General features: G+C 43.7%; 3 protein-coding genes across 6 annotated transcripts; 1 reads left to right on the top strand and 2 right to left on the bottom strand.

Annotated features, from left to right (window-relative positions):
• Positions 1 to 16,991: 16,991 nt before the first annotated feature.
• On the bottom strand, positions 16,992 to 24,393 carry Casp14 (caspase 14). The gene is made up of 7 exons (XM_076919626.1): positions 24,189 to 24,393; positions 21,718 to 21,784; positions 21,161 to 21,310; positions 20,835 to 21,060; positions 20,204 to 20,320; positions 19,939 to 20,042; positions 16,992 to 19,402 (listed from the first exon to the last, which is right to left on the bottom strand). The coding sequence occupies exons 2-7, from the start codon at positions 21,754 to 21,756 to the stop codon at positions 19,298 to 19,300; spliced, it is 741 nt and encodes a 246-aa protein (XP_076775741.1). The 5' UTR covers positions 21,757 to 21,784; positions 24,189 to 24,393; the 3' UTR covers positions 16,992 to 19,297.
• A 28,420-nt stretch (positions 24,394 to 52,813) lies between these two features.
• On the bottom strand, positions 52,814 to 58,701 carry Tektl1 (tektin like 1). Its single transcript, XM_076919173.1, has 7 exons — positions 58,023 to 58,701; positions 56,525 to 56,629; positions 55,062 to 55,260; positions 54,579 to 54,745; positions 54,376 to 54,471; positions 54,165 to 54,278; positions 52,814 to 53,198 (listed from the first exon to the last, which is right to left on the bottom strand). Exons 1-7 carry the CDS (start codon positions 58,590 to 58,592, stop codon positions 52,950 to 52,952), a joined length of 1,500 nt encoding a protein of 499 aa, XP_076775288.1. The 5' UTR covers positions 58,593 to 58,701; the 3' UTR covers positions 52,814 to 52,949.
• A 21,574-nt stretch (positions 58,702 to 80,275) lies between these two features.
• Slc1a6 (solute carrier family 1 member 6) lies at positions 80,276 to 108,035 on the top strand. 4 transcript variants are annotated; one of them, XM_076919623.1, is made up of 10 exons: positions 80,276 to 80,618; positions 86,571 to 86,773; positions 88,955 to 89,092; positions 90,700 to 90,904; positions 92,334 to 92,376; positions 95,047 to 95,384; positions 100,995 to 101,228; positions 102,740 to 102,934; positions 105,952 to 106,086; positions 107,689 to 108,035. In XM_076919623.1, exons 2-10 carry the CDS (start codon positions 86,578 to 86,580, stop codon positions 107,882 to 107,884), a joined length of 1,680 nt encoding a protein of 559 aa, XP_076775738.1. In that variant the 5' UTR covers positions 80,276 to 80,618; positions 86,571 to 86,577; the 3' UTR covers positions 107,885 to 108,035. The 4 variants fall into 4 exon arrangements, with proteins under 4 accessions (XP_076775738.1, XP_076775737.1, XP_076775739.1 ...); XM_076919622.1 differs by lacking the exon at positions 80,276 to 80,618 and having other exon boundaries at positions 86,382 to 86,773; positions 107,689 to 107,963; XM_076919625.1 differs by lacking the exons at positions 80,276 to 80,618; positions 86,571 to 86,773 and adding an exon at positions 86,829 to 86,940 and having other exon boundaries at positions 107,689 to 107,963.
• Positions 108,036 to 144,179: the final 36,144 nt, after the last annotated feature.

Here is a 144,179-nt window from a genome sequence, read left to right as displayed (position 1 = left end):
CTAGTGTCTTCGTCTGAGATGTTAGAGATGTCTCATCTATATGTGGAAGGGCTTGAGGTGTTGCCCTTTTGTGACTGATGGCCACAAATCTATTGGGGGGGGGGGATGACTATGTGACAGGGCCTGGTGCCAGGAGCAGGTAAAGCTTCTACTGTCCCTTCAGGGTCTCCAGGGCTTCAAGCCTTTAGCTCAACTGAGGACCAGGCCTCTTCTCACAGTCCACTACAGTAAGGGCATCTCGAAGGTAATATGCAAAGATTGCAGACTTCATTTATTTATCTTGAAACAGGATGGCATTATGTGGCCCAGGCAGGTCTCAGATTTGCTGTCTTCGTGCCTTCATCAATCTTCCCAGAGTTTTCAGTCTTTCAGCTCTGGACACAGGTGTCATTTTTCTGCCATGACAGTAAACAGTTGGGAGTGTGGGCCAATGATGCAGAGAGCTTTGCCTAATGTGTATAAGGCTGGTTTCTATGCCTAGGACCACAGAAACAAAACAGAATGAGACTGGAGAGATGGTTTGTTTCTGTGCATCCTCAGTGGTCTTCCTCTGACCTCTGTACTTTTACTGTAGCCTGTGTACTTTTCTCCAGACATACAGAACAATAAATAAAAATGTAATGAAAAGAACTTGTCAAAAGAGGAGAAAAGCAGGCTGGAGAGATGGCTCAGTGGTTAAGAGCATTGGCTGCTCTTCCAAAGGTCCCGAGTTCAATTCCCAGCAACCACATGGTAACTCACAACCATCTATAATGGGGTCTGACTCCCTCTTCTGGCATGCAGGTGTACATGCAGATAGAGCACTCATATACATAAAATAAATCAAAATCTTTTTTTTTTTAAAAAGGAGGCAAAAGCAGCCAATACTAAACAGAGCAAAAGCAATGTCAGCTCTCTGACATCTACTGAGGCACAGGCCCTTCTGCAGGGCTGATGAACCGTTCTGGAACTATCTGAAGACGAAAGTGTACAAAACTGTAGATGCCACTGAACTGTGCATTTCAGTTAAAATAATAAACTGTGTGTTATACATATTTCACCACAATAAGAAAAGCCTCTTTCTCCCATCATTCTCCAACCCCCACAGTGCTTAACTTTTCTCTCTTCCGTTTGATATTATCTCAGTCACACTGCACGTGACAAACTGAGCAACTGTCTCCCTGCCAGAACGTGAGTTCCATAAGACATAAACTCTAAGGCTTGTTTGTTTGTTTGTTTGTTTGTCTATAGCAGGGTGGGTGTCTCCTGTGCACAGAGGTCAGAGGATAACAACTTGTGAGAGTAGGTTCTCTTTTCCTACCGTGTAGGCTCTGGGTCCCAACTCAGGTTATCAGGTTCAGTGGTAAATTCCTTTACATGCTGAGAGGTCTCACTGGCTTAGATCTGACACGTAAAAAAAGATTCACTTATATTGTTTTGTGTGTATGGGTATTTTGCTTGCATGTGGGTATCTGGAGAGGCCAGAAGAGGGCATCGAATCCACTGGAAACTGAATCCTGTGAGCTTGTGGGATGCCATGAGGGTGCTGCGAGAAGAGACCGGGTACTCTGCCAAAACAACAACTCTCTTAACCTCTTGAACCATCTCCCTTGCACTTTTAAAATCACATTGTTTCCAGTACCTCAAATATACCTGGCATTTGGTAGAGGTAAAATAAACTGTTTTAAAGCAAGAATGAGTGGACAAATATATCAGAAATAAAAAGGCCTTTCTCCTTTGAGCTAGAAATTCTGTTTTTGCAGAAATATTTGTATACATGCATAAAGAGATATGGACTAGGCCTGAAGACATGGCTCAGAGGTAAAGGCCCAGTGAGGAATGGGGTTAGAGCCTCTTTCTAGAATTCCCCAGTGAGAGGCTGGGGGTGTGGTTCAATGGGAGAGCTTCGGCCTTAGCTTCTTGAGTAACTGGGCTTACAGGCGTGTACCATTGTGCCTGGTACAATGTGGCTCTATGCAACTGGAATTTTCCAGTCTTTCAAGTTTTGTTCATGTTATAACCTGTACCAGTTTTTCATTCTTTGCTTTACCAAATAAAAGTCTGTGTTTATGGACAATGGCATAAGATTGCTTTGAAGAATGATCTGGATGTGGAAAGCAGCAGTTAACAGTGGGAGTTGCTTTCGTAGAGGACCTGAGTTTAGTTCCCAGCACCCACACGGAGTGGCTTACAACCACCTGTAACTCCGGGGACTACGATGCTCTCTTTGTGCCTGTATGAGCACCAGCACACATATACATATATCCACAAACAGATACATAGGCATATACATAATTAAAAATCAAAAGAAATGTAGAGAGGAAATACAGATAAATACCCTGGAATACCAGCACGTGGGATGAAGAGTTAATATAAAACACAAAACTGTGGGGACTGTGATACAGAAATCCTGTCTGGAAACAGGTGGAGATTGCATGAACTGTTGGGGCATGCCTTCTGGGTGGGTGTGTAAATACTCTTTACTTCTGTGGTTTGAGAGTAAGGATCATTTACCGAGTGTTCTCATCAGTGCTGAATTCATCCTACTTTACTGAGGTATTAGTGGGAAAGTGCTGGGTGGGAAGCATTGGTCAGGGAGGCTCAAAGTCAGTTGCATCATCTGTCTTCACCCAAGAATCTGCCCAAAGGAGCAGCTGCCTTAACAAGTTCAAACCACATTTCCACACATGTGAATGTACCACCTTCACACACTATACTCACAACACAAAACCACAGGATACCCATAGATACACAGGTATCATTTGATAGTGAAAACCTTTATAAAGCAGTTTGTTGAAATGCAAAAGGAAGAACTAGGCTAGTTTGTATATTTGTTTTCTACTTTCATTAATGTCACACACATATTTTTGGAGATTAATTTTACCTAGGTTGAGTGACAGTTTATCTTGATACAATAGCATTACAAAAGCCAGGATTTGCTAATCAGAGGTTTCTGGCAAATGACAATTTCATTTGCATAGATTGGATTCTCTGGGTCTATCACTGTGCTTTGTAATTAAGGGTGATTAAACCCTGTAGCAATTAGGATTAAACAGGAAACAAAACACAATAACCTATTCTATATTTTATGACTGATCCACAAGTGAGGAGCTGGAAGGCTCCAAGAAATGACAAGAAGCAAGTTCAGGGTGTGGTTCAGTGGTAAGACAATTACCCAGCATGAGTGAGGTCCTGGATTTTATCCCCAAATCTGGGGGTGGAGCAGGGATGGGCTGGGGGGAGGAAGAAGAGAAAAAGAAGAGGAGTATATATTAAACTTCTGTGCAGCTAAAGAAGTAATCAGGTGAAGCGCAAACCCATGGAATGGAAGAGGAGCCTTCCCAGATGTACATCTGACTGAGGATTCGTATCCAGAATGTATAAAAAAATAAGAAAACAAACAGTCTAAGAAACAAATGACCTATTTAAAAAATGGGTTCAGGACTTGTACAGAGAATTCCAGGAAGAAGAAGGGGAAAATAGAGGGAGGAGAAGGAGGAAGAAAAGGAAGAAGAAGAAGAGGAGGAGGAGGAGGAGGAGGAGGAGGAGGAGGAGGAGGAGGAGGACGAAGAAGAAGAAGAAGAAGAAGAAGAAGAAGAAGAAGAAGAAGAAGAAGAAGAAGAAGAAGAAGAAGAAGAAAAAGAAAAAGAAAAAGAAGAAGAAGAAGAAGAAACTGCTAAGCAATATCTAAAAAATGTTTATTGTCCCCAACAATTAGGGAAATGTAAACAAAACATTTGCATTGAAATTTCATCTTACCCCAGGCAGTAGGGGAAAGATCAATAAACCTATGGACAGCAAATGCTGGAGGAGATGTGAGGAAAGGGAATCCTCATTGCTGTTGGTGTCCAGGTACTCTGGAAATCAGTGTGGAGAATCTTCAAAAAGTTAAAAATAAAGGTACCACATGACCTAGCTGTTTTACTCCTTGTTCCAAATGACTTGCCATCCCATGTCACAGACACTTGTTCATCCATGTCCATTGCTGTATGGATGGAACTCTAAAACACTATGTTGAGTGAGGTAACCCAGATTCAGAAAGACAGACTTTACACGTTCTTTCTCATCTGACTTTCCTAGCTCCAAATCTTCATATGTGAGTATGTAAGCTAAAGTAGCTACAAAAACTAGTTAATAACTAGTAAAATGACCATTTCTCGAATCGGAAGGAGCCACAGAGAAGGGAACAGTTGAAGACAAAAGATCTGGTGGGGGAAGAGGAAAGGGGGGGCTCAGATTAGGGATGGGGAGGGAGATAAATACAGAAGAATGAGGAAGGAGCATAAAAAACAGTAAAGATGTCTGAAAAAGTCACACAAAATCATACTTTTAACTATCTCTCAGGAATATCTGTGATATACATAAGCCAGTAGATAAATATACACTATAGTTTAAATAAAGTTTTTCCATCTGGGTTGACAATGTTCCCTCTCAAGAGCTAAAGATCATCTAACAAAAACCCCAACAATGGCCATGAAAATTCCTCTTTTGAATTATGTGTCATGGTTGTTCAAGAGACTCCCAAAACATTTAGGCTGTTGCCATGGTCCTTGGTTTTCCCTCCAAAGGTAGAAAATATGTCTCTACTGCTGTTTGGACACAGGGCAGAGTCTTTTGAGCTAGGACTGACTTGAAAGTCTCTTCCCTGAGGACTAGCTTTTCATGGTACCAGTAGGTGCCACTCAAGGTTCCAAAGGAGGGAAGCGACCAACAGTCCTACCTAGTGATGACTCCTATGAATAACAATATCGATCAGCTAAGTGCAATACCCTAAGGATGCATTAGTGTTATGATACCTGTTTGCTATCCAACAGCTCTCACATTAGATGTAAGATCTCACCAAGAGCTGTCCCTGGATCTGAAAACCTAGTCAGGGTTGGTAAAGCCATGAACCTTGGACATTGCCTTATTAAACCAGCATTATCTCCATCTGCGTCTGCATATTTGTCTTTCTACCCAAAGATAAGTGTAGTCCTCACCCTTCATCAAGGAAGCTTCTTTAATTATACATAGAGACCATTACAGAAAACCAGAACCAATAATAATGTGGAGTTGTGGAGCCCAGTCCCGTTTACAACACAACTGCTGTATATAAGTGTCAGGAATAATTAAGTTTAATTTTTAAAAACAAAAAATTTCTCACACCACAGAACTGTTGTTATAGGTAGTTGTGTGTCTTCCACTGTGTGTGCTGGGAACCAAACTCGGGTGTAGGGACATCAAGTGCTTTTAACAACCGAGGGTCTCTCTTGCTCCCCAAATAGAAACTTTAAAATAATTAAACAGTGACTCCCAATTCTCCCCTGCCCTTAGCTTTGATAACCTCAAACCCATTGGCCATCTCTAAACTTGCCTTTCTGGGTACTTTCTGGAATCTTGCTTTGTGTCTGGCTCATTTCTTGTGTCTTGTTTCTAAGGGTCATTCAGGTTGGAGAAGAACTCAAGGTATCTTAAAAGAGAGACCTGAGCATAGGCATCTATTAGGCGACCAACAGAGGATTAGAAAGGCAAGAAGGCAATGCTGGCTAGGGAGATGGCTCAGGAACTGAAGGCACATGTCCCTACGTGTCCCTAAGCTGGATGACCTGAGATCATTCTCTTGGACTCATATTACCAAAAGAGAGAATTGGTTCCCACAAGCTGTCCTCTGACCTCCACACACAGGCTATGGCATGCATGTCCACACCCACCCACCCACCCAATAAATAAATGTTAAAAAAAAAAAAGCTATATCACTCTCCTTTTGCCCCCTCTGCCTGGTCCTCTCTGCTGGGCAGACTCCTAGCTGGTCTGCTCCTGTGAAGACATCATATCCTGACTCATTGGCACGGGTTCCTTCTGGTCTGAGCTGGTGCCCTGAGCAGACGTTGGGCACTGGCTCTGCATCCAATTCTACAACACCCAGAGGAAGCTAGACTCCCAGGAGCTCCAACATGCCCAGGATCATAGGATTTCAGGATCTCAGAGGCAGCCTGACTCCTAGGAGCTCTTACACCCAGAATCTCAGGATCACAGGATAACAAAGACAGCTGGATCTGAGAAGTTCTGACACAACCAAGATAACAGGAGAGACAGGCTCCAGTCAAAGACAGTGAGTACAGGTAGCACTAGAGTTAATCAGATGTCGAAAGGTAAGCACAAGAACATAAGCAACAGAAATGAAGGTTGGCACCATCAGAACCCAACCCAGTTCTCCCACCAGAGCAAGTCCTGGATACCCCATCACACCAGATAAGCAAGATTCTGATTTAAAATTACTTCTCATGATGATGATAGAGGACTTTAAGAAGGACATAAATAACTCCCTTAAAGAAATACAGGAGAACACAGGTAAACAGGTAGAAGCCCTTAAAGAGGAAACACAAAAATTCTTTAAAGAATTGGAAGAAAACACAACCAAACAGGTGAAGGAATTAAACAAAACCATCCAGGATCTAAAAATGGAAGTAGAAACAATAAAGAAATCTCAAAGGGAGACAACCCTGGAGATAGAAAGCCTAGGAAAGAGATCAGAAGTCATAGACACAAGCATCACCAACAGAATACAAGAGATAGAAGAGAGAATCTCATGTACAGAAGATACCATGGAAAACATTGACACAACTGTCAAAGAAAATGCAAAGTGCAAAAAGCTCATAATCCAGAGAGAGCATACGCTAGCAACTTGGCAGCACACCTGAAAGCTCTAGAATAAAAAGAAGCAAATACACATGGTGTGCACTCACTGATAAGTGGATGTCAGGGGCAGCCTTGCTTATACACTGAAGTCCCAAAATTAGCAATAGGCCTAAGTCAGCCTGCTAACACAAAGCCTTGGTCTCTGTGGGAAAACACTGAAACAGATAGCTATAAGCTATTGTAAACAGGCAGCTTTGGTGGAAATTTACCAGCCTGGATGAGAACCAGTAGTCATAGGTCTTGTGGATAGTCATAGACCTTGGGTAGTCTTGGTGGATAGTACAAACTTAGATAAGAACAAGTGAATCATAGGCAGAGTCATAGTGACCTGTCCCCCCGAACCTTCACCCAGCCGATACCCTGTTCTGAAAGATATCTGTACTCCCCCTGAACAGCTATGCTCCTGCGTCATCCCCTTCCCCACATCCTGCCTTTTTGTGTTTATAACCCCTGTGTGAAAAAGTAAAAATTACGGTTTGATCAGCCTATAGACAAGCCATCTTTCTTTGCGTTCACCTGTTCCATCATTCTCTCTTTCAGGTGATCTCCCTGGACCCTTGTTTATTGCTCTGCTGGACAGGGCAAGTGGATATTAGCCCCAAAGCTCGCAATAACTGAGATACAACTCACAGACCACATGAAGCTCATGAAGAAGGAAGACTAAAGTGTGGGTGCTTCGATCCTTCTTAGAAGGAGTAACAAAATACTCATGGGAGCAAATAGGCAGACAAAGTGTGGGACAGAAACTGAAGGAGGGGCCGTCTGGAGACTGCTCCACCTGGGTATCCATCCCATGTGCAGTCACTAAAGGTAGACGCTGATGTGGATGCCAGGAAGTGCATGCTGACAGGAGCCTGATATAGCTGTCTCCTTAGAGGTCTGCCAGAGCCTCAAATAAACATAGGCACATGATCACAGCTAAACATTGAACTGATCATGGTGTTTCCAATGGAGGAGTTAGAGAGAAGACTGAAGGAGCTGAAAGGGTTTATAGCCCCATGGGGAGAGCAACAATACCAACCAACCAGAGCTCCCAGGGTCTAAACCACCAACCTGGGAGCACATAGGGAGAGACTCATGGCTCCAGCTGTATATGTAGGGGAGGATGGCATTGTTGGGCATAGGTGAGAGAGGAGGTCCTTGGTCCTCTGAAGGCTGGATGTGGGGGAATTCGAGGGTGGAGAGGTGGGAGTGGGTGGATGGGTGGTTCGGGGCACAACCTCATAGAAACAGGAGGAGGAGGGGGATGGAATGGGGGTTTCTGGATAGGTGGGAGAAATTGGAAAAGGGGGTAACATCTGCAATGTAAATAAATAAAATATCCAATAAAAAAGAAAAAAGTGCTAGGATTGCTTGAATTTTTCCCCTAATATTTTTTTTCTGTTTAGAATTGTTTTATATATGTTTTAAATTTTTCTTTATTATTATTAAACTATTTTATTTATTTACATTTCAAAAGTTGCCTCCCTTCCTGGCCCCCCATCCCCAAGATCTTCAACCCTTCCCCTCACCCCACCTCTGTGAGGGTGACCTCCCACCAGCCAACCCCACCCCTACCTAACCCCCACCAGCATCCCTTTTCCCTGGGGCATCAAGTTTCCACAGGATTAATCACGCCTCTCTCACTGAGGCCAGACAAAGTAGATGTCTGCTACATACGCGCCCAGGGCCATGGACCAGCCCATGTATACTTCTTGTTTTTTGGTTTAGTCTCGGGTCACTCTGAGGAGTCCAGGTTAGTTGGCACTGTTGTTCTTCCTATGGATTTGCCATTCCTCTCCGCTCCTTCAGTCTTTCCCCTAACTCTTCCATATGGGTCCCTGACCTCAGTCCAATGGTTGGCTGTAAGTATTTGCATCTGTCTCAGCCAGCTGCTATTAGAGCCTCTCAGAGGACAGCCATGCCAGGCTCCTGTCTGCAGCACAATATGGCATCAGTAATAGTGTCAAGGTTCGGTGCACGTGCAAGATTAAATTTTGTTGTGTCGTCGGTTTTTTGTTGTTGTTGTTTTTTGTTTTTTTTTTTTTTTGTTGTTGTTGTTGTTGTTTTTTCAGTGGGCCTTGGCAGGCCTGGACCTTGCTATGTAGACCAGGCTGGCCTCAAACTCATGGAGAGCAGCGTACTTCTGCATCCTGAGTGCTGGGACTAGAGGATTATGTACCACCACACCCAGCCTCAAACTTTCTGTATGTGTATGAATGCTTTGCTTGCATGTGTCTATGTGCACTACTGTGCATGTCTGACTCATAGAGGTCAGAAGATGGCACTGGATTTCCTGAAACTGGATTTAAGGATGGTTATAAGTTATAATCCAACCCAGGTCCTCTCAAGAACAGCAAGTGCTCTTAGCTGCTGAGGCATCTCTCCCTCCTTCCCTCCCTCCTTCCTTTCCTCCCTTCCTTCCTCCTTCCCTCCCTCTCCCCTGCCTCTCTTTTCCATTCTATCAACAGTGCTCCAAATGTAAGGTAAGGCCTTGTAAGTGCTCTACCATACAACTGTTCACAACACTGTGCTTTTAGCAGATAATTTTGTGAGCATCTGCTGAGCAGCCCAGGTCTGGGAAGTAAAAGGGAAAGTTGATGTGAGAGCCTAGAAGTTTCAAAGATGAAAATGAGACTGCTGTGTGGATCTGCACTTATCTCTCAGGGAGACTGGTCAAGCAGCTGGTGCCACCATGTCAGAAACAGAAATCACAGGCCTGAGAGATGGCTCAGCAGGTAAAGGTGCCTACTGTTGAAACTGACAACCTGAGTTCAATTTCCAGGACCTATATGGTAGAGAGAACGAGTTTCTGCAAGTAGTCCTCTGGCCTCCATATGTGTGCAGTGGCATGCACACCCCTTCATACACACATAAAAATAACTAAATTGTAAACCAAAAGAAGCAGAAGTGATTTGATATTGATGGCAATCAAATCGGAATGAAATCTACCCCACTCTTCCTCTCCCTGCCCCTCCTCCTTCCTTCTCCTATCCCCTCTTCCGATCTCTCCTCTCTCTAGGGCCTTTCACTGTCAGAAGCTAATAGGAAACAATTGGCCACATAGATCTTGGCATTAGGTCATGGGTGGGTGTGGACTCCAAGCGAGGATCTCATCAATAAGGGATTAGTTTAATGAACTGGCTGGGTTGATGGTGACCTCATTTCTTATAATTGATCACCATAAGGACAACTTCATAAACAAATGAAATGCTTTCCTTCCAGATAACCAAGTAATTAGAATGAAGGTGGACTAGTTTTTGTGTACAGTTCTCAAAGTTGGAAGCACCATCAGTTTTTGTAGGTTCCCTGTTGAATTTAGGGATGAACTTGGGGCTTGTGCGTTCTTTATGGTGACTAAACTCTGGACTTTCTTGAGTGGAAATTTCTCATAGATAAAGTGGCTTTCGCCTTTATTTCATATACCCTGTGCATTTCTTATGTGGATTCTAGGTCATTTGCTATGATATTCATTATAAGCTGCACTGTCAACCTGGCTCCTACTTCAGCCTCGTCTGCTGATGTGCCAGTTAGTACAGGTCAGGATATGCTGCATGACCTAGGACCTTCCAAAGTTCACTAGCGTAGGACATTTACTCAGACAGCCATTAAGTAGAGAATCCAGATTTAAATAATCACATAACGCACAGCTTCATTTTCTTTATTGTTTTAACTTTTTTAGTTTATTTGATATGTCATAAAATTAGCATATGATCTTAAGATTTAATGAACTTAGACTTCATGCTGGATTGGGGGCTAACCTTGAGGCCTTTGGAAATGGATTTTTTGTGACTGAAACTTAAATACCAGAAATTCAAATTATTCCTAGGTAGAAAAAATATATTGGTGTGTGTGTGTGTGTGTATGTGTACATGTAAATATGGTATGTGTTCTTGTGTATGTGGGTTCGTGTACAAAGGAGATTCACCTCAGATATTCCTCAGGAGACAGCTAATTTTTTTGTTTTGAGATGTGGCTTCTGTTTTGGACCTAGGGTTATCTAATTAGACTAGACTGGTTGGCCAGCAAACGCAGGGAATCTGTCTGTCTCTGCCTCCTCAACACTGGAATTACAAACTCACACCTCCATGCATAATTTGTTTTAAAAAATATTATAGTACAACTGCACCATTTCTGTCTTCCCTTTCCTCCTTCTTAACCCTTCCATGTACACTCCCACTCTTTCTTCAAATTCATGGCCTTTTTCTTTAATTGTTGTTGTTACATATAAGCATATATTCCAAAGTATATAAATAGAGCCTGCTAGTCTGTATAACTTGTATGTTTTCAGGGCTGGCCATTTGGTATTGATTAACCAATTAGTATGCTTGTCCCAGAGGAAGTATTTCTCTTGTTCTCAGAGTTCCCTGGTTGCCTGCAGCTCTCCGTGCAGTATCTGAGGCCTCTTGAGCTTCCCCCTTCTACATCAGCATGTCTATTGGGTCAGACTGATTTAGGTCATGCTTAGGCAGGCATGTTGGTAAGACTTCATGGGTGTAACTTCTGATGTTTATAGGAGACTCACAACAAACTTCCCTTACCTCCAAACTTCGTAGTCTTTCCACCTCCTCTTGCATAGCGATACCCAGGCCCCGGATGCAGGAGCTGTGTTGTAGAAGTAATGATTGTGTCTGGGCTTCACAACTCTGCATTTTGGTTAGTCGTAGTTTTCTGTAATGGTATCTATCTGTTGCAAAGAGAAGTTTTCTTGAGAAAACTGCTTGAGAGATGTGAATTATACTTATCGTGGGGGTAAGGATAAACATGTAAAATGTAGTTAGGGATATGCTGGTTTAGTCAGTCCACACCCGACGTTCTGCATGGGTGTTGAGATCAAACCCATCTGCTCGGGCTTACAGCTATGTTTATTTGTTTATTTTTAACTTTTTATTGATTTTTTTTTCTGTGAGTTTCACATCATGAACCCCAACCCCACTCATCTTCCCATACCTTCATATCTGCCCTCTGCCCTTGTACCCTCCCCTACAGAAGAAAAAACAAAACAAATCATAGAAAATACCTCGTCAGAGAAGCTTTAGTGTTCACAGTGTGTCCCACAGTATACACTTTTGTCCACACATTCTTACTTGCAAATGTTCATTGCAGTGAGTCACTGGTCTAGTTTGAGGCCTCTGGCTACACCATCAATACTGGATCATCACCAGTTATCCTCTCAGTTATCCTGTTGTCCTGTGTCCTGGGGATCCTGCAGCACTGAGTCAGTCGGACTGATCCTTTTATACTTTCTAGTAGTTCATTGATGGGGTAGACTTTTGGGGTGGGTCAACACAAGGTCCTGGATCTGGGTCTGGGTGGTAGCTGAGTTTGTCATCCACACCATCAGGGTGAGCTCTCCTGCCTTGGCTTACCCAGTGCTGTAATCGTCAGGGACAAGGTCAGCTCTCTGGCTCTCACACCCTTAGGGCTGGCTCACCCATATCCCTTCCATCAGGGTCAGCTCTACTATGCAGTTCAGTAGAGGTGCAGGGCCTGCTCTCCTGAGTGCTGCAGCTGGTGAGGGGCAGGGACAGCTCTCTTGCTCTCATGACCCTGGGACCAGCTCTCTGGACTGGCAGGTGGTGAGGGGGTGGAGAGCATTACCCCCATACCCAAGCCAGTTCACTACAGACAAGTGGAGTACGAGCTCTTCCTTGATTCGACCCTCAGGGCTGGCTTACCTGCATCCCTCAATCCCCACCACTATGACCAAGGCTACTGTGCTGCCCAGGTGAGGTGCAGGGTCTGCTCTCCACAGTGCTGGAGCTGGTGAGAAGTGGAGTCAGCTCTCCAGAATGCAGCAGCCAGTGAGGGGCAGTGCCAGCTCTACACTGCCACATCTACATGGTCCCAGGTGACAGCCCAGACCAGGGATGTCCACATGGTCTCTAGTGGTAACACCAGTCATAGACATTGACACAGGACCCTGCTGCTGCATAGCCAGAGGCCTAGACAAGGTCCTCAGCATCAGCATAGGCTAGGACTTCATTATGGCTATGCGTAACAGCTATTCCTCCCCACCCTGTGTCTCCATTCCCCCTTCCCTTCATAATGCTCAAACTGTTCTACTTCTTCTTCTCTCCCATCTGTTCACCAAATACTTGGACACTGCAGTGAGTCCTGCTGGGGGCAAGGCAAGTGGCTGTTGGGTCTCTGGATGTCTTGTGTTACGTGGCATGGTGGTAGGTAGGTGAGCCTTTGGGTATTCTCTGCCCTCCTACACTGCCTTATGATCCACGTTTATTTTTAGCTTATAGAGTCTGTGAATTTCCACTGTGGTTGACTATGTCATCTGTGTGAATAAAAAATATCTACAGAAAACTAAACATTGGTTCTATATGAATAAATGTTTGTGCTATAATACAAAATTTTCAAAGGGGTAACTCAGTGGTAGAGCTCTTGTTTAGAGGCACAAGTTCCACTTTATCATGCCACACAAATGCACGCACACACACAACCCCCTCACCACACACATGTGAGACACACAAACAGATATAAATACACACAACACACACATTCATACAACATGCACATACATACAACACACATATACACAAAATACAGCATACAAATATGAAATCCATAAACACAGACATATGCATACACATGTCACACACATAACACACACATACACAAAATAAATCACACAAATATTAGACCTATACACACAGACATATACATGCATAATACACATGTATACATCCATGCATGCACACAAACACATGCATGCATGCATGCATGCATGGCACACACACACGTACATACACATTCATAGACATGTATATACAAATGTACAAAAACACATGTACACACACATACACATAACTCCACCCCCACCCCAGACTAAACTTTAAAATCCTTGCTTTTGTATCCTTTGCTGCTGGGTATGAACCTCAGGAAAGCACACTAGCCTTGGCCTCACTGAGCCTCCTTAGGAAGGGAGGGCAGCCTCTAGCTGGGAGCTGTTGCGAAGCACTGAGCTGAGCATCTCAGTGCTCTGCAGCCATTGCTGCAGGCAAAGTTCTAGTGCTGAGTAACTCTGGATTCAGCAAAGTTGGAGTTAACATTGCATGCATTTAAATATAACATTTAATATAACATTTAAATATATGCATATAACATGATGCCCCATGTACACAGACACAGGCCTTTCTTTTATAAAGCAAATGAACATATCTGCTACATCTTTTAGTTAACCACCCCTCTCTCTTTTATTAGTGACAAGAGCACTTGAAATTGTCTTTACTATGTGTTGCCCAGGCTGACCTGGAGCTTGTGATTCTCCTGCCTCCGCTTCCTGAATGCTGAAAGGCCACTTCATCTGTCATATCTGCTGTTTTGTAGCGTTTGATCAACGTCTACCTGTTTCTTTTCTATTTCTCCTTTCTCATCTATAACCAGTATTTAGTTCTTTACCTCTATGTAACTGATTTTCAAATTTCACATAGAGGGACCAGCAAGGTGGTTAAGCAGTTAAGAACACTTACCATTTTTACAGAGGACCCAGATTCAGCCCCTAGCATCTATACTGCACAGCTACAACAGACATCTACCTGGCTACCTGCCTGGCTTTTTTTTTTTTTAACTTTTTTCTGTATTTCTTTAAACTTAAAAAAATGTTTTATGACTATGGGTGTTTTGCCTGCACACATGTCTAGCCCTGTGTAAGTGCTTGAAGCCCTTGGAGGCCAGAAAAGGGCACTGGATCTGTTGGGACATGCGAGTCAAATGGATGAGTCCTGGGAGTCAAACCAAAGTCCTCTGCAAGAGGATCAAATGCTCTTAACATCCCTGCAGTCTCAAATTCCTTTTTAAAAAACAGTTTTCACTACATTTTATTTATTTATTTATTTATTTATTTATTTATTTATTTTGTGTGTGTGTGTGTGTGTGTGTGTGTGTGTGTGTGTGTGTGTGTGTGTGTATGTAGCTTTGTACATGCCATGCCATGCAAGTGGAAGTCAGAAGAAAGCTTGCTGGAATCCGTTCTCTCCTGTGGGTACTGGAAGCTGTACTCAGGGCAGCAGCCTTGGCTGCAGGTGCCTTTACTTTCTGAGCCATCTCACCTGCCCTGTTTTTATGTCTTTCGGAACCTCTATACATGGTGGCCATGTTTCCCATCAACAGTAAGAAAGGGTTTCTTTTCCTGCACATCCCTCTGCACATTCTCGCTAGCTCCCCACCCAGCTCCCTCTCTCTATAATAGCCGTACTCACTGCTGCGAGGAGGTATCTCACTGAGGTTTACATAGTAAACTTGGGATTGGTTGGTTGCAAGAATAAATTTCAAATAAAAAATAGCTTCATTTATTTATTTAAATATTTCTAACATTTACTTTTCAGTGCTGGGACAGAGCTCAATGTTTGTGTGTGTTACTTTAGATAATCACTAAACTACACCCCCAGCCTAAACAAATAGCGGTACTTTTTTTTTTTTTTTTTTTTTTTTTTTTTTTTTTTTTTTTTTGTAAGGTAGGGTAATAGGGGAGGTAGGTGGGTCTTTGAGTTCAAGGCCAGCCTGGTCTATAGAGTGAGTTCCAGGACAGCCATGGTTACATAGAGAAACCTTGTCTTGAACCTCCCCCCCCCCAAATTTTATTAATTAAATTTAGACAATTTCACACATAAACACAATACTCACTACTTTCACTGCCTACCCACTGCACTTTCCTACTGCCCCTCCCCCACCTCCGCCTCTCCATGCAAAATGTCTCTTTCACTTTCAGGTCTACTCCTTTTGTTTTGTGACCCACTGAGTTTAACCAAGATCATCCGTGTGACCATGGATTTGGAGCCATCTGCTGGAGTCTGGTGGGCTCACCCGTGGCTAGACAACTGAGGACATCAAACTGGTTTTGTAAAGGACCAGATGGTAATTTCAGTTTCCAGGCCATGTGCTGGCTGGTAAAATGACCGGTGTTTCCTCTTGTAGGATGAAGGCAGCCATAGACAACATGTAAATGAGGAGACACAACTCTGTGCCAATAAAGCTTTGTTTATTAAATGGCTGCAGCCTGGATGTAGCAAGTGGGCCACAATTCTTTGGCCCTTGCATCTGCCTGGGTTGTTGGCCTCTGGGTTGGTATGCAGTATGTGTGTGTCATCTATACTTGTTTGGCTCTGCATGACCACAACTGCCTTGGTTACCTGCTCTACAATTCTATAGATAAATCCCCAACCACACCACAGTCAGATCAGGACTCCTTAGATGACCCTATACAGGCCTTAGTGAGGTTAAACTGGATCAGTGATGACGATCTGTGACAGCAATGGAAGCAAGGACTTAGCTCAGTGATGGAGCATTGGCCTAGAATGCACGAGACCCTGGGTTTTATTCCCCAAATCACCAACAGAAAAGCCTTAAAAAGATCTCATTAGGCCAGCTCCAGAGGAGGGCACCCAGGCCTGCTACTTATAACCTGATCAAAAGCAATGGCTGGAGGTCATAAGACCTGGGAAAACCTCCTATTGTTGTTTGTCAAACTGCCTTCTTCAAGAGTTATGTTTCTACCCATATACTAGTGCTTCTCACAGCCAGAAAAGCTTCATTCTGGAGCACCAGCAGTTAATGCACAGACTCTGAACTTTTCAAACTGCTGAGCCTAAATAGGATATCTATATCAGCACCCCTCTCCCCAAAGGTCAGGGACCTTCACATAAAAGGGGTGAAAGGTGGTGGGTGCAGGTCTTTAATCACAGCACTCAGGAGGCAGAGGAAGGGAGACCTCTGTGAGTTTGAGGCCAGCCTGGTCTATAGAGTTCTAGGACAGCCAAGACTGCCCAGAGAGGCGCTGTCTAGGGGGATAAAATGAGAGGTATGTGTGAAAAGAACGAAAGAGCTGGAGGACATGGAGGAATGCTATGAAATGCAGTCATCTGAACATGTATGGCCAATGTACCCATAAAGCTGCAGCTGGTCACCTGCATAAGAACAAGCCAACGAGATCGGTCAATATTCCTACAGGCAGCACTAACTAGACCCAGTGGGTTATTAACAAAATAAGGAGCAGACACAAAGGGAGATGTGTTGGGCTCTCCCAGGGAGAGTGGAGGGGTAGCTGGGTTGCATATAAGCAACATACATTGTTTACATGTATAATATTTTTTTCTTTCTTTGTGTGTGTGTATGTGTGTGTGCACGCATGCACATGCATGAGCAGTATTTCAAGACAGGATTTCTCTGTCTTGGAATTCGATCTGTAGATCAGGTTGGCTTTGAACTCACAGAGATCCTTCTGCCTCTGTCTCACAAGTGCTGGGATTAAAAGCATGCACCACCACCACCTGGCTGGAAATTTCAAAGAATAGATAATAGAGATTCCATTTTAAAATCTCCTTAAATATGAACAATATACCCACACCAATAGAAAGGTCTAACGTCCTGGATGCTGAGAAGAGAAGCTTTGAGAGTGTGTATGTCTGAATTTAGTAGGAGAGGAAGTATGATTACCAGGGTATAAACAGTGGTATGTCTGTTAAACATGGTTCACAACCTTTCTAATGCTGCAAGACTTTAATACAGTTCCTAATGTTGTGGTGACTCCCAACTATAAAATTATTTTATTGCTGCTTCATTACTGTAATTTTGCTACTGTTATGAATCATATAACTATCTGATGTCCAGGTTATCTGACATGTGATCCTTGTGAAAAGATCATTCAATGTCCAAAGGAGTCATAACCCACAGGTTATGTAACAGGATTGTCTTCAACATGTAGCTTTGACAAGGCATGTCCACATATTCCCTTGGAAAACATATAACGTATAGCCATCTGGTATAGAAGTGTGAGCTATAATCTTATAAATCCTAATACCTACTTATATGTAAGAATCAGGATAAGGATCCCGATTCTCTGTTCATGGCAGAGTCACACACAGCTAGCCATTGAGAGAAAAGAAAACAATCTTGTAACTCCTTCTATTTTTTCCCCAAGTAAGGCTTAGAGCAAAGAGTCTAACATATTTCTTGCAAAGTTTGACAGATGTTTACTGAATTCTCATTACACCAATCAAAGGTTGCCTTCTGCCTTTTAACAAAAGTAATTATAGCCTTTCATCGTGTAAAAGGCAGCAGCATAAGCTGAAAAGAATATTAGGAGTAGAGTCAGTGGTGAGGGGGAGGCAGGGGAAAAAGGGAAGAAAGAGAAGGGGCAGGCATGAGGGAGACACACGCGTGGACAACCAGTCATCTGGGCAAAGGCACAGAGGCAGAGAGGAGGGAGAGGATGTAGCATTTCTGGGAGAATGAATTCATAGAAAAGGAGATGAATTTATCTGAGGGCTGATTGGATGGAGTCATAAAAATGCAAAAACACAGACATAGGGTTTGCCTTTGGTCTCTAAATAGTAGTACTCTGTGTGTCTCCTCTAAACTTTCTTTCATAGAAATTGATACCAAAGAAGTGGAGGCACTGCTGTGATAGATCTGACCAGGAGGCTTTTATGATTTGGACATATTTTGTGGGAAGAATTCGAAAGCTTTGGTTACAGTGGCCTGGAGAAGCTATCGAATCCTGGAAACTGAGCTCATAGGCTGTTTTATGGTAGTTGAGGCCTAGCTCACGGGGTTTTGAAGAGGAACAAAGACTCTATCAGGAACAAATAAAAATATTTGTAGATATTTTGACCAAGAATTTGTGTGTGTTAGTCATGCTTGGGCTGAAGACGCTGTTGAGATCATCAAGGAGGTCAGCTCCACTAACACGGCATCTTCTTCACTGGGACAGGCCCTCTGGAATAAGGTTACCAGCTGGAGGAGAAGGGATGCTCAAGTCCTTGGGTTTTTTGTGTGACTGTTTCATGCTCCAGTTCTTTGATTTTGAATAAGAATATTTATTCTGTGATGTCACTAGCTGTTGCACTTCTGCCTTGACTTCCTCGCAATGATGAATGAAGCCAAACATGAGAAATAGGAATATAATCTCTAAATAGCTTTGGTCTCAAGGCTCATTGTATCTTTTAGAGTGTCCCAGAGAGAATTCTCCTACAGGGTATGCGGAGAGATGGGGAAGAATTCTGGCTGTGGCAGAGGTGAGATTATCCAGGCTGAACCTTGAGGGTACTGGGGAAGAAAAGAGAGACAGGTGGGAAAGCTATTTCAAAGTCAGCTGGAGGATGTGAGGAGTGTATGAGCTATGGAAAGAATCCCAGGCAAAGGTCAAGAAAGGAGGAGGTCAGGGAAGCCTGGGAAGAGAGTCTGGAAAGAAAAGACCCATCTTAAGCTGTGAGTTTTCATAATGACAGACAGCCATAAAGCCATGAACCACACACTTGGAAGACAATATGACTGATCTCTCATCTAGCCTAGTGCCCAAATTCCACAGTGGTGACCTTAGCTGGGGGTTATTGAAAGTTTCTAGAAATCGTTCAGAAAGCTACTACCTCTGAGGTAGGAATGACTATTTTTGGTTGAGTCATAGGAGGAAGAGTAAGGCTTGGTGAGGCAAAAAGAGCAGAAAATTAGCTACAGGAAGGCATAGTGAGGTTGCGTTAACAGAGTTATGGAGTCCGGCCAGAGGAAAGTGGTGCTAATGTGCTGTGGTTGGCTGGCGTTCTCTAAAACTGACACAGACAGAGGGCCACGATGAATGAAGAATCCAGTAACCATCTTTGAAGACTGGTGGGTCAGAGAAAGCACCTGTAGGAAGCCATCACTGCCCTTTTGTTTATTGCAGATAGAGCTTCTTCCGGAGGGTGCTTTGGACTTCGGGGTTTACTTTTCTCGGTTTTCCTTCCTGCATCACCTCCGTGTTTGCCATAAGTCGGGTGACCTGCAAAATAGGTGTGATCAGCTATGGGGACTGGCCTGCCAGGGAGGCTGGTGTCAGGAGAGCATGGGGATGGGCTTGCAGGGAAAGGGAGGTTGGCATCCATGACTCGAGACATTAATTGTCCTTTAGTATTCCATAGTTTCTATGCAATCATTGGTTAGCTCGTTGGTGTATGTCTAGACGGATATGTTTGTTCCTGTCATGCATGTAACAACTGTTTGAGAGAAGTGACATAGGGGTGTCACCTTCTATAACTCTCCACCTTGTTTTATTGAATTAGTAGCTCAGTGATTTTGTTGAACTATCTGGGCCTCCGCATGTACAAACATGCATGCACACCCCCCCACCCCCCACATACCTGTGCCTATACAGATGCATACCACATACAAATACATGAAAATGGAAATCAAAACTAGAAATAATCATTCCCATAAGTAGTGAGAAGTCCCAATATGCATGTATGCAGATGAGAACACAAGGAAAGTTTGGGAGGGGTTCAGCCTGGGTGGGGTTCCCAGATGCCTCTTCTGGCTCACCTCTTCTATCAGTTCTGTGATGGGTCCTATTTTATGTATGAACACATCCGTCAGGGTCTGGATGAAGCCAGAGCCTTTCTCGTCATGTCTATAGGAGAGGTACCCTGGGAAGGTCAGAAAATTGAGTTTGGAGAAGTCTTCAGAGAGTGGAGGGGACCCCCAGAAGAGGGTCCCTTCCTGAAGAAGTTCAGGGGTCATGGGTGCTGGTTCAGGGGGAGGAGCATAGCCAACCTAGGCCAACCCTAGGGGATCTGAGAGCTCATACCCTCTACCGTGGAGTAGATGTGGATGGTATCTGTATAGGTTGGGATAGTTTGGGGGTTGTTTTCCTTGATCACAGCAACTGCATCTCCACCTAGTTCCTCACCAGGGTCTCTGTGTTCTAAAACCAGGGGGAGGAAAAGAAAAAGTCAGGAAGGAGAATGGGGCCTAGGGAATGTTTTAAAGCAGTCTGGTAGCATGCCAGGTTCAGCTGGGCCTCAGAGTCTTGGACTGGGCTGGATGAAAAAACACAGACTCTGGGCTAGAGAGGAGGCTTAGTGGCTAAGCGCATTTACTGCTTTTGCAGAGGGCCAAAGAATGGTTCCCAGGGCCCATAGAGTTCCTGTACCTTCAGCTCCAGGGAGCTTCACCCTTCTCTGGCTGCCTCAGTTATCTGCAGTCACACACACACACACACACACACACACACACACACACACACACATACACACAGACACACACACACACACCTAAAAATAAAGTAAATCTTAATATTACATGGACCCAGCTGGGCATGGTGCTTCAAGGCTAGCTTGGATTACATAATGAGTTCCAGGTCAGCCTGGTATACATAGTGAGTTCTGTCTTAATACCCTTTGTCCCAAAGACCAAGGATGTGGTCTCCCAGTCCTCACCTCCTCTGCAAGCCTGGATGATGTACACTTTCGGCTTGCCTCTCAGGGCCTTGCAGTTCTTGTTGTTCAAGGCCTCAAAAAGGTCTTCCAGTCTGACCATCTTCCCATCTTCTCCCTTGAGGAGGCCTTCCTCGCCATGTGCCATGAGTACCACGAAGGCACAGCTGACAGGCTCTTTCCAATTATCTATGGTCTGCTGAAACTCATCCAAATTCTCCAGAAATTGCTTGGAGGAAGAGGAATGAGCAGGCTCAGACAGGTGCCTCAAAGCATACCCTTTTTGTCCAGCCCATTTCCCTCCTGGCCTGGAGTTGGCTGTTCAATACCTGAGCGGTGGGATCCCTCTTCACGATGCTTTCAAATTTCAGGTAACGGAACATGCCTTCCAAGGCATCCATGTCTACCTCGGAACCCTCCCGGGCCCTGGTGACACACAGTGTCAGGGCCAGGCGGGCACCCGACATGTCATATCTTTCCTAAAGAAGAGAGACAGAGGACGAGGAAAACACAATTCAGTGAAGCCTGGCGTTAGGTTTGACAGAACCTCCAAACAAGTTGCCAAGAGGTTCAGGGTGCTCTGAGGATTCCTCCGTTTCTTGCTTACTTGCAGAATGTCTAAAGCCATAACTGGGATCTCATCCTACACCATCTGAGAAAGGATGGTACTGGGGTCAGAATTTCTTTTGTGAAGAAAAGCAGTTGAGTAAGGACCAAAGTGATAGGAGCTTAGCTCTTGGAGACAGATGTGCTGGGTTCCTTCCCTCCTTTTCCAAGTTGGTTTCCTTTCTGGCTCTATTTTTTTTGTCTTCTTTTCTATTTTTCTGCAACATTTAAGTATTTCACCCCTTTCCTGCATCTCCATGCACTTCGTGCCCTCACCCACCTCCTGCAAGGGCTGAGGATCACTCATCTCTGATTCCATGTCTGGCTTTCAGCACCGTTGTCTTGTCCTGGAGGTCAAGAGAACACAGGTAGAAAGTCTCCGAAGGAAGACTGATAGGGTAAGGTGGTAAGATTGATTTGTTTATCTTGAATGTTTGAGGCTGCATAGGAAAGTTACTATATGGTCAGACCTGGAACTGATAGTCTCTAGTGTATGTTCTCTCGATAGTTACAATATGGTCGAGTCTTCCATCCATGCTACTCTAGGCCCATTAAAAATGACACCTCGTGCTGGGTGGTGGTACTTATCTTTAAATCCCAGGAGATAGAGGAAGGCAGATCTTTATGAGTTCAAGGCCAGCCTGATCTACTGGGCAAGTTCCAGGACAGCCAAGGCTACACAGAGAAATCTTGTCTTGAAAAACCAAAAAAAAAAAAAAAAAAAAAAAAAAAAAAAAAAAAAAAAAGAAAGAAGAGAAAAATGGCAGCTCTTGAACTCTCTTTTCCTCCTCCTCCTCACATTTACTTACTTGTGTTTGGCAGACTCTTCCTCCCTAGGACTGATCATGGCAAAATAGCTCACATAGTCCTCTGTTATACCAAGGATGTCTGGCTGGGGAGGATTCAGGGTTAGCTTAAACTGAGAGTTCCACCAAAGTTAGGGCTGGCTTCACACTTGTGGTTTCTCATCTGAGGAGGTCAACCCATCTCCCGCTGTCTGGCCTGAGTCTGAGCATCCGCCCGGAGTCTTTATCCTTTCCCCCAGACCTGTCTTGCACCCTGGTAGACAGAAGGATGTCTGGCATGCCCTGGGACTTTCTCACACTTCTGTGTGAGACCGGAATGCTGCTTATGATTAGAATGACATAATGTCTGCTCCGCCTTCTCTCCATTGCACATCCTTCTACCCACCTACCAATCCATACATGCACTGGCCGTCCAGCCATGTGTCTATTCATCTGCGTATTTACCGATCCGTCACTTCTTAATTTATTTATGCATCTATCCATGCAGGCATGCATGCATGCGTTCATACACTTTAATATCCAACTTCCAGCTGTGCACTTATGACTTTCGATGCTCTCTTTTCAGTCATCAATCAGTCTTCCGCTCATTCACCTATAAACCAATCATCCATCTCTCAGCTGTCCATACATCTATCCATCCACCCATTTGCATCTAAGTCTCTGTTCCTCCACTGACCAAGCATATGTTTCCTGAGGGCTTATTATGTATTATCACTGGGAAGACATTATGTTAGATAGTCCTTCTTTTTCTATGACAGACATGAATGAACATCAACTTTCTTTCCTATGGAAACACACATGCGTGCGCGCGCACACACACACACACACACACACACACACACACACACACACCATGAGGAAAGAAGAACCAAATACTGTGACTAAGGAAGTGACAGGAGTCAGACAAAGCAGACCCCAGCCCTACCTCTGTAACCCCCAAGAACTTAAGCATCTCACTCAGTCTCTGAGAGTCAGTTTTTGCATCTGCAAAGGCAGGATCTGGGAATAGCAGTAGGTACTTTAGCAGTAAAGGCAAAATAAGGCAGGCTTCATGATCCCTGCTGGCCTCCTGGATGTGCCACTCCCTTCTCTGCCTGTTTATACTTGCACTATAGCAATGTGTGTGTTTTTACAAACTACCCACTGTATATTGCTTTAATCATCTGTGTGACTACATGCATGTAGAGTGTAAGACAGATGTACTGACAAGTAAAAATAAATTTTACAACAAACATTCCATGCTTTATGTATGATGTGAAGTGTTAGATCTCTCAGACTAGAAAGAAGAAAAGGACATGAAGAGGAAGTAGCCGGGCTTCCCGCCGGCTTCCCGAGTCTTACTCCAGTGGTGGAACTCCTAGCTGAGCTCAGATTCATGACCAAAGCCTGCTGCCTTTATCTGTGACTCCATCAGGGCTGACAGTGTGGGTGGAGAGCCAGGCGTTGAGCAAACAAACAAATGAACAGATGAGAAAAGGCCTGTGTAGCAATTTGTTAGAACAGATGGAAATTTCATTTCTGTCAGAATAGAAAAGGGAAAGGGGGAAAGACTCAGGGAGGGCAGAGAGAGAGACAGAGGAGCGTGAGGGAGGAAGAGAGGGAGAGAGAGGGAGGGAGAGGAATGGAGAGGGAGAAAGGAAAAGGGAGGAAGAGAGAGGGAGGGAGGGGGAGAGAGGGAGGGACTGAAAGAGGGAGAGAGAGGGAGAGGGAGAGAAGGAGGGAGGGAAGGGGAAAGAGGGAGGGAAGGGGAGAGAGGGAGGGAGGGGGAAGAGGGAGGGAATGAGGGAGGGGAGGGAAGGAGAGAGAGAGAGAGAGAGAGAGAGAGAGAGAGAGAGAGAGAGAGAGAGAGTGTGAGAGTGAGAGAGGAAGAGAGAGAGAGAGAGAGAGAGAGAGAGAGGAAGAGAGAGAAAGAGTGGGGGCAGTAAGTGGCTGGCAAAGTTCTCACCGGCAGCAGGAAGCAGGTGCTCCTTCTCCTTGGGGTCAGGCCCTGGCTTGTTTGTCTCCAAGCTGCTGATACAGAGCTGTCACTCAGGAGGAGTTAGAGACATGTGCTACTCTCTGAGAAGGGGCAGACACAGAGAGGTTTCCCCAAGTTTCTCCTGAGATCCTGCCTGTGACTGGAGCAGTGCAAACTCTGTCCCTTTATTGTCTGCAAGTTTTTTGTCACTCAAGGAACCTCGTGACAAGAGAGCCACACCCTTGGTGGCAAGTGTGGAAACAGAGTCAAACGCCCATGGAATGAATGAATGAACGATGGCGTGGCTCAGCCGACAACCCTTCCACCTCACCACCACCTGCGACAGAGCATCCAAAGGAAACAAATCACGGCTCCGCTCGCCCGCCCTGGGTTCAGCTCAGGTGATCGCTGTCATTAAGTCCATTTCATTCATCCCACTTCTCTAACAGGCAGGTAACTGCAGCTTCACTTTCTTATGCTCTCCAGCCCTCTGGAGTCCTCAGGAGTCCTCCGGAGACATTAGCATTGTCCCTCCTATTTTCAAGCTGAGGCTCAAGGCTCTGCAAATAGGTGGCAGCTCAAGGCCACCCAGCCAGCACTTGGCATTCAAACCCAGGACTGTCCAGTCCAGCTGCCTCCATGATGCTTCATGCCCCCTCCTCAGCTCTCCTCTCTTCCTCTTATTCTTCCCCCTTTGTTCTTTCCCAGTATCTCATTTTCTGGTTATTTTTTATGTCGACAGGTTTCAAGAGATAAACTCACACTATTCAGCTCTTTCACTTGGCATGCCCAATTTGCTGTCTTTTATACCTTTACAGAGTAGTGCCAGGGACTCTTCACTGGAACATGCTTATTGGTTTACAAAGACAGGCAGGTTCTCTCATTGAACCAGGAACTACTTTTGCAGGCAGCAATTCCCAGCAACCCTCCTGTCTTTAACAGTGCTAGGGTTATAGGCCTGAGCATGTGTCTGCATATGGCTTTTTACACGGGTTCTGGAGATGTGAATTTAGATCCTCATGGGTGTGTATGAAAAACTCTGATTCACTGAGGCATCTCCCCAACCATGCATTTAAAAATAACTTTTATTACATTTATATTTGTTTATTAATTGCATACCACACTCCACAGCATAGCATGTATATGGAACTCAGAAGACAACTTGTGGGAATTAATTCTCTCTTTCTATCTTTTGGTCCAAGGGATCAAACTCAGGTCATTTGCAGTAAGTTCCTTTACTCACTGAGCCATCTTGCCCACCCATCCCTTTTTGTATATGTGACATTGTGTGTGTGAGAGTGCATGCACATGCATACACATATGTGGAAACCAGGGGTCAGTGTTGGATATTGACCTATGTTGCTTTCCACCTTAGCTTATGAGTCATGGTCTCTCACTGAACTTCAAGCTCACTGATTCAGTTAGACTGGTTGGTCATCCAGCGCCTGATAGCTACGTGTCTTCACCTCTACATGGCTGGGATTACAAATGTGTGCTTCTTATATGGGTGCTGGGAATCTGAACTCAATTTCTCATGACTGAGCTATCTCTCCATACGCCATTTCTGGATATTTTACAGAAATTGATTCATATTGCACATAGTCTTCAATGTCTGGCTTCTTTTACTTAGCACAGTATATTAAAAATTCCTTGACATTGTAGCTTGCATCACTCTCTATTGCTCTTCAACACTGAATACTGTTCTGTTGAATGAAACCTATTTGATGAAGGTCATTTAGAGTATATTTGCCTTTGGATGATGTGCACCACACACAATCATGTGTAATGAATATACATTTATGGACAAGTGTTTGCGTAAGTTCAATGCATTTTCATTTCATTCCTAAGAGTTGAATACCAAAACAGACATTTTGTTTTGCTTCTCACAATTGGAATATTCCTGTTCACCCACTTCTGTTTGCTTTGGGATTACCCAGGCACAAGACCCAACATTTACTCTACAATTCCCCAAATACTACCTTAATATAAAACACCAGAATTCAATTTTTCTGCTTTTGGCATTTCACATAAGTGAAATCTCATAATAAAGTCTCTTGTAAATTTTATTCTTAAAATTTAGTTAATTTTTATTACATTTATTTATTCTCTCTGTGTGTGAGTGTGTGTGTGAGTGTGCATGAGTGTACGTGCACTGAATGAGTGGAGGTCAGATGACAATCTTTGGGAATTGTTCTTTTTTCACTGTGCAGGTCTCAGGGATAGAACTCAGGTGGTTAGGCTTGGGAGCAGGTGCCTTTACCCACTAAACCACCTTGGCAGCCAGATGTCATTGGCACTTAGAATAATAGTGATTGATCTTTTTCAATCATTGCTGCTGGAGCAGATTAGTGATGCAACCACCACCCTTAGAAAGAATTTAGGGATGTAGATTGTTAGCATAGTTGGGCTAAGATGTTTTTGTTAGTGGCATCGATGTAAAAAGTGTTAAGGAACAATTTAAATTTCAGAAAGGCACACTCTTAATAGCTGAGCAAGGGACACCTTGAAGTCAGGGAATAAGAACAATGGCAGTCTGGTCATTACTAGCTGACATGCCTTTCTTGATGAAGCTGGTCTGGCGATCAAGGTGATAACTAATTTTGTGTACCCATTTATGCCTTCTGCTTCCTCATTCTATGATTTAATGAAAAATTGTTAATGAGTAGCTGTACATCCTGAGAATTTAAAGTAGAAATGACTGATTTTTTTATATAAAAGTTTGGATTCATGATTCTTTTATGACTCTTATAAGATTACTTTTTGAGACAAATAATAAAATAATTGATCCTTCTTTTGTATCCAAGAACTGCAGATTTCCAGTAAGAGAACTGTCTGAGAAGAAAAAACCTTGCTTGCTTATACTTTGTTAATCTATAACAAGTTACTTAAAAATGAATGTATGTGAGTCCTTGGGAATAATTTGTTTTTTTCATCTGTAATATCTAAAATATTTAATCATGTAAGGGTATTGGGGAACATGCAGTTTTTAGTTGTACTTACTGTAAGCATTTATATAAAATGGAATGTAATCACATTGTAGTTTTTATACTGCTTGAGAAGTTTTCCTGGGGGATATAAGCTATGGAAGAAAAAAATAAAGTTTTTGGAGCATTGCTTCATCTCCCCAAATTTGTGTGTGTGATTGTGTGTGCTTGCTTCTTTACATTCATCACCAACCCCAACATCTCCTCCTTTTTATCGATAAACACACTGCTGTAGCTGGCCTCCAACAATGGGCCATTTATGATATTTTTCCTCATTGTCTCACCTTGAAAACTCAGCTGATTTTCTATCTATCTATGTATCTATCTATGTATCTATCTATCTATGTATCTATCTATGTATCTATCTATCTATGTATCTATCTATGTATCTATCTATGTATCTATCTATGTATCTATCTATGTATCATCTATCATCCATCTAATATTAATCAATCAATCATCAATCTAAGATCTATCACCTATCTATCTACATACCCATTCATCACCTAGCAATCAATCTAGTGTCTTATTTTACAATCCATATGAATCTGTCAAACCTGTTTATTTCGTGATCTACATCTGTATATGTCTGTACACACATTTTAATCTGTACATATCATGTATTCATCTGTGTACCTGAACACAGGAAAAGACATATAAAGAGTAAGATTATTTTTCTCCTTCTTAAACCAATTTTTGCACCTCTGGTGGTGGTGCTTCTCCCTGAGGATGAATACTTTCTATCTACTGTACTTTCTGGAGAGAACACAGTTTTCTCACCTGATTTCTCACTGATGGGTATTTGGGTTATTTCTAGTGCAACTTTTCAGATTACGAACCAGGGAGTTGTGCACATACAGCTTGCATCTTTTGGTGAATGCACACATGCATTTCTTTTGAGTGTCTCTTTGTGAGGAGCCACTGATGGAGCTGCAACTGCTTCAAGCCTCACATCAGTGATGCAGAGTCCGCCAAGTCCACAGTAGCACTGCTTTCCCTCCCTTTCTACCTTGATTATTTCAGTACGTGAGCAACCTCCGGGCTTTGTAAGCTGCACAATATTTCATTGAGTGGGTGTCAGGAATTTGTTTAGTCATTCCTCTGCTGATGGATGTTTCAGGAATTTCTTGTTTTTCTCCATGACAAGTAAAAGCTGCCACGGGCAACTTCACACATGCCTCTTTAAAGACAAGGTTGAGTATCTTTGCTTTCTTCCAGAATTAAAAATATGTACACACTTACTTGTTGGCACGTGTGTATGTGAGGGTGTACATTTGCCATAACTCCTGGGACTCAGTTCTCTCCTTCTATCATGTGGGTCCCAGGACTCGCACTCAAGCTATCAGATTTTGCAGTAAGTGAGTGTCTTTACCTGCTGGGCCCTAAGACGTTTCTGAAGGTGAAGTTCCTAGAAGTAGATTTACTGGTTCCCAGATCATTAAACACTTTGACATATTCTACTTGTCATCATTCCTCTTCCAGTCACTTTTCCATCACAAACAATATGAGAGAGAGAGAGAGAGAGAGAGAGAGAGAGAGAGAGAGAGAGATCATTATGCCTGCCTTGCCATCCATCAACACAGGCTATTCCTACCAAGCCAAGCTTCCCATGTATAAAATTAAGGCGACTCTGCTTTCTCTGGCTGCCATGAGAGGCACACACAGAGCAGGCCTTGAAGCTGGCTTTCTGCACATTGGGAGCACACTGTGATTCTTCCTACTCTATTTTTTCATGTTGTAGAAATGCAGATGGGCACCACAATGCTGGGCTTTCTCCCCAGTTTTTTCCCCATTCATTTTGTTATTTTCAGTCACAGATTCCTAGGACTTGGACCAGAAATTTTTAATGAAACACCTATCCTGCCGGACAGTGGTGGCATATGCTTTTAATCCCAGCACTGGTGAGGCAGAGGCAGATGGGCCTCTAAGTTTAAGACCAGCCTGGTCTACAGAGTAAGTTCCAGGACATCGAGGGGTACATAAGGAAATCCTGTCTTAACAAAACAAAAACAGAAGACAAAACAAAGACAATACAAAAACATATATACATATATATGTAAATTTAGAACAACACACACAATGAACAAAACCAAACCATGAAAAACAAGTAAAATAATAATGAAGTTCCTTTGTAGCATTTGGCAATTTCTTTTGTATAAATACTCTTGCGGCTGATGTCAAGTCACCAAAATAATGCTTGAATGTGGGTTTGGAAGAAGTGGCCTGAAGTCAGGACTGAATGGTGTGCAGGATGGCAGGGAGCCTAGACAGCTGTCTGCCTGAGACAGTACATGTAAGCATCAAGGAAGAAAAAGCAGGTGGCTAAGTGTGCTGGGATATTAGTGAAACCTTGCAATGAAGAGTGACAGAGAGGGGTCCGAACTAACTTCTCCTTAGTCCAACTGCGCTAAAGGGGTCCTCTAATGAGACCCAGGCCTGTGTGTCAGGGGCTGTGAGAGTGAAGGAGTTATCACCGTAGACTATAATAACAGCTCATCAACTACTTTGATTGATGATTGATTGATTACACTAGTAAGGTATCAGATGATTGTTGAGTGAGAGAAAGTCTTGTATAAAGGCTCCATGGATTGATACATTCGCAGAGTCACAAGGCAATGGGGTGCTTTTTGGATGAGCATGGTGAGGGAGGCAGCCTGCAGCCCATGCAGAGGGATGCCAGCGTGGGGAGTAGCAGAGGAGAGAGCTTGGAGGCCTTGGAGCTCTATGCTTGCTTTCATGTGGCTAGGGAACAAAGTGTAAGAGGATGGTGGTGGTAATCAGTGAGTCTGGGTGGTGAGAGGCTATTGTGTGGCGCTGTTCCTCAAACAGTTGTTCACCCTAGATAGAGAAGTAAACTTGGTTAAACAATGAGTTTCCTTGGGTTACTGACAGAAATGTGGATAAAGGGCTACTTACAGGAGAATGAATGACTCAAAGCTCATCCCAGCCTGGAAGACAGATCATGGAAACTGCAACCCCGAAGCTTTTGGAATGACTCACAGGCAGCTTGACAGGATGGAGAGTGTCCCTTTCCTCAAGTTTTTACCACTTATATAATCTTATGTAGGGAGGGGTCTTGTGCATCCCGATAGTTTTAGAACTATATAGTGAGAACCTGCCTCAAAGTGCAGGAGGGTTGGAGGTGGGACCGAGGCTTTGATCCGTGAAAATATGCCCAGTGACAGAAGTCAGACACATACCCATGTTGTGTATTGTGGGTGGTAGAATCAAATACCACCTTGTGTCATATTTGATATTCATCAATGGCTTGATATCAGGAAGTGATTGATATTCACAGTCATAGTCAACAGTAGTATCCTGAAACTTTGTCTCAAAGCCACAGAGAAATAGGAGGTGCACATTATAGTGACTTGTTGCACAACTCACAATGTGTAATAAAGCATTGCATTGTTGAGTGATAAGCAGATAAAGTGATGGGTGTTGTTCTTAGCCTGGAATAATCATGTTACAGTGTGTATAAGCCCACTCTATTTATGAGGTTCTGCATCAGTGAAATGTAAATAAAATATCCAATTAAAAATATAAAATAAAAAAAAGAAAACAAGGCTCTCTAAATCAACATGATCAAAGCTCATATAAACTGACAGAAACGGAGGCAGCACACACAGGGACTGCATAGGTCTGCACCAGGTCCTTGTGTATGTATTATGGCTTTTAGTTTAGTGTTTTTATGGGACTCCTGGGTATGCAAATGATTGAGTCTCTGTTTCTTGTGCCTTTTTTGGGGGGTTCTTTCCTTCTGTTTCTTTTGTCTAATTCTCTTGTGCTAGTTTTTGTTTTATCAGATTATATTATATAATATTATTCCTTAGAGCCCTGTTTGTTTGTTTTTTTTTTTAATGAGAGGCAGAAAAAGAATGGATTCAGATGGGAGGGTAGGTAGGGAGGAACTGGGAGGAGTAGAGGGAAGGGAAACAATAATCAGGATATATTATGTGAGAAAAAAATCTATTTTCAATAAAAGAAAAATAAGAAAATTCTGTATAATATCAGGTGATTATAATCAATAAATAAATATTTTTTATTAATATTACACATACATACAAACTTATAAATCAGCGGTAGAGTATGAGTTTAGCATGTGCATACCCACCCCCCCACACACATACACACACACACACACACACACACATACACACACACACACACACACACACACATACATACATACACACACACACTTATAGCTCAGTGGTAGAGTATGAGTTTAGCATGCACACACATACACACACACATACACACACATACACACACACACATACACACATACATACACACACACACTTATAGCTCAGTGGTAGAGTATGAGTTTAGCATGCACACACACACACATACACACACACATACACACACACATACACACACACATACACACACACATACACACACACATACACACATACACACACATACACACACACTTATAGCTCAGTGGTAGAGTATGAGTTTAGCATGCACACACACACACATACACACACACACGCACACATACACACATACACACATACACACACACACAGCTCAGTGGTAGAGCATGAGCTTAGCATACTCAAGATGATAAGTTAAATTTTTTTTCTTTTTTTTGACTGGAAATGTTATTATCTTTATTTTTCTTTATTGGATATTTTATTTACATTTCAGATGCCATCCCCTTTCCCCATTTCCCCTGCCTAGAAAACCCCTATCCCATGCCCCCCTTTCCTTTTTGCTTTTATACAATTTTTTAAAAATGTTGATCAAAGGCTTTATAAATTTGGTATTGCTCAATCAGAAGTGTAACCCAATACCCAACCTAGATATATCAACTATCTTTGACTGGTGGAGACTCGTGAACATCTGCCTCCATGTTCCCACCTCTCTCTTTCTCTCTCTCATCACCTAGCTCCTCCTCTCCTTCTTCTCCTCCTCTTCTTACTCCTTCTTTTCCTCTCCTTACTCCTCCCACCTTAGCTCCTCCTACATATCACCCTTCTTGTTAAAATAAAACGTTTCTCTCAAAATACAGTTAGAGCATAATTATGTCAATTTGTACAAGATAGTCCTAATACCCAGTCCATCATTTTGTTGACTAACCAGAACCTCCGTCATCTCTCCTAATTAAAACACTTAGTTCTGAACCCGGCTTTTTTCTTGGCTTCAGAATGAATGCCAGCTGAAAATCATCCACTCAGATCTTTTCTCTCAAAGGATAAGTTAAATCTTGAGCTGTTTTATATAAACTAAAAGTCTCACAGAGTTCCCTGTTCATTCTCATTATTCCATTAATGATAGGGCACAACATTTTACACGATTTATATTTGACTAGGTATTATAAATAACTTACGGGTAATTCCAGGTATTTGGAAGGGAGGCAGGAGAGATAGCTCAGCAGTTCAGAGTGCTTGCTGCTTTTGCACAAGACTTGAGTTAGGTTTCTGACTTTCCATGGATGTTCACAAACATCAGCAAGACCAGATCCAGGGAATACAACCCCACTTTCTAGCCTCTTCAGGCACTGGCACACCCGTGGCACACACACAGACACATACACACATAAATAAAAATACAATTTAAAAGCCGTTCAGAAGGGTTGGGGTGTAGCTTAGCTAGTAGATCACTTGTCTAACACACATGGAGCCTTGGGTTTTTCTCCAGCACTGCATAAAACTCAGTATGGGAGTTCGAACTTCATCCCAGCACAGGGAGGTAGAGGCAGAGGATTAGAAACTCAAGGTCATTTCAGTTACATATGGAGTTTCAGGCCAGCTTGGGCTACCTTAGACCATGTCTTTTAAAAGAAAAAAAAAGGTACATTGAATGATGCCTATACATTGTACATGATTTTAATATTTTTAAATATTACAATAATATTTAAAATTTTTATTATATTTATTTATTTTGCATATGAACATGGGAGTGTGCACACTCTAGCATATGTGTGAAGGTCAGAGGACAACTTGTAGGAGTTGATTCTCTCCTTCTACTATGCAGGTTCTGAGGACTGGACTGGTCTTCAGGACTGTTGTTGTCAATCAACTTTACTCACTGGGTCATGTCAGTGGTCCTATGGAGCTGTCCATACAAGGGACTTGAATATCTACCATTGTGGTATCTGTGTGTGCTGGGACCAATCTTTGTGTCTTTGCAGCCTCTGAGTATTTTCTCTGTTAGAGCCTGTATTCTGTGTCACCAGTGACACATCCAGGTTCGGCATCCTGGACCTGACTCTTGCTCCCGGATCATGAGCAACAGAAGAGAGATGCATGGTGACAAAAGAGAGTAAAGAGGGCAGAGTGGCTCCAATACTTGGGACAGCGTTCTGTCATCCCAGGCTGCCTTGAAGCATAAACAACTCCCTACCCATGGCACTGGCGAGATACGGCAGCATCTTGTTAAGCAGGATTTTGTCAGCTACAGTCTGGGAAGATGCCCAAGTGCCCTGGGCACTCACGTCCTTCGTGAACACATACAAGTTTTGCAAGACACTAGCATGACAACCAACAGGAAGGGCTGCTGTGTGGCTGTGAGTTTTCAGGCCTGCACATGGAACATTTATTTTATTTTTAAATATTACTTCTGATATTTATTACCACATGTATTTACAATAAAAGTACCAACAGGTTTAATGGCAGTAATAATATTAGAAGTTGTTATTGTTGGATAAAACTTTTCTTTCCTCCCCTCCCCTCCCCTCCCCTCCCCTCCCCTCCCCTCCCCTCCCCTCCCCTCCCCTCCCCTCCCCTCCCCTCCCCTCCCCTTCCTTCCCTTCCCTGTGCCTCATGTCCCATCTCCTTCTTTATTCCCCCCTTCTGTTTTTCTTTTTTTTTTTTTTCATTTGTTAATCAGGACCTTGCACATACGAGGTAAGTACTCTATCATTAAGCTACATCCTCAGCCATGAAAAATACTGATTTATTTTTTCAGTCTTAGGAACTGAACCTACGGTCTTACACAAGCTAGGCAAGCATTTGAATATCAGGCTGTATCCCAAGACATCTTTTCACTTCTTATTTTGAGACAGAGCTTTGCTGAGTTACCCAGGCCGCCTTCAGACCTGCAGTCCTCTTGCCTCAGCTATTATGGCAGCTGGGATCACAGGCCTGCGCTACAAGGCCAGGTGAAATGGCTTGATTTTCCATTGCTTGCTTTCTTGTATTTCATTTGCAATTTCCTGAGAGAAAAATATTCTGTAGGTTGATGTCTCACCACGGCAAGGAACACACGATACATATTTTACCTTGTACAAAAGTATGTGGTGTTCTTAATAGACACATGTAAAGCATGTGGTACAGTATGACATTTCAGTACATGACTGTAATATGAAATGATGTGTTGGCTTATGCATATAAGACATATAGTTAGTAAGGGACACAGCATACTTAAGCTCAGGTAGGATAGGTATATCTTTGTATGTGAGTTTATGTGTGCATATGCACATGTGAGGAGGCCAGAGGAATGTCTGCTTTGTCACTCCAAGACTCCCCACCTTACTCCCTGAGGACAAAGGTCTCTCACTGAACCTAGATCTAGTCTGGCAGCCAGTAAGCCACTGTGACCCTACATCCCTTGTTCCTGCAGCGCTAGGGGTATAGGTGTTACATGACTACCCCTTGGCCTTTTGAGTGGGTGCTGGAGATTTGAACAGAGAACCTCATGCTTGAGGTAAGCACACTCTTAGAGGTGGGTCTCCCATTAACTGGCCCTTACTTACCAGAGGAAATTTTTAAATACTCTCTCAGAATTTTAAACATCAGAACTTGAAACCCACTAACCACTGAGCTTCCCTGGGGCGGAGGGGGGAAACCTGTGTAAAGTTTAAGGAGAACCAAGGTGGTGTTACAGATGTTGAAGGTAGTTCTCTCAGACTCTTGACTCCTCTTACTTCCCTTGCTCTACAGCCTTGAGTGAGGTCAATGAAAAAAAAAAAAAAAAAAAAAAAAAAAAAAAAGAGCCTGAAAGCCTAGAGGACCACACAAGCCACCAAAGATCCTCTGCTCTGGAGACCCAAAGAACCAGTGTCAAAAGGAGTCCTGTGCCTGACTTTGGCCACGCACACTCTTCCCTCATGGCTATGGTTATGATTTCTATTCTGTTACACCTTTTGGCCAGACTCATGTTGTTTCAATTTCTATTTTTCTAGTTTGTGATAAAGAGTATATGTCTTGGAGCTAGAGTGCTCAGTGATTAAAAATCCCGGCTGATCTTCCAGAGGCCCTGTGTTTTCTTCTCAGCATTCATGTGGTAGCTCACAATTGCCTGTAACGCCAGAGGATCCAACACATTCAGGCAAAATACCCCATCCACATAAAATTAAAGAAAAATTAAAAAGGGTGGGGAAAGTGTGCATTTTTGGGGGGGTGGATTGGAGAGATTGCTCAACGGGTAAGAGAGCTAGCTACACAATCACGAAGACTTGAGTTCGAAACCCTAACACCCAAGTGAAAAACTGGGCGCTCATGAATGTAGTCTCAGTGCTGGGGGAGTGGAAACAGGATGATTGCTGGGGCAGACAGTGATAGGACCAGGCCTCCGATGTCCTTGGCTTCTGCACATACACTTCATCTCTCATAGATAAGGAAAAGAAAGAATAGTGTGTGTGTGTGTGTGTGTGTGTGTGTGTGTGTGTGTGTGTGTACAAGTATATGGGGGAGGGAAGCTTCACTCTGTAGAAGGATATAACCGAAGAGAGGACACACAAGCATAATGGATGAGCAGAGACTTTACAGTCCAGCATGCTGGCCTGGATTTTGATGCTGCTGTCTTCAGTTATGTAACCCTTGGTGACAAGTTTCTTAGTCTATAAAAAAAAGATACTGATTCCCACATTACTGGAGTGTCACCTGGGTTGATATATCTAAAACTCTTAAGGAAATCTTGTTTTTTAAGGGAGCACTGGGCCCCCTGGTACCGCTCTCTAATTGGTGTGTGTGTGTGTGTGTGTGTGTGTGTGTGTGTGTGTGTGTGTGTACATGGATGTGGAAGCACAGAATCTAATCATTACCCATCACTCTTCTATCTTCTTTGCTGAGGCAGAGTCTCTCAATCAGACCAAGAGTTACCTGAGATGACTAATCTTATCTGCCAGCCTTTTCTGGGGATCTCTTCCAAGACTGGAATTACAGTTGGGTTGTCCTAACAATCCAACATTGATTTATGTATATTTCTGGGGATCAGAGCTCTATTCTTTGGGCTTCTGTGGAAATGTTTTAACCCATGAGCCATCTCCCTCAACTTCAAGATGCTTCTCAAATCTATCATTTTCTGTCCATCATCACTTTCCTGTCTTAGATGAGATGACCAGCACCCAGGACCTGGGAGGTAGCCTTACATGCCTAGTAGACCCTGAGTGGTGGACAAGACCTCTGTCCCTTCAAGACACTTCCTTTTCCCTCTGAACAGGCCCTGGTTCTTGTTGAATTAGGTGGATAGGTGGCCAGAGGCTGATACTAGGCAAATGCTGAGACAGGTCTTCCAGGGAGGTTCATGGCTCTATAGCATGTGATGACTTCAGAGCAATTAGCACTTGTTGTAAGAGTCATGCTTATTAATGAGGCATGAGGCAGAGATAAAAGAACGATTATTGTGTGTTAGTACAAACAAGGAAAACTGCAATTGTGGTTATTCTTACAACTAAGGGTCACAAACATGTTTTTGTGTTTAGAAATGGGTAAAGAGTGAAGTGGGAAAGAATGAGGGGAGGGAATTTCAGTGACACAAGACAAAGCCTGGATGGAAAATTACTGCTGGGAAAAGGATTTCAGGAGAATTTCTTGCACAAGGTCATTTCCCTATGGGGAACAATGCAGGTATCCTGTGAATGATAGCTGCATGCTAACCAATAGGAAAATTTTAAATTAATTTTTAAAATATTTTTTTTTGTCATACAGAAGCATGGACTTAATTATGATGTTTCCACACATTATACTGTTACATATCATTATATGTTGTATCTATTTGTCTATTCATAACCTTCTCTCATCCATCCTTCCCACCCCTCCATGCTCTCGCTTTTCCATGAAATACCTCCTGTCTGTCTGTCTGTCTGTCTGTCTGTCTGTCTATCTCTCTCTCTATCTATCTCTATCTATCTATCTATCTATCTATCTATCTATCTATCTATCTATCTATCTGGCATGTATGTGTGTCTATATTTCTCATAAAAGATAATATGAGATTTTTGTCTCTCTTTTCACATATAATACTTTCTCGCCCCCTCCCCTTCCTATTGAGCCCTCTTGCCTTGCATAAGAATCCTTTGAATTTTCATTTAAATCTAGCTGATGGCATTTCTCTCTATTTCTATTTCTTCCACGTGTAAGCCAGACAAGTGTGTGTGTGTCCTGCTCTATTTTCCAATACCTTGAGACAAGATTCCCTACTGAACTTGTAGCTGGGTTGATGGCCAGCAAGCCTAGTGAGCCTCTTGTCTCCAGGATTCAACAGTGCTGGGATTACAGGTGTTCATGTGGCCATGTCCAGCTTTTTATGTAGATGCTGGTATCTATATTCTGATCCTCATATATATGCAAGTGCTTTCACCCATTGAGCCATCTTTCTTACCTCTGTGGAAACTCCAGAATCTCAAAGGTATCTGTAAAGGTGACACTGAAGGTCCTAGACTGATTAGGTGGACAGAACTTTCTGTGACGGAGTGCACCCTACTATGCTATTTGGAAACACAGTGTGTTTATTATGTATAACATAAGTAAGAGGGATTAGCTAATCACAGTAGAAGGGCCTTGTAGTAGAGCAGAGTTATGTTGTAGCCACTGGGGATGGGAGAGGTGCAGTTACTATTTTTGCACACACTGTCTGTCAGTATATGTACACACACCAGAGAAAGGCTTTGCCTGTCCGCTGAGCCCGACCTGGGCTCTGACATTGTCTGATGCATTGGGTTCCTTGAAATAGTGGTGCCCTTGGCAGCAATACACATTCACTCAGGGCTGGTCTCCCCCACAGCCTTTCTTCATAAAGTTCCAAGAAAAAAACCAAAGTAGAATTCTATCAGCATTCTCTCTGGGGAAGCAGTGACTTGGCAGAGTTTACATGCAGAGCAGGGGGAAGGGTTGCCTACAAGAGCTTGCTTGACTCCAAAGCACCTTCGCTGTAAAGTCTTTGCCCAGCATGGATGACGGCTTCACTATAGCTTCATAGATGGAGGGCCCTCAATAAACTGTCCCTAGCCTATGTAGCACCTCAGAGACCCCAAGGCCACATGCAATTCAGCAGAACTGCATGCAAGTGACTCACAGGGGCAGCTGGAATCTCGGATGAGAGTTCAGCAGCCCTCCCTACACCTCCTCCTATGAGGGAATGTCAACATTTAATAAGTCCCATTCTGATGGATTTGTGTGAGCAGGCACAGATGATCTGGTAAGAATGGCAGCTACATTGTTCAGGAGACATCATTCTTCAGCAGGTAGGGAAAAGCTTCTAAGATCCAGCCTTACTTCTATTGCCTAGAGTTCATGTCCCAAAGATTCATCAACCATCAACTGGAGATCAAGAGTTCAGACTTGGGAACCTGTGGGGGAACATTTCAGATTCAGTGCAGAGCAGATATGATGGATCCATGCTGTGCACATGTGTGGCACTATAACTGAATCCCTTGTCTTGCGAAATTCATGTGTGTTAATAAAAAGAATCTTTTCCTTCCAAGTTGACAACTGGGGGGCACACAGTTAATTCAGTTAATTCAGGGTTGTTCAGTGTCAGTACAGATCACATTTAAAACATCTTTCATTTATTCTTTGACAGTCCCATACATGTGTACAGCCCCATCCAACCCCTCAACCCCCCCCTCTTCTCCCTCCTCCTCTTCTCCTTGAGTCCAATTAGTGTTGTCTGCTAAATGCTGACCAATGCTGTTGATTTGATCTTGTGCAGATGCCCACAGCTACGGTGAGATCAGGAGTGCCCCTGTGATGGTGTATCCAGAAGATGGTGTTTCTCAGCACGTCTCTCTACTCTTTGGCTCTTACATGGTTTCTGCTCCTGTCTTTCTTGATGTTTCCTAAGCCTTGGAACAGGGGTGACATAAACGATGCAGTTGGGGCTGCAGACTCCACAGTCATTTTTTTTTTCAGTGTCTTGACAGTTAGTTATTCATTTTGGTGTTAACTGTGGCCCCTCAGCAGAGAAGACTCTCTGAAGGCAGAGAGCACTAATCTATGGTTATAATCATACATACTTAGAAGGTATTTGAGATCATGTCCGTTTAACCATACACTAAGTCTCCCTAAGGCCTATGGTCCTCTGCGCAGGAGGCTTTGACCTCAATTATGGTAGAAATGGTTGGGCTGACATTTTTGGTGGAGTGCTTCTCTATTACAGAGGGGCGACGGCCCATAGCACATTTAACAGTGTCACTTCTCTTGACTCCTTGCATCTCAGCATTATTCTCCACCCTGCTATTGTGGCAGCCAAACTTGTCTTCAGATGCTGCTCAATATCCCCAGGTGCCACAAACACACCTAATCTAGAGTCATTGATTTTATTCATTCGTTCGATAATCGATAAATTCGCATGAGTAAACTATGTATTCAGATCATATCTAATGAGTGGCCTGGCAAGATATACCCATTGGTGCAATTGTGGCATGAATACTGTGGGAATACCCAACAGCTATCTAAGTGGACTTAAAGGACCGCCTCATAGAAATCACACCTTGTGTTTAAACCTGGAAGAACCATTGTTTTCACACCATTTCTCAGTTGTCACGTTCCTGAAACTATCTACCTTGTGCTTGGTTGTTCGTGGTGGGGAAACTCACTAGCTTGCAGAGTAACTCCTCTGAAGTTATGCATCTTCTTTAGAGTAGAATAGGAGGCGCTGGGTTATGGAAACAGGATCTTCTTTACAATGTGATAAAATTCTGTGGAATTAGGTAAAGGTGATGATTTCACAACATCACAAGGTTATTAAATTCCAGTGTCTTAGGGTTTCTATCGCTGTGAAGAGATACCATGCTCACAGCAACTCTTATAAGGAGAAACATTTAATTGTGGCTGGCTCACCGTTCTGAGTCTAGTTGTCTGTCATCATGGCAGGAAGCATGGTGGCTTGCAGGCTACATGGTGCTGGAGAAGGAGCCAAGAGTCCTATATCTGGTTTGGTAGGCTGTAGGAAGAGTGAGTGGTGCTGGACTTGGCTTAAGTATCTGAGACCCCAAAGCCTGACCTCAGTGACATATTTTCTCCAACAAGGCCACGCTTTGTAGTGAGAATTTTGAAATTTTGGTTTCTTGAGAAAAAAAAAGCACATAAAGAAAAAATATAATACTATCTTTCTGTTGTAATCTCAGGTGTGGGGCTGCTTCAGATTGTCCACAGTGCTGTGTTGTGTGTCCAGATGTTTGTGTGTGTGTGTGTGTGTGTGTGTGTGTGTACTGGGTGTCTAAATGTTGTCAGTCTAGGTGTAGCTAACTATTATTTGCTTTGTGCTGTAGCAGGAGTGTAATTTTGCCAGCTGCAGACAGTTTCTGCGATTGTGTGATGTTTGTAATTCTGGGGACTTTTCAGAGGGTATGTAATGCAAGGGCCACTAGATGTTTTGTAGGTTGGTTGTTATTGGTTGCTGTTTGTTGTAGTTTATTAACTAGATATGCACAATGATAAAACGAGAAGGAGGAGAAGGAGGAGGAAGAAGAAGAAAAGAAGAAGAAGAAAAGAAGAAGAAGAAAGAGAAGGAGGAGGAGGAGAAGAAGAAGAAGAAAGAGAAGGAGGAGGAGGAGGAGGAGGAGGAGGAGGAGGAGGAGGAGGAGGAGGAGGGAGAAAGGGAGGGGGAGAGGAAGGAGGAGGAGGAGGAGGAGGGGAAGGGAGAAGGGGAGGGGAGAGGGGGAGGAGGAGAAGGAGAAGGAGAAGGAGAAGGAGAAGGAGAAGGAGAAGGAGAAGGAGAAGGAGAAGGAGAAGGAGAAGGAGAAGGAGAAGGAGAAGGAGAAGGAGAAGGAGAAGAAGAAGAAGAAGAAGAAGAAGAAGAAGAAGAAGAAGAAGAAGAAGAAGAAGAAGAAGAAGAAGAAATAATTAGATATCCTGATGGCAAAGCTTAAACTTGTCCTAAGGAACTCAACACCCCTAATCAGTAGGAAGTAGTCTAATGATAACATCACCCTCTTTCTGACTCCTGACTTATTCAGGGATCTCTTTTCTTTCCTCTCTATCCTTTTTTTCTCTCCTATCTAGTGTTAGGGGATTGAAAAGGTGGGAGCAAAGAGGTGGAGAGAGTGCAAGAAAGAAGAAACCACAAAGTAGCAAAGACTGGCTACAACACCTTTTCCAACAAGGACAGAGCTCCTAACAGTGCCTCTCTCTGGGAGCCAATGGCGTCCATCTTCACCAAACCATCACAATTAGTAACTTTATGCTGTGTATTGTACGTCTTAATAAACAAAGGAGAACATGAGAATCCCCGTCTCCTGTTTATGGAGACCTCACTACGTGCTAGGCACTGGAGTCAGTGACATAGAATATTACTTCAGTGGGTCCTCATAGTAACCTGACAAGCAAGGCATTAGGAAAAAAACCTTCCTTAGTTTTATAGGCCAGAAAAACCCATCACAGAGAGGATAAGTACGTAGCAAGACAACACAGGAAGAATATGAAGCATAGGTCTGCAGTTTGCCACAGTATGCTTCTTCCTACCCGGCACTTTTCTTTCTCTTGTTATGTAGCCAATCCTCTGTGAAGCTCAGAGCAGGCTGAAACTTGCTATGCCCCTGCCGCAGATCCCCAAGTTCTGCTATTACAGATATGTGCCACCATGTTGGTGGGTCAAATGGTTCCTTGCAAAGGAAATATTCTAATGTGAAGATGGAGAATTGGCCACATAATGCACACAGAAACACTTGGTGAGCTTCAGGGTAAGCTGTTGGCTTTTTCAGTTATGTTTTAATAAACATTCACTTGTTGTCTTCTATGTGCCAGAGGATAGAGGGAGAATGGAGAAGGGTATGATTCGCTTCTACAAGAGAGCTCATTGAGTCCTCATAACTACACTCCACCATCCACTGCCCTCTGTCCTTTCCCTCCATTCTCCCCCTCCCTCCTCTTCCCTCCATCTTCTTCTCTCCATCCTCCTCCATCCTCCCCTTCCATTCTCCCACTCCATCCTCTCCCCATCCTCTCTCCTCCACCCTCCCCATCCACCCTCCCCATTCATCCTCTTCCCTCCACCCTCCCCATCCATCCTCTTCCCTCCATCCTCCCCATCCATCCTCTCCCCTCCATCCTCTCTCCTCCACCCTCCCCATCCATCCTCTCCCCTCCATCCTCTCTCCTCCACCCTCCCCATCCATCCTCTTCCCTCCATCCTCCCCCTTCATCCTCCCCATCCATCCTTCCCCTCCATCCTTTCCCTCCCCCCTTCTCTCCATTCTCTGTCTTCCACCCTCTACTCTCCATTACCTCCCTACCATTCTCTCACTGTGATCTTTTGCGGCCACCTTTCACAATCATCTCTTTCTATTCTTTCTGTCCCCAATTCTGTGATGTTCCCTGAACCCTAGGGAGGGAAGAGGTTGATGGAGCCATGCTCCGTCTATGGCTGAGCACTCATAGTCACTTAATCTCAGCACTTTGAACATGTTAAGATGGACAGAGTGGATGGGTTACACAAATGAGTCCAATATAATCTAAGGCTCTTTTTGAGCTATAGCCAAGGGGACCAGAGTCAGAAGAACAAAGGGAATAAAGATGTAACAGATACAAATGGGCATGGTGGTACACACCTGTGACCCCAGCACTCAGAAAATAAGGTAGAGGAATCACAAGTTCCAGGCCAGCTTGGCCTAACACAGTCAGACTTTGTCTAAAGAAAAGAGAAAAGATGCCACAACTATCTGACTTTGAAGATGGAAAGAGAGGCCACACACTAAGGAAGGCTGGTGGCCTCTAGAAGTTGGAATGTTCAGAAAATGCATTTTCTCTCCAACCCACAGAGGGTCCTACAGTCAGAGTATTAAACTTTGTGTGTGTGTGTGTGTGTGTGTGTGTGTGTGTGTGTGTGTGTGTGTGTGTGATATGCCATGGTGTATGTGTAGAGGTTAGAGGACATATTTGTGGAGGTAGTTATTTTCTTCCACTTTTGCTGGGATTCTGGGAGTTTAACTCAGATTGTCAGGGCTGAGTGGCAAGCTCCATTACTCATTGAACCACCTCAGCAGCCCAATTTTGATTTTTTGGAACAACATCTTCTATTGGAACCTGAGACTCACGGCAACACTGGCCAACAAAAATGCCCCAGGAAATCACCTGTCTCCATTTCCCCAGAGCTGACAAAGCAAGCACATGCCATTATGTCTGTTTTTTAATGTGGGTATTTGAAGTGGAAACTGAATGGTTCTTTTGGAAAATCAGTTGGCTGGTGTTTTTTCTCCTGCAAACAGGTGAAGGAACGTTCTGCTGAAGCAGACAAGAAGAGTGAAGAGAGAAGATGAAGAGAGTGAAGTGAAGAGAGAAGGTGTTTTGCTAAAACAAGCATGTGAAAGGGCACATGATGAAGGATCCTTTGCTAACAACATGTGTATATTAGTCTGCCTTACTTTGCAGAATTGAGTTCCATTTGTCAGGACTCCATAGAAAGAAATGCAACAAAAAGCTTCTGGTGGTGTGCTGTAGTTTCTTGCGGCTTCCATGGACTCAGACTGATTGGCAGAGTGATGATGTCGGAGGGAGTATAAATAGGACTTGACAGACGTGATGGGGGCAGAGCTAGCTTTGCTTATAGAGCTAGCTGTGCAATGCTTATTGGGCATCCCTACTGCTGGTGACTCAGTGGAGGCTGAGGCTTGACTTTCTCTGCTAGGCCACTTTACTGCTGTTGCTAACCTGACTCTGCCGAACTGGACTGCTGGTGTATCTATGAAGTATTTGTGGGTGGGTCGAGCAGCCATTGCTGACCTGTGAACTGAACTGCAGGTTTCCAGACAACACCGATGGGAGTTGCTTCAAAAAACCCTTTCTAAACAGGTCCACTTCCCCTGTATCCTTTCTTTTCTGTTACCTTTGGAGGGTGGTGGGCTAGCAGGGAGATTAAAGTGTTTAAGAATCCTCATTACAAACAGGCATTTGAAAAAGTTAGTTACAGGCATTTATATCAGACTCAGATCCTCATATCTGCAAGGCAAGTACTAACTGTCCTATAAAACAGTAAATTTGCTTTGGATTTCTAACTCTAGAACCTTCCTAAAGATTTAAAGCACTAAATTCATGGCACTTTATTATAATACTAATAACAAATTCATATAGAAATGAAAATTGGCTGAAGTCAAGAGAGTTGTTTGAGATGGGGGAGCTTGGAAAAGAGCTGGGGGTAACTGTATGTGTGTGACAGCCTTTAGGGCCATAGCACACTGTGTTCCAGGAGCAATGGGTTCTGCAAGGGGTGGTGGTGAGTAGAAGGCTGGAGACACACTTGGACACTTGTGCTTTGAATGAGAGATGTCCCCATAGGTTTGTGCATTTGAACACTTGGTTGCCAGGTGGTGGCGTAGTTAGAGGAGGCTGTGAGACCTTCAGGAGGTGGAGCTTTGCTGAAGGAACTATGTCATTTGGACAGGCTGGGGGGGGGGGGGCGTTATAATCTCTACTTCCGGTTGTCTTTCTCAGCTTCTTCCTATGTGTGGATAAAGATGTCATCAGGCAGTACCTACACCTGCTGCCATGCCTTTCCCACTAGGATGAACTATGTTCCTTTGCAACAGTGTTTCTCAACTTGTGGGTTGAGAATTATCCATATCAGATATTGTGCACAACAGATATCTACATTATGATTCATAACAGTAGCAAAGTTAGAGTTACGAACTAGCAACAAAATAATTTTATGGTTGAGGGCACCACAACACGAGGAAGTGTATGGAAGTGTTACAGTTTAGAACACATTAGGAAAGGTTAGACTCACTGCTCTGGAACCATGAGGTAAAATAAACCCTCTCTTCTTTAAGTCGTTTTTGGTCATGATAGCAATGGAAAAGAAACTGGTCCAGACAGCCAGGCAGAGGCTTCATAGGAACACTCAGGCAGATGGTGGCATGGGTCACAAACTGGGATGGGGCCAGAAGGAAGCAGATGTATTTAAGATTATTAGGGGTGCTATGATTTGAATGTAGTTTGTCACCCCCAGTATTGGAAGTCTGGTCTTTAGTGTAGAGGTGTTAACAGTTTCTTTTCTTTTCTTTTCTTTTCTTTTCTTTTCTTTTCTTTTCTTTCTTTCTTTCTTTCTTTCTTTCTTTCTTCTTCTTTTTTTTTTGGTTGTTGAAGCACTTGTTTTATACACAGAGAAACTGAGACTTTATGAGAACAGTCAGCTCAATCCATGGAGGTGGGGAGCAGCTGAGAGATTTTAGCTGCTTGTGATTGAAATAACTTTTCTTTTATCAGAGCCATTGTAACTGTGTTACCCTCAGGCCTTGCCGGGTGTTTTCCTCTGGAACAAAAAGCCACACTTGATCGAGTCTGTAGTTAAATTCATCTTCAAAGCAGGCAGAAGGTGATGGTGCTTTTAAAATCACAGCAAATGCATGAAAGTCAAGGTTTCCCATGCATTTTCAAATGAGTTATAGCCTTTAATCCCAGCCCTTGGGCAGAGGCAGATGGATCTCTGTGACAAGTTCCTAGATAGCCATTACATAACTGACCTAGCCAGCTCAGTCAGTCAACAGATTCTCCAGCACAGGAGTGAGGATTAAAAAGAAGAAAGACGATTAGACAACAGTGTAGCATGACCCCAGCCAGTGCTGAGGCTGAAGCACTACAATTTCCTTAGTATCTTTAAGAAGCCAAGTGTGGAGGTTTGAATATGATTGGCCTAGGGAGTGGCCAATTATTAGGAAGTGTTGGCTTGTTGGAGTAGGTGTGGCCTCTTTGGAGGAAGTGTGTCACTGTGGGGGTTGGCTTTTAGACCCTCCTCTTAGCTGCCTGGAAGATAGCCTGATCCTGGCTTCCTTTGGATGAAGACGTGGATTCTGTTTTGTTTTTGTTTTTTTTGAGACAGGGTTTCGCTGTGTATCCTTGGCTGTCCTGGAATTTACTCTGTAGACCAGGCTGGCCTCGAACTCAGAAATCTGCCTGCCTCTGCCTCCCAAGTGCTGGGATTAAAGGCGTGCGCCACTACAGCCCGGCTTTGGATGAAGATGTAGTGCTCACATCTTGGTCAGTACCATGCCTGTTTGGATGCTGCCATGCTTCCTACAGTGATGGTAATGGACTGAACCTCAGAACCTATAAGCCAGCTCCAATTAAATATTTTCCTTTATAAGAGTTGTCTTGCCAGGCAGTGGTGGTGCTCGCCTTTAATCCCAGCACTTGGGAAGCAGAGGCAGGCGGATTTCTGAGTTCAGGGCCAGTCTGGTCTACAGAGTGAGTTCCAGGACAGCCAGGGCTATACAGAGAAACCCTGTCTTGAAAAACAAACAAACAAAAACAAAACAAAACAAAACAAAAAACCTAAACAAACAAAAGAGTTGTCTTGGCCATGGCCTCTCTTCACAGTAATGGAAACCCTAACTAAGACATAAAGTCTACCTACCATTAGATGGCAGAATATCTATGCACATGTGAGGAACACTAACTAGCTTTTGCATGCAAAATATTCCATCGATTTTACTCTTGTATCCACCCATTTTTATTACTATAGCTAAATATCTTGGGCTTGGTAATTTTATAAAAAATAATTTATTCAACTCATACATCTAGAGACTTAAGGTCACAGAAAATGGAACCAGGTCAGCTCTGGTGAGGACCTATGAAAGATAATGTATAATCATGAGAAAACTTACTTGTGGTCTTTGAGTTAGAATGTCACCATAGGCTTATATACTGAAATGCTTGGCTCCCAGTCGGTGCAACTGTTTGGGAAGGGTTAAGGTTATTTAACAAAAAGAGATATGAAGCTGAAAGGGAGACATGGGGTAAGGGAATTTAAGATTTAGTTCTAGTTAGAGTTGTAAGAACAAGCCTGATGCTGAGTCCATCCCTGTCTTTCTGGCCTGTGATGATGTCTTAATTTCTTTTGTATTGCTGTGATAAGACATCATGACCAAGGGATGTATAGAAAGGTTTATTGGGTGCTTACAAGTTCAGAGGGTGTGACCATGATCATCATGTGGTGAGAATGGCAGCAGACAGGCAGCTGGAACATTAGCTGAGATCTTGTATCTGACTCTCAAGCTTGAGGGAGGGAGGGGAAAGGAGAACAGTGATAGTCTAATCCCACAGGCTTTTAAAACCTTAAAACATCCCCACTCCAGTGACACACCTCTCCCAATAAGCCCTCACCTCATAATTCTTCCCACACAGTTGTACCAACTGGAGGCCAAGCATTCCAATGTATGAACCTATGGGGACCATTCTAATTCAAAGACCACAGGTGGGCTTTCTCATGGTTACACATGTTATCTTTCATAGATCCTCATATCAGTTTCATAGAACTGATGTGGTTCTATTTTCTGTGTCCTTGAGTCTCTCTAGAAGTTTGAACTAAATGAATTATTTTTTGATATAAAGTTACCAAGCCTGATGTATTTAGTTATAGTAATAAAAGTGAATGGATACAAGATTGAAATCAATAGAATATTTTGCATATAAAATTGCTCTGTCTAGTAACACATACTTGTAATCTCCATTACACAGGCAGAAAGATTTTGAGTTCAAAAGCCAGTCTGGATTACTTTGTGAAATTTTGTCTCAATAAGTAAGTAAGCAAGCAAGTAAATAAATAAACAAACAAAAAACTAAATACTTCTTATACTTAATAGTGCATTGTTTTGTTCATTTACACTCAAGTGTGCACGTGTGCATGTATGTGCATGCGTGTGTGTGTGTGTGTGGTGTGTGACACTGTTTCTGGGGAGATGTGAAAAAATTTTTGCTGACCCCAGTTAGGGAACCAATGACAGAGCAGACCAAAGTATGGATACTACTAAAGTCTAACTTGGTGAATTTTATTGGGGTTACTTATAGAAATGTGGGTGAAGGGTTACTTATAGCACCCAATGACTCAAAGACAGCTGCATCACCAAAGCCCACCCAGGAATGAGAGCTGAAACCTGGAGTACAGTGCACACTCTTCAGCCACTCAGCAGGATAGAGGATGTCCTTTCCAGGTAACTCAGTTGGTCTGAGCCTCTTCTAGGAAGCTTGGCATGTCTGAGAGCCTTCTAGGCAGCTTATCTTCTCTGAGAGTGACTCTAAGCAAGTCTTTTTTTTTTTTTATTAATTGATTTATTTATGTCCCAAATGCTGCTCCTCTCCTGGTCTCCCCCCTCACAGAGACCTTACCCCATATTCCCCTCCCCTTCTCCTATTAAGGGGTCCCCCTGGCTATCCCCCCACCCTGGTGCATCAAGTCTCTGTCTAGGCATTCTTTACTGCTTATAAACATTGCAGAGGAAGGGATTAGATCTGATTGAATCTGCTCAGTTTCAGGGTTCCTGATGCTATTTTGAGTTGTATAATTCTGTCTTAATGGAACTTCCCTTTAGGATGCAGTGTTCGCCCTTACTCACCTAGTACAACTTGTTTCACCTCCTCATAAACATTCTGTCCTAAATGGATGTGTTGTTTCACTCTTGCCTACATCCTATGTCTTGAGAGGTTTCCTTCCAACATGGAATGTTTTAACTTCAGAGGAAACTGTTACACAAATTTGTGTTGTGCCATCTCCCTAGGCCCAGCAGGGAGATGGGATTAATCAAAGTGAGATGAATAGGGCCCTTGAACAAGTGAGCCAGCTGTGCTCAGTATGGAAGGGAAGATTTGCAGGCCTGGTCTGTTTCTTCTTTTGAGAGGCATTTGTTCATCTCACTCCCCAATTTCACAGTGGAGAATCTGTTTTGGTTAAGATCTTTCAGTTCCATGCACTCAAATCTGGACCAGTGGCTCTCAAGCTTCCTAAGGCTGACACACTTTAAAATAATTTCCTCATGTTGTAGTGACTCCCCAACCATAAAATTATTTTCATTGCTATTTCATAACTGTAATTCTGCTAATGTTATGAATTGCAATGTAATATCTGTGTTTTCCAATAATCTTATGTGACCCTTGTGACAGGGTTGTTTGATCCCCAAAAGGGTTGCGACCCACAGCTTGGGAACTTCTGTTCTGGACATTAGCCTATTCCTCAGTGGTGGATCCTCTGTCAATGGATCTCTTTGCTATGTGAAAACTTTTCATTGACATAACCCTGCTGACCAACTCTTGTTATTGTTTCTTGCTTTGGTTGCAAGTACTTACAAGTCAGACAGAGCCTTGTCCTCACTGAGTGGCATATCTGAGCCTCCAGCCTAGTCCCTCTTGTCCTCACTGAGTGGCATATCTGAGCCTCCAGCCTAGTCCCTCTTGTCCTCACTGAGTGGCATACCTGAACCTCCAGCCTAGTCCCTCTTGTCCTCACTGAGTGGCATATCTGAGCCTCCAGCCTAGTCCCTCTTGTCCTCACTGAGTGGCATATCTGAGCCTCCAGCCTAGTTCCTCTTGTCCTCACTGAGTGGCATATCTGAGCCTCCAGCCTAGTCCCTCTTCTCTAATGTGTGGATATGACACCACCTTATGGCTTCCCAGAGAAAGCGTCTTGCAGAGTCCCTGGAACTCAACCCTTGGGAGCAGCTGACACCTCTGTGGGATTGTGTAAATGCTGCCAGGGAACATTGTGTAAGGTAAGGTGACAAATGGGGCCGTGTCAGTAAGGATGAGGATAGTGGCATTGGGCAAGGCATCCCTTGCAAAACCAACATTTGCATCCCTGAGGATGGTTTCTGAGAATCAACAAGCAGTCCTGTGCTCAGGGGAAGAAATGCTGGAACTTAAAGGATAGGTGGTTCTACCTGTAGAGAACAGCAGTCAGTGGGGTTCACCCTGCAAAATTTCCCAACAGCTTCTTGATTCAAGTCCTGGAGACCCATTTATGGAAAACTGCAGAAGTTGATAGCAGGTCACCCTGTTTTTTTGTTTTCTGGCATATGACTCATATCTTTGTAAAAACAGTCATTAGTGATTAGAGCTATGCTTCAGAAAGCACTGAATCAGTGGATGCGGAATCATGGCTCCTTTGGGAAATGAAACTTCTTGACTATATTTTAATCAAATAATCAAATAATCCACACCCAACCTTGTTCAGCTTCTGTTTAAAGGCACTTCATTTAGGACTTGGATATTGTTTATATCCAATGTTTATAGTAAATGACATGTTTATAGTAAATGACGTTGTAATGCATACCTGAATGAAGCTTATAGAGTAAGAAGTTGGTTTTGGTGTGTGTGTGAGCGCCCGCACACATTTGATTCATGTGCACATATGTGTGTATATGGAGGCTAGAGGTCAATATCAGTTGGCTTCCTCTATCACTCACCACCTTACTTTTTGACACAGATTGGCTAGACAGGCTGACAAATACGCTTTGGGGATGCAACTCTGAGAATACAGATTCAGTTGCTAGGTCTGGCTTTGACTTGGGTGCTGAGGATCTGAACTTGTGTCCTCAGTTTCGTGACTGAGACACCTTTGTCTTTGGCAATCTTATCCATGTATATGATATGTTCTGGTCACCTGCCCACGCACCCCATATCTCCCTCCCATCTCTAGCAATTGCCTTTGCGGGTTGATGTCTCTTTGTTTTGTTACCCACTGAGTTTAACCAGGGAAGTCTATGTGACCATTGGATTAGACCTATCCGCTGGAGCCTGGTGGGTTTACCAATGGGCACTCCACTTAAGTCATTGAGTCCTCTCCTCCAGGAATCTATCAGTAACTACTGTTTATCAGGGAGGAGTGCCATGAGTCCCTCCGTGATTCATATCTGACTGTTGACAGGCTCAGTCTTGTGTAGGTCCAGATGCAGGCTGCCTCAGCTGGTTCATGATTACAACTGTCTTGTCCTGATGATGACATTCCTTAACCCTTTACCTTATCTTCTAGCTCTTACAGTCTTCCCACCCCGTCTTCTGTAGTGTTTTCTGGGCCTTAGAGGGGGTGGTAGAAATGTTTTCTTAGCCCTGCCTTTTTCTTTTTTTTCTTTTTTTTAAATGGAAGGTTTCTCAGGCTGACCTTAAGCTTACTGTGTAACTGAGGATGAACCTGAACTCTTGATCCTCCTGTTTCCACCCAAAGGCTGGGATGACAGATCTGTGTGACACACCTTGAAGTATGGTGTTTTTTTTTTTTTTTTTTTTTTTTTTTTTTTTTTTGACACACCATGGCCTTTTTGTGACAAAGACCTTAGACAGTGTTTGAGCACTATCTAGGTACTGGAGGTCATCCGACACAGTGAAACCATTAACTAAAAGCATGAGAAGTACAATACACAGGGCATAGACTGCCAGGAGGATACTTGTTCTCAGGATGCTGAAGGAAGGAGGAAGGACCTCTCTTGCCTTGCCCCTGCTAGAGGAACCTGTGGAGTCAGAATGGCTGGAAACTTCCAGTGCTCTGTGACTGTCTGCAAATGACCTTATAAATATCAGTATTGATTAGTAGTTACCAGATTTTTTTTTTTTTTTTAGCAAGGAAAGGCATGGCACAAATATGGAATCTAATTGGTGAGGATCAACCATCAACTCTTTACTAAGTTCCCTTGCGTTGAGGGCTGGAGAGATGGCTCTGTAGTTAAGAGTGTATACTGCTCTTGGCAGAGGGTGGGAATTCAGGGCTCAGCTCCCAGCATCAACAAAAGATAGCTCACATCACCTTATAACTCCAGCTCTAGGGATCTGATGCCCTTCTGGATGGCCTCTGGGGTCAACTGCATACAGACCTCCCAATACAAGTACACATAATTAAATAAACAAAAGGCAAGCAAGCAAACAAAAACTTCCCACAATTCCCTTAGCTTGAGTGTACTCCTTCCTGATTGGCTTTAGGCCTGACAGGTGCTGATGTAGAAGTCTGACCTCTAGGAGTCCTGAGACTCTTTTCAAGTTGACCCCATGAATTGGTTGAACCCATGGATTTAGATTCAAAGTGAGACTTTGAATCTAAACTGCAAAAATCACCCTCCCCTCGTTGTCTGTGTCTCTCAGATCCTGGGATCCAGGGAGAACAGATAGCAGAGTAATTTGATGGTGTTCAAGGTTTCCAGACCACACAGGAAGAACCGAGCTACAGCTGAGTGTGAACAGGGCCGACTCCAGGGTCTTTCCCTAAAGAACCCTGTGGCTGCAGGGAATGGTTTTGTGAGCTTCACAAGGGCAGTGGCCATTTTAGCTGTGCCCACTGCTGCAACCTGCCTAGTTCAGGGCTTGACACTTTTTGTGGGGTGAGGACAGAAGCAGAGGTAGGAAGAACTCTGCTAAGAGGACAGGCTCTGTAGCCATGGATGAAGCTTGAGTAAGCGGCTTAACTTCTTTATGCCTCAGTTTCCTCAACTGTAACATGGGGCTGTTAATAATAACAGGTTAAGTTATGATAGGCAGCAGCTGAGCTACAGACCTTCTACTGAAACACTCATCTGTCATTACTGCAACCATTTAAAATAGGTGCTGGTATATTGATTTTACAGGCTTGAGACACTGAGGTCAGAGAAGGGCAGTGGCTTGCCCAGTGTCACACAGCTTGAAACCAGCAGCTGAGATCTAAATCCTAACAATTCGACTAAGAGGAGACACTAGGTTTTGCGATGTGATTGGCATACAATCAATCGGTAGCTAATAATGACAATATATTTTAATTATAGTTCTGCTAGAGGGCGTTTGGAGGGAAGGTTAGTCAGAAGGGAGGTAAGGCCATGTATCTGGGGGCATTCGCTCCAGCCGCCCAAGGCCAAGGCTAGCTGTGGTCACTTGGAGACTGTATTGGTTTGTCTGCGCTGTGGTGTGCGAGGGTCCCAGTCGTTGACCAGGCGCTGCGCCTGCTCATAGCACACGTGCGGGTGGCGCTGGCGTAGGCGCAGACGCACCACATCGTAGTCTACAGCGTGCCCTATCTTTTTGCAGTTGAGGCTCCAGGCGAGGTCGTCGCGTGTTGTACGGAGCTCTTTTAAGTTCTTTTCCATGTGCAAGTTGTGGCGGGTCAGCAGGTCAGTACCCTGGAGACGTAGGGAGCAGAGGTTTTGATAGGGAAGGGGAGGAGCGTTGGCAAGGTTGAGCTGGGAAGGGCAGATCCTGGCAAAGGAGGCAAAGGAGATTCTTGCAGTGGAGGGATTGTGCTTTAAAAGAGAGACAGAACCTGTCTGTGGGGGATCTGAGCTTGTGGAGGAGGGGCGTGGCCTCGTTTGGGAGGGGCGTGGGCGTTCTGGGGAGGGGTGAGGCTTTTAGGAAGTAGTGGCGCTAGCAAAGTCTTTCTGGGGGAGGGTCAAGGCAGTGCTGGGAGGGGTAGGTCCGTTGTTTGGGAGAGGTGGAGCTGTTCTGGAGTAGGGCAGAGGGGAAGAAGAGAGGGGCCGTATTGGTAAGGTTGGGCGGTGTTGGGGAAGAGTGGCACCTAGCGGAGGAGAGGTAGGCTGGGGAAAAGTTGTTTGATTTTGGGAAGGGGAGGGGCCATGCTGGGAAGAGAGTGGGCAGTGCTGGGGGACCGGCAAGCCAAACCCAGAGCCTTGAGCTGGTGCTGTTTGGGACAGGCAGGAGCGTAGAGTAGACGTGAAGACGGGCAGGATTCTATACAGGGGCCAGGTGTGCACCGGAAAGGGCCCCACATGCAAAAGAGCATAGCTGAGAGGGTAAATATCTGTTGTAGGGGTTACAGGAATAAAAGCGGGGCCAGGTTTGTGAGAAAAACAAAACACAAACACTAAAGGCTGAGATAGCTGAGGGAGGGATGCTTACAGCAGCACGCTCCAAGAATATGGAACACATTTGAACAATTTATGATAAGAGTTTCAGAGCTCTGGGAGGTGGAGTGGGGGTGGGGCAAATGGTGAATGGTGTGGCCCAGCAACTTGAAAAGCCTAATGTCAGAGGCCGACCTGCAGTGAGCAGTTTTCCCTTGGTCTGGTGTGTTTCGGGAAGGAAGCTTACCAGGATGTGATCTCACCTAGGGAGACATGGAGGGGACATACCTGGGCAAGGCGAGTAGCCTCCGGGAGCTGGGTGCCCACATGTCTCTGATACATGCGAACCAAGGGTCTGTTCAGTTTCTCACGCGCTTCCAGGTTTCTTTTCAACAGAGGACCCTGGCAAAGTGTGTTGTGAGCAGTGAGGCCGAGCCTACCAGATTCCTCCCCCTCCCCGACCTCTTCCCACGTATTATTCTCCTTCATCAAACCTTACCTTGATGATGCCCCGCGTGACGTACATCTCTTGATTGAATTTCATGCACCGGTGGATAGTCCCCCTCATTAGCCCCAAAGTCATGGTCATTCTTTCCTGGAGATTGGGGAGCACAGGGGTTTCGTTCTGGGCCACTGTCCCTTCCTTCCCCAACCACTACAGCAGTAACTATCCTCCGGAGCCTAGCCAGGCAGTGTGGGCACCTTCAACTCCAAGGTCTCACGCATCTTCTGTGCCAGCGAGGTGCATACACGGTCGCTTATCTGCTGTTGCTGATTTTGAATGTCCACCTCGTTCTTTTCCATCTCTGTTAAGATGTCCTTGGACTCCATCAACAAGCGCTTGGCTTCAAACAAGGCCTTAGCGCACGCTGTGAAAGCACAGGGTGTACATGAAGGCCACTGGCTTCTCTTTGTCTTTCTTTGTCTCTCCTCCCCTTCTCCCCTCTGCATGGTGCTGGGCCAGGGGTGAAGGGACACGGATGAAGGACTGAGAGAAAGTTCAAGGAAGGGCTAGTGAGGATAATTTAAATTGTGCCTTGGGCTGGCTTCTTTTGAAATAGAACCTGTGAATGAATGGGTACTGTAGGAAGTGTCCAGGGAAAGAGGCCAAGCAAGGCTGTATACTTAAGTAACAGTTAGCTAAGGGAGCTGTAGTTTTAGCAGACACCTTTCTGTGGTGCCTACCTGGGGTGTATGTGCCAATGGGATCAGGAGGAGGCGTTTTCAAGCCCTGAGTTCGAGGAGTTGGGGGTCGGGAGATGTCTACCCACGAGTGGCGGCCAGCCTGCTCCAGAACCTTGTCCAATGGCTGGTTCATGAGTTCCACAGCTTGCAGCCTTTCCTGACAGTAGAAGTCCAGTGTGTCCCTGCAGGAGGCCAGAGCCTGAGGGCCAGAGAAACAACAAGTAAACTTGGATGTAGGGGGCCGGGCTGGGGCTGAGCCCATCATAAAGCTCTTGGGCCTCTAAGCTGACTCAGCTCTTTGTTATACCGAGGCCCAACTTCATCAAAATTGAAGTCTTTTTGCATGCGTATATCCTTGCAAACATACCTCTCACCTAGATGCTGTAGTCTTTTAGTAACCTATGCATTTTCCTGTTGCTTCTTGGTTCCCTGAACCAAGATAATAGTTTTGCATGTTTTTTTTTTAAAGGGTAAGTTAGCAACCTGCAGCCTACCGACTGGTAGCCTGCTTTAATTTTTTTTTTATTTATTATTATTTTTCGGAGACATGGTATCTCTCTGTAGCCCTGGCTGTCCTGGAACTCTCTCTCTGTATACTAGGCTGGCCTCGAACTCACATTCATCAGATTCTACCTTCTGAATGCTGGGATTAAAGGTGTGTGCCATCATTGTTGTGGTATTTATTTTAATCAGGACACAGTTATAAACCTATTCTTGGGCACACCCAGTCTGGTGGCTTTAAGCTGCTCTGGCCTCCTTGAGTAGTTATAACGGGGCATACAGAATGGAAGGCTGAAGACGTTTGTCATTTGACATTAAGAAAAAGCCCACTGAGGACTGGTAAAATGGGTTAGCAGGTGAAGGGGCCTGCAGATAATCCTGATGACATGAGTTTGATACCTAGTACCTATATAGTGAAAGGAGAGAACCCACATTGGGAAGCTCACAACTGTCAATCATTCCAACTCCATCAAGAATTGACACTACTGGTTTCTTAGGAGCACCTGCACTACATACACACCCTTCCAATATACACATAATTAAAAATAATAAACAGTGATTCTGTGACATGACTCGGTGTGTTCAATCCATGATACTTTGAAAAAATGTCTTCCCTAAATGAATCCTAATACTTATCAAGTCCCTACTGTGTGCCAGAGATTGTGCTGAGTGGGGATTTGGTGCTTGGCTAGCAGTGACAAAATGGTCAGATCCAATATCCATCAAGAAAAATCTATAGGCAGGTTTGACTAGCAGCTGGGTGTCAAGAGAATAGGGCTATTTATTTATTTACTGTTTTTTAAAAAATGTTTTTATTAGTATATATTAATTTTACACAATGAGCTTTATCATGACATTTTTCAGAACTGTACACAATGTAGTTTGACCATATCCATCCCCACTTAGGTCAGAGCCATTTGTGTATTAGGCATCCAGGGGTCCCTCTCCAGGTACCCCCTAACCTTGAGCAAGGCCTCTGATTTTTCCATGTCTTTCTCCATTTTTCTCTTCATGGACTTCAGTTCCTCTTTCTCCCAGACAAGCATGCTGTCAGCCTTGTCTGGGATCTAGGAAAAAAAAAAAAAAAAAAAAAAAAAAAAAGGGAGAATTACTCTCAGGAGAAGGCTGGAGATTTCACCTTTTAGAGTAGAGAGGACCCCACATCCTTGTGAACTGTGGAATTTGCAGCTGGAGTTTTATTCCTTTGGGAAAGGCAGGGGTTGGGTGGGGGATGGGGGTTAATGCGTGGGGGAGTGGAGGTGTTTTTCTGAGAAGAATTAATCTTTCTAGGAGGTTGCCTAAGTCTTGCTGAGGGAGCTGTTTGCTGACTTTTTGAAGTTTGCTGTCTGGGCCGGTGAACTCCTGGGCAACTCCTGCACCTGTTTGCAGCCCTCAGTGCTGGGGCTAAAGGCACTCTCAGCAAAGGCACCGTTTCTGGCTTTTGTGTGGGTCCAGAGGATTCAAACTCAGGTCCTCATGTTAGCACAGCAAGGGTTCTTACTCACTGAGCTATGTCTCCAGCTCAGGAGTGGCTTCTATTTTTTTGTTTTGTGTGGTTTTCTTTTGGTTTGAGACCCAAGGAATCATCATGTGCCCTCCTTAACCAGGTCTGGGGTTGTTTCTCCCTTGAAACTGTGACACTATGGCCTCTTGGCCAAGGCAGAATCTGTGGGTCTGGGAAACTTCTTGGAGCAGGGGTAGAGGTGATGTGATATTCAAACTTGGGGATGCAAATTTCCCTCTTTCGGAAGATTTTTATGCAGTGTAACTTGGGGTGGCAGTGGGGTGGAGGGTTACCCTCATAGCCTAGATTTGAAAGTTTGTTTATTGGGGAAGTCCTTTTTGGAAGTACCCTGATGAACATTCTAAAAAGACACTTAAGTCCTTCAGTCTATTAACAGACCCCAGGAAACTGGAATTCACCCCAGAGATCTCCTGCTGGGAGAAGGAAAAGGCCTGGTGCCAAGTGGAGGAGAAACTTTTTCCAGAAGGGATTCCACACAGTACTGACAGCTAACCTTGCTCGAGAACCTGAGTCTAGACCAAAGGTCAGCGAATGAGCAGGACCACGCCTTATCTCCCACCGCTTAGATAGCTTAGATCTGCGTAGTATGGCTCCCGCTTTAAACTTTAATCTTTCTCAGAACAACGAAAATGGATAGCAGAGGATCACTGTCCTTCGCGATGTGGTCTCATTGGTTAAATACCTTTTCTGCTTTTTCACTATTAATTTGGCTGTTCTACTTGTGTATAGAGGACCGGTGGCCGAACCTGGTTTCTTGGAGGCACAATTTGTGACCTCAATTTCGGTAACAATTTTGGGGGAACTCAGGCTTTGGAACTTGGAGGTGTAGCCAACCTATCCTGGGGGTGTCCTCGCTGGAGATAGAGCATAGGGCGTGTTGTCTGTCTGCAGAAGGAAGAAGCATCGACCTCTGCTGGTGGCGGGGAGGGTCGCACCTTCTCAGACTTGGGTCTGTAGCCCCGCAACTTGACGCTCTGCTGATTGATGAGCAGGCCCTTGCGCACCTCGCTGAGCCTGCGGTCAGTGGCCTCGCGCTGGCGCAGCAGCAGCCGCAGCTGCCCATTGATCTGGTGCTGCGCTCGGCCCAGGCGGGCGGCGGTGAGGCGCGCCCCGCGCGCGTGCGCGTGCACCACCTCGGCGGTTTGTTGGGCACGCGCGTCGCGGTGCATAGGTAGCGGTAGGCGCGCGTACCAAGCCGGGGGCTTCATCTTCCCTTTCCATAGCGTGACACCTTCGCCGGGCGGTGGCTTTTCCAGGGTGCCTCCCCCTTTGATCATCTCTACTCGAAAGCGCCAGGGTTCCATGTAGGCGGCACGGCCCAGGTGGTGCGCCACATTCGGGTCCAGCACACTGTCCTTGGGCTGCCACATGGTCACTGCCTCCTGCCCACAGCGATCGGTCAGAAGGTGTGCCTTGCGAGACGTGGCCTTGGCCGCCTGGCGCCATTCTGGAGCCCCAACGCGCGAGTCCTGGCCCCGGTCGGTGGAAGGGAGCAACACAGGCATGGTTCCTAACTTGGTACTCGGACTTGGCCCGTGATCCCCTCGGAGAATGGACAGGGGTCTACCCACCCCTAATCACACACCACTCTTTCCTGGTGGCTAGAATGAGTGCGCCCAGAGCTCCCCTCACCATAGCAACCAGGACAATTACAGAGATTGCGTTCCAGGGGTGGGGGATGGGAACGGCAAGCTGGAGAACCAGGCCTGGAAATTCAGACTGTATTCCTTGAGGGAGCCGCTTTTATGGAGTTCCTCTCTTGTTTCTCTTGATATTGGAAAGGTGTCAACCAACCTAGTAGGTCTTGCATTTGGAAAATCCCAAGGAATTCACGAACCAGTACTAATATTAGTAGTCTTGAAGTATACACGAATACTGAGCCATCTTGCTGGCTCCCAGTTATGTTTTTATGCTCTTGAAATGAACAACAAACAAACAAACAAACACCCCCCCCCCCCCCGAATTAAGAATACAATTCCTGGGCGGAGAGACGGCTCAGTGGTTAAGAGCACATATTGCTCTTCCTGAGAACCTGAGTTCAATTCCTACCACCCACATCAGGTGGTTTACAGCTGACTGTAACCCAGGGGAATATGACACCCCAGACCTCCGTGGGCACTCGAATTCATGTATACAAATGGCCCCCATACACATAATTAAAATAAAAATAAATCTTTAAAAAAGACTACAATTCCTGCAGATGGGGAGATGGGGCAGCTGGTAAAGTGCTTGCCTTCCAAACACAACATCTGAATTTGATTTTCAGAACCTACATGAAAACATGCCAGGCTGATGTGCTGGGGTGGATGGGTGGGCAGGAGCCGGTAGGAAGTAGGGTGGGGAGTGAAGGGGTGGGAGGGGGAAGTGGGGGTAGGGGATTGTGATACCCAGGGGCCCACTCTCCCTTCTCATGGGAGAAGGGGGAGTGGGTAGGGAAAGAGCTTTGAGGGGGGGACTGGGAGAAGATGGGGGCATGATATTGGGATAAAAAGTGAATTAAAAACTAAAGCCTACGCTGCCACCATCTCCAAATAAAACACTCAAATACAAAACCAAAATTCAAAACAGGCACATTAAAGAAAAAACAAATAAGTAAACAAGTAAAAAAGAAAAACAAAACAAAACAACCAAACAAAAACCTCAAACCAGCTTCCCTGTGAACTAATTCGATTTTTACCTCTAACTTCAGCTCCAATCACAGAACTTCAGACTCCTCCTCATTTTCTGGGTCTCTCCGATGTGTCAGGTAGTTTTAGCCCCATGGCCTTTGTCCTTGCTGTGTTCTTTGACTGGCTCTCTTTCCCTTAGTATTTTAAAATCTACCTGAGTTTTTAGCATTTGCTAGATCGGCTGCAGTATGTCCCTTATGCTAGAAGCTTAGTCCTTAGTATGGCAGTAGAAGACACTTCAAGAAGTGGATTCTAGTCAAATGTAGTAAAAGCACTTGGACATTGTCCTTGGAAGGGATAAATGTAGCTCTCGTGTGATCTTGACTAGTTTATTTTTTTTTTATTTTTAATTAATTTTTAATTATGTGCGTGTATTTGGGCATGTTCTTGCAGTGCCTGCGGAGGCCAGAAGAGGGCATTGTGAGAACTCAGAAAGAGAAATTAGCACTCCCACTGCGTTGGCTTCCCAGCTCCTTAATTCATATATTTTTTCTTCCACGGAACGAACATATGAATAAGTTCTTTCAAAAGCAAGAGCTGCTGAGAGGGTTTCAGGAGAGGCAGCTCACTTGGGACACACTCTGTAGTCCGGGTATCCTTTGCTTCTTCCATGTCTTACTTTCTCTGCTTCTTTTTGATTTTAATATTTTAGTTTTTGAGGATTTCATACATGTAAACACAGCTATTTACATGATTTCCAACTCCCCCTTTCCCCCTTTCAGCTCTTCCCACACTCCCTCTCAAATTCTTGACTTCTTAAATTTTCTCTCTCTCTCTCTCTTTCTCTCTCTCTCTTTCATTCTTGCTCTCTCTCTCTCCTCAATTCATTTAGCATTGCTCCTGTGCACATGTCTTTATGTAAAAGCCTAAGGACCAGGATTCTTACTGCTAAATAGTGCCTTCCAGACATGACAGGAAAGCCGAACTCATGAAATTTTCTTTCTTTGATTTTTTTTTTTTTTTAAATTAGTAGCTGAAGAGATGACTCAGTGGTTAAGAGCTTTTGTAGAGGAACTGAGTTGTGAGTGTGGTAGCTCCCAACTGTCTGCAGCTCCAGATCTATGGAGTCCAACACTCTCTTCTGGCCTCCAAGTGCTCCTGCACACACATGTCCTGCTACCTACCTACCTACCTACACACACACACACACACACACGCCTTATGGTATGGAGCTCAGAGAACACCTTGTGGGAGGTGGAGATCTCTCCTTCCACCATGTTGGTCTCGGGGATCAAAGTCAGGCTGTCGGGCTTTTCAGGAAGTGCTTCACCCAACCTGTCAGAGTCCTGATTGCTGCCTGCTGAGTGTAGACTATAATTGTAACCAAATATCAGTGTACCAGAGAGACGCTGTCTTAGTTAAGGTTACTATTGCTGTGATAAAACTCCATAATAGAAAGCAATTTGTGGAGGACAGGGTTTATTTGGCTTGCATATCCTGACATGTCCATGGAGGGAAGCCAAGGCAGGAGCTCAGGCAGGACAGGAGCCTGGAGGCAGGAGATGGTGTAGAGACCATGGAAGGTTGTTGCTTACTGCCTTTCTCTTTATGCCTTACTCAACAGTGCTTTCTTACTGAACCCAGTACCACCAGCCCAAGGATGGCACCACCCACAATGGGCGGGACCCTCCTTCATCAATCACTAATTTAAAAAATGACCTACAGCCAGATCTTATGGAGGCGTTTTCTCAGTCAAGGTTATCTCCCTTCAGATGACTCTAGATAGCCTGTGTCAAGATGACATAAAATTAACTATAGCATATCCACAGCTCTGCTGGGTCAGTCCTATGGATGAGGGTTTTGTCTTTCACAGGTCTGTTGCAACTCATTACGATGGTAGATGTGGGTACATTCTGTCTCATTACTGATTTGTTTTCTTGTTCTTAGGAAAATGTTACTTTTAATAGTTTCCGTTAATAGCATAAAATGATGATTTTCAGAGTGATATCTTTATAAATATATAAAATGAACTTTGATCATGTTTATCTTCTTATTAACTTTCCTGTACTTTAATAACTTCATACTTAATAACTCCCTGTATTAACCTATGCACATCATCATTTCCTCTGTTTCTTCCTCTTCCTCTTCCTCCTTCCTCTTTCCTCTGTTTCTTCCTCCTCTGTAATCCGCCGGGTTAGCTTGTGCTGCCCGCTGTAATGGTGACTCTTGTTGGGTTGATCTTGTGCAGGTGACCACAGCTGCAGTAAGTTCTTGACTGCAGTGGTCACATCATGTTGGGAAGACAGCATTTCACAGTCTCCTCTACATTCTCTGGCCCTCAAACTCCTAATGTCCTCTTGTTGTCTCCTCTGGGATGTTTCCTGAGTCTTGGGCTGGGGGTAGTCCTATTTCAAGGTGAACACAGTCTTAGTCTCAGCATATCCACCAGTCATGAGTGGTGCTTATTAACTGCTTGCTGTCTGATGATACGTTATTTCTCCACTGGTGAAAGGAGCCAATTCAAGCCAGGTTAATTATCTATCTATCTATCTATCTATCTATCTATCTATCTATCTATCTATCTATCTATCTATAATGCTGGTATGTTGGGAAGCTGTTCTTAGGTGGGGTAAGTTCACTGGCCCCAAGAAAGGAGGATAGGGAAGTAACCGTGGGAAGGGGTAAGAGAAAGAGAGAAAGTGCATTTGCAGAGAGAAGGAAAAAGGGGAAGAAAAGGGAGAAAAAGAAGAAGAGGAGGAGGAAGAAGAGGAAGAAGAAGAGAGGGAGAACCCTCAAATATCTGAGTTATATAGCAAAAGTCTCTGGGGGAAGGGCATCCCAGCCCCCTGGACTGGAAAGTTCAGAGTTGGGGGCAGAGTATGGCAGGTAGGGACTGAGGGTTGCTGGGAGAACCTAGAGGCCAGGTTTGATTTGATATGTAAAATATACACCTAAGTCTCTTGTAACGCTGTTCACTGCAGAAGCTTCTTCTCTGGCTAAAGCTGAGAGCAGCACAATGCACAGACATAAAAATAATATTTAGAAGGCAGTTTAATAGCATCCCTGTATAGTCAAAGAACAATATCAAACTCCCCCTAGAATTATGACCTCCCACACCAATGCTGTTTGACCAGGTTTACATTTCCAGGCCAGAATTCCCACAATGTCCCATTATAGACACTTCTTTTACTCAATTTCTCTGCATTTGAAGATAGGCAAACCATTTTCTGCTTGACTGTTTTTTTTTTTTTAATATTTATGCCACATGTAAGGGTGTTTTGCAGCATGTGTACCTGGTTTCTGTGGAAGTCAGATGGGTGCATCGAATCTTCTAGGACTAGAGTTACAGATGGTTGTGAGCAGGTATGTGGGTGTTGGGAAATCTAATCTGGGTCCTTTGGAAAATCAGCCAGTTCCCTTCACCACTGAGCCATGTCTCTAGCCCTGACTCTGCTCTAGTTTAAAACATTTTATTTGTATCTTTAGTTATGGGTTTGCTTACACGCCTGTGTAGGAAGATGTGCACATGAGTGCCCTTGCCCCAGAAGGCCAGAAGAGGCTTTAGAGTCCCTGCAGCTGGAGTGGCAGGTGACTGTGAGCTGCTGGACACGGATGCTGGGATCCAGATTAGGTTCTGCTGCAAGGAGCCTATCTGTGTCCATCTCCCTATGTGCCCCGGTTCTTTCTCGCCCAGGTCAATGGGGAACTGTTTTTTTTTTTTTTTTTTTTTTTTTTTTAGAAAGTAACTCTCTGAATTTTATAATAAGTGACACATTATAGAATTTCTTTTCTCTGTCATCTTAGCCAAGACTGTCTGTTCTTGATTATGAGTCAGGTAGGTAGCAGAATGTTGTCCTTGGGTAAGGTATAGGGAAGTTGCTGGGTGGATGAGTGGATGAGGAGAACCTTTAAGAAGTTCCAGCTCCCCTTTCCTCCTTTTCTTTCACTGTCATATGGAAATGCCCTTTGCTCTGAAATCTTGGCAGGTAATTATCAGAGACCCTTTTTTAGGTTCCCCGATGTCTTCCCTTCTGGGGCACTGGTTTCTACTTTTAGCAGGTGCCCCCTTTCTCTTGGAGATAATCACATCAATTGGTCTCTCGTTCCAGGGGGATGTGACCTAGAATCTGTTTTGTCTTTGAGAAATGAGGTCAATTTCCTAGCGGAGGTGTCAGGAGACATGGGAAGCCCCAGGCTGTATGGAAAGCTTTCTGACCACATCTTTCAAAGGCAGTGATCATATAGGTCAATGCGTTAGGTCTTTGGGGCTGTAACCTTATTGGCCTTTGAGCTGACTCAGGCCAAGGTCGTTAAGGGCCTCTTACTATTACTTCTTTCCCGTTTTTTCCCAACTGGATCCACAGGAGGGGTTTTAACTTTTTGACCACCTAAAACTTGAATCCCCTTCTGTGAAAGTTTTAAATGCGAACTAGACACCACCTGGAATTACATGTGGGAAAAAGTCTCAATAAAGGATCATTTAGTTTATGTTGACCTGTGGGTATGTCTGTGAGGTATTGTCTTGATTACTGACTGATAAGGGAAGGCCCAGCCTATTGTGAGTGGCATCATTCCCTAGCAGGGGATCCTGTAGAGATCCCATTATATACCTGTAGAGAGTCGCAGAGCATGAGTGAGCGCCCATGTACTCATATCTCTTCTTTCTTCACAGTGGATACAATATGACTAGCTACTTCAATTTCCTGCCTTGACTTCCCCAATGTTCTAGACTGTGACATGGAATTATAAGCCAAATAAACCCTTCCTTGTCTACACTGCCTTTTATCAGGGTATTTATCACAGTAGCAGACAGATAAAGCTAGAACACCTCACTTTTCTTTCGTATGTTTTTTCTACTCTACTTCTGTCTACATCTGTCCTTCACAGCTAGTTGTTCACCATCTGTCCCTCACATTCGGTGTTCCTTAGAGGAGCTGTTATTCTTGAATATGCCACCAAATAGTCCCCGTCTGCAGATGGGGACTCTGCATAAACTCTGTATAAACAACTCCTTCTGTTCACTATGAATCTAATGACTCACATTTTAAATTACAGTATTTTTATTAATTCTTCAAAACTTTCATGTAATATATTGGCCATATTGACAAGCCATTGATCTCTCTAACTCCTCCAATACCCATTCACCTCCTTGCTCAATGAACTTTATGTCTTTGTCTTCTTTTTAAAATTTAACCTGCTGAGTCCAATATACTATTCATGGCCTACCTACCACGGACCACACTCTTAAGAGACTTTCCATCCCCAGTAAGCCATCAACTGTTAATAACTCCTTAGCTTAGGGATGAGGACTTGCGAACTCCTTCCTTCTCCATGCTACAGTGTTGACCAGGTTAGTCTTGTGCAAGCCTTACTTGTGCAGGCAACCACACAGCTGTGAGTTAGTAAGTGCAGCAGTCTTGCTGTGTTCAAAAGAACTTTTGCAAAGTAAAATGTCCAGTCCCAGATGTGGACTATCTCCTCCTGAGCTGTTGGTTGAAATATTGTTTTACTTTGGTTTTTCTTGTCCTTTGGCTCTTAGAATCTTTCTGTTCTCTCTTTAATCACTGCCTCTGACACTTGGGGATGATATGGATGATAGACATACCATTTCTTGCTGAGCACTCTGCATTTTTTTTTTTTTTTGCATTAACCATTACCTACTACACAAATTTCTCTGATGAGACACAAGAGCTGCACTGATGTATGGTATAGAGACACACATTTAGAGGAAAGCTTGATACTGTGTCTATTTGGTACAATAATAGTAGTAGACATACCCCTGGGCTTATGAGCTTTCCAACCATGGGATTTTGTTCCTGTTTACAGTGCCAGCCATGCATTTCCTCCTGCCTAGTAGGCCTTAAATCTAATTAGAAAGTAGGTGGTTATCCCCATAACAGTTTTGCCACGATTGCAACCACAGGTATAGCTTGCTGTGTCAGTCATTATTGCAATTCACAGGATCATCAGCTAGGTAAGACTAAGATAATGTTCACCCCCTCAAGCAGCCTGCACAGCAACTTCTAGTTGGTATGCAACTTAACTCTTCATAGAAAGTTCGTAACAACCTTCTATGAAGGTTAGGTAGCAGGCAGGAAGTTTCCTGGTCAGTACCAACTTAATTTCTCCATGTCCTATGACCAAAGTGTTTGGCAGCTTCAACAATTGGGGCTTCCCATTAAGTTTTAGTGAAAAAAACAAGAGCAATAGCAATTGGCTATATTGTTTATTGGGGCCTCTGGGTCACCTTCAACCAAAAGCTCAGGAGGCGGTATCCCACGTCTGGGACTGGACTTTTTACTTTGCAAGTTGTGACTTCTTAAAGTAGTACTGTCTGTCGCCTGTGTAGAATAATGCTAATTAAGCTCATTTTTATAAATTATGCATAGTAGGTTTTTTATAAATTATGCATAGTAGGTTTCATGTAGCTTTTTTCCTACCATCCTTGGTGTTACTTATTCCTCCTTGACCCCATTCTTTTCTCTGTCCTCTTGTTTTCTTACTTAAACCCCCATCTCTGTTATACCCCTTTCCCTTCACATCTTCTGTGTTCTCCCCCTTTGATGTCTTTTTCCGAGTCCCCACCAATGGTCCTTTCCTAGTTTCCTGGTTTCTATAGGTACTCTGATTAGACACACAAACCTAAAGGTCAAAGATTCACATCTGAATGAAAATGTGACATTTGTCTTTCTGAGTCTGGGCTACTTAGAACAATATTTTCCAGTTCTGTCCATTTACCAATAGATTTTATTTTTCTTTATGTTGAATATAATTTAATTGTGTATAGGTACTACATTTTCATTATCCATTCATCAGTTGATGGGCATCTAGGCTGTTATATGTCCTAGTTATTGTGAACAGAGGAACTAAAAACATGGATGAACATATGTCTCTACTTGGAAATAGAATCCTTTGGGCATATGCCCAGGAGTGGTAGTGCTGGGTCATATATGGTAGATCTACTTTTTGTCCTTTGAGACTTCTCTACAGTAATTTCCATAGTGACTTCACTTCACCAATTTGCGTATCTACCAACAGTGCATTTGTTGTTGTCCCAAATAACTGTCCTCTACATAGAGTGGTGGAGAGGAGATTCTCATTTCAATAGCCACTTGATCCCTACCACCTGGAAACTCTGCACCAGGCCTGGGAGAAGGGCTCCATTATGTATATGCCAGGAAGACTAGGTATGTTACATCTGTGAGATTAGTAGGAAAATATCATCCCTGCTGGCTTTACAGTGTTTCTGGTTGGGGAGGAGTGCCCACATTCCTATAAGTATCCCCTCAACTACGCTCTGTAAGAAAGCCCAGTTTAAACTTATTGGTTCCCTAGAGTAAACTTTGGTTTGTCTTTGGGACCTGGGGACAAGGGTTAGATGTACATCTAACACTAGAAAAGAATTTTAGCAACAGTTTCTTTTGTTTTCTTATTCTTAGCCATTCTAACTGGGGTAAAATGAAATCTCAATTTTTTTTTTTTTTTTTTTTTTTTTTTTTTGAGACAAGGTTTTTCTGTGTAACAATCCTGACTGTCCTGGAACTCACTTTGGAGACAGACTGGCCTCCAACTCACAGAGATCCTTCTGCTTCTGCATCCTGAGTGCTGAGGTTAAAGGTGTGCTCAAGTTAGTTTTAGTTTATATTTTCCTGTGGGCAATGATGATGAATGCTTTAAACATATTTCTTAGATATCTGTATTTTGTTTTCTAAGAGCTTTGTCCAGTTATGTAGCATTCTTTTTAGTTGTGTTTCTTGCTTTCTTGGTATTTAATTAGATTTACATTTGCAAATCCCTTCCTGAGTTGCCTCTAAAGTTGATTAACAATTTCCTTTGCGCTACAGAAGCCTTGTATTAACTGGCAGTTGTTAGGAGTTGCTCTTATTTCCTGGGGAACCACAGTCCTATTCAGAAGATCCTTGCCGCCCATGCTAGCATGGACTTTTTGGTGACACAGCTGCCTTTGAGGAATCTATACTCTTGAAGTAATTAATCGCCCATACTCTTGCAAGTAACCCCAATAAACTCATTGGCTTATCAAACTGGCTTTTGTTAGTATTGTTACTTTGGTCTGTCATTGGTTCCTTTTCTGTAGGGAGTAGATGTTTGTTCATATCTCCCTAGAAAATGTATATATAACACCTGCTCGTGACCAAGCAAATAAACTTAAATACGGAGAATCCCCCAGTCTCCTCTTGTTGAGAGCCGAGCTGCCTCACACTTGGGGGCCAAAATGTCTCGGACCGCTCTGTCAATGTTGGAACCCACACTGCCAAAAGCCTTGGGGGCTAAGTTGTTAGAGCCCACACTGCCCCAAGCTGCTTCAGTCCGAGAGAGAGTAAGGACGGATTCGAAGAATGGAGACCAGAGTGTAATTCAATCCCGTTTATTCTTCAGTCTCTCTTCTTCTCTCCAAGCCCCTAGTTCCTAATCCCTAGTGTCTCCAAGTTCCAAGCTTCTTTCTCTAAGCTAAGTGCTAAGTGCCTAATGTCTAATTCCAAGTTTTTCCTCCAAGTGCTAAGTGCCTAACACCTAATAATAATAATTTCTTCTGAGTTCTCTAGTCCAAGTGTCTTCTTCCTCAATGCCTAATTCCTACTCCAAGTTGTACTGAACTCTTCTGTCTGCCTCTCGCCTTTTATATGTCTCACTTCTAAGCCAGGCCCTTAAGTCACACCCTTAAGTCACACCCTTAGGTCTTATCTCTAAATCTGATTTCTAAGTCAAGCCCTTAAGTCTCAGCTCTAAATTACAGTTTTAAGTCTCACACACCCAAGGGAAGATCCTGGATATCTAAAACAAGATGTTATCAGAGTGTGCTCAGCTGTTGCAGGCTATTGTAATCAAATCTTTTGTCAGGGTATATGGCTCAAGATGGCTGCAAGGATGATAGCCGCCTTCTGTCGGCTCCCCACATCCTCTTGTCATGAAATAGTAGCCTAAGATGACATTTGTCTGCAGGCTGGCTGGAGACCTTGAGCCAGACGTTCCAGCTAAATCGTATCTAGATACTTAACATGCAGGGACCGATATAGTATACTTACTATGTATGATCTTAAGCTGATAGATTTAGAATCATTTGTATAAGTAATATGTAACTCAAACACTAAAGTTACAGTCTCTGTTCACTTTCTTATTTCTCACTTTTTATTTTATTTATGTGTATGTGTGTATCTATGTGAGCATATAGATAGGGTAGTGAAGCCCCTAGAGCTGGAGTTACAGGTGGCTGTGAACTGCCTAACTTGGGTGCTGGGAACTGAACTATGGTCCTCTGGAAGTTCAGCAAGTGCTCTTAAGTTTTGAGCCATGGCTTCAGCCACGGAACCTTACCTACCTTCTCTGCACACCCAGGGGGAAGTTCATCTATGTATTTGTGCTTCAAAGTTTTTTCTTTGTTGTTGTTGTCCTTTATTGTTGGTTGTTGTGGTGTGTCTGGTATGCTGCATACAAGTGAGTGGGCACATGTGCACACATACTATGGCCAGTTCAGGAAAATGGGTGTCCTCCTCCATCATTCTCTGACGTATTGCTTGGAGACAGGGTCTCTCACTTAACCTGGAGCTCACCACTTAAGTGAGGCTGACGGATTCCTGGGATCCTCTTGTTCTCCGCACCCCTCCCCACGAATGATGGGGTCACAGGCATGTGAAGCCTATGCCCAGGCTTTTAAAGTGGGTGCTGGGGATTGTTAAAAATATATTTTATTTATTTTGTACATTTGTATGCGTATAAGCATGCATGTGTAACAGTGTGTGTGTGTGTTGGTCAAAAAAACAATTTGTAGGAGTGTGGCAGCTCTTTGTACCACATGGTTCCTCTTCATATGACATGACTCTATCTGTCTTGATGTAATTGATTATTTTTATTGGACATTCAAATGCCAAGAAGCACGCTGTAGAGTTCACTGAAAAGTTATAGGCTGCTTTAACTAAGCATATTAATTTAACTCCTGATTCAGACTGAAGAAGTAGTAATTAAAGACCAATTCTTAACTCGGTCAGTCCCAGACAGCAGACAAAAATTGCAGCAGAGTTAGTTGCACATATGAACTCACTGCAGTTATGACAATGTACACTAGACTTGCACAGGCTCAAGCTGGACAAAATCTCAGCATGGGGTGAGGGAAGAGACAGGCACAGATTCCCTCTCCTAGCTGATAAGTTACTGGTATTTAATAGCTGCTGGGAGGGCAGAATTAGTTTTTTTTAATGGTGGTGGACCACACTCCTAGGCAGGCTCCTCACTCAAGAATATTTGGAGAGAGAGAGCTCAGCTGTTAAAAGCACTGACTGCCTTTCCAGAGGTCTTGTGTTCAATTCCCAGCACCCACATGATGGTTCACAGCCACCCGTGTAATCGTAGTCCTACGAGATCCAATGCCCTCTTCTGGTATGCAAATGTACATACAGACCAAACACATATATAGATGAAAATACATAAATAAATCTGAACGAAAGAATATTTTGGAATACAGTTTGGACTTGATAGCTTTCAAGAACTCGAAAAACACTGAAAAGAGAACACAGAGTTGAGTGGGTATGCAGGTGTTGGGGTAGACCTGGGAGAGAAGCTGGAAGAGGGGGAAACTGTTGGGAGCATGAGGGGAGGGCTACAAGCTTCACTTTCTTCCATCCCTTCAACCTCTCCCCTTAGGTTCCTGGCCTGAACACAAGAGAAGCCAGGATAATGGAGCTGGTTGGTACAGTCCACGAGGAACAATGTGCCTGGATAAAACACACGAAGAGTCCTTGCAGGTCATGGAACCTCCCTAGCACTGTTTCTCATGGACACATGACTGTAAGGTCAGGCAGGACCAGACTTCTTCTTAGTATGATGCCCAGCTGAAGTAGATAGTTTTATTTTATGTTATTATTATTAATTTTTTTTTGAAGCAGGATCTGACCATGTAGGCCTGGCTACCTTGGAACTCATTATGTAGACCAGGTTGGCTTTGAACTGACAGAGACCTAACTTCTTCTGACTCCTGAGTTCTAAGATTAAAGGTGCATGGCACCATACCTAGCATTAAGTAGACCTTAATAAATGTTGAGTAATGGCTGCAGAGATGGTTCAGCAGTTAAGAACACTAGCTACTCTTTCAGAGGACCCAGATTTGGTTCCAAGTACCCACATTATAGCTCACAACTATCTGTAACTCAAGTTCTAGTAGAACTGACATGCTAGAACACCTGGAAGATAGTCATACATGGAGGAAAAGCACTCATGCACATAAGATAGAAATACAAATATTTACAGAGTTGAATGAATAATTGCATGTTGCCCTGCTAATTAAGGACCAAGTTTACCATTGTCTGGGTAGCCTTCTGGGCTCTGCAAAATGGAAGATTCTTTTTACTAGCAGGGCTTTCCCTTTTCTGACATTGTCTGGGGAATTCAAACCCCCCACATGCCTCTGTCTGCAGAATGTCATTTAGCCTTGGTTAAGATTACAGGTTTGACTTCTTTTCTCCTGATAAGAACCGTTTAGCTAGCACCCGAGATTCTTGGATTGCCTCTCCATGCTAATGAGGCATCTGGGTACCTTAAACCAATGAAGTTCCCCCATCCTGGATATTCTGACCCCCCATCTTCAAAACTATATAAGTCTTGAATCACTCCAAGTAAAGTTGATCTGTCTACTTAAAGCTGGCCCAGTGCCATCATTACTATACCTACTCATGTGGCCTCTCCACCGTCATTTGTCTCTGCTACCTTTGCCCTCATGGATATTAGTTGACCATCCCGGGGGGGGGGTACGGAGGGGCCCAATCACAAGATGGAATGACATTCATCTTTTCTAAAAATTTAAAGCTTATCTATATAACATTGTGTTTTTATTATGTACACATATGATTTAAATATTATTACTTATTTTGTGAGAATTTCATATATGCAAACAATATATTTTTTGTCAAATTTTCACCTCTCATACTCTCCCCAGTTCATTCCAGACTCTCTCTTGCATCACCCTTCTAACTTCATGTTCTCATTTTATGTCCCACTGAGTTCAATTGGTATAAATTTTTTTTTTTTTTTTTTTTGGTTTTTCGAGACAGGGTTTCTCTGTATAGCCTTGGCTGACCTGGAACTCACTCTGTAGACCAGGCTGGCCTCGAACTCAGAAATCCACCTGCCTCTGCCTCCCAAGTGCTGGGATTAAAGGCGTGCGCCACCACTGCCCGGCGGTATAGATTTTTAAAATTAATTAATTGATTAATTATTTTTTTTACTTATTCACTTTACATTCTATTCAATGGTCCACCTCCCTGTCATCCCTTTCTACATTCTTTACCCCCATAACTCCCCTTTCCTTCTCCTCTGAGCGGGGGGGGTCCCCCTGGGTATCCCCACCACTGTGGCACATCAAGTCTCTGTGAGGCTAGGTGCCACACACTAGGTGTGGGCTAGGTGTCTGCCCACTGAGGCCAGACAAGGCAGCCCAGCTAGAAGAACATATCCCATGTACAGGCAACAGCTTTGGGGATAGCCATCCCCCTGTGAAGGTCAAGCTACACATCTGCTACATATGTGGGGGAAAGCCTAGGTCCATCCCATGTATGCTCTTTGATTGGTGGTTCAGGGTTCAGGTTAGTTGACTCTGTTGGTCTTCTTGTGGAGTTCCTATCCCCTCCAGGGCCACAATTCTTCCTCTTATTCTTCTAAGCTCCATCCACTGTTTGGCTGTGGGTGTCTGCATCTGTCTGAGTCAGATGCTGGGCGGAGCCTCTCAGAGGACAGCTGTGTTAGACTCCTGTCTGCAAGCCTAACAGAGTATTGCTTGTTGCTTTTAAGTGCACGGTGTGGGGCCATCCACCAGATCATGGTTAGCCAACCTACCTGGGGTCACATCTCTCATGAAAACTGATTCTTCTTCCCCTCGAAGCCATCGTTGTCAGTCACTCCTCAGCTAGTGATGAGAGTTTGTGTGCCCGCCCCTTCACACCCATGCTGGAATGCATCAGCAACAGCTCCTTTGAATTCATGAGTACAGAACTGTTCATGTGCAGAAGCCACTGTTTTGCCCAGGTCCTTCTTAACCTTGGGTCTTGCAGTCTTTCTCCATCTTCTTCTTGATGGGAAGGGCTGTGATGTATATGTGCCATCCCACAGATACTTACTCCCTGTACTTACACCAGCTGTGAGTTTCCATGTTAGTCTCCATGCACTTCACAAAGCAACTTCTCCCACAGGATCTGAGAGCTGTGCTATTCTGTGAGTATGGAGATAGGTGTTTAGAGGGAAGTTTGATACCATGTCCATTGATTTTAAAAACTCTAGCTCTTGATAAATTAGCCTTTTTCTAAGTAGTTTCTTTAAATTAGGATGCAAGGTTATGGGCTTCATGATGACATTTTCAAACATAATTTGTTTTGGTCATTCTCATTCTCCAGTCCCTTCCACTTCTGCTAGGCCCCCTTTCCCCCAGTAGCTAGCTGCCTTTCTGCTTTCAACAACTGTACTATGAACATGAGTTGAAGTGTATAGTGTTACACTTGTCACATGCCCTCTCTTCTGGAGACCAAACTTGGGGCCATAAGCACACAAGGCTGTACTCTACCTCCATCTCTAGCCCTTAGCTTCTTTTTATTTTATTTTTAAAATAGTGTTACAAGGTTGTCCAGGCTGTTCTTAAAGCCTCTTTGTAGTCCAGCTTCACCTTGAATTTGTGATCCTTTTGATACAGAATGGTACTCAGTTTGCTGAGTAGCTGAGGTTATAAGCCTGTACCACTAGGCCTGGTTTGATTCTCTCTCTCTCTCTCTCTCTCTCTCTCTCTCTCTCTCTCTTTCTTTCTTTCTTTCCTTTTCCCCCCTCTCTCTTTAAATGATCAGATACTGAGATTGATTTTTAAAGTAATTTTGTGTGTGTGTATGTTTTCTTGCTCCTGCATGCATGCCATGGTGCACACGAAGAAGAAGATAGAGAACAAATTATGAAGCTGGTTTGTTGGCAAGCACCATTATACACTGAGCTATTCCTTGAGATTTATTTATATATTTATTTATTGGGATGGGATTTCACCATGTTGATTTGGTGGGCCTGGGACTTGCTATATAGACCAGGCTGGACTTGAATTCAGAGAGATACACTTACTTCTGCCTCCAAAGTTCTGGGCTTAATGGCATGCACCATCATATTATGTTTTGATCTTTCTTTTTAAGTGTAAAATATACATAAGATAAAATTGACTGCTATAAAGTACACAGTTCAACTGGGCATAGTGAATACATTCAGGAGGCTGAGGCAGAAGGATTGCCACAAGTTTGAGGCCAGTTCAGAATGCAGAATGAGACTGTGTCTTGAAAATGTCAAAAGCAAGCAAGCAAGCAAGCAACCAAATAAACAAACAACCTCCTAGGTCTCAGGCATTTGTTATGCCTGTTATGCAGCCATCAAATTCAAGTAGGGGCTTATGGGGGCTGGGCTGGTGGCTCAACAGTGAGGGCTCATCTTCCCAAGGACCAGAACCTCAGCTCACAAATGCCTATAACTGCAGCCCCAAGGAAGTTTCACAAATCCACACACATGAAATGATTAAAAAATAAGTCATTGAAAAACAATTAGACTTTTGTCACCTCAAAGGGACACCATTTCCTGTGTCAATGCTCTTTCTCCTGCTTGCGGTCCCCAACAGGCAAACACCACCCTGCTTCCTGCTCTCTGTCCTTATGGATTTACCCACTCTCGAATTTCTAGAAAAACCCATAAACCTAGATATGCACCTTTTTATTTTTAAATAATATTTATTTATTTGAAAATTTTATAATTTATAACATTGTGTTTTGATCATAGTCATACACCACTTTTAAAGTGAATTATTCTAATACGTCCAAGAAGCTAAAGATAGAAAAATGATTTGTTGTGGTTGACAAAACCCTTTACTGTATACGTGGATTATAAAGAAATGATTCAATGAATCTAAAATTAAGATGAAAGGCTTTACTTGCTATCATTTTCAAAATATTTCTCAAAAACAAGAAAGGGTTTATGTGTTAACTTTATAATACAAAGCATGTGAAAATCTGAAATATAATAAATATGACTAATATCACCATATACTATCATATAACTATCAAGAGAAAAAATATTTGGAGTCTCCAAGAATTAGCATACATCAAATAATTGAAATTAAATGTGAAAAAAAACCCCACAGACTGAACTCTCCATGTGTGTGTGTGACTTCTGATTGCCCACTATTTTTTCTTCCCTTGAAATTCTGCTACTACTCTCAGACCTTTCCTATGCATAGCCAGCTGCTCTGGCTAGGGAGAGGAGGGTGTGAGAGTCAGAGAGGAAGACACCTTCCAGCCTCTCAGCCCCCACCCCCATCCCTCTGGGGTCCTGGGAACAGCCAGCCCGAGTAATGAGACCCTTCTCTTCCTTAATGACTCTTGGGGCTTCGGGGATGCCTTAGGCTAGTTCTGCCCCAATTAATTGGTAGGGAGTAGTTCACACAAAGGAATTAGCCTGGATTCTTCCATCTCAGACTCCTGTTCAGTGCTCAGGCCCACCCCAAAGGAAGGTGCGCAGCTGTGCTGGGAAGGAACTGACTTGGAGTCAGAGACTGTATCACAGCAGGCCACGGATGTGGGCTCAAACCCCTGTGCAACTGTGCATTACCAGCCACTTTGAGCCCCTTGCATATCTGCAAAGGATTCCAGTATACTCAACTTATTGGGAGGGAAGCTCACTGGTGAGAACAGGGATGAAGTATTTATCAAGTGTGCAAGATGTCAGGAAAGCCCAAACTAAGTCATTTGCTAATAGTATTCCAATGTCAGCAACTACTGCCCTTCCCATATTAGCACCATTACATGGCTATTAATAAAATCACCAAAATATCAAAATGTTGACAGAATCAGTAATATTGTTGAGTCAAGAACTGTTTACAAGGTGATATTCTGCACTGTGTGGCTATTTTGCCATCATTTAAAAATAGTGTCTAATACTGAGTGTGCTTTAAGGTGATGATTTTGGTAAACAAATGGGGTTTAGCATAACAGGTGTCCAGTATTTAAATATTGTGTTGTGGGGCTGGCAGAGATGGCACAGACACACACATACACACATGCACACACATACACAGACAGACAGACAGGCAGACACACACACACACAGAGTCTGTATTGCTCTTGCATACCAGCACTTAGCTCGGGCAGCAATCACCTATAGCCCATGAGGATATGATGCCGTCTTCTGGTCGATGCAAGCACTGTACTCATCTGTAAACACCTTCCCTGCCTTTTACATTTTTAAAATAAATAAATAAATATTGGAAAAACATTGTGTTGAAATAGTTATTTTAAATGTAAAATGCTATTTTTCTTTCTTTTATTGAGGGGAGATTCATGTTATATGTAATAATCTGTTCAAAGAGCATCATTTTGGTATTGTTACCTCACCTTGTATGATTCACCATGTTAGGTAGCTATCACTTCATTTAGTTACAGAATAAGTCTATCACCCTAACTACTCCTCCTGCTTCAACATCACTCCACTTCTGTCCCCTGGCCCCAGGCCACCATCCATTTGTTTCCTGTGTTTATAGATGGATCTATTCCGGTTTCTACCTTTCTGCTTATATAAAGGAAGAGCCTTGTGAATCTACTAAGTTTCAGGAACTTCTTGAGACTCATGAATTGCTAACTTATTATTAATGAGTCTCATCTCAGAACCTCTTTAATTTTAAAGAATCCTTCTCTAGGATACACTGTTTTAACTAAGAAGGAATTGTGTTTGTGCATATGGAAGCCCAAGATGGATATTGGAACCATCTTCCAATGCGGGATGATTAGCTCACACGTGGGTGTGTGGGCGTGGGTTCCTGTTGGGCGGTTGTGGTTTCCAGGGCTCCATAGAGACTGGAGTGCGGAAATTTGACTGAGTCCCTTCCACGCAGCACCAGGTGGACACTGGGCTATGAGAAGCCACTGGGGTGCCCCTGGGTGGGGAGAGAACTCAGTCTGAAGTTCTGTGGGGGCACAAGGCTCTCGAGTGGACCTGGAGGCTGGTCTCCATTCTTGAGTCCCCGGATACTGTTGGGGGGGCCATGGAAGAATGGAGACCAGGGGTGTACAGGGCTGGTCCGCAGCCGAGAGAAATGAGGGGGGTAGGGGGAGCTCTGGCGGCGCCCTGTGGGGTAAGACTCTTGGGTCATCACTCACTTGGCAGGGTCAGCTAGCTTGGTTGAATCAGCCGTTCCTGTGGCTGGAATGCAGACAAGTCCTTGACAGGAGATTAGACACTGCTAGGTAGTTGAGACCTTCTTCACGGTTCCCCACGGCAGGCCCCCAAAGCACACGAAAGTCCATGTTTCCAAAAGCTTTATTTTCATGGTGGATGGTAGATGGATCTGGAATGCACCTCCCTGCACCCCCAGGCGGGCCTTTGGTTAAATACTGTTTGTAAGGAGGAGGGTCTGGGAAAGAATACTTAATTGGCTACGCCCTCTGGCCTATAGGTATCTCATTAATATGGAAATCTCTAGAGGCTCTGATACCTGTAGTCACTCCCTCTACCTGTGGAGGGGCTGGTAGGGGTGTTGCCCTACGTGACTGAAAGGCCCAGGTCAATGGAGATCTTTGCCACATGTCTGGAGCCTAGAATCTGGGGGCGTGGCTGAACACCTGCCATTGTCCGACTAGGTTCTGGGGTTCTAGGCCTATGCCCAGCCAGGAACCAAGTTATCCTTTCATGGTCCCACACTCCAATACTCTTCTACTTAATTTATTGAGTCAGGGTCTCTCAGTTAAACACAGAGCTCACCAATATGGCTAGTCTCCTTACCTAGCTTGCTCTGGAGATCCTCTTGTCTTTCTGAAGCTGAACTTAGAAATCGGCTGCCATGTTCACCTGACACTTGGTGCCAAGTTCTTTAATTATCCTAGCCATTGTTTCAGATTTGGATAACTGATATGCACAGAATGGGGTAATTTGGCAATGTGACTCTAGTCTAAACATGAACTTCTGCACACACTTAAAACACATTGTCTGAAGGCTGTTTTATATATGAGTTTTCTTTTGTTTAGAGGAAAGTACATACTTGTAGTCTAGTCTGGCTTTGAGCTTGAAGTCTTCCTGCAGCGGACTCCTAAATAGAGGCATCATAGGTGTGTGATGCCATGCTCAGCCTGCAAGAGGCATCATAGGTGTGTGATGTCATGCTCAGCCTGCAGCATTGTTAGGTCCCCTGAGTTTTCACTGAGGATTGTCACATATGATAAGGTATGGAATCTGTATCTGTGGTATCATGTAGATCATGTAAGGTTTGGATACTAGATTTTGCTGGTTCTGAGATGCAGCTTTAATTGGCTCTGAGATTCCAACTTACACTGAGTTGTTGAAATCTCCTGAGCTACTCTTGGCTCTGCAGTTCCTGAGACTTTTCTTGTTGATAACTCAATAGCTTAAGCCATAACCACAGGACCACATACACTGTATCAGAATTACAGAATGAGTATACATGGGCAGCTTCAGTGCAGTTGTGATTTGGCATTGGAATGTGTTAGGTAGGTAGAGCTGATAACCACCCTGGTTAGCAAGCGTGTTCAAGGACTAGAGCCAGGATTGCATGCACAAAGATCAGAACTTGAGTGCCACTTTTGGCTGTGCTGCCCGAGAAAAGTTACTTAACCTCTCTGTGTCCCTTCTGCCATGTCTGCCAACAGGGATGGTAATGCCTACTTTGTAGGGCAGTGCAAATGAGATATGAAGAAAAAGAAATAGAAAAAAATCAGATCACAGCCAGAGAGTAAAGCAGAGGGATCGGAAGGATGGCTTGAAAGTGTGGTGCCTACACTTAAGGCAGCTATTCATTTAACCTCAGTCACACCTTAACTTCACTTGCAGGATTATTTAAATAGACCAGTGTCTAGGTTTCATCCCAGGCACGTGATTCAATTCTCTGAATTTCAAACAGAATCAGAAGTTTTGTCTGCCCAGGCAGCGCCTTCTGGTCATGACAGGACTGTTGACCCTGTGAACTCACAGCTGTTCTGGTTGCCTGTACAAGATCTAGCCAGTGAGCTCACAAGCCAAACCCATAGGTGAGGAGCTACTGACAGTAGCTGGCTGTCTGGGGAGGGGAAGTCAGTTTTCTTCAGGAGTGTGATCCCTGGTAGGTGGCCATGCTTCAGTGGATGGCCACGCTTCAGTGGATGGCCAGGCTTCAGTGGATGGCCACAGACACAACCACACAGAAGCAACACTAACCCAGTGGGTTAAACGTTAGCGGTCAGGAGGGCCTGCCAAGAGTTGGAAGGAGGATATGATCAAAAGACATCATATGCATGTATGAAATTCTCAAAGAATAAATAACATACATTTAAAAACAGTGACTCCAAGTTCTACATATTTTTTTCTGCAAATTTGGTCATTTCATTCTTTACAGGTGAGTAAAATTTCATTGTGTAAATGTGCTGCATTGTTTTTATTTGTTCAGGGGCTAGTGAACTTTTGGAATGATTCCACAACATCCTGCAGTCACACACCTGATTTGTGGATCTCTGGATCCACTGGGGGGTGGAGGTGGGCGGGGATAGAATCCCAGTGCAGTCTTGATTTGACATCGTAATTTCAAAACGATTTCCTGGTGTTTGAAAGGTACAGCTAAGATTGAGAACCATCTTGTTTAGGAAGTGTGTTCAAGGATTAGGGCCAGAGCTGTCTGTACAAAGACGGAACAGCTCTGAAGGCTGTTACTTTGCAAACTGGGGTGGTAATGTGTGCTTAGTAGGACTAAGTAATTGAAATATAACTAAAGGAATCTTCCAGATACATGAGGTTGCCACCAACAATAGCGCAATAATGACAACGAGCACGTATTGACTATCCTATTACTACTGTACATGTTTGTGTTGGCGAGCTTGCCAGGGCACATCTGTGGAGATCTGGTCGTGGTCCTCTCCTTCACCATTAACTTCTAGGAACGAAACTCAGGTTGTCAGCCTTGCCCTGCAAGCAGTAGGCCATCTCACCCTTGTCTCCCGGGTTGGTTTTTACTATCCCGCTGGGGCTTGTGCCAAACTCTGTAAAGAGCCTCAGTTCTCAGAAGAACTAATGTGTTGGAAGCAACCAAGTCAGTGCCATCTGAGAGGAAAATGCAGCTCCACATTGTTTCATACGCGCGGCAGATAGCAAGGGATACTATTAATTACAACGGTAACAGCAATTATGGAAGGTTCCGGTTTGCACAGCGCTGCAGAGAGCATTTCCACGCTCTCTTTACTTTCCTCAGCTGTAATTTTCTCTCAGGTCGGCCGAGTCACCTCCCTTGTTTCAGCGAGGAGGCCAGGCTCAGAGAGGGAGAGGGACTGGCCGAGAGGGACACAGCAGTAAGTGTCCAAAGCCAGCAAGGTGCACCCCAGGGAGAAGCTGGCCAGCGAGCCCACGTGGTGGCTGTGGTCACCCGACGCTGGCTGTCTTCCCTCCCCCTGCTTCAGACCCACGCTGAGGATGTGGGCGCTCTCGCAGCGTTAACAGGGCTGGGTACCCCGTACATCCCAGGGGCCCTGCTGGCCTCGGAGGACTCGGGAGGGGCCGAGGGCGGGCTCGGAGGCGCGGCTCGGCGCGGGGGCGGAGGCTGTGCGGGAGAGGCCGGTCACCCCGCCCGGCCCGCGTCCCCGAGCTCCTGAGCCGCTGCGGCAGGGGGACATCCCCGAGGGGGTCCCGCCCCCCGGCCCCGGCCCCGCGCCCCCAGCGCCTACGTGAGCTCAAGGCCAGCCCGCATTCCTCTGATTGCAAAGCGCATCCCTGCTCCGCACGGCTCCCTCTGTCTTGGGTCCCCAAAGCAGACACAGCGCGGGTCCCTGGCGGGTCCCTGCGGACCCGGCCAGGCGCTTCCGCGGGTTCTGGCTTCTGCATCCCGGCGCAGCGTGCAGGCCGAGGCGCTGGCAAGGCGGTCCCGCTGACCCGAGGCTGGTGAGTGGGACATTTATCCTGAGCGGGGTTGGATTTGGGTCCGAGTCAGGCGGGGATCCCTTGTCCATAGGTCTCCACTTTCTCATTACCTTTCTTCAGCTCTTTTTAGTCACTTTACAGGTGCTGAGCCTGCCTCTGCCCTGGTATCTTGGTGAGTTTCCTTACTCTAGATCCCTGGGTCTCCTTCCCATTTCCCGAACACCCCATTCAGCAAACTCCACTCCCAGGGGGCCCTATTTCCAATACTGAATCTGATGCCTCTCCTATTTCTTTGGCTGGACTTCCTTTTCTCTACCAGGGGTCCATAACCTAACTCCGTACATGTCTGCTGTGGTTAAGACTGGCCACCATTCCAAGGGAACTGGGTATGGAGATGCTGTGTGCATGGTTGTATTGTGTGATTTATTTTTGGGTGCGATTGCTTTTCTAAAGAGGCGAGTGAAGCTAAGTGTTTGAACGTTTTGAGTGTTGTGCCCTCTCAAGTGTGTGCTTGTGTGCTTAAGACTTTTGCGAACATCACTGTCCATGGAGTTTCATTTGCGTTGGGTACTTGTGCAGGAGGCTCAGGATGTGGGGCTTTCATGGTGTGCATGTTGGTGGCTAGTGTGTGTGTGTGTGTGTGTGTGTGTGTGTGTGTGTTGTTTCTCTGTGTAGACTTTGTATGGCTGATGCTGAATGCATGGGGTTGGTTGTATTTCTGAGGGTGTGTGAGAGGTTATGTGTCTTCTGGTGTGCATGACTGCAGCAAAGGTTTGTTTGTGGGGAGGAGATAGGTGTCTGGCACAGTGCACACGGATGAGCAGTTCTGAAGGGTGTGTGTGGCTGTATGTGTGAAGAGCTCGTGTAGGACTGCATGTCCATAAGGAGTAGGTAGGTGTCAGTTGCACACAACTGTATTTGAGGCTGTATTCGAGTGAGTGTGTGATGAATGATTTTTATCCTGCTCTTTCCCTTCTGTCACTCACTCCTCCAGGCAGCACAGCATCAATGTATAATGTTATAGAAACAAAGAATCTTCCGTTAGCCCTCCATTGTTTGTAAGAAAAGGCCCTGGAGATGGCTTAGTTATAGGCCTGAGAATGGAGGGAGGAAAAAAATAGGCCATTTAAGCTTACAGTTTTAGGGCTGGAGAGATGGCTTGGTGGTCGCAGAGTCTCTGCTCTTGCAGAGGACCCTGGTTTGATCACCAGTTTCATGGGCTCTAATATCCTTGTCCAGCTTCCACAAGATCCAGACATGTTACATGCAGGTCAAACACTCACACACAAGATAAAAATGAACTTATCCTTTACACACACACACACACACACACACACACACACACACACACACACACCCCTGCACTGTTTCAGGCTGTGTCAACAAAGAAAAAGAAAACATGAAAAAATACACCCACACACAAATCTTTCAATTCAAATGCTGTGGTCTCATTCATGTGCAAGCTACAAATCTTGACCTTGAACAAGTAGAGTAGAATAGTGATCATGAAAGGGGAGGCAGAGTGGGGGGGGGGGGGAGGGATGACCATGCTCAACAGTTTATCCTTTTATAAGGATTAGAAGACAGCTGCCTGCACAAAGGAGTGCCAAGTGTTTAGTGGGGACGGAAGTGCTAAGAAACTTGATCTGATCTCCTGCATCACCTCCATCTTCTGAAGCGTTCACTGTGCCCTGAGGTGGGAGAAATTATCCAATGTCCACTGAAAGGAAGAATGAACTAGTGACAAATCACAGCTGTGTGAGGCTACAGTGATCTAGGCGGGCGTAGCGAAGGCATGGAAGATAGCCTTGCATTTGAGCTCAATCCTTTATCTGTTGCCTTTCTGCTTATTTATTTAATTAAAAAAATAGTTAATTACTACCTATTGGCTGTCTTTTCCCTGCCAATGATGGAAGGAAACACAGGGTCTCAAGTACTCTTGATGAACGATCTACCCATGAGCCTACCCTTATTACCCCAGCACACATTTGCTTTTACTAGGCCACTGTCAGCCTGGGTGTGTGTGTGTGTGTGTGTGTGCATGCGCGCGCGCATGTGCAATGCAGTCAGGAGACATTTTAGGGAGTTAGTTCTCTCCTTCCACCATGTTGGTCCCAGACTGCACTCAGGTCATCAAGCTTGGCAGCAATCCTCTCTACCCACCAAGCCACGTGGTCTTCTCCACCCACCACTTTTGTAAAGTCAGGGTTGCTTTTGTAAATCATTTACGTTTTGTGATCTCTATTTCAGCAACCCGCTTTTGCCACTGTAGCCTGAAAGCAGCTGCAGAAACACAACGAGTGAACATAGCTGTGTGCCAATACCATGATTAAAAAATGCCAGCCACACAGACACCAGGCCCGATTTGGCTCAGAGACTACCACAAGCCAACTCCCTCTTTATCTAGTTGTTTTCAGGTCTCCTTAGGGAGTTTGTTCCAGGTACACACTCCGCCCTGGATAGACTCTGAAACCCCTGTTCCTGTAAGTCTTTGATATGAAATGGTATCATATTTGCACAGAACCCATTACTGTCTTATTACATATTTAATTCATCTTGACATTACTTTTAAATAATTTTATTACTTTTAGGTAATTTTAGCACAAGACTGCAAGATGGTTCAGTGGGTAAAGGTACTGGCCATCAAGCCTAAAGTCCTAAATTTAATCCCTGGGACTTACATGGTAGAGGAAGAGAATGGACTCCCAAAAGTTGTCCTCTGACCTGCATAGGTGCACCTGCAAATACACACACACACACACACACACACACACACACACACACACACACACACAGAGAGAGAGAGAGAGAGAGAGAGAGAGAGAGAGAGACAGACAGACAGACAGACAGACAGACAGACACAGTAAATGAATAAATAAATAAATAAATAAATAAATAAATAAATAGCTCCAGCTAGTACGTCTTCAATACTGTGCATATAGTTACTGTGCTATATCATTTAGGGACTGGTAAGAAGAAAAGACTGTTCATGTCTGGTACAGGTGCACATTAAATAACTTTATCAATTGATTGAGTGATTGATATTTTTGGTTCTGGGAAATAAACCCAAGCCTTTGCACATGCTAATCTTATGCTACCATTAATAAAACAAGACAAAACAAAACAACCCACTCAAACCCTCAAACTGCTGGAGAGATGGTTCAGCAGTTAAGAGTGCTCGTTGTTCTCACAGAGGACCCAGATTCTGGTCCCAGCTTGCATCTGACTGCTCACAATTCCCTGTAGCTCTTGTTCCAGAGGATCCAATGTCCTTTTCTGGGTTCCATGGTCATGCACACACGGTACACACACACACACACACACACACACACACACACACACACAGAGTGCAGTCAAACACTCATACACATAAGATAAATTTTTTCTTTTTAATTATGCATATTCATGTGTGAGTATGTGCACATGAGTTTAGGTTCCTTTACAGACAGAAGAGGGAGATGGACGCTCTGGCTGTGAGCCATCTCTCCAGCCTTACATTTGAGGGTTTTGTTTTGTTTTTAATTCACTGGTAGGTCTGGAGAGATGGCTCAGTGGTTAAGAGCACTGACTGTTAGAGGTCCCGAGGTCAACTTCCAGCAACCATGTGGTGGCTCACAACCATCTGTAATGGGATTCAATACCCTTTTTTGGTGTGTCGGAAGACAGCCACAGTGTACACATATAAATGAGATAAAAGTAAATAAATCTAAAAAATACAAAACCAAACAAGTACGTAAAATATTCATTGGTAATTCCATATATAAATAAATGTATATTTAGGTCATATTTACCCCTCCTTCCTTTTCTTCTTCAACTCTTCTTGAACCCTCTCACATTCATCTCCTAACTTCACGCTGCTACCTCCTCCTCCTCCTCTTTTTCCTCTTCCTTTAAATAATCTACTGAGTCCATTTGGTGCTTCCTCTCTGCCCAGGAGTATGAGGGACCATCCACTGGAGCGTGGGCAACCACCACCACCTACACACTGAAGAAAGAGCCTTTTGCTTTCCCCCAGAATCCATCAACTGTCAATAGCTCTTTGAGCCAGATGTGAGTTGATTGGTTAACTTTTTGATATAGGGTCTTTCTAGGCAGCCTAGGTTAGCCTTGAACTCCTGTTTCCCCTGTCTCAGCATCCTGAGTGCTGAGATGTGGGTGTGCAGCCTTAGTCTTTACTCACTGAACATCTTATACCCAGTGTTGGTTGTATCTGAGGATGTTGATTTGTGGATCTGCAGGACCAGCTGTCTGGACGGTACAGCATGGCTTGTTGGGCAGAGAAAGGGAAGAGAGAAGTGTCCAGGCTCTGATCTAGTTTGGACTCCTGGTTTTGACTCAGTTGAATGCTCTTTTGGATTCCTGGGTTACTCTGAGTTATCATTTAGTAACTGGAGACATGATGTACCAAGAAGAAGGTGCGACTGCCTGCTTTCTGTGCAGTTTGCAGTCCTGGGTCTGTACATGATCAGAGCAAGGTGAGAAGCATTACTGTGGCTTTAGGGGACCAGTCTATTTGGAGCAAAATCTGACTGGAGCTTTACACTGAGAACCAGGGCTTTGACCAGCAGGATATAGGGCATGGGAAGCCTAGTCAGATGGCCTGTCTTTTGGAAGTAGCTGGATAACTTGCACAGATATGGACAGTAACCATCTCAGTTGCCACTTGGGTAGTGGCAGCAAATCAATGATGAAACAATTCAAGGAAGGGTACACACAGTGCTACGTGCCTGGAGTCCCAGCTACACGGGAAGCTGAGGTGATCAGTACTGAGGACTGAACCTGGGGCCTTGCACATGGTGGGCCAGTATCCTACCACGGAGCTCATAGTCCAGCCCTCTTCAAAAAAGAATTTTATTTTCATTTCTGATTTTTCATATGTTGTGTGTGTGTCTACATGTGAGTGCAGGTGCCAATGAGGCCTGGAGGGGGCACTGATCTTCTGGAATTGGAGTTATACCTGTTTTGAGCTATCTGATGTGAGTGCTGAAAATGGAAGTCTGGTCCTCTGCAGGAGCACCGTGCACCCTTAACCACTGAGCTGTTTACCTGCACCTACCCACTAGCTCTCTTTTTAACCTTTTATTTTGAGATGGAGTTCCCTAAGTTGCAGGTGCTGGCCTTGAACTTGTAACAACCCCCTTTCCCCAGCCTCTGGAGTAGCCCAAATTACAGGACTGCTGCAGGCTGGGTCAAAGCCACAATTTCTAAGCTGTTTTGTAACTTTCAAGTGTTTTGTTGCTAAACAGATCGGCAGGTTTTATATTTACATGCATTTTATTTAACTCTAGAACCGACAGCATCCCACGTTGGATACCTTAAGAAAGAGTAAGTCAATAAGGTTAAATAGCTATGGGCAAGTACATAAAAGGGATGCAGAGTCTGGGGTTTCACTCCAAAAGAGGTTCACGAACAAGCTGGACCCAGAACTGTTATCATTTGTTTCCCAAGCCATCCCTCCTTTACCCGATTGCTCTCCTGGGCATGCATACAAAGTAGCCACATTAGTTGGGTGCCCACTGTTTGCCAGGCACTTGCTGATTTTGTCCTTGTGCAAAGTCTTCAGGCCGGACACCCAACTGTTGTGGCTTGTGGGACTAGCCTAAAGGTGCGCTTTCAAGAGCTCTTCATGCAATGGACATTCAGCAAAGACCTGGCATTTTGGTTTGAGTGCTGTAGCAGCCTTCAGTTGCTTGAGATGATAGTGAAATAGAGGGAGAGGCTGAAGGTAGTTTTTTTTTTTCCTGTAGTCTGTCTCTAACCATTTAGTCTGGTGTGTGGGTTCGAAGGCCTCAATCTTTTGCTGCTAGGGCAATGAAAACTGAATCCGATCCGGAGCAGGGTCTCAAGCAATCTCCTCTGACATCCATCGTCCCTCTCCCCTGACTTCTGAGCTGCAATGTGCATTCCTTCACCCCACCCACTCCTTTTCAGGACTCCTCCCTCACCAGATCTGGTCTCCTCTGTCCCCCGCAGAGACGCGATGAGCAGCCACGGCAACAGTTTGTTCCTGAGGGAGAGCGGCGCTGGCGGGGGCTGTCTGCAGGGCCTGCAGGACAGTCTGCAGCAGAGAGCACTGCGCACGCGCCTGCGCCTGCAGACAATGACCCGAGAGCACGTGAGGCGCTTCCTACGCCGGAACGCCTTCATCTTGCTCACAGTCAGTGCTGTGATCATTGGTGAGCTCTGCTTCTGGGAGGCGGGACTTCTGTTAACTGCTCCCTTGCTGTCTCCAGTGCACTCGCTTCACAAGCCTTCTGCTGAGCCCTTCTGAGGACATGGACAGAGAGGACATACACATGGGCAAACACAATTGTACGGACACGATGTGATGTTACATGTGTGGGTATGTGCACAAACAAGTACACTGCACAGACGTGTACTTTATGACTGCACACAGAAAGATGTATGGAATTCAGAGGTGCAGCCACCATGCTGTGCACACAGCCGTAAATATGCAGCTATCCATCATACTCTTATGAAACTGGTTCCAGCAAACACTGCCCCATTTTATTTAAGAAACATGATGATTTATGTATCTGGTGATTTTATTATTCACAAGCTTTTGTTATCTGTGGGTGCTCAAGTCCCTCAAATAAAATGGGGTTAGTTTTTGTTTAGGATTTGTGGTTATCTTGGTCTCTAGGTTACATGTAACACCCAAAGCAATGTAACTGCTAGATAGTTGTAATATTGTATTGTCTAGGGAATATAGACAAAAGAAAAAAAATCACTAAATGTTCAATAGTCACAACTTAAGAAAATACGTGTATATTGTATAAAATAATGGGTTTCATCACGGCACCTTCATGTCCACATACAGTGTGCTTTGATCATATACTTTTTCCTCACCCCCTTACCTAATCAGCCTCTGTTGGCCTTTTCCTTTCTTCAAATAGTCTCCCTTCTACTTGTATGAGATACAACAGTTTTCCCTCTAAAGTTGTCCATACGTTTGATTGATTTGATAGTGTGGCACACAAGGATACTGGAACCAGTTGTACTAGACTTTGTGAACAATTTTATACTCATATATCATTCACATCTACATATGCAGGAGTCTAATTGCATATGCACCTCCATGTTTGAAAGTGATAACACAGACACCCCCCCCATGCATGTGCTTATCTTTGTATGTGAGCCCACATATTCAGGTACACTTTATGCTCACAGCTGAATGTACACTGTCATTCAGTGCATGCATAAATAGGTAGAGACATAAATTTGCATACATTTTATGGTATATACCTTTGTACATTTGTACAGTTCATACAGACACATACACACATGAATGCACACATACCTATGTACACACAGATGTACATGGTGCACACATATACTCATGTACACACAAATGCACACACACTCATTCAAACAAATACACACATCATGTACCCATATACCCATGCTCACACAAATGTATACCCATACTCACACACACACACACTCACATACATACCCATGTATAAACATATCCATGAACACACCTGTAGAAATATTTTTTAATTTAATAAATCCCATTGGTGTGTTTGCCTCAGTGGTTTACATTCCCGAATAAAAGACACACACACACAGCCTTTATATTTTAATATGCCTTAATCAGCACAATAGCTGGGCTACTGTCTAACCTCCATGCGGTTAATCCACCTTCCACTGATATTCCTGAGTTATTACTTACTAAATTCCATATTCTATCTTGGCTGCCCTGGATCCTGTTGGGAAGCCCTCTGGGATGTGCTCTCCTGGTTCCTTCACATGGTGGCCAGACTTCTGTCCTGCATTCTTCTCAGGCATGTTGTCTCTCCTCTCCTCTATACTCCACCAGCATGGTGGATCTTCTTCTTCCTTTCCTGGTCCCAAGTCCAGGAAATTCCCCAAACCCGCTTCTGTCTGTCCTTACCAGCTACTGGCTGTTGGAATTTTTATTTACCAATCAAAACCACCTGGGGGCAGGTTCCCAGATGTACAGACACTCTTGTAAGCAGTTTTGGGGACATTAATTAACATTACAATACAGGCATTATTAGGCCAAACCCACTACACATACCCATGCACACACAGATTCATGCACACACAAATGTATACTCATACCTAACACATACATAACCATACAAGTACCCATGCACACCCATACAAATACATAACTGTACATACACACTTTTACACATGCCCACACATACATATGTACCCTTACCTGTACACACACAAGCACATACAGTACCCATGCACATAAATGCACACCCTCATAGAACGTTCATTCACTGCTCACCCTACTACACTCTCTTTGGGATGGATGAATGGACCCTGCCTAGGGTTGAGATCCGTAGTGCATTCCATGAACCCTTCCTTTCTGGCTTTAGGTGTCAGCCTGGCATTTGCCTTGCGCCCATACCAGCTCTCCTACCGCCAGATCAAGTACTTCTCTTTTCCTGGTGAGCTGCTTATGAGGATGCTGCAGATGCTGGTGCTACCCCTCATTGTCTCCAGCCTCGTCACAGGTAAGAGCCCAAGCCAGTGTGCATCTCCAGGACACACTCAAGCCCAATCTTGAGAAAAGATCCAGGGTTACTCCAGTCATGGGAGCTGGTTCTCAACTTAACCCGAGCCATGCCTAGGTCTTGCTTATGTGCTGCTGCCACACGAACTATGGATCCCAGTACCTTTCTTGTACTTTTTCTCGAAGTGAAATACCATCCAGCCAGAGCTCAGAGTTTCTCAGAGAGAAAAGAAAGACTGGAGAAGCAGGAAAGGTAGCTGTTATATGGGATAGATGAATAAAAGGTGAAGTGTGGGTGACCATGTAGGAGGTGAGTGAGGTTGAGGTGCCAGGTTGGAGGATGGAGGAAGGAAAGGGGCTGTGGAAGGGTTATGTGGCACCTTTTCTTCTAGATAGTAAATATTTTTGGCTTCAAGGGTCTTCTTATCTTTATTGCAATGGATCAGTTCTGATCTTGGAATAGAAAAGGAACTGTAGGCAGTATGTCAACAAATGGACATGGCTGTTGTTCTAATTTCATTTATGTTGTTGTAATAAAATACTTGACAAAAAAACAACTTAGGGGAGAAAGGGTTTATTTTTTTAGCTCACAGTTCCAAGTTATACTCCATCATTCAGGAAAATTAGTACAGGAACTTGAAACAGCCAGTTACATCACACACACAACCAAGAGCAGAGAGAAGATAAAGAGACACATGCTTGTTTGTATCAAGGTCTGTCTTTACACCTATACAGTACCCAATCCCTTGCATAGGGAATTGTACTGCACACAACAGGTGGGAAGCCTTCTCTCAATCAATGAAATCTGGACAACCCCATATTGTTTCTTGAGTAATATTTTTATTTAAAAATATGGTTTTAGCTTGAGATACAAAAACTGAATCATCCTTTGGTTGATCAATCAGGGGATTGGTTCCAAAATCTCTATAGATACCAATATCCGAGGATACGAAAGTCCTTTCTATAAAATGCTGCAGTATTTGCAGATGACCTATGCCTCTCTTCCTGTGTGCTTCACATCATCTCTAGATGATGGAGTATACCCAATACACTGCACAACTTTATTTCAAAGCAAAACAAACATTTATTTACTTTTATATGTTTATCGTGGTATTACTGTTTAATCATGTGTTTATGTGGGTATATGCACATGAATAGAGGTGCCCCTGAAGGCCAGAAGGGGGCATCAGAGTCTCTGGAGCTGGAGTTAGGAGTGGTTACGACGTACAGAATATTTATACTGCTGATGAAACTTGGGTCTCCTGTAAGAGCAGTATATGTTCCTAACTACTGAGATATTTCACTAGCTTCCTTTTTCACTACCCCCTCATCAGTTAGTTTTATAATATATATGTTTTATATTATATAGACATTAATTTCTATAATATATAAAACCATATGTTATTTTTTTTACCCCCAAATATACTTATTCATAATACCATAAAAGAAGTTGTATAACTCTTAGCACCCATGGTGTCTGTGGACATCTTCAGTTAAGGATGTGCAGTGACTTTAGTGGGCTGATGGTTTGTAGTGGGTGGAGCAGATGGGAAAAGGAGTGGAGGGGTATGGGTGCTGCCGCAGGGACTGCACTGTTCTCTCTACTAGGTATGGCATCCCTGGACAACAAGGCCACAGGGCGGATGGGGATGCGGGCAGCCGTGTACTACATGGTGACCACAGTCATTGCGGTTTTCATCGGCATCCTAATGGTTACCATCATACATCCTGGGAAGGGCTCCAAGGAGGGGCTGCACCGTGAGGGCCGCATTGAGACTGTCCCGACAGCTGACGCTTTCATGGACCTGGTCAGGTGACATTTTCATTTTGTTGAGACTCCTGGATGACATGCAAAAATTCTCTTTCTATGAGAGACTGTGGAAAGGTGGATCTAGTATGGAAAGGGATGCAACTATTGGTTGCCATTTTTGGTACCCACTTTCTGCCCTGGATCCTTGCACATATCCTCTAAGAAAACTACATCTAGATATGATCTTTGCGATCTGAAGCTGGGAAGGAAACAGTTGTGGTATCTTGGGACTGGGTAAGAGGAGCTGCTATTTTCTAGGTGTTCCCAACTTCTTTGGTGAGCAAATGATTCTTTTAATCTAAGAAGACTTTGCTTGTCAGCCTCAAAGTCAAAGCTAGCCATATTGCTCCTGCAGTACTGACTTGGAGTTGGAAGAGTTTAGGAATTGCCATGGCATTTTCTGCTGCTATTATACAATAGCTGAGAGCCAGTAAGATGGCTCTGTGAGTAAAAATAGTTGCTGCCTAGCCTTACCACCTGAGTTTGATTCTCTTGACCTACCTGGTAGAAGGAGAGAACAAAATCTCATGAGCTATCCTTTGATATTCACATACATGCTGTGGGGATATGTGTACACACACACACACACACACACACACACACACACACACTCTCTTAAGTAAATGCAATAAAATTTAGGGCCAGTGAGATGATTTAGTGAGTAAGGGCACTTGTCACCAGGCCTGACGACTTGATGGGATCCACATGGTGGAATGAGAGAACCAACTCCTACAAGATGTCTACCTTCTTCTGTATGTAGACCATAGCACGTGTATTATAAATATATATTGAAAATTTAGTAAATATATTAAAAATTAAATAAAAGTGTCCTGGAAACTGAGTTAGTTATAAAAAAGTCAAAACCCCCCAAACCAAAAACAAGAAACAAAGTTTCATTTACCTTGTTATTTAGGGATCTAGGGTAACCAAGAACTTGGTACCAGCATCTGGTGAAGGCCTTCTGGCTTCATTCTTACATGTCAGAGAGCATATGATGGTTAGCCAGAGCAAGCATATAAAAAAGAGCTTCCTTTTTGAGCAAGACTACTTCCTATTAATCTACAAATGTTTTTAGTCCATGGCTCCACCTCCCAATGTCACCTTTATGGCATTCAGATTTCAACATGACTTTTGGAGGGGCCTAACTCTTGTCAATCTGTGATAAGATCCATCTGCCCCCATGAGCAGCTCCGTGGGTCTGGGTGGTGTCCTGTGGCCTTTGGCTTTGCTAGAGACATTAGTAATGTTTACTTCCATGGTCATTGTAGGGTTCATGTCAGACAGTGTAGGGCAGGAAGTTTGCTTAGCACTTGGCCCACACCACTGCATTTCTATACTGCCTGTTGCTACAATGGTCATTGCTATTAGTGCAGCATTTCTTGGCTCGCTTCCAACATCTAACCACTTTCCTTTTTCTGATGTTTCTGTGCAGAAATATGTTTCCACCTAACCTTGTGGAGGCCTGCTTCAAACAGGTTAGGAAAAAGCACATGGTTTAATCAAGGAGGGATGGAGGGTGGAGAGAACTTGCTTCCTAAGGAGAAGGGTGGAAAGAAGGCTGAAAGAGTGGGTAGGGGTCCTCGGGGTGGACTCTGGGAGAATAAGTGTACTTCTGTGGCTATGACGCTGAAGCCAAGTGTTGCCAGGGCATTGGACCTATGGAGGCTGGGAAGCTGGGGGAGGGGTTCTGGGACATCTTATCACAGACGTCAGAGAGAGATCCTAAAATGTGTTTTGAGCGTCACCTTAGAGCTGGTAGTAGAAAAGTGGCCACAGGCAACATGTGAAGAATCCCCTTAAAACTTTATTTACAGAAGCAAGTCATCGGCTGGATTTGGTTAGCAGGTGGTGTTTATCAACTCCCTTATTGAAGGGTGGACATAGAGATGCAGACCATCTATCCATTCTTTTAGGCTGTTGTTTTTAATGTCCTCTCTTCACTTACTCATTTCTTCTCCCTGGTGATGAGGATGAAACCCAGGGCTTGCTTACTTTACGCAAATGTCAGTTGCTAATTTCTATTATTATTATTATTATTATTATTATTATTATTATTATTATTATTATTGTGTGTGTGTGTGTGTGTGTGTGTGTGTGTGTGTGTGTGTGTGTGTATGCATGCCAGGTGTGGGTATAGAGCTCACATTACAACTTTTGAGAGTTGGTTCTCTCCTTCCACCATGGGTTCTGAGGATCCAACTCAAGTCCTTAGGCCTGTGTGCAGTGAGGACTTTGCCTGCCGTGAGCTATCTTGCTAATCCAGTCATTCATTTATTTAGTAATATGTTTATTAAAAATTTAAATTGACATATAAAAATTGTACTATCCCTCTACATTAACAGAGGTTGGGTCCAAAACCGTTGCTGCTCAAGTCTCTTATATGGTATGGGTGGGATTTGCAGACGATCATCTCTACATGATGGAGAAGAGCTAACAGTGTAAATGATGTGCAGGCAGCATTCTTCCCCTTCAAAACTATTTAAAGCAGTGGCTCTCAACCTTCCTAATGCTTTACCATTTAATACAGTTCCTCAAATCACAAAATTATTTGTGTTGCTACTTCATATCTGCAATTTTACTACTGAATGGTATCTCAGTTAAGACTATAGGAAATATGTGTTATTTGATGGTTGCAGCACACAGGTTGAGAACCACTGGTTCAATGACTAATGACAAGACAAAGGTGTGTATTTGTTCACTACACAAATGTTTTTTCCAAGTGTTTTCAATCCATGATTGCTTGTGTCTGTGCACAAGGAATTCACAAATGCCAAGAAGTCATGTTTGAGACTTTTTGTGGGGAAATATAACATACAGGTCTGTTCACCTTGTGACAGATCAAAGTAATGATTGTACCAAAGTCCAACTTGCTACACCAGTACATTTTTTGTAGGACTTCTAATGGGTGTGTTGGTGAGGAGTTACTTACAGAAGCAGGGATGACTCAAAAGCAGCTGCATCAAAAAAAAAAAAAAAAAAAAAAAAAAAAAAAAAAAAAAAAAAAAAAAAAAAAAGGAAAGAAAAGTGCCTGTCCCAGTATGGGTGACAACTGTCACAGGCTGTGTCTCTGAAGGAGCTCTCTGTGCAGCTTCAAGCAGCTCAGCAGGTTTGAGGTTCTACTCTTGGCAGCTTGGCAGGTCAGAGTCTCCTCCTCGAGCAGTCATTTAATGCTTTTGTAAAGGCAAGGAAGGGCCTTCGTGAATCTTGTAAGCTTCAGATTTCTCAAACCATGTTAAGTTTGCTTACCTCCTAAATTTCATGAACCTTCCAGTTCCCTGCTGGAGTGAATCTATCAGTTTAGAGAAACTGCTGTACAACAGGAGGATACACTATATGTGTTTGGAGGCTCTGAAATATATATACATATGTATATATATATATTTCTTTATTTACATATATTTATATATGTATGTATATATTTCACACATATATGAAATATATATGAAGAGAATACATATACATCACATATATGAAATACATAAATGTATGTGAAATATGTGTATACTTCATATGGTGAAATAGCCAAAGCATGCCAATTAGACAAGCACACCAAACACATATGAAATAAGAATAAAAAATATCTTTAAAAGCTTTCAATTTTTGTGCATTTTGGATATTGGATTGTTATTTTGTTACATCTTGTGTATTTACTTGTGTACGTAGTTCTGTATAGATGTGGGTACATGCCATGGTGCACATGTGGAGATGAGAGGACAAGATGCAGAGTCAGCTCTCCACTTCTATCGCATGAGGCCTGGGGTCAAATTTAGTTTATCAGGCTTGGCTCTAAGTGTCTTTACTCTCTCAACCATCTTGTCTGCCATGGATTCCTATTTTTGGGTTAGGGATGCTCAGCTTGTAGTTCTTTTGAGTTATTTAATTATTTTCCTTGGCTATATATTCAACAGTGGGCTTACTGGGATATAGAGTAATTCTACTGTGTGTGTGTGTGTGTGTGTGTGTGTGTGTGTGCAAACACCAAGGATGGAACATTGGACTTCATGCATGCTAAGCATGCGTAGCTCTCTGTTTTTTAACTTTATTTATTTATTTATTTATTTATTTGAGACATGTCCATTCTTAGGGAGTTTTACAGGTGAGTTAGCCTCCATACTGAATCTGGCCTCAATTTCTCTGCATTTCAGTTTAAGACACAGTATAGCACACGAATGGTAACAAGAACGATTGTAAGGACAGACAACGGGTCAGAGCTGGGAGCCTCCGTTTCTCCCTTGGTAGAGAACGAAACCAGCATCCTGGAAAATGTCACCCGGGCCTTTGGCACGCTGCAGGAGGTGATAAGCTTTGAGGAGACTGTGCCTGTACCTGGCTCAGCCAATGGCATCAACGCCTTGGGCCTCGTGGTCTTCTCTGTGGCCTTTGGGCTGGTCATTGGTGGCATGAAGCACAAAGGCCGTGTCCTGAGGGACTTCTTCGACAGCCTCAATGAGGCTATTATGAGGCTGGTGGGCATCATCATCTGGTGAGTGGTGGGTGGGTCCTTGTTCCTGGGTGGGTAGTGATGGTTCTGGGGGGTGATGGAGATGGGGCCCTTGCAGACATTTGGGTAAATCATTCATTGTGCATTAGTTAATATAACTTATTTGTTCATTCATATCTTTCTGTAGTGATTTATTCAGCTGTTTATGACCTCATTAACCTATCGACTCACTCACTCACTCACTCACTCACTCACCCACTCACCTACTCACCCACTCACCCACTCACTCACTCACTCACCCACCCACTCACTCACTCACTCACCCACTCACCCACTCACCCACTCACTCATTCACCCACTCACCTACTCATCTACTCACCCACTCACTCACTCACTCACTCACCCACCCACTCACTCACTCACTCACCCACTCACCTACTCACCCACTCACCCACTCACTCACTCACCCACTCACCTACTCACTCACTCACTCACTCACTCACTCACCCACTCACTCACTTACCCACTCACCCACTCACTCACTCACTCACCCACTCATTCACTCACCCACTCACCCACTCACTCACTCACTCACCCACTCATTCACTCACCCACTCACTCACCCACTCACCCACTCACTCACTCACTCACCCACTCACTCACTCACTCACCCACTCACTCACTCACCCACTCACTCACTCACCCACTCACTCACCCACTCACCCACTCATTCATTCACCCACTCACCTACTCACCCACTCACACACTCACTCACTCACTCACTCACTCATTCACCCACCCACTCACTCACTCACTCACTCACCCACTCACCTACTCACCCACTCACTCACCCACTCACTCACTCACCCACTCACTCACTCACCCACTCACCCACTCACTCACCCACTCACCCACTCACCCACTCACTCACTCACTCACTCACCCACTCACTCACTCACTCACTCACCCACCCACTCACTCACTCACTCACCCACTCACTCACCCACCTACTCACTCACTCACTCACCCACTCACTCACTCACCACTCACCCACTCACTCACTCACCCACTCACCCACTCACTCACTCACTCACTCACCCACTCACCCACTCACTCACTCACTCACCCACTCACCCACTCACTCACCCACTCACCCACTCACTCACTCACCCACTCACCCACTCACTCATTCACCCACTCACCTACTCACCCACTCACCCACTCACTCACTCACTCACTCACCCACCCACTCACTCACTCACTCACTCACCCACTCACCTACTCACCCACTCACTCACTCACCCACTCACCTACTCATTCACTCACCCACTCACCCACTCACTCACTCACCCACTCACCCACTCACTCACTCACTCACCCACTCACTCACCCACTCACCCACTTACTCACCCACTCACCCACTCATTCACTCACCCACTCACTCACTCACTCACTCACTCACTCACCCACTCACTCACTCACCCACTCACTCACCCACTCATTCACTCATCCACTCACCTCACTCACCCACTCACCCACTCACCCACTCACCCACTCACCCACTCACTCACTCACTCACCCACCCACTCACTCACTCACTCACTCACCCACTCACTCACTCACCCACTCACTCACTCACTCACCCACTCACTCACTCACCCACTCACTCACTCACTCACTCACCCACCCACCCACTCACTCACTCACTCACTCACTCACTCACTCACCCACTCACTCACCCACCCGCCCATGTGTGCATTGTCTTAGTGATTCATTCACTCACTCATCTGTTTATGCTCATTCTTCCACACAAAGGGTCTCTCACTTATAAAATCTTTTTAGAAAAATGTGTGCTTAGAGGATTTCATACATGTATACAAAGTGTTTGGGTAGTATTCGCATTCTCATTTTCCCTTTAATGTCTCTCAGACTTTTATGTCCCCTTCTCAACTTTATATCTGGGTATGCATGTGCTTGTATGTATATATGTCTTCCACTGATTCCAATGAGAGCTGTCTGTATGAACATAGCTGAGGAGTCATCCATTGAGTTTGGGTAGCTAACAAGATTCCACTTTCATAAAGAACATTGGGTCTTCCTCCTCTAGCAGCCATTAAGTGTCAAAATAGTTTCTCAGCTAGGCATGGGCTTGTGAGTCACTCCCCACTCCATGTTGGAATGTTTACTGGCTTGATCTTGTTGTCAACCTTGTGCAGACAACTACAGTTTCTGTGAGTTCACTGTACTGCTTTTTGAGACAGGTCTTCCTATGTAGCCCAGGACAGCCTGGAACATGCCAGCCTCTTGCATCTGCCTCCTGCATGTACTACCATACTTCCACATTGCTTAATTCACTCATAATCTCATTAATTCACTTACTCTTTTCTGCAATGATTTTTCCACTGACTTCTTCCTCCACTTTCTCATCTGTTTCTTTCATTTATTCTCGTTTTTTCTAGCATAGACCCACCTATTTAATATATTATTCATCAGTTAAATTACTCATTCATATATTTATTCACTAATAAATCTATTCATTAGTTAAATTATTTCACAATTATTATTACTTTATTACTCTATCATCTATCTATCTATCTATCTATCTATCTATCTATCTATCTATCATCTATCATTTATTGTGTCTGAGTGTATGTGTGTGGGTATGCATGCCACAGCACGCATGTGGAGGTCAGAGAATAAACTTTTTGGAGTTATTATCAGGCTTGGCAGAACATGTATGTCCATGTATGTCTTTATCTGTGGAGCTATTCTGGTCCTAAATTACTTTTAAGTACTAGTGTTGAACCAAGGCTTTACATATACTGGATAATCAATCACTTTACCACTGAGCTGTATGTACAATCTCCCAAATAACAATCTTTTTTTGCATTGTGCTCAGGATGGAGCACAGGGCCTTGAATAAGCTCGGCAATTGCTGTGACACTGAACTACACAGTCTTAACCCCATTAGTTAAGACACTGACTACATTTACTTATTTACACTACTAAACCATTCTACTTAGATTTAGTACCAGACCTGTCTATTCATGAACGCATTTGCAATTCTCTCATTTACTCCCTTAGACATTCCATTTATCTGTTCACTTCCATTCTTACTCATGCCCTGTTTTCTTATTTTCCTTTCTACATTTGGGTATGGCGTGATGTGCATGTGTATGTATGTTATTTTTGCATGAGTGGGGTTGTGTATGTGTGTGGTGGTTCAAGGATTATGTTGGGAATCATTCTCCACAGCACCTTCACCTTACTAATTTATGGAAGGAAGGATCTCTCAATCAAACCCAGAGCCCAAGGAACTGGCTCATCTTGCTAATCAAATTGCTTCAAAGGATCCCCCAACTTCTCCTTCTGAAGCTGGAGTTACAGGCTTGCTGCAGTGCCTACCCAGAACTATGTGGGTTTTGGAAAATTCAAATTCTGATTCTCATGCTTGCATGATGAGCACTTTAACCACTGAGTTATCTCCCCCAACCTGTGATTGGAGATTTAATTAAACAAATAAATAAATCAACTTTTCACTCCTTCATTAGATCATTTATCTACCAGACATCTCCCCAGGTTTGAAACCCAGAGATACACTGAATTCATACTTTATGTTAAAGAAGTTTGTAAAAATCTAGGAGGAAACTGATGTAGATCACATGAATTTAACACAAAGCAGAAGCTGATGTAGTAAAGCGACATCAGTGAAGTATTAGGGATATGAAGCAGTCAGTGGTGAGTGGAGGCATATGCAGTGGCTATTGCCTGGGAAGATGAGGGGTGAGGCAGAGAGCTGGCCCTGAAAGGGGAGGGAGAACCTAACTGGACATGAAAAGGGGAGAGTGAAATCATGCTCAAGGAAGAAAAACAGGCAAAACTTGAGAAACCCAGTGTTTGGACAGCGAGTATTCTAGGTTCATTTTGGTTGCTGTGATAAAATTTGACATAAAGCAGGAAAGGGATTATTTCCTTCATATTTCCAGGTTATAGTCCATTATTGTGGAGAAGTCAAGGCAGGAGCTTAAAACATCACATCACAGTCAAGAGTAGAGAGAATAAACACACGAATCCCTAACTGCTTGCTTGTTTGCTTAGCTTGCTTGTTAGCTAGCTTCCTCTATTCTTACATAGTCCAGGGCCAAGCCCATTAAATGGCGCTTCCTATAATGGTTTGGATGTTCCTATATCAACTAACAGTCAAGACTATCCTCCACAGACATATCCACAGGCTATCTTGATCTAGATAATTCCTCACAGAAACTTTATTCTCCAGTGATTTCAGATTGTGTCTAGTTGAAAGTTCAAACTAACTAGCGCAGGCAACAATTTGTGGAAGTTTCAAAGGCCACAGATAGGGGATGTCTTAGTGTCTCAGTGTTCCTATTGCTGTGAAGAGACACCATGAACATGGCAACTCCTAAAAATTTAATTGGAGTTTGCTTACAATTCAGAGGTTTAGTCCATTATCATCATGGCGGGAAGCATGGCAGTGTACAATCAGACATGATGCTGGAGAAGGATCCAAGAATTCTATATCTGGATCTTCAGACAGCAGGAAGAGAGAACACACTGGACCTGGTTTGAGCACCTGAAACCACAAAATCGACCCTCCATTGACATACTTCCACCAAACAAGACCATACCTACTCCAACAAAGACATACCACCTAGTAGCGCCACTTCCTCTTAGCTATGGGGGCTATTTCCAGTCAAACCATCAGTCTTAAAATAATGTCTAAGGATGGGATTCTGAAGGGAACAATCATCAGGAGTTGAGTTGGAAGGGGACTCAGTGAGGAAAAGACCCCAAAGTTTGCATGCTTTGGCATTTAGGAACTTTTTTTGCTGATCAGATGAGCAGTGGGAATGTCAGATACGTTCATGGAATCCAATTGTATTAGATAACTTTCTGTTTCTATGACAAAATACCCAAGAAGACCAATTTAAAGGAGGAAAGGTTTAGTTTGTCTCACACTTATGCAAGTTTTAGTGCATGATTGGTTGGTTCTGTTGCTTCTGGGCCGTGATGGTGAATGAATACAGCCAATGAAGCTGCTAACTTCACACCTTCTAGAAAGAAGGGGGGATAGTTAGGGATTCAGGAAAAGATATATTCTTCAAGCCCCCCACCCCCATGACCTGCTTCCTTTAACTAGGCCCTTTGTATAATTTACTCCCAATAGCTCATTCAACTAAGAGTCCATCAATGGCTAACTTGCAGCAGAGGTTGGAACGCTCATGAACAGTTAGCTTCCATAGGTCCCACCTCAGAACACTTGGTTCCACTAGGCACCAAGCTTTCAATATATGAGCCTTTGGGGACAATGGTTTGAAAACAAACACAAACAGCAGTGCTATTTAAAAATACTTTATTTTAAGAGGTTCCAGATCTCTTGGAATTAGAGTTAGAGGTGTTTTTGATCTGCCTAGTGTTTGGTGGTATCTGAAATCAGCTCTTCATCAGTGAACAGCATAGGACCATTTCCTCAGTGGCCCAGGGCTGGCTTTTATGCTTGGGAAAGGTTTGGTGGAGTTGGGGATTTCATGATAGGAACTGTCTGGCTCCATGACACTATATGGGTAAAGCCTTGGGAATGTCAACTCTAGACCTATGAAGACGATCGCCCTAATAAATATATGCCTTGCCCAGGTATGCACCAGTGGGCATCCTGTTCCTGATTGCTGGAAAGATTCTGGAAATGGAAGACATGGCTGTCCTTGGAGGTCAACTGGGCATGTATACACTGACTGTCATTGTTGGCTTATTCCTTCATGCTGGTGGTGTGTTGCCCCTTATCTACTTCCTTGTCACCCATCGGAACCCCTTTCCCTTCATTGGTGGTGTGCTACAGGCGCTCATCACAGCCATGGGCACCTCCTCCAGGTATGGCTTTTCCTGCACTCTCCCTGGGTCCATTCTTCATCTTTCATTGATTTCATTTAGCTATCCTCCTGTCCACCTGCCCAAGCACCTCTTCTGGTTGTACAGTAGAATGAGGGTAGACTCTTGAAACTCCCTATGGGTGGCCTATACTTGAGGATATAGTGTTTACCCTGGGATGAACTTTTTGTCTTTTTCTTGTTTCTTTAGTTTATAGGGAGGACAGCCAGGTGCCAATTCTGGGTTTAGGAATTTTACTTTGGGAGTACCTTTCCCAAGCATCAAGAGTTTACTCTGGGAGAACCGCCAGCTCAGAGCCTTGGCTTTTTTTCTGTTTGTGCTTTTAGAGGGTTGATAAAGTGATCCACCCCTATCTCTCATCCAAATTCAAATAAGTTTAAGAAAGTATCACAAGAGCCAAACAGATAGAAGACATATTTTATTGTGCTCCTGGTGATGGAGAATGTGCCTTTTGATTTTTGATCTGTGGCTAAATAGGATTGATAATACTATACCCAGAATTAAATTCATCTGATTACTATGGTGCTATTCAGCCTATGCTGTTTCTGATGTTTGGGAAAGGTTGAGGTAGCATTGGGTGCTTCCCTATAGGCACTGTCTGTCTCTAAGGCTAAAGACTCTGTGAGTTCAAGCTTCAAGTTTCATGGCATAAAGTTGACCACACAGTGGCCAGTTCTTGCAGACAAAATGACCCCAAATGAAATACCTACTCTTTCCACTAAAGTCACCAGTTAATGAAAGTACTCTGTGGGAAGTGGTTGAGGGGAGACCTAGGGCTCCTGTAGATGGCTGTTCTTGGTTCAGACAAACACTCTGTCTTTTACAGCTCTAGTTTCATTTCTGTTGCTGTGATAAAATACACTGACAAAGGGCAGTTTAGCAGAGGTGTGGGAAGGGTTTTATTTGGCTTACAATTCCATGTTACAGCCCATCACTGTGGGGAAATCCAAACAGGAACTTGAAGCAGCTAGTCACAGCACACCCAGGAACAGAGAATAAATGTATGCCTGCCTGCTGCTTGCTTGCTTATGCTTAGCTTGATTTCTCCACATCCCTGCCTAGGCAATGGTACCACCTACTGTGGGCTGGGTCTTCTTATATCAATTAGTTAAGACCATCTCCCAAAGATAATTCCTATAGGACAACCAATTATAGTAACCCATCATTGAGACTCTCTTTCCAGATAATTCCTGGTTGCCAAGATGACAAAGTTACCCATCACATTTACAGTGTCTGGATGGGACTCGTGTCATAAACCATTGATGTGAATGGGTCAAGAGACATTTCTTTTGGGGAAATCCCCACCATGAGTTCTCTGCATCAGGAGTCTCACTTCCCCATGCTCAACTGTCATTCTCAGTTTCCATTCCCTGTTCAGATTCCAACCTGCTCTCCATGTGCTAAAGGGAGCCCTCCTTTGGCCCATTGCTGCCATTGCCCCTGCCCCATCCTTCAACTCCCTATTCTCAGCCTCCAGAGCTCTCTTCCCCCAGCTCTGCAACTCTGCCTATCACTTTCCGTTGCCTGGAGGAGGGCCTGGGTGTGGACCGCCGCATCACCAGATTCGTGCTGCCTGTGGGGGCCACTGTTAACATGGATGGTACTGCACTCTATGAGGCCTTGGCAGCCATCTTTATTGCTCAAGTCAACAACTATGAGCTCAACCTTGGTCAGATCACCACAATCAGGTGAGATGATGATGTCATTAGCTGGGTAGGACAGAGGCTGTGTGTACAAATTTCCTGTTTATAGTTGCATCTCATTCCTAAGATATATATTTATGTATATGCACGTATCACGAAATCTGAAATAAGAAAGTAACCTGTGAAACATTTCTGGTCTCTAGTATTTTAGAGAAAGGACCAGGATGCTCAGTAGCATTTGATTCCAGGCTGATTTTTTTCACTTATGCTGTTTATTGTCTGCCTATCACATATGAAAGAAAATGCAGGCTCTGTGAAGGAAAGTATTTTCTTTTTTGGAAATTTATATAATAGTCACATCTTGACTTAAAATAACCATCATATGATCTTTCCCTCCCTTTCCACTCTTTCTATTTTCTTTTTCTTTCTTTTTATTCTTCCCCTCCCTTTCTCCTTTCTACCCCCTCTTTCCTCCCTCCCTCCCTCCCTCCCTCCCTCCCTCCCTCCCTCCCTCCCTCCCTTCCTCCCTCTCTCTTCTTTTCTTGAGCTGGCTGGCCTGGGATCCTGAGTTGCTGGGATTGTGGGCATGTGCCACCATGCCTGGTATTGAAACGATGTTTTGACCTTAGAGGGGTGTGAGTGTGATATGTGTTCAGTAGAAACCACATTTAGTATTTTCAAAAGTTTTTTCTATTTTGTGTGTATGTATGCTTGCTACATATGTGAAGGTGTTTTCCAAGGTGAGAAGAGGGCTTCCAGTTCCTTGTAAGTGGAGTTACAGGTGACTGCTTGAGGTAGTCATCCTAAAGTCCATTATTTAATGACAGTCTGAGTACTTGCTCAACCACCATTCTGATAAAGTATCCTCTGAATGGCTACAGAATCTAGAAAAAGCTTCCTAAGCTACTGGGAAGAGAGCTGGTTCCTGGATAGCACTACTACTTTCTCTGGAAAGCTTAGTGGCTTTTGCAATACATGTCGCATCTTGCTAGACAATTGGAGTTGATGTTGGATCGTTTTTCTTCAATAATCCACTTTTAAAATTCACTTTACATCCCAATAGCAGCCCCACTCCCTCCTCTCCTCCCAGTCCCAGTCTCATAAATCCTTCCCCCCATTACTGCTTCCCTTTCTCCTCAGAGAAGGGAAGTCTCCTTGGGTACCATCCCACCCTGGGACATCCAGTCCCAGCAGAACTAAACATACTCTTCCTCTGAGGCCCAACCAGGTAATTCAGTTAGGGGAAGGGGATCCGACAGCAGGCAACAGAGTCAGAGACAACCCTCACTCCAGTTGTTAGAGGACTCACTTGAAGAACAATCTGTTCATTTGCTACAAATGTGTGAGGGCATCTGCATCCAGGGCCTGTATGCTTCTTGGCTATTGGTTGAGTCTCTGTGAGCCCCATGAGCCCAGGTTAGTTGACTGTGTAGCTCTTCCCATGGTTCCGTTGACCCCTCTGGCTTGCTCAGTTCTATTCCCCACTCTTCCACAAGACTTCCTGAGCTCAGTCTGATGTTTGGCTATAGGTCTCTGCATCTCTTTGCATCTGCTGGTGGATGAAGCCTCTCGAGAGGCAGTTATGCCAGGTTCCTGTTTGTATGTTTCTGGTACTGCAGAGAAGGTGGGTGGAGAGGTGGCCAGACCTGATATTGAAGTTTTAACACAGGCCACCTGTGACCCAGTAGATCCTACTTTAAACTCCATATTAATTTTTAGGACTAGAAATGCAAACCAGGATTTGTATATGCTAGACAGGTGCTCTACCACTGAGATATATCCTTAGCATTTTATTTTATCTTAAAAAATTATTTGATAGGCTTGAGAGATAGCTCAGTGGTTAAGAGCACTTACTGCTTTTGCAGAGGACCTGGGTTTGGTTCCTACTACTTACATGATGACTTACAACTGCTTATCACTGCAGTTTCAGGGGACATCAGGATTAGAAGGGAAGGTGGAAAAGGGCAGGAAGACAGGCATAAGGGAGAGAATGGAAAAGAAGGGAAGAAAAGAGAGAATGAGAGCTCTTTTATGGCCTTTATAGGCATCAGGTACACATACAGTACATAACATACATGCAGGCAAACATTCATACACATGAAATTAAGAAAACAAACACCTTAAAAAATTAAGAAAGAATTCATCAAGAAAGAATTAGGCTCAAAACCTAAGATGGGCCAGAATGTTCTTACCTCCAGTGTGGTAAGCTGTATCTGGCAACTTAAAAAATAGTTCTTGTCTTTTCCAGCCACAGCTCTCCTGCATGATAGCCGAAAAAAGTTGCATATATTTAAGGAGTATTTCATGATTATTTACTGAATGTGCACCTTGTAAAATGATCACCATGGTCAGCTGATTACCACATTCAGCTCTCCCTATAGTTCTCTCTGTCCTCCCCCATTCCCTCCTCCTATGCTGTCTTCTCTGCTCTCATTCTCTCTTCTCTGCCCTTCGTTTCCACTCTCTCCCTTATGCCTGTCTTCCTGTCCTTCCCATCTTCCCTTCTAATCCTGATGTCCTCTTCTTTTCTCATCTCCTTTCTTCCTCCCCCATCTTCTGGCTCTCTCCTCTATCTCTCCTTCCCTTCCTTGCCTTTTCTTCCTTCCCCTTCTCTCTCTTGCCTGTCCTTATGTTTCCCCCCTTTCCTTCCCTTTCTTTCTTTCTTTCTTTCTTTCTTTCTTTCTTTCTTTCTTTCTTTCTTTTTTTGATGGCGAGAATAGACTTAAGGTCTATTCTCTTGAGAAATTCAAATATAAACACTGTGTCATTAGCCACACTGCCCATGATGTACATTCATCCCAGAACTCACCCATCTGCTCTCTAGACTTTTGGACCCTTTGACAGACATTTCCCATCTCCCAGCCAGTCTGCACAGCATCATACTTTTTGCTTTTGTGACATCAACTTTTAAAATTTAGTTTCACACCAAAACTGAGACAATGTAATGTTTTTTCTTTCTGTGTTAGCTTGGGAATTTAATTTAAGATGTTCTTTTCTGCCTGACCTTCCAATCTTCTGTTCTTTTTTTCCTCCTGGATTCCTGACTCTCTTTCCATTTGCAGTATCACAGCCACAGCTGCCAGCGTAGGAGCAGCTGGCATACCCCAGGCAGGACTGGTTACCATGGTGATTGTGCTCACATCCGTCGGCCTGCCCACAGAGGACATCACACTGATCATAGCTGTGGACTGGTTCCTGTGAGTTTGCTTTGGGCTTATTTCTTCTCATAACTTTTTCCTAAAGGATTTTGCAAGGACAGAGTTGTAGGATGTTAGAGGGTGAAGGTGGCATTGGGATGGTCTTCTAGTGCTAGCCTCTAGACTGCAAGCTGGAGTGAGGAGGATTCAGAATAGGAGGCCTCTGTCCAAGAGCTGGCCAGCTTCTCTTCAGCCTGTTGTTTCTTGTGGAAATCATACAAAGGCATTCAAACATATTTTTTGAACCTTAAAAATAAAATTTAAAAAACATATTTTTTGAACTTTAAAAATAAAATTTAAAAAACATATTTTTTGAATTTTAAAACATTTTTTCTTAGTGAAAATGCTAATATTGAAGAATTTTAGAAGTGAGAAGAAAACACAGGTTACCTGTTGCATTAAATAGTGAAGAATTTTGGGCTTATAAAATCCACTGTGGTGATGAACAAAATAATTTTGGTGAATTTACAATCTGAGTGTTATGACTAGGCACATTTTCTCTCTCTTCTCTCCTCTCTTCCCTCACGCTGCTCTTTTTCACTAATTAGGTTTGTTCTTTGGCAGTTTTATACATATGTAATCGTCCCCTCACTCTCTTTAATTCCTTTCCACCCCTGTCAACCTTCTTCCCTGCAAGTCTCCTCCCCACATTTACATCTTCATCTGTGACCTGCTGAGTTGGAACAGAGCCATTTGTGTGTCTTGGTTTGAGACTATGCCATGGAGCTTATGCGAGGGTGCACACCTGGAGACAAGACTCCTCCTTTCACAGCATCTATCAATAGCCAATAGTTCAGCAGGGAGGAGCCACTACTCTCTAATCCTGATTCCTTCCCTTCCTCTCCTGCTCTCTCTTTCCTTCCTTCCTTCCTTCCTTCCTTCCTTCCTTCCTTCCTTCCTCCCTCCCTCCCTCCCTCCCTCCCTCCCTTCTTTCCTTCCTTCCCCTTTTTCTTTCCTCCTCTCTCTCCCTTTCCTATCTTCCATTTCCTCTTCTTTCTTTCCTTCCCTGTCTCACTCCACTCCTCTTCCTTTTCTTTTCTTGTTTGCTTCCCCTTTCTTTGCTTCTTTCCTTCCTTTTCTTTCTCCTTCCTGCATCACTTTGTCCTTCACCATTCCTTAACTCTCATTTCTTTTTTTATAACATGGAATTCACATATAACGTTGACTTTCATCTCTATGTGGGATTTGTGGGCAAGAAAAAGTCTTGTTTGTACAGAAGGACTAAAATTTCACACGGACAGTCTCCAGCCTGTCTTACGCTCACATAGACTTATATGTAACAGTTTATATTAAATATTCAAGTCTAATAGTCTGCATCAAAACTCATGTTTAAGACTCTCTGTCAGATCCCAATGTCTAACAGTCTCCATCAGACTCTGATATCTAACTACCTCTAAGTTAGCATATTTATAAACACGAATCAGATGTCAAAGAATAGATCTGAGGATTTCAGGGATAATATTGTTAGGAAGAAAAAATGGAGGAAGAGTTGGACCTGTGCAAAGTTATGTGGTTATAGATTCAACTGGAAGCCTTCCTAGTCTACACTTGATTCTCAAAGGAGCGTTTCAGTCCCCCATTAATCTATTTATCTTCTACCAGTGACCGACTTCGTACGATGACCAATGTACTGGGGGACTCAATTGGAGCGGCTGTCATTGAGCATTTGTCCCAACGGGAGCTGGAGCTGCAGGAGGCTGAGCTGACTCTACCAAGCCTGGGGAAACCTTATAAGTCACTCATGGCACAAGAAAAGGGGGCGTCAAGGGGTCGGGGAGGTAATGAGAGCGTCATGTGAGAAGCTTCTAGCTCTCTGTCCAGGGCGGAGGGAAGGGGCTGGAAGGGGAGTCCTGGAGAGAATCTGTTGCCCAATTGACTGTGGGCTGAACATACATGTTCTGTGTGGGTTCTCTGGGGACTGCTGAGATAAAAGAGAATGAATGAAAGGTATCTAAGGTGTATTCATCACTATTGCATTTGTGTGCTCCAAATACAAGAACAACCTAAAGGAGAAAAGATTTATTTTGCCATATATAATGTTCACCATATTGGAAAGGCACAATAGACTAGAGTAGCTCACTCCATGGTGGTGGCCAGTAAGCCGGAACAGGAGAACTGGGAAGTGACTAGGGCAGAATACAGTTCCCAAGACCATCCTACTTGTGACTACTTCCTTCACCATACCCATCCTCCTACTTTTCATATTTTTCCAATACTGCCATAATATTAGGGTACCATCAAGGGACAGATCCATTCATTAAGTCAGAGTTCTCCTGATGTAATCATCTCTCAGACACACAGATATGTGCTTTAAGAATTTCCCAGGCACTTGTTTCAGTCCAGTCAAGTTGAAAAAGACAGTTCATCATCACAAAGGTCACTGTTCATCTCTGGGTGTATGCTGAGAGCTTGAAGGATGGTGTGAGAAAAGAAGGTGGGGGGGGGAAGGAAACATTTAAATTTGGGGAAGAAAATCTTCAAATTCAGCAAGAAAGATCAATTTGTATTCTTTGCCTTCTCGAGGTGTGCTGGAGCTGGCAAGGGTAAAGAAAATACCTGCTATTACTTATGATAAAAGTTATCTGTGACTTTTATGTTGAGATCCTGAAGACTACCTTCAGATTTAACAATTCATTAATAAGACTCAAAGAACTCAGAAAAGCCATTCTCCTCCCAGATATAGTTTATTATGGTGAAGGGCTGGTGCCTTTCAAGTAAACAAAGATGCAAGTGGTTGGGGCTAGAATGGGCTAGAACAGATGTGTGTTTCCAGACTCTTTCTAGTGAAGTCATGGAACAGTGACTTCTCACAGCACTGTGAAGCAATATGCATGGTACGCTGATGTCTTAGTTCTGTTTCTTGTGACAACACAAGCAGATATAAGCAAATTAAGAGCTAAAGGGTTTATTTGGCTCTTAGTTCTTGGTTATAGCCCACCATTGCAGGGAAGTCAATGAGTCAGGAAGTGAAAGCAGCTGTTTACATCCACAGTCAAGAGCAGAGAGAATGAATGCTTGCTCACAAGTGTTCAGCTTGCTCTTTGCATTTCATTAAGTTTAAGGTTCAGACTATAAAATGGTATGCTGTACATTCAAGGTGGCTCTTCTTGTCTCAAATAACTCAATTAAAACCCCTCACATATCTCAACAATTTCTCATTGAGCTCTCCTTCCACTTGATTCCAAACTGTGTCACATTGACAATTAAGATTAAAAACCATCAAGAAACTCACATGAATCTTGGGGCCTTGTCACCCAGGCATGGAACACCTACTGACTCATCATTTTTCAATCTCTGAAATGGACACTCCAGTGCAGTGTGGTCCAGGGCACCAAGTTCATACCAGTACACCGTGACATCATGGTCAGCATATACTGGCGGGTATAATTGTCAGCCCCTGTTTCATTTGACACTTCTATCAGTAAGATTATTCCAAAGATCAGAGGTGTTCTAGTTTCATTTCTGTTGCCACTATAAAATACTTTGACCAAAATCAACTTAGGAAGGGAAAGGATTTATCTGATGCAAAATTCCAGGTCACACTCCATCATTGGGGGAGGTCAACACAGGAACTTGAAGGCAGGCCTCCTTCTAGTCCACACAGCATTATCTCTAACCAAGGAACTCAGTTTTCAGCCAAAGGAGTACAGCAGGAAACATGAAGGATGCTGCTTGTTACCTGGCTGGCAGGCAGACATATGCCAAATTGGTTTTTTACATAGTTCAGGATCAATTGTCTAGAGATGGTACTGCTTACAATGGGCTGAACAGTCCTACATCAATAGGACATATATTTTAGTCAGTGTTCTATTTCTGAGGGGACACCATAATCATGCCAACTCATATAAAAAAGCATTTAATTGTTACTTGCTTACACTCTCAAAAGGTTTAGTCCATTTTCATCATGGTAGGAACCATGATGGTGAAGTCAGGCATGGTACTAGAGAAGGAACTTAGGGTTCTTCATCAGGATCTGTAGGCAACAGAATAGAGGTAGACGTTGGGCCTGGCTTGGGCCCTTGAAATCTCAAAGCCCATTTTTAGTGACATACTTCCAACTAGACCACACCTCCTAATCTTTTAAATTAGTGCTACTTCCTGGTAATCACGAATTAAATATATGCACCTAGGGGGTCCATTCTCATTCAAACCAACACAAACCCCTTCTCCCAAATTGCAGTAGGCCAATCTGATCTGGGCAATCTCTCAATTAAAACTTCCTTAGATAAGCCCAGGCTGTATGAAATTAATAGTTAATGTTAAGTAGAATAGAGGTCATAGCTCAGGGAGTAAGCAAAGTTAACAGGCTTCGAACACTCTTTGCCTTCTTATCCTCTTTACTGCACATCAAAATTGTGAATGAAACAACATTTCTCACAGAGGGGAATTTCCCACAGGATAGGTTTTTGGGTCTAATATTCCCAACCATTGACTCGTAAGATTGTACCCATATCTCCATGCTGCTTCAGTGGAGATTGAGCCTCTTTACAAACCAAATATGGAAACTGAATTAAGGATTGTTTTCCTGCATGTAAGTGAACATAGCAGGACAACAAAGCCTTGGTGAAAACACAAAGAAACAGTAAAATAGTTTATTTCATTAACTGAATAAGACTGGATAATTTATAAAACAAAGTTTATATAAGCTACTGGTTCTTGAAATGTGAGTCTAATTCCAGGCAGTTCCACCCAATTATATGAGAGCTTTGTGCTTATTCATAAAATGGTAGAAGCCAGAAGGAAAGGAGGTCATTCACAAGGAAGATGGGTTCAAACATGATAACTAAGCCATACATAAGGCATGATTCTGTTTATGAGTCTCTACCATTGCCGCTGAAATAGCTTTCACCAGGGTCAATCCCCGGTACTGCTTCATTGAGAAGTTAGGTTTCCAACAAGGACATTTCAGGAAACACTATCAAGCCACTCATATAAAACTTGATGCTAGCTAAAGTCTGTGTCTTCTTTGTCCAAGAAAGACAGAATTAACTAAGTTAAATGAAACCCAACATGCACATACTTTTTTTCCAATACGGAAAATAAATCTAAGCTACAGGTATTCTTTTTAATGCTTTATATTCTGAATTTAATTCTTTTAAAAATATTTATTTTTATTTTATGTGTGACAGTGTTTTGCCTGTACACCATGTGTGTGGAGTGTCTATGTAGGCCAGAAGAGAGTATCAAATAACTAGAGTTACAGATGGTTGTTAGCTGCCATGTGGGTACTAGGGCATGTTCCTAAGTCCTCTGGAAGAGCATGCATTGCTCTTAACTTTTTAGCCATCTCTTTAGCTCCTAATTCAGTTTTTTTAAGATTAAAATTTCATTCTTTAAGAATGTTGTGCATGTATGCAACATATTTTTGAATATAACTACTTTCTACTGCCCTTCCAACCCATACCAGAACCACCACTTACCAACCTCGCTTCCCAACTTCATGTCATCTTTTCATGACCCACTGAGTCCAATCAGCACTATCCTTGGATGCACTGATATGGGTAGAGCCTCCCACCGGATTGTAGGCAACTTATCAGCTGACAATTCCGTGGAAAACACTGACTACCCATGCCATCAGCCTTCAAATGCTAAGGCTTTTCATCTAGAGATGAAGTTATGAGTCTCTCTTCCCAATAAGCTGGAATTCTGACTGGCTTGATCTTGTACCAGTATTGTGCAGGCAACCAGAGCCATTATAAATTCATGAGTACTGTCGTGCCCAGAGGACATACAGGCCATCCACTGGAACACTGGCATTCTAACATGAGCCTCTTCTCTGGAGAGAACTAATTCTCCCTACCCCAGCAGTGCTTTCACAGCCATTGTCCACAACTGCTGGCTCTTGAAAGTCTTACTTCCATAATGTTCTCTGAGCCATATAGAGGCCAGACATGATATAGTTGTCCTATTTAGGACTGAGCAAACCTCAGAGTAGGTGTGTTTGGAGATACCCTCACACTAGGAAATATAGGGGGTGGGGAGGCTCCAGGTCCATGCAAAGGTAAGAAGCATTTCTGTTTAATAAAATGGACTCCAAGCCAGGTTTAACTCCAGCATTTGGGAGGCAGAGGAAATTGGATCTCTGAGTCCAAAGGTAGTCTGGTCTATAGAGAAAATTCCAGGACAGCCAAGTCTACATAGAAAAAACCTGCTTCTAAAAAAACAATACAAAAGAAAATAAGACCAACCAACAAACCAAAATGAAATAACCATCCAGACACCAAACACTGGATTCCTAGATACTTTTCCAAAGATTCCAGTATTCATCTAAATCTCACTCTTTAGACCTGTTTCATCCTGCCTCAAGTTCATGGGTTTCCATCCTCAAGAGAGTACTTTGTGTGAAAGAGGCATGACAATTCAAAAGGTAAAAGCTTTAAATAGTTTTTTTTTTTTTTTTTTTCCTGAAGCCTCCCTCCTCCTGTCCTAGTTTCTTTAGCAAGTTTCCGTGTTAGGTTCCCATTTCTGTGACAATGATAGTTTACTTACAAATTTACTTACAAATTTAAAGACTTCTAGCCATGATTAGTCAACTTCATTGGTTTGGGACAATGGTGAAGCAGATTTGGGCTTACAAATCTCTTCTGAGGTAAACGTCTGATGACTCAAAGGCCTCCATTAGGTCATACCTCATAAAGGTTATGTTCAGCACTTCCCAATGTGCTGAAATAGGGACCAAGCCTTTAATACATGGCCCTTTTGGGAATATGCTAGATCCAAATTATAGTAGAATGAGTTTAATTGTCAGTTTTTGTGCCTTTGTTATCAGTGTTCTGTTTAGGAAATTGTCTTCTGTGCTGATATGTTCAAGGTTATTCCTTACTTTCTCCTCCATCAGGCTTCATGTGTCTGGCTTTGTCTTGAAGTCTTTGATCCACTTGAATTTGAGTTTTGTACAGGATAATATATATGGATCTAAATTTCATTCTTCCACATCCACATGCAGACTAAAGTAATTTGTTGAAGATGCTCTTTTCCAGTGTATATTTCTGTCTTTTAAATCAAAAATCAGATGCACATAGGTGTGTGGACTTATATCCAAGTCTGTAATTACATGTCTGTTTTTTAAGATGACAATATCCTGAAGTTTTTATTACCATAGCTTTGTAGTGAAGTTTGAAATCAGGGATGATGATACCTCCAGTAATCCCTTTGTTGTTCAGGATTGTTTTAATTATTCTAGAGTTTTACTTTTTTAGTATAAAATTAAGAATTGTCCTTTCAAGGCCTGGGAAAAGTTTACCTGGAATTTTGATGGGAATTGCATTTAATATGTAAATTGCTTTTGAGAGGATGACAATTTTTACTATGTTAATTGTACCAACCCATGAACATAAGAGATTTTTCCATCTTAAATTTTTCTTCAATTTCTTCTTTAAAAGATTTGAAGTTTTTATTCATACAAATCTTCACTTTCTTGATTAGAGTGATTGCAAGATATTTTACATTATATGAGATTATTGAAAAGGTTATTGTTTTCCAGATTTCCCTCTTACTCTGTCATTTTTATTTAGGAGGACCTACCTAAATAGGGCTACTGACTTTTGTGAGTTAATCTTGTATTCATCTATACTGTTGAAGGTGTTTATCACTGTAGGAGTTTCCTGGTAGAATTTTTTTGGGTCACTTGTGTATAATTCCATATTATCTGTAAATAAAAATACTCCGACTTCTTCCTTTCCAATTTGTATCCTCTTGGTCTACTTTAGTTGTCTTATTGCTCTAGCTAAGACTTCAAGAACTATATTCAATCAGTATGGAGTCTGTTCCTGATTTTAGTGGAATTGCTTCGAGTTTCTCTTCATGTAATTTGATGTTGTCTATATGTTTGCTGTAATTTGCCTTTATTATGTTTAGGTAGGTCCCTTGTATCTCTGATCTCTCCAGGACTTTTATCATCAATGGGGCAGGAGTTGGTGTTTTGGGCGTTTAATGAGATGATCATGTATTGTTGTTGTTGTTTTAGTTTATTTATATGGTGTATTACATATACTAGTTATTATATGTTGAACTACCCCTGTACCTCTGAGATGAAGCTTACTTGATAATGGTGAATGGATGGTCTTTTTGATGTGTTCTTGGATTCATGAGTATTTTATTGTGTATTTTTGCATCTATGATTATCAGGGAAATTGGTCTTTATTTCTCTTTCTTTATTAAATCTTTATGTGGTTTGAGTATCAAGGTAACTGTGGGCTCAGAAAACAAATTTGGCAATTTGCCTTCTGTTTCTGTTTTGTAGAATAATTTGAAGGAATATTGACATTAACTCTTCTTTGAAAGTCTGGTAGAATTCTGTGCTAAAACTGTCTGGCCCTGGGCTTTTTTATTGGTTGAGAGACTTTTAATGCCTGATTATATTTTACTAGGGGTTATAAGTCCATTTAAGTTGTTTACCTGATATTGACTTGACTTTGGTAAGTGGTACATATTGAAAAAATTTCCATCTCTTTTAGATTTTTCAATTTGGTGAAGTACAAGTTTTTAAAGGATATCCTTATGATTCTTTGGATTTCCGTGACGTCTGTTGTTATGTCCCTTTTTTGTTTCTATGATGTTGTTGAAACTATTTTCTGGACACTTAAGCAGGGTTTCTTCTCCTTCTTTGATTCCTATTATTCTTAGATTTGGTCTTTTTATAGTATCCCCGATTTCCTGGATGTTTTGTGACAGGAGTTTTTAGATTTACCATGCTTATGTGACAAGTGCTTCTATCCACTGAGCCATCACATTGGCCTGAGGTTGTGTTTTCATTCTTATTTACCAATGGCAAACCAGGTGAGACACTGAATCTGGTTTTGAACACAGAAATCATCTGTTGTAGTTCTTTTTCAAAAGAAGAGATGGATAGAAATGGGAGTGAATAGTATCTATTTGGAAGCCACAGAGAGAAGGTGGATGACCATCAGGATGGACTAGAGGCCGTGTTCATTTCTGTTTTTTCTTGGTCATGATGATGAGTGTATATTGTAAAAATTAGAGACCGTTTTCATGGAGCTAAACACATGTGGCTTCCCTTCTTTTGATCTCACTGCTGTGAGATTCTTTCACTGGGATACATAGAAGAAGCCAGAGGATCACTTAGAAATTTCAAGGCTGTGTGCTTTTCACATCAGCAGATCTGTTACACCATTTATTCCTAATGTCCACAACATGGCTGCTGGCTCATCTAATATGCCCTGTACCCTGATGGTCTTCACTAAGGCCTGTATTAGTTTTCTGTGACCATTACAACAGATTATCATGATCTAGATGGGTTGAAACGGCAAGAATCCCTCTTCTAAAACTAATGGAGGCCATACTGAAGTTCATATACTACTATATGTGCTCTTTCCGAAGCCTGAAGAGTAGAGTTCTTCCTGCCTCTCCCAGCTTCATGCAGTTGCAGCAGGTTATCCTTGGCTTGTGGTTGCATCATGCCAAGTTCTGCTTCTATTTTCACACAGGACTCTTCTCCTTTTCAGTCTTTTATATTATACAGAGACAGTTATTATAGGATTTAGTGCTTATTCAAGTAGTCCACAATGATGTCTTTCACAGATTTTTTGATTAATAATATTTTCAAGTGTCTGTTTTTAAAATTGCTTTTGTTTTTTTACAGTCTAGTTATTACCTACTCTTGGTCCACCCTCCCATAGTTCCTCATCACATTCCACTTCCACTCTGTCTCTAAGAGGATGCTCCCACCCCTTCCCCACATCAGTCCTCCACACTCCCTGGGGCCTCAAGTCTCTTGAGGCTTCAGCATGTCTTCCCTCACTGAGGGCAGACCAGGCAGTCCTATGCTGTATAAGTGTCAGGGACCTCAAACCAGCTTGTTTATGCTGCCTGTTTGGTGGCTCAGTGTCTGAGAGAGACCTCAGGGATCCAGGTTAGTTGAGTTGAGGTTATCCTCCTCCTTAGCTTCTTCCAACCTTTCCCTAATAACCATAGGGGTTACTGAATTCAGTCAATTGGTTGGGTATAAATATCTGTATCTGCCTTAGATGCTTGCTGGGCCTCTTGGAGGACAGCCATGCTAGGCTCCTGTCTTAGCACACCATAACATCAGTAATAGTGTCAGGCCTTGGAGCCTCCCCTTGAAATGGATCCCAAGTTGGGCTGCTCACTGGACCTCCTTTCCCTCAGTCTCATCTCTATTTTTGTACATGCAGTTCTTTTAGAAAGGAACAATTGTGGGTGTGAGATTTTGACTGTGGGATGGCAACCCCATCCCTCCAGTTGATGCCCCATCTTTCTACTGGAGGTATACTCTACAAGTTCCCTCTCCCCATTGTTGAGCATTTCATCTAAGGTCCCACCTTTGAGACCTGAGAGTCTCTCACCTCACAGGGCTCTGGTATATTCTAGAGTGTCCCCCCTACCTCCTACCTTCCAAGGTTGCCTGTTTCCATTCTTTCTGCTGGCCCTCAGGGCTTCACTCTTACTTCCCCCAAATACCTGATCATGTTCCCCTTTTTCCTTCCCTGTCTTTTCTCCAACCCGGATAACAGATAACACCCTCCCTCTCCCACCCATGCTTGCTTTCCTATTCTACTCAAGTAGGATTGAGGCATGCTCACTTGGACCCTTTGGCTTGTTAACCTTGAATTCTGTAGATTATATCCTGGGTATTCTGGACTTTTTTGCCTAATATTCACATAAAAATAGTGGGTACAAACCATGAAACTCTTTTTGGGTCTGAGTTAACTCACTCAGGATGACATTTTCTAGTTCCATCCATTTACCTGCCAAACCCAGAATGTCCCCATTCTTAATAGTTGAGTAGTATTCCTCTGTGTAAATGAACCACATTTTCTGTATCCATTCTTCCATTGTGAGACATCTGGGTTGTTTCCAGCTTCTGGCTATCACAAATAAGGCTTCTATGATCTCATTGGAACATGTGCCACTGTGGCATGGTGGGGCATTTTTTTGGGTATATGCCCAAGATTGGTATAGCTGGGTCTTCAGGTAGATCTATTTCCAATTTTCTGAGGAATCTCCAGACTGATTTCCAGAGTGGTTGTAGCAGTTTGCAATCCTACCAGCAATGAAGGAGTGTTTCTGTTTCTCCACATCCTTGCCAAACATGTGCTGTCACCTGAGTTTTTGATCTTAGCCATTCTCATTGGTGTAAGGTGGGATCTCAGGGTCCTTTTGATTTTTATTTTTCTAATGATTAAGAACTTAGAACATTTCTTTAAGTGCTTCTCGGGCATTTGAGATTCGTCTGTTGTGAATTCTCTGTTTAGTTCTACCTCCACTGTTTTGATTGGGTTGTTTAGTTTTTTTGGAGGTTAACTTTTTGAGTTCTTTATTTATTTTGAATATTATCCCTCTAACAGATGTGGAGTTAGTGAAGTTATTTTCCCTAATCTGTAGGTTACTGATTTGTCCTATTGAGTACGTCCTTTGCTGTACATGTGCTTTTCAGTTTCATGAGGTCCCATTTATCAATTCTTGATCTTAAAGAGTGAGTCATTGGAGTTCTGTTTGGGAAATTCCCTCCCCCCTCCCGTGCCAATGAGTTTGAGGCTCTTTCCCAGTTTCTCTTCTATTAGATTCAGTGTATCTGGTTTTATGTTGAGGTCCTTGATGTACTTGGACTCGAACTATGTGCAAGGTGACAAATATGGATCTATTTTCATTTTTCTACATACTGACTGCCAGTTCTTTTTAACATTGTATATTTTTGGATTCTTTGTCAAAGATCAAGTGCCCATAAATGTGTGGGTTTATGTCTGGGTCTTCAATTCTATTCCATTGGTCAACGTGTCTGTCTCTGTACCAATACCATTTTTTTTTTTTTTTATCACTATTGCTCTGTAGTACATCTTGAGATCAGGAATAGTGATTTCCCTAGAAGTTCTTTTATTGTTAAGAATAGTTTTTGCTATTCTGTTTCCTTTGTTTTTCCATATGAAATTGAGGATTTCTCTTTCTTTGTCTTTTAAGAATTGTATTGTAATTTTGATTGGGATTGTGTTGTATCTGTAGATTTTACTATGTTAATCCTGCCAATCAACGAGCATGGGAGATTGCTCCATTTTCTGAGGTCTTCTTTAATTTCTTTCTTCAGAGACTTGAAGTTTTTATCATACAGATCTTTCACTTATATGGTTACAGTTACCCCAAGATATTTTATATTATTTGTGACTATTGTGAGGGGTATTGTTTCCCTATTTTTTCTCAGCCTATTTATTATTTGTTTAAAGGAAGGCTGCTGATTTGGTTTTATCATGGGATATTTTGGCTTCTTTACCTAGGATGATTGAGAGTTTTACAGGATATAGTAGCTGGGGCTGGCATTTGTGTTCCCCTAGGGTCTGTATGATCTCTGTTCAGGCTCTTCTGGCATTTAGGGTCTTTGTTAAGAAATCTGGTGTAATTCTGACAGGTCTGCCTTTATATGTTACTTAGCCTTTTCCCCTTACAGCTTTTAATATTATTCTTTTTTCTGTGATTTGATGTTTTGATTACTATGCAATGAGAGGCCTTTTTTTCTGGTCCAATCTATTTGATGTTCTATAGGCTTTTTGTACATTTATGGCCACCTCTTTTTTTAGGTTAGGGAAGTTTTCTTCTATGATTTTGTTGAAAACATTTTCTGGTCCTTTGAGCTGGGAATCTTTGCTCTCTACGATTCCCATTATTCTTAGGTTTGGTCTTCTCATTGTGTCCTGGATTTCCTGGATGTTTTGGATTAGGAGTTTTTTATGTTTTGTATTTTCTTTGACTGTTGTGTCAATATCTTCTAAGGTATTTTTTATGTCTGTGGTTTTCTTTTCTATCTCTTGTATTCTATTGTTGATGCTTGCTTCACTGTAGCTCCTGAGCCCTTTTCTAGGTTTTCCTTTTCCAGGGTTGCCTCCGTTTATGTTTTCTTTATTTTTTCTACTTCTACTTTTAGGTCTTGGACTGCTTTGTTCAGTTCCTTCACCTGTTTGATTGTGTTTTCTTGCATTTTTAAAAGGAATTTATTTGTTTCCTCTTTAAGGGCTCCTAACCTGTGTTTTCCTGCATTTCTTTCAGTGAGTTATTTATATGCTCCTTAAAGGACTTTATTATGTTCATGAGATAGGATTTTAGGTCTGCATCCTGGTTTTCAGGTGCATTGGTGTAATCAGGCTTGCTGTGGTGGGAGAACTGGGTTCTGATGATGCTCACATATATTGGCTTCTGCTGCTTATAATCTTGCACTTGCCTCTTGCTGGTTATCCTTGGTGTTTACTGGTCTGGGTGTTTCTGTCTGGACCCTGCCTCCTGTGTCCCTGGGTTGCTGCAGGTTTCCTGGGAGACCCATGGCCTTGGCTGTAGCAGATCTCCTGGGAGGCCTTCATATTGTGAGGTCTGTTGCTCTAGGTATAGCAGGTCTCTTGGGAGGCCTTCAGACTATGGGGTCTTCAGAGGGGCAGACACACTAATCACCTGCCCAGGTGGAATGCATAAGCCTGAAGGGAAGTGGAATTCAAACAGAGGGGATGTAGAGGGGATGTGCCCAGAGTTTGCCGGACTCCTTGGGGGTCCCAGCTGCTGCAGTTACTGGGAGCATCTCTTACTTGTAAGTATCATTTTAAAAATTATTTTTTAAGAATTATTTTTATATTAATTATGTGCCTGTGTGTGTGTGTGTGTGTTTGTGTGTGTGTGTGTGTGTGTGTGTGTGTGTGTGTACATGTGGGTTTAGAGCCCACAGAGGCCAGAGCAGGACATCAGATCATCAGATATCCTTACTGGAGTTACAAGTAGTTGTGAGGAGCCTGATATGGGTGCTGGAAATTGAACTCAGTTCCTCAGCAAGAGCAGTATGTACTCTTATCCACCGAGCCATTTTTCCTGCTTCTGTTTTTTTTTTTTTTTTTTTTTGCTAAGATCTCATTTTATTTTTATTCTTTAAGAATTTTAGATAGCTATTCTTTTATTAATGTGACAAATTTTGTCTCAAATTAAATGAGCATTTCAGAGTAACTCTTATTATATGTTAAATAAAATAATTTAATATATATGAATATGATTATATCTAATTCTTATTTCTGACCTCCAATGCTTTCAATGCTGTCACAATATGTTTGCTTTGATAACTCATGAAATCCAGGAAGTTCTGTGCCTACGTGCATTGGTGTGGGCTCATCCACTTTAGCATAGAAAATCTACCAGTGACCACACCTTCTAAAATAGAACCCCTTTTATCAATTGCTCATAGATTCACAGTGTGGGGAATCTGGGTGGATCTCAAAACACTGGTTTTCTGAAGAAAGTCACACTTATAGGTTACAGGTAAATATATCTTTTGCAAGGGCACCAATAAACTCAGTAAGTGGCTCGATAAGTGTAGCTAAGAAAAACATGTCAGTGGTCCTGGGATGTAGAAATCTGAGACCAGGAAGAGAAAGTCATAAAGGACATGCTGTTTCAAAATAATTCTTTTTTATTTTTGAGATATATACACAAGGTGGTCTTTAGATCCCTGAGTTCTAGGATTACAGATATATTTTGCCAGAGAAGAATAAAGCTATTAAACCAGGAAGAAATATGGTCACCCAAGGTTTCTGCAGAGCAATGCTGGGAGTCCAGTGCCATATATCTTTCAGAATTATCTCACTCATTGAATGAGGCAATTACTTACCAATTCCTGCTCGTTTGGTTTAGGACTGATTTCTATGGCATCAATAACATGGATACATTAGCAGAGCAGATGGTAGCTACCAGAATAACTCCTTAAGCAAAAAGATGCAGATCCTTTGGAAACAATATGTGTCAACAAAATGGTAAGGCTCTGTGGTAGAACTATATATGATATTTTCCACATTCAACTTCTTGGAATGCAGTTGTTATAAATGGAGTAGTATCAGAAAAAGCCATTTTTTGATCCCAGATGAGAGTCATAATGAAAGATATGATGAAGAAAAGTTAAAAGACCCTAAGTTCCTGAGTACTGCCCTTGAGCAGATTGATATGAATTCTGTTTTTATGAGAAGAGAGAATATCTAGACTGATGTCTGGTATTGTCTACTTTTATCCTGGAAAAATATTTAATAGCATTTTATTTGACAGTCATGAGTATAATACAAACCCCACACTTTCTTTCTAAGGTCATATTCTCCAACAGACATATCTTTAAGGATATAGGTATTGTTGATTTGCATTGTTCACTTTGTAAGCCACTTGCTACACACACTGGTTGAGCATGTGGTATGTACATCCTATGACAAAGCAAGTAAACTAAAGGACTTTATTGAAATGTCATAATGAGGGCTAGTGAGATGACTCAGCAGGTAGATGCTCTTGGCCTGAGTTGGTCCCTGGATCCTACAAGGTAGCAGGAGAGAACTGACTCCTGAGAATTGTCTTCTGATTTTCATATGCATCCTGTGGCATACATACATATGAGCTATGTACATGTGGATGTGCACATCCTTACATTTTCTCACACACACCTACACCCACAGAGGAAAGAACACAAATACACTCACACCCACGAACAAATTAAATGAAAATGCCATAATGAAACTTATCTGTGTTAGATATTTTTCTCTTTACTGTAACAAAATAATTGACATAAGTAATATGGGAAGAAGAATGTATTTTGGCTCATGGCTCAGGGTATATAGTCATGGTGGCATGATGCATAGCTTACTTCCACCTCAGGATATGACTGAAGAGTAGAAATCTTAGGCCAGAGCCAGAGTAAAATTATAAACCTCAAGTCCTTTCCACCAGTGACCCATTTCCTTCTAGGTGCCACATTTCAAAGGTTTCCACAAATTGTCACCAGATTCTGGACCACCAATTCAACACAGAAGTCGACAATGAATATATTCTAAGATTAGTTTAAATTATTTTGTATATAAACAGCCCCATGGGACCAGTGGATATTTTGTATTGGTGACACAACCTGCAAGAACCTGCTCCTTGGGATGCTGGTAATACCATGGAAGATACAAGGAAAGGCTACAACTCTAATCTTCTCAGAGCCAAGGTCACCTACAGTCAGTGGACCACATCACAGTAAAATGCTCAAGTCTGATAAGACAGTGCTTTCCCTTCCTCAACCCTGAGACCACAGTTTCAAGATCAAATTTAACTGAGGAGCAACTCAGGTCAAGAAATGATGAGGTGTAAGCCCAGAATTTTCATAACTCAAGCAAAAAATAAAGTCAAAAGTGGGTTGAAGCATTGGTTCAGTGGGCTTGCCATGAAGATTTGAATTTGGATGTTCACCACCCACTTTAAAAAGAAAAAAAGAGTAACTCCAGGATGGATGGTGGGAAATTCAGGTGGAGACAGGCAGATCCCTGGAGTTCATTGGCCTGCCAGTGTAGGAAATCAGTGAGCTCCAGATTTAGTTGAAAGACACTCTCAAAAATAAGATGGATATCAATAAGAGACACCCAACATTAAGTCATAGTTTTCATATGTGCTAGAACCCACACCCACACGACACCCTTCCACCACCATAACCACCACCACCATCACCACTACCATCACCATCACCACCATCACCACCACCACCGATATCATCCCTCCCCCCCAATTTTGATTGGCTTGGTCAATGAGTCCTTAAGTAATAACATTTTTGCATTTGTGTGTAGTAGACACTAATGTGGTAGGTACTGACTACATGTGGTTCCTAACACTTGGTTTTGGTTTACATGAAATGTGACAAAGGAACTAAATCAAAAGAGGACCTTTAGAAACTGGAAAGATGGCTCAATGGTTAAGAGAATTTGTTCTTTCAGAGGACAAGGGTTTGATTCCAAGAACCAACATGACTGCTAACAATTGTGTATAACTACAGTCCCATGGGATCAGATGTCCTCTTCTACCGCCACAAGCACCCGGCACTCATGTGGTGCACAGACATATGTGCAAACAAAACACTCATAAAATAATAAAATAAAAGAAGTAAATCGTTAAAATAGAGTCTTTACCTTAAAGTGAGATTTGGAGGACTCAATGAAAATGTAAAAAACCATAAAACTCAGCTTATCAGCTTTCTTTCGCTTGTTTTCACTTCATTTAAGGACAGTAAAGAGATGTTTAATAATACTCAGCCCCAGCAGTCCCAGTCTAGCACCCAACCTGGAAAGTTCTTGCAGAGCCACAAGCCTTCAGTCAACAATGAAAGACTGCGAAGCTTGGTTTGAATATCAGGAAAGAAATGATCTTGGCAACAGGGTAATTCAACTTGATGGCAAGAGAGTGTTTTCCTATATCAATTAAGGCAATCAGGTGAACTCTTCAGGTGAGGCTCCCTAATCATAATCATGTGATTCAAATTTGTGACAAGTTGACATTAAAAGCAACCATCACAGCATCTCATAATGAAAATGGACCATTATAATTTATTTCTCACAGACTAACTTAACATTGTAAGCAGAACAATCTCTTCTCCCTCCATTGCCTGTGTCAGGGCATTTTATCACAGCTCCAGAAGTGAAACTTGAATAAATTTCTTTGTGTCATAAATTCATTGGTAGAAGCAAAAGGAGAAACCATCAACAATTAAAACTACAAATAGAAAAACTCCAAAAAAAATGCCATATGGAGAAGAAGAGTGCAGGAAGCATTTGCTTGATAAGGGTTCAATTTTTAATTTAAAAATACTAATATATAAATCGTAGAAAGATGGATACACTGATAGGGAAAGGGCAGAGTATTAAAGATTCATGATAAGAAATATAAAAGGAACCATTTAGAGTGTCTGGAATTTCTAATGTGGGAGAATAAAGCTTTTTGCATTAGCTTAGAAAAATGGCCATGAGGGTTGAATAAGAAACTGTTGAGGAGGGGCTATCCGGAGACTGTCCCACCTGGGTATCCATCCAATATGCAGTCACCAAATGCACACACTGATGTGGATGCCAGGAAGTGCATGCTGACAGGAGCCTGATGTAGCTCTCTTCTGAGAGCCTCTGCTAGAGCCTGACATATACAGAGGCTGATCACAGGATCCCAAATGGAGGAGTTAGAGAATTGAAGGAGCTGAAGGGGTTTGTGGCCCTATGGGGAGAGCAACAATACCAACCAACCAGAGCTCCCATGATCTAAACCACCAGCCTGGGGACACACATAGAGAGACCCATGGCTTCAGCCATATACGTAGTGGAGGATAGCCTTGTCAGGCATTGGTGGGAGAGGAGGCCCTTGGTTCCATGAAGGCTGGATGCTCCAGTGTGGGGTAATGCGAGGGTGGGATGTGGGAGTGAGTGGGTGGGTGGGTGAGTGAATGAGTGAGTGAGTGGGTGAGTGTATGAGTGGGTGCGTTGGACTTTAAGATCCAAAACAGGGGACGTGCTCCCCCAGAGTCACACACAGACAGAGGATTCGCTGCAACAACATGAGGTTTAATGATTCTGGTACACCTGGGCTCTCTTGCATGCAGGCAAGAGAACCCTGAACAAAAGTTGGGAGCAGTTCTTATACAGAGCTTACGAGGGCAACCACAAAGGAACACAAAGGCTGACCTTCTTAGGTTAGGTGACTAAGATTTGCACATTACTTTTATGACAATGAGTGTCTTCTGTTTGCCCAGGTTTACATTCCTGGAATGTGTCTCCATGCTATGGGCCTTCCCCACCTGCAGGTGGGTTCCCTTCCCTGTGGTCTGAGAAATGTTAATCAGCCTCTCTTTTCCTCTTCTGAATGTTAATCCAGCAAGTATCCTCTGACTCAGGAATAATGTACTCCTCCCAGAGTGCATCCCGAGGCAGTGAATTCTAAGTTCAAACCAAGACCTGAATATCTCACATTTAGTTTTTACAATCTCCCCTTTTTCTTGTGGGTGATTCCAATCCTGGAATCACAAGCTGTCATCTTGGTGTACAGCGTGATATTGTTGTCTAAGCATGAGCACTTGTACAGTACTAATGCGATCTTTAACAAATCTAACCAGGCTATTAAAGATGCAGGGGCCAAAGGTGAACAATAGAAGCAAGATTATAAGGGGTCCCATTATGGCAGAGACCAAGGTAGTAAACCAGAAAGATTTATTGAACCACGACTTGGGCCATCCTAGATTCTGTTCTCTTTCTCTCTGCCTCTTAGCCTCTCTTTGACGTTGGCCATGGAATCTTTGATTACTTCTGAATGATCAATATAAAAACAACATTCTTCTTTCAAGGTTGCACACAACCTGCCTTGTTGGAGGAAGAGGAAATCTAATCCCCTTCTGTTCTACATGATTACCTCAGAAAGAGAGGCCAAGGACTCCTGTAATTTAGAGACTGAATCTTCTATAGCCTGAATATCTACATCAATAGCCTCTCTAAGTCCCTGGTAGTACTCAGGCTGTAGAGCTAGGGCTGTTCCCCTGGTAGCTACTCCTGCAGCTACCCCAAGCCCAAGAGGACTGTGAAAGTCATCCTAACAGGTTCTCTCTTGGGCCTAAGGAGTCCTCCTTTCCAGGCATCTAGGAGATCATTTTCAGCATGGTATATTAGCCTAGGAACTAGCTGGACCATGACACAGAAGTCTTGGTTCTGGCTCAGCACCTTAGAATTAACACAGGGGCTACATCCTGTTCCACATGCCCACTAACCATTTTTTTGGGGGAGTAAGTAACTGACATAACTTCTTGTGCTACACGGATGGTGGCATTGTACAGGCAAGAGTGAGTGTGTGGGACCTTTCCCAGGCAGAGCCCCTGTCCAGAAACCACTGTTAGCATGATCTTAGCATCTCATGAGGTCCAGCAGCAGCCTGAGGGTGAGACAGAGGTTGAGTAATTACCTATGAGTCCCACAGCCTCATGGTAAGGAGGGGCTACATCATAACAAAGCTAGTAAGCCTGAGTGGACTCTGTGTTAGTAGAATTTAACACCTCAAAAGCCTGCTGTATCATCTGGACCAGCCTGAGTTCTGACCCATCCAAATTTGCCTGGGTCTCATCTAATAACGGCTTTCTGGGTCAGAAGTGCTGTGGGCCGGGGGGATCTGGTGGTTATCTGAGGGGGGCCTGTTCTCTTACCATTAGAAGGTGGCAATAGGACTAGATTGGGTCCTATTGTAGTAATCTGGGGCTTCAATCTTTAATCTAATAGTGAAAGTGAGTCCATAATCATACCCTGAACAATACCACCTGAGTCCCCATGTTCTTCCCTGTAACCATCTCATGGCAAACTCTTTTCCAGGTTTAGTAAATTGGATGGACAATGGGTTGCACATGAAGACAGTCCAGGGGCCTTCTCCTGTCCACCTCCCTAAATCTAGAGGCAAGGCATTTCCAGCCCAGGAGTTGGGGACAACATTGACCCAGCCAGTACATTGATCTTTAGTTAGACCCTCTTAGATAGCTGCATGGATGACATTGATCAGTTCCCAAGAGGACTTAGGGTTCTACCATGTGTCTCCTGATATTTCACAGCCCCAGCTCTTACAATAGAACTCTCCTATTCCTCCACAGGTGCGCTCCATTGCTCTTGTTAACCTGTCACGGGGACAGACATAGATGGGGATCTATTTTAGTTTGGCTCTAAGGTGGGGATGACTACACCCAACCCCCTCAATCCCCACCCCCCTTTTCACAAGGTTTGGGAGAGCATTTTTTTCCCACTACATTCAGGTAGCCCATCCCTCCAGGGTCTTTTTTTCCCAGATGCATAATAGTTAGGAATATCCCATGTTGGTAATCCTGCAGCTAGCTGTCAGACATCTGGGGTGAGGGTGAGCGGGGACCAGGTATGTCTTTGAAATTGACCAAACAACATTTCCAGTTTGTGAGAGGACCTCCCATGTCAGCTTTTGGAGAACATGAGGGTTACCCTCAAGGGCTAGTCCAGGCCTTCTCGCCAGGAGCGAGATCATGGTCCAGACCACGAGTACCTCAGGTAGAATCATGTTAGTCAGCTTCAGTCTGTCTCTGGATCCTTATCTTGAGTGGGTTTTGAGTGTACCAGACTGTCCAACTGGGCAATGGTTCCTCTGAAGCTGGTTTCACATGGGAGGCATGAATCCAAGCCGATATTCTATCAACCTTTACAGCAGTGGGAGTGGTCAGCAACACCAGAAATGGTCCTTTCCAGCACAGTTCTAGAGTCTGGGCTTGGTGCTGCCGGGTGTAGACTGTGTCTCCAACCTGGAAACTATGGATGTTTCTGGGGTCCCTGGTTCATAGGCATGGGGCAGCAGGGTCCACACTTCTTTCTGCACTGCCAGAAGTCCTTTTAACCTAGCATACAAATCACTGTTACTATGACAAGTAAGTCCAGTGACTTCTCCTAAGGTGGTCAGAGGAGCGGATGCCCCATACAGAATCTCAAAAGGCATTAGGTTAAAACTTGAAGGGGTGTTTCTAACCCTAAAAAGAGCCAGTGGAAAGAACACCACCCAGTCTGTATTGCCAGTCCCATGGACAATTTAGTCAAGGTCTCTTTTACATTTTTATTCATTCTTTCTACCTGACCTGAGCTTTGGGGTCTGTAAATGCAATGAATTTTCCAATCAATCCCCAGGTACTTGGCCACTCCCTGACTGACTTGGGCAACAAAGGTAGGCCCATTATCCAAGCCGATTACCTTAGGTACCCAGAAACGTGGAAAGATTTCTTTTAGGATCTTTTTCACCACCACCATTGCTGTTTCTTTCTTTGTTGGAAAAGCTTCTACCCAGCTGGAGAAGGTGTCTACAAATACTAGGAGGTACTTATTACCATACATGGTGGGCTTGATCTCTGTGAAGTCCACTTCCCAATAGGTTCCTGGTCTGTCACCTCAAAGGCATTTGCCAGGTTCAGCCTTGGTTTGGCAGGCATTTACCTTTTGACAGGGTACACATGCATGTACAATATCCTCAACCAGCCGTGTAAGTCCATGTACATGGAACTTGGTGTTTAACATGGTAGCCACAAGTTTCTTAACTCTTAGGTGCATCTACTGGTGCATCTGCTTCACCATCTCCTCTGCATCTTTCTGGGGCAGAATTATCTTTCCAGCTGGGGTTTTTCACACCCTCAGGTCTTTATCAAACTCCTTTTTGACTTTAGTCATTAAGGCTAAATCTTGGGCTGTATATAGAAATGGAGGTGTGGATTCAGCTTTACTTCCTGTCACAGCCATGGCAAAAACCGTTTAACTCGATACCCTCCTTGCTTCTCTGTCAGCCATGTTATTTCCCTTTGCGACTGCTGAGGTCTCTCTTTGGTGGTCGGGGCAGTGGATGATGCTCACTTTAGAGGGCAGGTGTAGAGCCCCAAGTAGCTCTAAAATCTCAGTCTTATTCTTAATTTCTTTTCCAGCTGACATGAGGAGGCCTCGCTGCTGGTACATAGCCCCATGGATGTGGGCCGTAGCGAAGGCATATCTACTATCTGTGTAAATCTTAACCTTCTTATCTTTTCCCAATTCTAAGGCTTTTGTCAGCACTATCAGTTCAGCCCTCTGGGCAGAGGTACCTTTGGGTAGTGCTTGTGCCCATATTACTTTTTGTCCATCTACCACTGCGGCCACAGCCTTCCTTTTCCCATTTTCGAGGTAGCTGCTACCATCAATATACCAGGTTATCTCAGCATCTGCCAGAGGCTGATCACTCAAGTCCTTTCACCAGCCATGTACCTTGGCAAGCACTTGTAGTTTATATGTGACATTTGAGTTAAGACATGTTTGTTTGATTTTCCCATAAACATTGTACTAGCCAGCCATGCATATTTCAAGGTTTTGTATAGTATGTACAAGTAAGTAGTTCTATTACAGCTAAAACGCATTATACAAGGTAATGCAGTAACCAGCTGTATAAATACAGAAAGAGAAAAGCATTTGTAGTTCCTGAATTAAAGACAAGTATTAGAAAGCTGAAAACACTAAATGCACGCTATATGTGATGTTTGAGTTAAGACATGTTTGTTTGATTTTCCCATAAACATTGTACTAGCCGGCCATGCATGGTTCATTATTTTGTATAGTATGTACAAGTAAGTAGCTCTATTACAGCTAAAATGCATTATACAAGGTAATGCAGTAACCGGCTGTATAAATATACAAAGAGAAAAGCAGTCATGGGTTGGTGCTGGGTTGAGCCCAGTGGCCAGGGTGAAAGTGATCCTGTCTGAATTTAGTAGCAAAGTCTGATAGTGAGTCATCCAGGCATTAGTGAGCCAATGGTCGGGGGAGGGGGGGCTGGCGTATCATGCTCTCCAATGCATGAGGAGCAGTCACCCCCAAATCCTGCCCTAGGGTCAACTTGTCAGTGTCTTTTACTAGGGTTGTCAGTGCCGCCACAATCCGCAGGCAGGTAGGCCACCCAGCTGCTACAGAGTCTAGTTTCTTTGAGAGGTATGCCACTGGTCTTTTCCAGGGCCCTATCTTCTGCATTAGGACTCCCTTTGCTACCCCTCCATTCTCAGCCACGTACGGGTGGAAAGGCTTGGACACATCAGGAAGTCCCAGGGCAGGGCTTACATAAGATCCATCTTGATGGTGTCAAAAGCAGCCTGTTCTTTCTCTCCCCACTCAAATGGCCTATCACTTTTAGTTAATGGATAGAGGGGGGCTGCCATCTCGGCAAATTCTGGGATCCATAATTGACAGAACCCCACTGTCTCCAGGAATTCCCTTACTTGTTTGGCATTTGAGAAAGGGGGGATGTAAAACACAGTCTCTTTTCTCGATTCTGACAGCCATCACTTTCCATCTCTGAGCAGATACCCCAAGTAACTGACCTGTTTTCTGCAGTTCTGGGCCTTCTTAGCAGAGACTCTGTAGCCTAGTTTTTCCAGTTCAGTTAGTAATTGACGGGTTCCATCGAGGCATGTGTCTCTGCTAGGGGCAGCCAAGAGAATGTCATCTACAAATTGAAGAAGGGTTACCTGGGGGTTCTCTGCTCTGAATGGGGTGAGACCCTGGTGTAGAGCTTCATCAAAGATGGTAGGGGAGTTCTTGAACCCCTGTAGAAGCTGAGTCCATGTTAATTGTCCAGATATCCTGATTCCAGGTCCTTCCATTCGGAAGCAAAGATCAGTTGGCTTCTTGGGCTCAGTTGGAGACAAAAGAAGGCATCTTTAAGATCCAGTACAGTGAACCAAGTCCTTTCTGGGGGAAGAGAACTCAACAAATTATATGGGTTTAGTACTGTGGGATGTAAGTCCATCACCCATTTGTTTACCTCATGGAGATCTTACACCAGTTAGTAGTTGTTGGTACCTGGCTTTTGTACTGGAAGCAGGGGTGTGTTCCATGCTGACTGACACCTTTTAAGCATCCCCAAATCCAACAGTCTGAGGTTTAATTCCATCTTGGGCTTCCTTGGACCGCCAGCTGGTTCTTAGCCTCACCCATGCCTGTGGTTTCTTCCTATGCTTGTGGAAATTGGTTCAGCCACCAGTCCATATCTCCAGGATTCTCTTTTGTGTGATCAAAGAGGTGATATTCATCCTCGAGTTTTACAGTCAACACATGTAACACATTTCCCTGTCTGTCTTTTACTTGGGGGCCCTCTGGAAGAAAGTAAATCTGGGCTCCAATATTTGCAAGCAGGTCCCTGCCCAGGAGAGGGTAGGGGCATTCTGGAATGATTAAGAATGAGTGGGACACTCAACCCACGCCGAGATCCACTGTCCTTTGGGTGGTCCATGAATATTGTTTATTGCCAGTAGCTCCCTGCACGTATGACCTCTTGCCAGACAATGGGCCTGTGGTTTGCAAAATGACCGAATGTTGGGCCCCCGGTATCCACTGGGTGGGCTTCCCCTCCACTCTCAGAGTTACCCTTGGCTCAGGGAGGGGGTCTGAGCCCCGTCCTTCCTAGTTACTTTCTTCACCCAGGGCCAGTATTTTGTGGTCTGGGGCTTCCTCTTGAGCTCAGCGGGGTCTATCCCCCCTTTTCTTTAGGCAATCTCTTGCCCAGTACCCTTTTTCTCTGCAGTGGGCACACTGATCCTTTTCTAAAGGCCTCCTTTGGTTGCCCGGTACTTTCTCACCTAGCCCTCGACTCTCTCTGACTACTGTGGCCAAAATTCTAGTTAAGTTCTTTTCCTGTCTTTTTTTCTTTCTCTAGTTCTCTAGCTCCCTGCTCTTTCTGCTTTCTCTCTTCCTTCTCTTTCTCAGTCTCTCTACTATAGAACACCTTATTAGCTACCTGTACCAAATCCTTCAAAGACTTGTCCTGTAATCCATCTAGCTTCTGTAGCTTTTTCCTAATATCACTGTCAGATTGGTCAATGAATTGCTACTGTTGCTTTATGCTCAGCAGACTCAGGGTCATAGTGTGTGAACCGGTGGAGTGCCTCCATCAGCCATTCTAGAAAGGCTGAGGGGGATTAGGCAGGCCCTTGGACCTTTTTCTTTACATTAGCCAAATTAGTGGGGTGCCCCGAACCCCCCCCCCCAGAGACCTGCCATTAGAGCCTGGTGATAGAATTTCAAGTGCTCCCTACCACCTGGCATGTTGAAATCTCAATCTCGTCTGGTCAGGGGAAAGGCTGCATCTATCTCTTTATGTAGGAGAGTGGATCTTCCATCTGTCCCAGGAATGTTTTTTTCTGGCTTCCAAGATGACTTTCCTCAGTAGTAAAGAATGTTTGTAAGAACTGCTGACAATCATCCCAAGTGGGCTGATGTGAAAAAAAGAGAGTCAATCAGGTTGATCAGAGTCTGGGGTTTTCAGAAAAAGAAGGGTTATAAATCTTCCAGTTATAGAGCTCCACAGATGAAAAGGGCCAATACTAAAAAAGCTGGTTGCCCCATCATCGGGGCCCATAGGCCTGTAGAGGCAGGACAGTGGTCTCAGCGGTCATGGCTCACCTGCTCCAGGTCCTGGCAGCCAGACCTTCCTGGCTCCATTCTCCTGGGGGTGGGGGGGTGAGGGTTCCATTGAAACTTCGGTCCTCTGTGCTGCCAGAGCCACAGCTCCCTGTGCAACTGGAGCTGCAGCTCCCCGTGCTCCCAGAGCTGTGGCTGTGGCTGCTGTTGGGGAGTGCATTGGAGGGTAAGGAGGAGGGGCTATCATAAGAGGTGGTCAGCATCTGAGGTGGGTAAGATATTCTTTTCTACCATGGGACACGAGGCTCTCCTCTCCTCATCACCATCCTTCAGCGCAAACATGTTGGTCTTCAGTGGATCTGGAAGTGAAATAAATGGGCAGAACCATGGGGGGTGGGGGGGAGAACCAAGTTTTCTCAGACAGTTATATAAGGGATATGGTCTGGATGTCCACTGGCACCCCTCTGAAAAATTCTCACTTTAACCTGCCTAACTTTCTCTTAAAAGAAGCATCCTTTCGGTGGTGACCATCTTGTCTGAAGAGATGGCCATTCTGAGGTACACAATGTCTGCCATCTCTGTTTCTTCACTCCTACTGACAAATTATGAGCTCTAGTCTTAACTTCAGTCCAGTAGTCAAGAGTCAAAGATAATGGGGTGGAAAGTGTTTGCCCCATGGTAGGTAATACAGTAGATTCAGTCCAAAATAACATCAGTCAAAGTCCAAGAACACAAAGAACAACAACCAACACACAGGCAATTTGCCAAGAAAACAGAGAAAAACAACACAGCTCACCCTTGTCATGGGTGGTGCATAAACCAGGTGATACAGACAGTTCTCATCCCTGTCACAGGTGCAGAGACCAGGTTACACAATCAGGACATAGAAAGACTGCTGGTAGAAGGTTCCAATAACCAGACAATGTGGCCAGTCTACACTGAACCTAATTTAACAGATTCAGATGACTTGGATAGCCTACACTGGACCAAATCTAACAGATTTCTAACACCACCAGCAATAAACAACACAAACAGAATTAGACATGGACACACTGCCACGAGAGCGCACCAAACACCATCCCAGGCGGTGGTGGCCAAAGACCACCTTCAAACAGAGAAGGGTCATTCCTGACCCTATCTCCCACACAAACAAACCCTGGTGCATCCCCCAGGGAACTGTGGCCTGCAGTGTGCCGACATGTTTGCCCCACTGCTTCCACTACCCATGAATTCCCTTTCGGAACTCGTAACCTGAACCTTATCTCAGGGTTGTGACCCTATCCCAGGGTCCTGTTCTCTGTGGCTTGCCCAGTTCTTGCCCCTGCTGTGAGCACAGAAACCAGGCTACACAGACAGTTACCCCTGCCACGGGCACACAGACATTTCACAGACACAGACAGTTGTCCCTGCCAAGGGCACAGACACTTCACAGACACAAAAAACAAAGAACAGACAGATAGCACACAAACCTCCTCAAGTGAGTGGACCTCAGATCCCTGGAGCTGTGTGATCTGAGAGAGCATATCTCGGTGGGACCTCCAAAAATGTTGGACTCTAAGATCCAAAACAGGGGACGCATAAGAATATTTAGTTCTTACAGGTAGGTGGATGGGTGGGGGCACACTCTCATAGAAGCAGGAGGAGGGGGGATGTGATAAGGAGTTTCTGGTGGGGAATGGGGAAAGGGGATAACATCTGAAATGTAAATCAATAAAAACCAAACCAAAACAAAAAAGAAACTGTTGTACACTAACCTGGCCCCATGGGAGCTCACAGAAACTGGGCCACCAACCAGGGAACATGCAGGAGCTGGATCTAGGTTCTCTACACATTTGTAGCAAATGTGCAGCTTGGTTTTCACATGGGTCTCCTAACAAGTGTTTTGGTTTCTGTTCCCTGCCTTTGGATAGATCATCTTTCCACTACCTGGGCTACCTGGTTGGGCCTCAGTGGGAGAGGATGTGTCTAGCCCTGCTTCGATTAAATGTCTGGGGTAAGGGTGATATCCAAAAAAGGGCTCCCCCTTTTCTGAGAAGAAGGAGAGGAGGCAATGGGGAAGGGACTTGTAAGGGTGGGACTTGGAGGAGAGGAGGGAGGGGGCTGCCTGATCAGGATGTAAAGTGAATAAAAAAATTATTGGAGAAAAAAGGAAAGTGGGGGGGGGAGACTATTGCACAAGACATGCACAAGATAATGCCAGCCAAAATTCCAGCGCAGAAGGAGCAGAAGCTCTTTAGACCCCTCCCTTAATAATATCTATTTCAGTTACTGGATGCTGAGAGATGGGGAATCATTCTTTAGGGCACGGTCACTGGTGTGTTTTCCACTTTCCAGTGCATGGGCCCACATCCATTCACACATGAGCAGCACTATTTGGATTCATTGTGTTCTTTAAAAAAACAGAAAGGGACACAAGTTGGGAATCAGATGCTTTGTGTGGGACCTGAGTTGGGTAAGGAAAATGAGGCTCCCAGAGATGATCATACTTCATTGCACTCATGTATGAGATTCTAAAAGCATTAAAAGGAAAACTATTAGATTCCAGGCACACACACACACACACACACACACACACACACACACCACACACACACAAAGTTTGCAGCAGTTGAGAAATATTAAGTTGAGAAATACAAAGTATTTGATTCCAGAGGGAGAGGAAGCAAAGCAAGAAGTTTAGAGACATAAACTGATTGCAGAAACATTCTTTTTTTTTTAAACTCATAATCCCTTGTTCATGATTTCATTTCTTTTTTTAAAAACTATTTTATTTATTTACATCCCAGCTGTTTCCCTCCCCACCCCCCAATCTGCCCTCCCACAGTTTCTCATCTGTTTTCTCCTTCCCCTTGCCTCCCAGAGGGTGTTCTCCCCACCAGGCCCCCCCTTCCCTGGGGCCTGAATTCTCTGGAGGATTAGACTTATCTTCTCCCACTGAGGCCAGACCAGGCAGACCTCTGCTAAGTATGTTCCAGGGGCCTCAGAACAGCCACCTGGTTGGTGACTCAGTCTCTGGGAGCTCTCTTTGGTCCAGGTTATTTGAGACCATTGATCTTTTTGTGAGGTTGCCCTCCCATCTAGCTTCTTCAACCCTTCCCCTAATTCAACCATCAGGCTCCCCAACTTCAGTCCAATGCTTGTGTGTAACTATTGGTGTTTGTCTCAGTCAGCTGCTGGTAGGGCCTCTCAGAGGACAGCCATGCCAGGCTCCTGTCTATAAGCACATCACAGCACCAGTAATAGTGCCAGGCCTTGGTGCCGTTCCATGAGATGGATCCCAAGTTGGGCCTGACTGATGTTCCTTCAGTCTTTGCCATTTTTGTTTCTGCAATTCTTTTAGACAGGAACAATTCTGGGTCAGAAATTTTGACTGTGGATTGGTAACCACTTCTTCCCACTTGAGACCCTGTCTATCTACTGGTGGTGGACTCTTTGAGTTCCCTCTCCCCATTATCAGCCATTTTGGCTAAGGTCGCCCCCATTCAGTCCTGAGAGTCTCTTGGATTTTCTAGAGGGTCTCCCCAACTTACATCCCAGGAAGCTATATTTCCACTCATTTTCTTGGCTCTCTTGGATTCACTCCTGCTGCCCCCCTCATACCAGCTTCTGTTCCCTTTTTCCTCTCCTCCTCTCCTCTCTAACCCAGGTTCCTCCCTCCCTCCACCTCCCATGATTACTTTTTTCTATCTTGTAAGCAGAATTGAAGCATCCTCACTTGGCCCTTTCTGCTTGTTAAACTTTTTATGGTTTTTGTTTTTCTCCTAGGTATTTATTCCGGGCCCCTTCCGTGTCAGCTTCGCCCGTGAAAGAGACATGTGAGGCAGTGTTCGGGTAGTTACCACAGCGAGGCTTTATTCTTGTATCAGCAGAAGCAGAAAGACCCCAAGACCGGGAAAGGCATTGCTATATGTACCCTAGAGTGGTGTGTTCACTTCTGATTGGCTGTTCACTCATTACCCCATATTATGCCCCGGGATGAGCAGTGATTTTGGTGCGCTTTTGCCTTTTGCACCTGCACAGTTAGTTGTTTACTTGTGAGAGCACAGGATGCCAGCGCCATCTTGTAATGGTGGATGTTATCACTGCTAACCGCGACTCCCTACATCTCCCCCTATCTATATTATTAAGATGGAACAACCTTTTGCCTATCAAGTGCGGCACCAACTCAGTGAGGGAAAGCAGAGGCCTGATCCCCTGTGCAAAATGAGATATTGCAATGGGTTTCTTCCCTTGTCGTCATGCAATGAGTAATACTTCCCATACCCATCTTGATGCCTTTTTGTCGGGAAAAGGGAGCCTCCACTCTGGAGCGCCCAGCGGCTGTCCGTGCGTGGAGAGGAGGTTTTGGCATCAAACCTTTGTGCAATCAGGCATACTTTCGGGAAATCTATCCACACTCGTGGAACATTCCCTGTCGAGTACCCACTCACAAACACCTCTAAATATTCAGGTACCACAGTTATTCAGGCAAGGGCTGGCTAGACTTAGACCGCTCATCAACCCAGTGCAATGGGCTGAACCCTTGGGGTGCATCGACTGAGGGTCTCAGTCATCAGTTACTTAAATAGCCAAATTTCAGGGGGAGATCCTTGCTCTAAGGCTGTGAGTGCTTGGGCAATAGCGGCCTTGTCACATTTTTGTTGGGCTCTGAGCTTATAGACCAACCATAACATGAACATTAATCCACAACATAGGGCTGCACCAAACAGGCCTATCCCCACCCTTTCCTTAAAGAAAGAAAAAGGCAGAAGAAATTCAAGAAGTAAAATCACCAAGGGTAACAGGGTCCACCCGCACTCCATCAAGGCTCAAGATCCAGATCTGCAATTGCTGCTGCATCTGGTCCAGCTCCCCAGTCCAACTCCCTTGTAAATAAGCAGAAAGATTATGGCTTTGAACAAATGCATCAATCACAAATCTCAGAGGTGTAATACATAGATGTGGGGTTGCTGACACGCAGCTCATTTGAACCACATCCATGAGCTGCTCCACATGGGCTTGGAGCAAATCAACTCTCTGGTTGACCAACAGAATGCCTGATGCCAAGTATGCATCCACTTTCTGTAGAGTGGTCAAAGCCTCAGAGGTCTTTTCTGAAATTTGATTAACAACAGTAGCTGCTGTAACCTGATCAGCCAAGGCCATGCCAGCTGTCACAGCTGCAGCTGCAGAGATGGCAACAGCAGTGATAATGGCTGCAGTTACATCAAAATCTCTCTTCTATCAAAATAAGGTCAAGGTCCCAGACGTCTGAACGGGAATAGGGATCCAAGTGGTATACTGGCTATTAGGGCCTGCTTATAGACAAGAGCAGACCGGCACTGGGACATAAAGCAAGTTACATAGGTAGAAGTATTAAAGGAGTTGTTGGATAGGATGAAAAGAAATGGAGAATACACACAAACTGGAGTGAGGCATTACAGTTAAGGGTATAGGAGAAATTCTGTTTAGCAGAAGCGGCACCTTTTAAGAAGGCAAGGGCATAGGTTTTGGAAAAGCAGATAGGATAGCCATCTAAATTCACTATATATACTAGGAACCCAATTTAGGAGAGTCCAAGTAAGAACTGAGAGCATCTGCAGATGAATCCTTTGGGGGGGGAGGGGGCATTTTCAGGAACCGCGAGCCGCCGAGTCAGTCGCTCTCGCAGCCAAAATGGGTTGTCTTCTTCCTGTGGAAAAACACAAACCACTCCCCTGGATCTTATTAAAATAGGATCTGGGCCTTTCCATTGACCAGTCAAAACATCTTTCCATTTTATCATTTCTTTTGGCCTAGTTGGTTCCAGTCAATGGCGATCAGCTGCTGTATTGCCCTGACTGTCCAAATTCAAAAAGTTGAGTGTAAAAAGTGCCAGAGAAACAGTAACCTGTGGCACCATGGGCAGAGCTTCCTCAACTTCTCCTTTTTGTTTTATCAAATAAGTTTTAAGGGTACGATGAGCACGCTCAATGATGCCCTGTCCCTGAGGGTTGTAAGGAAGACCCATCAGTTGTGTCACCTCCATTTGGCGACACAATTGTTGAAATTTTTGAGAAGTGTAGGCTGGTCCATTGTCTGTTTTAAGGATTTTAGGCTTTCCCCAGGCACTTCAAGCCTCGAGACAATGTTGAATAACATGGGCCGCCTTTTCTCCGGTCAATGGAGAGGTAAACATAACTCCAGAACAGGTATCAATGGAGACATGCAAATATTGTAATTTGCCAAAGGATGGGATGTGAGTAACATCCATTTGCCAGATCTGTAATGGCCTAATTCCCTGAGGGTTAATTCCGGTATGGGGAACAGGTAGGAATTGACAGCAGTTTTGGCATTGAGTCATGATATCTCTAGCCTCCTTTCTAGTAATGTTAAATCGACCTTGTAGCGTCTCAGCTGTCACATGAAACTTTTTACGAAAGGCTTTAGCCAAATCTAATTTTGGTGAAAGGGCAATTGCAATCAACTTTGTGGCTTGATCTGCCAGGTCATTTCCACGGTACATAGGTCCCGGTAAGCCTGAGTGAGCCCTAATATGAGTTATAAAGACAGGGAATCTTCGCTTAGCCAGGGTAAGCTGAATCTTTTGAAAAACTTCTACAAGTCTGCTAGATGTCTTAATTAACCCAGCAACTTCTAATGCTTTCACTGCATTAACCACATAGAAAGAATCTGAAACAATATTTAAGGGACCTGGAAAGATTTCCAGAACCTCTGACACCACTAAGTATTCCACAATTTGAGGTGAGGTTTCATGGTATTCTTTGGATGTAACCTTATCATTAACCACATAGGCACCCACTCCTGTTTTTGACCCGTCTGTATAAACTACCATTCCATCTGGGAGTGGCTCCTGAGACACAATATGTGGAAATATGATAGCTTGAGTTAAGGCAAATTGTAAGATGGGATGCTTAGGATAATGATTATCTATTTGACCATTGAAGGAAGTAATCAGCACTGCCCAAACATCAGAGGTCGCCGTTAATATTTGGACTTGGTGGGCAGTATAAGGCACTATCAAAACCTTAGGCTCCCTTCCAAAATGGGTAATGGCTGCTTTTAGTCCACGAAGGGCAAGCTGAGCGACTGAATCTGGATATCTTTCAATAATCTTTTCAGGAGAAGCATTGGGATGAATCCATAACAAAGGCCCCTCTTGCCATAATACAGCGGTGGGTAAGCATCTAGTTTTGAAAACACATAAATCAAAGGTTTTGGTTTCATCTATGCGTTTCAACTGGGCATCTTGTAAAGCATTTTCTACTGCTTGTAGAGCACGGCTTGCAGCCGGTGTTAAGGCCCTCGGTCAGGAAATATGAGCATCCCCTTCCAAAATATCAAATAAAGGTTTCAGCTCGGCCGAGGGAATTTTTAAAAATGGTCTTAACCAATTTATATCACCTAATAATTTCTGAAAATCATTCCAAGTATGTAAATGGTCTCTACAAATCTCCAATTTCTGAGGAATTATCTTTTCTGGATAGATAACCGTCCCTAAAAAGGAGCCAATTTCTGAAAATTGAACTTTCTCAGTAGCAACATGCAGACCCCACTGTTCCAAGGTGTTTAATAATAAGGGGTATGAGGTCTATAAAGTAATTAAATCCTTATGACACATAATAATGTCATCTGTGTAATGGGCCAGCAGCAGAGAGGGGAATTGTTTCTTAATTGGCTCGAGGGCCATTTGTACATACAGCTGACATATAGTGGGGCTGTTGGCCATGCCCTGAGGCAGAACTTTCCACTGATATGTTTTATCAGGTTCAAAATGATTAATAGCAGGTAGTGTAAATGCAAATCTTGGCCTATCTTGTGAACACAAAGGAATTGAGAAAAAAACAATCTTTAATATCTATAATTATGATTTTCCACTGCTTAGGCAAGGCAGAGAGTAAAGGCAAGCCTTGTTGCACAGAGCCAAATAGTCGCATCTGTGCATTGATGGCTCTTAAATCATGTAAAAGTCTCCACTTTCCGAATTTCTTTTTAATGACAAATATGGGCATATTCCAGGGAGAGGTAGAAGGTTCTAAATGACCAAGCTGCACTTGTTCTTTAATTAGTCTTGTAGCAGCTTCCAATTTTTCAGAGGATAGGGACCACTGAGGAACCCATACGGCCTCCTCTGTGAGCCAGGGTATGGGCATAGAACCCTCAGTGGCAACTAGGGAAAACCCAGGCCTTGTCTTCCTGTGTTTGATTCTTGAGAGACAGGATCTAACCTTCCTTGTTCCTTCCTGCCAAGACCCTTCCCTTCTTTAAATCCTATGCTCTTCATAATGTTTATAGCTTGTGGGGAGTATTCACTAGTCAGAACTAGCCCTAGGTCTTGTAAGATGTCTCTTCCCCAGAGATTGACAGGGAGAGGAAGCACATAAGGTATAAAACTTCCTGTTTGACCCTCTGGTGCCTGCCAAGTCAACGAGCGAGAACTGACTGTGGGACTGGCCTCATATCCCAATCCTTGTAGGGAGTGGGACGATCGTTTTACAGGCCATGCCTTAGGCCATCAGTTAGAAGAAATAATACTTTTATCCACTCCCGAGTCCAGAATTCCAGTAAAGTTCTTCCCCTCTATTGCTAACTGTAAGGTGGGTCTAGTTTTAAGGTCAACCACCAGATGAGTGAAGTCAGTTCCTGAGGAACCAAGCCCGTGAGCACCTCTAAGCTTCTCGGTGGATGGAAAACAATCATGTAAGCTTGGAAGGACAACCAATTGAGCAATCCTGTCCCCAGGGAGATGGAGAATACGCCTTGTGGGCTAGAACAGAGAACTTGAAGTTCTCTGGTATAATTCTGATCTATTACACCGGGGTGTACCACGAGTCCTTTTAAAGTAAGAGAGGAGCGGCCTAAAATAAGGCCGACACTTCCCCCTGGCAGGGGGCCTTTATAATCAACTGGGATTGGCTGCACCCCCATGTGTGGCATTAGTAGGACTCGGGAGGTGGAACGGAGGCCCACTCCTGCGGAACCCCTTGTGGCTCTGCAGCGAAAAGAGTCCCCTGAGTGTTCAGCAGTGTCCCATATCTTTTGGGGCCCTGGGATCTTGGGCCTGTATATCCGTTTTTTGAAAAATTTCCTTCCTTAATGGCTGAGGGATTTGGAGGGAGGATCTGACCTCTTATATCTCTAACAGAGAGGCAATCCCGAGCCAGATGATAGCCCTTTCCACACCTAGTGCACAGCTTTGATGGTATTTGATTATTTGGGCACTCTTTCTTCATATGTCCCGCCTTCCCACAGGTCATATGTTTTGAAGGGAATTTTCCACGATTCTGACCCTTAAGGAGGGCTGCAGCCATTTCTAAGTTAGCTGCTGCAAGTCCTGCATTAGTAAGGGGACCTCCCAAGCCGCAGCAGACTCTTAACTAGTCTTGTAGCCCTTTAGCTCTTCGAGGAGCAATGGCTGCACGGCATTCAGCTGTGGCATTTTCAAAGATCATCTGTTCAATTAATGGCATTGCTTGCTCTGGTTCACCAAAAATCCTACCTGCTGCCTCGGTCATTCAGGCCACAAAATCAGAAAAAGACTCATTAGATGTCTGAACTACCTTGGACAAATAAAGGTTACTGCCTTCCTTCCTAGGGAGAGACTTCCATGCCTTTATTGCAGCTGATGCTATCTGTGCGTAGACCTGCCAAGGGTGAGTGGTCTGGTCGTTCGTGTGTACGCCAACTCCAGCCAGCATGTCAAAAGTCCATAATTGCTGTCCCTCAGTGTTTGCATTAATCCTGGCTTGTGCTTGCAGTGCCTCGTGCCACAAGGCCTTCCACTCTAGGTATTGGCCCATATTGTTAAGTACTGCCTTCACTGTGTCCTGCCAATCTCCTGGCGTCATAGCAGCTGTACTTAACCTCTCCACTTGGGATACGGTAAAATTAGCCCCAATTCCATATGCGTGTACTGCCTCAGCTAATTCTTTGTCCTGCCTATACTCTACTGGGGCATGAACACTTGCTCCTTCTGCCGCTTCAAAGACTGGAAATGCAAGCTGTAGCTGCCTTCGATCTCCTGGGCTGAGAAATGAATTAGAGGCACTGCCCGGGGCATAGGTCAGAGGCAAGGGCTGGGCCGAGGGGCTCAAGGTCTTTCTTAGTCTTATCCCAGAACAGTTATCCTTTGCACAGGCGGCTGCCTCCTCCTCTAGGCTCTCCTCCTGGGAGCTGCCAAGGTCTATGGAGGCAAGCTCCTTAATGGGATATAGGGGGCTCCTTTTGACCTCCACTCTCTCTTCACCAGCCTGTGAAGGGTCCTTATTCTTAATAGGCCCTGCAGTGGCCCCTGTTCCTTTTGGGTACTCTTTTCTATGACCAGGCTCCTTGGCCTGCCTCTGTTGCCCAGGCTTTTTTGCCTGCTTCTCCTTTCCAGGCTCCTTGGCCTGATCTTTTCCCCCAGGCTCCTTGGCCTGATGCTGGCTAACATGCCCTGTTTCTGATACCCTGGAGTGGACCTCTCCTGAAACCTCTTGACTTGCCCTAATAGCTGTGCTGCGAGCTGGATCCCCACAACACAAATAATCTAAAAGCAAAAACAACACAAGCAAGAGGCCAACTAGTGCAGCGGCGACAATGGGTGAGAATCCACTCGCAACGAAGGCTTCCACCCCAAACATATCTCTCAGAGACGTACCTCGATCCTGTAGTCTTTTAACCCACCCCGAGTCTGGGGGTGGGGGTGGGGCTCCCGCGGCGCCTTGAAGATCCCGGGTTTCGGCACCAGATATTCTGGGCCCCTTCTGTGTCCCCTTCGCCCGCGAAAGAGACACGTGAGGCAGTGTTACCACAGCGAGGCTTTATTCTTGTATCAGCAGAAGCAGAAAGACCCCAAGCCTGGGAAAGGCATTGCTATATGCACCCTAGAGTGGTGTGTTCACTTCCGATTGGCTGTTCACTCATTACCCCATATTACGCCCCGGGATGGGCAGTGACTTTGGCGCTCTTTTGCCTTTTGCACCTGTGCAGTTAGTTGTTTACTTGTGAGAGCACAGGATGCCAGCACCATCTTGTAATGGCGGATGTTATCACCGCTAACTGCGGCTCCATACAGGTATTTTGTACATTTTGGCTAATATTCACATATCAGTGAGTATGTACCATGCATGTCATTTGGGTTCTGGGTTACCTCACTCAGGATGATATTTTCTAGTTCCATCTATTTGCCTCCAAAATGTATGATGTCCTCATTTTTAATAGCTGAATAGTCTTCCTGTGTGCAAATGAACCACGTTTTCTGTATTCACTATTTGGTTGAGGGACATCTGGGTTGTTTCCAGCTTCTGGCTATTACAAATAAGGGGGCTATGAACATAGTAACTGACATGTCCTTTTAGTATGGTGGGGAATCTTTTGGGTATATGCCCAAGAGTTGTATAGCTAGGTCTTCAGGTAGAATATTTTTAATTTTTAAAGGAACCTCCAGATTGATTTCCAGAGTGGTTTGCCATTTTGCAATCCCACCAACAATGGAGGAGTGTGCCTTTCTCCACATCCTCACCAGCATCTGCTATCAGCTGAGGTTTTGATCTTAGCCATTCTGACGGGTGTGAGGTAGACTCTCAGGGTTGTTTTGATTTGCATTTCCCTGATGACTGAGGATATTGAACATTTCTTTAGGTGCTTCTCAGCCATTCGAGTTTTCCCAGTTGAGAACTCTTTGTTTAGCTTTGTTCCCCATGTTTAAATAGGGTTATTTGGTTCCCTGTAGTCTAATTTCTTGAGTTCTTTGTATATATTGGATATTAGCCCTCTATCAGATGTAAGCTTAGTGAAGATCCCCCCCCTCCGTCTGTAGGTTGCCATTTTGTCCTACTGACAGTGCTTTCTGCCTTTCAGGAGCTTTTGGGTTTCATGACGTCCCATTTATCAATTGTTGACCTTAGAGCCTGAGCACTGCTTTTCTGTTCAAGAAATTTCCCCCAGGACCAATGAGTTTGAGGCTCTTTCCCACTTTCTTTTCTATTAGATTCAGTGTATCTGGTTTTATGTTGAGGTTCTTTATCCACTTGGACTTGAGCTTTGTACACAGTGATAAATATGGATCTATTTTTATTCTTCTACATACAGACTACTAGTTAGACCAACACCATTTATTGAAGATGTTTTTCCCCCAATGTATGCTTTTGGCTTCTTTGTCAAAGATCAAGTTTGTTCATAGTTTTGTGGGCTCTTTGATTCTATTCCGTTGATTGATCTGTCTGTGTACCAATATCATGTGGGCTTTATAATTATTACTTTGAAGTACAGCTTAAGGTCAGGGATGGTGATTCCCCCAGAAGACTTTTATCATTGAAAATGGTTTTGGATATCTTGGAATTTTTGTGTTTCCATATGAAGTTGACTCTTTCCATGTCTGTGAAGAATTGTGTTGAAACTTTGAAGGGATTGCATTGAATCTGTAGATAGCGTTAGGCAAGATGACCATTTTCATTATTC

The sequence above is a fragment of the Arvicanthis niloticus genome, chromosome 22, assembly GCF_011762505.2.
Source record: "Arvicanthis niloticus isolate mArvNil1 chromosome 22, mArvNil1.pat.X, whole genome shotgun sequence".
Taxonomy (NCBI): domain Eukaryota; kingdom Metazoa; phylum Chordata; class Mammalia; order Rodentia; family Muridae; genus Arvicanthis; species Arvicanthis niloticus.
The sequence above is the reverse complement of the archived record's forward strand: the minus strand, read 5'-3'. Positions and strand labels throughout refer to the sequence as shown.

What these genes read in the sequence shown, in the direction of transcription:
- Tektl1 (XM_076919173.1), bottom strand. Translation starts at nt 58,592, where the DNA reads ATGCCTGTGTTGCTCCCTTCCACCGACCGGGGCCAGGACTCGCGCGTT. An exon ending in GTGAGACCTTGGAGTTGAAG is followed by an intron (nt 54,472 to 54,578) that starts GTGCCCACACTG and finishes CCCAATCTCCAG; the next exon opens with GAAAGAATGACCATGACTTT. An exon ending in TCACGCGGGGCATCATCAAG is followed by an intron (nt 54,279 to 54,375) that starts GTAAGGTTTGAT and finishes ACACTTTGCCAG; the next exon opens with GGTCCTCTGTTGAAAAGAAA.
- Casp14 (XM_076919626.1), bottom strand. Translation starts at nt 21,756, where the DNA reads ATGGAATCAGAGATGAGTGATCCTCAGCCCTTGCAGGAG. An exon ending in ATCCTCAGCCCTTGCAGGAG is followed by an intron (nt 21,311 to 21,717) that starts GTGGGTGAGGGC and finishes TCTCTTCTTTAG; the next exon opens with GAAAGATATGACATGTCGGG. An exon ending in CATCCAGGCTTGCAGAGGAG is followed by an intron (nt 20,321 to 20,834) that starts GTGAGGACTGGG and finishes CCCTGGTTTTAG; the next exon opens with AACACAGAGACCCTGGTGAG.
- Slc1a6 (XM_076919622.1), top strand. Translation starts at nt 86,494, where the DNA reads ATGTGCATTCCTTCACCCCACCCACTCCTTTTCAGGACTCCTCCCTCA. An exon ending in GCTTTCATGGACCTGGTCAG is followed by an intron (nt 90,905 to 92,333) that starts GTGACATTTTCA and finishes GTTTCTGTGCAG; the next exon opens with AAATATGTTTCCACCTAACC. An exon ending in GCCATGGGCACCTCCTCCAG is followed by an intron (nt 101,229 to 102,739) that starts GTATGGCTTTTC and finishes CTCTTCCCCCAG; the next exon opens with CTCTGCAACTCTGCCTATCA.